Here is a 144,179-nt window from a genome sequence, read left to right as displayed (position 1 = left end):
GACGCCCCTGGCCTCATCATTTACCCCTTGATTTTTACTCGAATTGTTTCGATTCTGGATTTTTCGTTTAAGAAATTATTTAATCTTCTACTTAACCCTGTTTCCTGAACGCATGAGTACGGAGGAGAGTGGGACCCGTCTGCGTATTTAGCTTGTCATTTCTTCGTTCCGCGATTGCATAGTCATATTTGCATTCTGTGTTCCAATATTGGCCGTTGGGAAACAGTAGTCTAAACTTACTGGTCTCGCTCCAATAGTCCTGATGTGGGAGAAAAACATTTTCGTTATCGTGTACAACCCTTCTCCATTTCACTTGCGAGTCGGATGGAGTCAGTGATGCGCCCTAGCCCCCTTCCCCTTTTTAATTTAAAAAGATAGCTCTGTAAAGGGCATATTTTGTTAGAGCCTATTTATACTTTTATCCGCCCTTCGATATGTCAATAATTATTTTTTCTGTGATTTTACTTCAGGGTAAGATAAAAGATATTTATTTTGTCTACGCAAACATGATGATTACAAAGAAATTTGTTTTTCACTGTTGTAATATTGCATTAGGACCCAATAAATCTAATTCTATCAAGTTCTTTTCATAAAATGACTTTTGTCGAATCTTACCTTTTTCAGACAAAGTGTTTTTTTTTTGGTCAAAACTCAGCCCCCTCTCTTCCTTCGAGTATTTTTCTTTATTGTTATCATTGTGTCTCAGCACTCATTGTCTGTTTTAAGACATGAATAAATTGACCCCCCCCCAAAAATCTTTTTTTTTCTCTCTCTCACTCCATCATTCACCCTTTCGTCCTCCTTATATCAACATCTGTCTCTGCCCCTCTTTCTAATTATCTCTCTTCTAATTTCTCTCTTCACACCACCCCCCCCCCCCAACACACACGCATTCTATTTCTTTATTGTAGTACTTCTCGTTGTTTTCTCCTTTTTGTCTTTTATTTCCAAGTTTTCAATGCACTCTCTCCCACACACACACACTCTTAAGTCATCTAAAGTAGTATGGGTTTTCAATGTGAAATGTGAAGGTCCTTTCCATGCTCTATGTGCTATACGTAGAGTGCATTTACCTTCATTACTGCTTGTGGAATTCGGAAACGGGCATAGGTGTACTTTGTGCGCAATATTCAATAAAGCTCTCCCCCTTCCACTCAACACACACACCAAGAGATGCAAAAAACACGACCAGATGGGCAAATCCTTTACAGCAATATACATGTTAAACATAGTTAAAACACCGGGTTAATAATGTAAGATGGCATGATTTATATTCCCTCTGTTTTTCACGGTAGATGCGATATCGGCCCGCCGCAGATGCGGTGACATCGGGCTGATATAGACTTTATCATCGACTTGCATTATCATATCAAAATCAAAAAACGTCGAACTTTTCAATATTGGTTGGCTGAATCAGATTTCGTTTCTGCTTACACCAGAAAAGGTCACATGTGTGATTTTAGAGATTGAAAAAAAAATTCCTGCGTTTTCATACCACCACAGCCTGCGTAGGAGTTATAATGAGTAAAATGAGATAGATGGATGGAAATGAGCACTGTTAAAAGATTAAAATGAAATACATCATATCATACAAATTTTCAGGTATGTCGGGGCTTTTTAATGATACAAAATTCATTTACTTATGGAAAGATACTCATTATTTAACCATCAAAACACTTAATAAAAAATTTAGCTCCGACTTAGTTTTAGTATTCATTTTAATCATCTTTGTGATTACTAAATCATAGAAATCCTACAGGGTTTTTCTTTGCGATAAAAATAAAAATTAGTGACAATAAGAGGAAATAATTAGGTTTTCTTTTTTTCTCTGAGAATAGTTTAGGGTGTTCCTTGAATTTCTCATGCGATGCTATAACTGCGTGCGTTTGTGTGAGAATGTATGTGTATGAGGGTGCACTTCTGGGGGTAGGTGTGGGTTGATGTACTATGGTACATGGGTGTGTTTCGGGCGTGAGTGTGTGTGTGTGTATGTACGGGAGTGCAAATATGTTTGGTCATTTCTTTATGGCCTCCTTTTATTTTTATCTCAACGCAATACATGTATAAAATAAAACATCCGATCACTATCACTGGCGTACCTAGGATTTCCGAAGGTCGGCAAAGTTTTTGGAGGATATTTCGTCCGCAAAAAAATTAACAAGCAAAAAAAAACGGTCTTTTACCAAAAATAAGGATTTCTTACCAGAAAAAAAAGAATAAAAAGGTCTTCAGGTTCAAAACAGGGGGCAGTGGATCAGTTCTGACTGGTCGGGGGGGGGCAGGGATACGTCCCTGCATGAGTTGTGACTCGTCGGGGGGCAGTCTGCCCCCCCCCCTTAGGTACGCTAGTAATCACAATGTTTTAATGTCATTAATATACGACCCACTTTTCGATCTCTATCTCTCTTCATTTTACATCATACTTCACTACTTACCTGTGATTTACGGAGTTTCTTTTTCTCTGTACATCCACATTCTGTCTTCGGGGTCCCCCAACCCTTTACTTTTTTTCTCTCTCCTTGGAACTAAGTTATTAGCCCATATTCTGAACCAAGGCTTAAATTTATCTGTGGACTATTGTGGTTTAACAATGGATAGCCAATCGTGACACAAATCTCTAACAAGGTTCGATTTTCAGCTCATCTATTTCTCAGAAAAAAAAGAAGAAAACTGTCTGGAAATTATAACTGAATTCCTTTTGCTTGCTATTTATACAACTTAATGAAAGTGAGCGGTGAACAAAATAAACTTAAGATGTTTGCAATTTTTCTTTATTTTAGGCTTCCCATGCTTATAGCAGAGAGTTATACTATGGCCTAAGTTAAACCGGAACTTCAGAGTACATGCCAGTGTGTCTCTCTGTATTCTTGCTTTTCCAACACGCAGTATTGATTTATATGATATAATACACAGCTTCATAGAGTATAAAACTTTCTCTCGTTTCCTCTTTCTCCCTCTTTCCCTCTTTCCTTTCACTTCTCTGCATAGTTCTATAATTATGTTATGGCAAAACGTAATCTGCTAAATGAAATCAAAGTGCGTGAAAGACGTGCAAGTGGCGTATAAAATCACGGAAGTATAATCATAAATTTTACGTAAACAAAGCTAAGTATCGTAGATTTCCCATGGGGCCACAATTAAATTGCACGAAAAGACTGGACCAGTCAGTGTAGAGAATACTGTCTCCATCCGAATGAATTATTATTCAGCACAAAAATAATATTGACAAGCCAGAATAATCATTTTGTAAGCAAAAATAAATACAATATTTTCACCGCACGCATAGCATGGTTGTTCATCGGGATGATGGCTCTGAACAATGTTTATAACCAGATAAATCCTTGCCCCCTATTATTTTTCAATTTTTATATATCGTTTTTAACATTATCAAAACATATGCCACAATCGCTCTAACGGAACAGACTCCTAACCAACCAAATATATTTCCTTATTTTACCGACCTAGCATCAGTTGGCTTCGTTGCTATGAACACACTGAATAAAAAAGGATTCGAAAGAGGAGAGAAAAAGTAAGAGGCGGTGGAAAAGAAAAAAAAATTAAAGATGGGAATAGTTTTAAACAACACCAGTGTACAAAATATTGATATATAGCGAAATAATTCCCACTTCAGAGTTGGAGACTTTTCATTATTTACTGTATCTTATTTTTTAGGACATTCTTAGGTCTTTGGTTTCACACAAAATCCCTAAGAATCAATACCATTTTTTTTTCATCAAATAATAAATCCATTATTTGGGTTATACAACTACTTTGACGATCATTTTCGGCAGCCTATCTTCCTTGTCTTCTCCATAATCATCATGTTCTGCTGCTCTCTATTTCTCTCTTTCTATACCTGTGGTTTATTTTTCTTTCACCCCATTCTTCAAATCTGTCTTTCTTCTCAAATTCTGTCTCCTTATCCCCTAATTGCCTGAGGATACCTTCGGACAGATCGTGCATCTCCATTCTGTCTGGGAATTCCATTACAACCATGTGTCTTTCTAGTCCTCCACCACATGCCCAAGATATGAAGACGCCCTTGACCCCACTTAGTTTAACAAATTAATGAGGGCACGGAAAAAACGACAAACAAAATGCCCAAAAGGGTCACACTTCCTGGAGGAATCGTATGTTGTCCAGGCATACATTTAAATTTGACTACAAGCGTCAATCAGCAAAGACATTACAACAATTTTAATTAAATGCATGCCCACTGACAGGCATGACAGTTTAAATTGAATACTCTTCCACTATGTCTTATCAGCAAGTTTCCAAACGGGCTAAATCTTTGATATAGCTTCTATTTCCTCTCAATCCTCCGTCATCACTGCTTACTAATGTTTATTTTATCAAAAAAGAAAGCATATCCTTAAAGACATTCAGAGAACCTTCGACAACACGACGTAAGGATAGAGAATATACTGTATCTACACAGTCAGTTCTAAATTGTTCCCGAATGGGCAAGCGCTGACCGTTTATGATGGGAATCTAAAGTCCTATTTCACCACGTCGAGTTTTTTAAAGCTTCCCTTATGGAATGCCGTGCGGAATTCTGGCATTCGCAGAGACCCCAAAATTTCAGGGATTTGGTGAAAATCTGAAAAAACAAGATTCATTCCAAAGTAGGGACTACATGAAACTGCTTAGTATTAAGCCTATCTTCGTCATGTGATATAAAAGAAATAAGATAGAAAAGTATTTATCCCAGAATCCACAGTAATAGGTGTCCATATTATTCCTAGACAAACAATATTTTTATATGTCTTCCCTTCGTTCGATCAGTTCAATTTACTCACATGTACTAACCCTCTAGCAGCAAATAAGAGCAGCCCTGTCCATATCAAACGATAAAGTATCACCAATATTAATTTTTACTATTAATGAATTCAAAAACCTGATTTATTATTATTATTATCATTATTATTATCATTATTATGACGGTGTGTGTGTGTGTATTTGCAAACTTTGATTTAATGCAAAAGAAATCAAAATATAAAAAAATATAAAAGACATTAAAGATGACATCGGTAATTGCATATTTTTGAATAAACAAGTAGCGTCCCGTAAGGAGATCCTTGAAGTACGTCTCTCCTACCAGCAGGAGATGTTGTCCGAAAGCTTAAACGCATTCATCATTGGATAACGATTCCGTGTGGAAGGAGATGGAACATGCAATAAAACAGGTACTCATCAATCATCATTGAATGTATCAGGGCAAACATTGTATGCCTGTAATAGCTTTCATACAGCATCTATCATTAATATAAATGCCATTATGACATATGGAAGGTTGAAAGTCACTCGCACAGGGTCGAACACGTAATTTACTTGTCATGTTAAGTTATCAATGACATTTTTATTGAGTTTGTGGCCTAGTGGTAAAATCATCATGGTCATATTGCCATTGTCAGTCATCCACGTATATGCTTGCTGCGATATTGTTGGAGAGTGACTTGGCCAAACTTTATTGCCGTAGTTAAATATCTTTTTACAATCAAGTCAAGAGGAAAGTTTCCTCATTTCACGAATAACATAAGTTCATTAACGGAAAAATACAATATATCCACAAGCAAAGCTATCTGCCGATTTTATTCCGGTCAATTTCCGAGAGAAAGAAATGTTTTTCAATGGAATAAAATTAATGAAATAAAGAAAAGAAATCTAAAAAATAAGCATTGTGCTGAGGAGATGGTTTCATGAAGTGAATTGTCAATGTTTACCCTCAAAACAGAGCTGCTCTCCGCACCTGATTGGCTTAGAGAGCAAGTATCACCAACAGAATGGTGAAACGCTCCCCGGGAATCACACCGTGACTATCTACGTTAGATGTGAAACAACTATACTCTTGTGTTTCCAGGAGGCTTCGTAATTAAATTTATCATACACATAATATCTAATTTGTGTAGTTCTTTGGACAGAATTTCTTACCTATTGATCCACCATCGCTTGCATTAAAGATATAAGTTTTGGAAACATAATTTTTCTTCTACGGATTACTTTAACTCATTTTATTAACAAAAAAACTAAAATTTGTATAGGTTCAAAATTAGTTTTTAGTATTACTGTACATTAACTATCGATCTTTGATTAAGCATGGGAGAGTTAGAGTGTGTTTTTTTTGGGGGTGGGGGCTTTCAGAGAGTCTATGACTACCATTGCCGACTAACTATTTCACCTATATACGTATTGTTAACTATATTAACTATGAAGGGATGAATGATGTCGCTCATTTATGCTTACCAGGAGAATTTTGTCTACTTTCGGCGAAATCAATGCATCCCCTAAAATTTATCATAATGAATAAGTGTTTATTATATTTTGTATGTTATATTCATCCTTTTAGTGAGTTCTCCTCTTAAGATTTCAGGTTTACCATTCTCATATAATGCCTTTGACACCTCCCCTTTTGGCAAGTATTCTCTTCTCTGATCATCCCCAAGCACAAAATATAATACTTCAAAGAATCCTGGCGGATATATGGTGTCTTGCCTTGAGAAACGAAAGAACTAACATAAAGACATTGATGAAGTGAACCACTGACGGTAACCTTCAGCTACCTACCACCGTGTCAAAGGCATTATTTATTTCTTGTATCAAATACCATTGCCTCGGGTAGATTAAAGCGAGACAACTATTTCCCTTTTCTTCTTTTTATACTGCTTTTAATATCAATTATTATGATTAGTACGGCATGGTTTAATCTAGAACAGCAGATCAGTGCATTGATCATTGATTGAGAGAGAGATACGCTTCCAACGTGACCGCAATATCCCATCACGATTTGTATGCATGCGATATCAATCGATACCATACTTCCATATCGCAAAAGGAAATCATCCAGAGATAATTGTGCTCTAACTTCTAGGAGTATGAGACGCTTAATTATCAAACTGTAGTGACGCTCTTAGATGACACCGAGGTGTCAACCTATTTGAAGTTATATGGAGTAAATTGTATATTCATTTCAATAAATGCTGCATTATCATCCCTTAAAATGTTAACAGGCGATGTCTCTTTAAACCCGGAGCTCGGCGGGGGATTGTTGAATTTCAAAGAAGCGGAAATCATGACGGGTGGTAGCCCGGATGTTTGGGGTGGGAGACAAATATTCCCTTCATCGAGTTTCTTACAGTTGCCACGTTACTTTTATCAACTGTGTGTGTTCATGAGAGAGCCAATGTCATTTGAGATAGTGGCAGACTGGCAACGATTAATATCGGTATCCAATTATGTGTTCGGTTGTAATTGTGTTTCATGCAATCACACCTTTTGCTTACACATTTAGAAATAAAGTGATGACGGTTATCAGAAAGTCCAATAATAAGAAAGGTATGATGTTTGTTAATCGTCTAGTCCAAGAATCAAGGATAATTTATATCCAGGATATCTCATACACAGATTTCTGCGCATGTTCACACTTCTATATTTAGATGTGTTTTTATCGGGCATGCACAAAAAATTCTACAAAATTTAACAACTCCCCCATAAAACGGCCAAATATCAAAACCCTTCACGTAATCACTTCCTCGTAAACAAAAATCTGACAATTAATAATAATGAAAACAGCTTATCAAGATTCCGTCAGAGGGGCGCTCTTAACGTCCCATTCCCCCCCTTCCCCTGCAAGCCCCTTACGAAGGCTAGTGGTTGCATACCACCACCCCACCCTACCACTATTAACCCTTGCCTCTCAACAGGCGCGAATGGCGGTATGTCACTAAACATGCTTTAGTGTTGAGTGAGGTGTTAGCATCATTTGGTTCACTGCTCATATTTAATCCGTGTTTAATGATGCAAGAAAATAAAAAAAAAATGAGATAAAGTCATGAATGTCAAGGCTGCGGTGATAAATGGATTTGTATGAAGATTACACATCTTCGGATTCCGTTGCTCCTGAATAAGTAATGACCACATCCAGACACATACAATATTCATGCTGTGCGTTTTTGAAGTGAAAGATGGTTTTCAAAAGAACGCTATTTATATGCCACCTAATCTGAGCGAAGTTAAAGGCAAAATCTTTCGTTCTATCAGCAGATCAGTTTATGTGTATAATCGTAAAAGTGTTATAGAGACTTGTATTATATATATATATAAGAAGAATTGTAAAAGCAATTACATTCATCTATTAGTTATTTCCCCTTTAAGGATAGCTTAGAATGATCAAGAACACTCCACAACAAGTTTGTAAAAGCTTTTGTTAAGCAGGCCTCTGCCTATTTAAAGGCCAAGGATTATTGTTATTTCTGAATAGAGATTACTTTACAATCGAATTGTATTGGTAGTGGAAATGAATAGGCTTAGCTATTTTGTTGACACATGTTAATTTCAATGAGGTCATTCAAGAGTCTTCTGGAATTTGACTGCTCCTGAAAGGAGATTGTTCTTTTAAAAGACAATACCAGAAGCTTCCATATTAGTGAATACTAGAAGCCTCTAGAATAGTGAATACTAGAAGGATCTAGAATAGTTGTAATTAGTATATAAAGCTGGCAGATTCTTCAAGGACATCATCACATCATACCAGATCACTTCATCAGATCATATCAGATCAGAGCTAAGAGTTTCACATCAGACTTTATTTCCACCTGGAATAATTATCTTCAGTGGAATTATTTGCACACCATCAATGAACTGTTTGCAGTTATTTTGAGAGAGGAATTTTCAGTTCTCATCGAGATCATCAACCTGTTTAATGAACAAACCCATGGATTGCTGAAATTGACTGTCATTATCAACATCGTCTTCACGGACATTTCAACTCATTACAGTGACTCTTGTTATTCATCGTGCTTCAACATCAGTTTCATCGTCGCCATCATTGTGGACTTTTATCTGGATTTTATCATTTGGATTATTAATCGGATATATTGCACATTTGTCATCTCAAGAGGCGTAAGATATTTATTTATGGTTTCTTAAATTTTGAGTGTTATATTTCCAGTAATGAAAGAAAAGGAAATTCAATTTCAAATTCAAATTATTACTTTATTGTTATTTGTTGCAGTATCGTAACACTTGTAAAAATCTCGTATATTTTTTTGTTCTGGGTGAAGTTTGTTTTAGGCTTAAAATTTTAAAGAAAGGCATCTTAATTTTTTTTATTCTTAAGCACCAGTTCTTAGAGAAAATCAGAAGGTATCCATGCTTACGGTCCTTTGCAAAAACAATGTCAAATATCGGTATTAAGAGAAATGGCAGATTTTTTAAATCGAATGGGTGAACATTTTGTGTCAAAATGTATTGAGGTACAAGACTATGCAGCGGCTGATCCAAGGTGCCCCCCCCCACACACACACCCCGATAAGCCCGATGAAAGAAACTCAGATTTTTTTTTGCATTTAAGAATTTTTTTAAATGAAAAAAAACATGATCCTGTTTACCCCCCCCCCCCATCGTTAATAAATCACTGATCCGCCACAAATTTGAAGTGAATGCAGGAGATAGCATATGAATGGAAGAAATGATAGGAAAATGGGAAAGGAGTGATGGGCAGGCTAAGAATTATCGGCGCGGTTAGAAAATAGAAATCACATAATGATAGTAATAAGTCGAGAAAGATATTGAAATAAGTTGATCAAATTTCATATTTTCATGACCTTTTTTGCCCTTCCGAATGTAATCCGATACGTGATTCCAGAATCGGTCTCTTCTTGCACAGGGCAGGTATTTAAATAGCTGAAAACAAGTCAAACCTAAAGCGTGATACCTAATACTTGCACCCTTCTATCTTTCAGCTGTCGGATTATCCATGCAGACCGGAAAATGTTATCAGAGGTAAGTGACACTAACCAGTATAAAAGATGGCGGAAAAATATAAATCACGATAATGTTATCACGGTAATACAGTGTCTACTTCATATTTTTCAATCGTCCTTAATATAGTCATGTTCAAATGAAACGTATGGGCAAATCCCTACTGGAAAGATCACAGTGTTCCAGAGTGTGTGCCACAGTGCGTTCACAGTGTGGAACACAATATAAAATCCCCTTGACACGGTTGAATTTGAGCATTTCAACAGTGAGAATCACATTCTCACATAGTCGAATATGTGAACAAGCCGTGAACAGTCACACTGTCGAGGTGTCCACAGTGTGAAAATATCTTCACACTGTTGAATTTGAGCATTTCAACTAACAGTGTGAGTAGCATTCTCATGTAGTCGAATATGTGAACACGCCGTGAACAGTCACACTGTCGAGGTGTCCACAGTGTGAAAATATCTTCACACTGTTGAATTTAAGCATTTTAATGGTGTGAATAATATTTTCGAATAGTCGAATGTGTGAACACGCTGTGAACAGTCACACTGTCGAGGTGTCCACGGTGTGAAAATATTTTCAAACTGTTGCAATTTAACACACTTTAAAAAATACCGGGTAAAATTTCTACCACCATGACGGTAATTATGTGTCCAACCAATTTAGGGCATTACTTTACCGAATTTGGGAAGCGTATTGTCCAGTAAATTAATAAAAACTAAGCAGCTACCAATTAATTTAGAATGAGCAAAATTTTCATCACACTGGATAAATAAAATTGCCCAAAAGAAATGTTCAATGTTGGTTGGACACATAATTACCCTCATGGAGCACTTTTGCCCATTATTTCTTTAGAGTGAGTGTGAATATTATTTTGATATAGTCCTAACCTTGAGCACACTGTGCTAACGCTGTTTGACACTGTTCATTTCAGCAGGGATATTCTGCAAAGTATCAAGAGTATGCGTTTCACATACACTGTTCGTTTTTCTGAAAACTCCGAGCTACCGAAGTTCTAATTTATTTTTTTAACTGCCATAGATTTGGCATTATAATATAGAATCTGCAACAACATCAATCCGGATATTCCGGGATATCATGGAAATCAGATTGAATCATGGTTCTCGAAATATTATACAGATAATGACTGATGAGCTGTGTAATACTGAATTATTTTTTGATAAGGGAGCCAGAGATAGAGTGGGGGGGGGTTCCTAAAAAAAATACTCACATACCAGTGTACCTTACATGCCTTAGAATGCTAGCAGAAAACAAATAACGAACAGCTAGCGGTCTATTTCAGATGCATCCCATATATATTATTCAAAGCATGATTTATGGCATCAATAGGATTGTAATAACGGTAGAGCGGATTGATTTGCCGCCGAAATCTTTGTAAGTCAGCTCTGTTGGTAGAAACATGAGAGAGAGAGGGAGAGAATTTATCTGTATCTGTGTATGTCCATGACGTACAATAGTACCAGCATCTGGTTGTCATGTAAGTTGGGTTTAGGGGAAAACACGGCTAAATTTTGATAATGTACTTTTGAGAGTGACAAGGGTGTTTGATATCCAGACTCTTTTATTTAAAGGAAACCAAAACCCAAGAGGAGAAGCAATCTTATTTGAAAGAGTAAAATGAGAGGAACAGTTCAAAAAAAAGTTTCATCAAAATTGGTTATGAAATAAGCAAGTTATAGACGCTTAAAAGGTCTTGTTGCTTTTTCTGTGGGGGTCCTCAAATTGGCAAACGTGCTTCAAAATGGCTGATTTTGTGGATAACTCTCCATTTATTTCTACGCAAATTTTCAGATTTTACACATTATCCTTCAAATTGCATATTGTCTCCTTCTGAGCAAATTTTGGCATGGCAAAATTTAATTCACATCATATATGTCAAGGTCAGGAGAAGATAATGTGAAATATGTTAAATAAAGGGGGAAATCTGACAATTTACTGACAAAACAAATGGAGAGTTGTCCACAAAATCAGCCATTTTTGGGCGCCTTTGCCAACTTGTGGATCCCTATAGAAAGAACGGCAAGACTTTTTAAACGTCCATAACTTGCTAATTTCATAACCGATTTTGATGAAACTTTTTTTAAATTGTTCGTCTCATTCTACTCTTTCCAATAAACTTGCTTTTGGGTTTTGTTTACCTTTAAGTTTGAGTTTACCTGTGTTTTTGAAGTTTCTAGCATCCTCACTGAGAAGGTTCCATTCTGGGGAGTCCTTAATTTTCTAGTTTCATATTAACAGCTGGTTGGGTTTAAGATTGAAGATTGTATTATGTTGGTTGGTACAGATCAATGTATCTCTTTATACAAGGCTTACTGATTTGACTTTGGGCATACTGGTGAAGTGCACTGTCTATTGCACGGTACTCAGTGGCGTAACTACGGGGGGGCATGGGGGGCACGTGCCCCCCCCCCCCATCGGCTGGCAAAAAAAAAACGGGGAAAAGGATAAAAGAGGGAAAAGGAAGAGAAACGTAGTGGGGAAAGAAGAAATTGTTGTTTATTACAGTGTTATATTATATTATGTTAGGTAACACAAGAAGCATTTTTTCACAACTTTATGAAACATTATTTGCTTAATTGTGTCTTCATTGTTCCTGGTGCTCGCATAGACTGTTTAACGAGATATATAAACCTGCTGTTTTCAAATCAATATACAACAAAATAATATATTTCCTCGCAATTAGAGTTATTATTGTTTTAAGTAGTGATATATTCTTCTTTTTCATGACAACTGAAAGTTATTGCCCTATTTTAAAGTCTTAATATAAAACATTTCCTGTCCGTGCTAAACGTTCGCATTAGTGGATTGGTGAGATTTCTGCTCTTCATGAACTCCTAAATTCAGTCCGTAAAATGTCAATTTTTCTGATCTGAATATCAACAAAATTTAGCTCGCGCTTCGCGCTCGCATCATTTGGTTAGTGAAATACGTGGGGTCTTAGTGAATTCCTACAAACAAGCCTTACAATGCCCCTCTTCATGTCTGAATTTCCTAGATTTTCAGCTCGCGCTTCGCGCTCGCAGTATTTCATTAGTGAGATGCGTATGATAATCATGATTACAATGACTTCAAAAAGTGCTCCATGTGTTTAGATGTAATTCTAACAAAATCAGCAAGCGCTTGGCACTCGCATTAGATGACTATGGTGAGATATGTATACTCTGACTTAATGGATTCCTAACTATAGTCCTTAAAATATCCATGATTGGGGTCAATATATACAAAAATTTCAGCTCGCGCTTCGCTCTCGCATCATTGTTAGTCAAATACGTAGGGTCTTAGAGAATTCCTCCAAACAACCCTTAGAATGCCCCTCTTCAGGTCTATATTTCCTAAATTTTCAGCTCGCGCTTTTGCGCTTGCAGTTTTTGATTAGTAAGATGCGTATGATAATCATGATTACATGACTACAAAAGGTGCTTCATGACTGTGTTTAGATGTAATTCTAAAAAAAAATCCGCAAAGGATGGCACTAGCATTAGATGACTATGGTGAGATATTTATACTCTTAATGGATTCTAAAATATAATCCTTAAAATTTCTTTGTTAAGGGTCAGTATATACAAAAATTTTAGCTCGCGCTTCGCGCTCGCATTGTTTGTTTAGCGAGATAGTTAATAAGTATCATGATTACAAAACAATTTGCTTATAATGTCAATTTTTAGCCCCCAATATCAAAAAATTTCAGCTCGCGCTTCGCGCTCGTATTATTTAATCAGTGAGAAACATATCCATTTAATGGCACTGCATGTCCTTAAAGTATCTCAATTAGGTCAGTATACCTGACAACTGAGCGCGCTTCGCGCGCTCCCTAAGTGACCCGAAATTTTTGCTGGTGCCCCCCCAATGCCGTGACCCACGGTACGCCACTGACGGTACTGAATGAAATATTATTCTAATTTTATCTGTTGCTTCTTGCACATAGGAAGAAATTATTTCAGTAACCAAAATAGGTTAGAGCTGAACGATCAGACTTGATTTGGCGGTTTACTCATCGTAGCATCCTCGCTTATGATATGACATTAGGCCTATGAATTCTTAACAACACACCCTTTGATACTAAACTTGCAAATACGTTGCTTGATTGTATTATAATTCTTACATCTTTTAACAGGTTAAAATCAATAACTCTCGACGCTGAATAAGAATATGGGCGTTTTCTGTCTGAGCAGCAATATAGGCGAAGCAGTCGCAACATAATATTAAACCGCCTAGATGCTACACCTGGAAAAAAGATCGATACTTGGTATCGTGGAATTTTCCCCAAGACATGAATCGTATCGATTTATCGTACTTTGCGTGCGGCAATGTCGTCTGCGAGGTTACTACCTAAACACGAAAGGAATAAAAGTAACAAAAAGAGTGACCCTGATGAAAAAAATGGTTCCTTGCGATAGGCATATTTTCTTTAATTAGCATTGCTCGCACGTCCGAGGTAATCTGTGGAAAATCTATTTTGGGCGAAGAGATATAGTGAGAGAAAAGCGGATGTCCGATTTCACTTTAAATTCGATTGTGTCAATAACAAGTATGTTGAAAGATGTGCGTAATGACCACTGTCAATATGCACTATCTGACGAGTATTGTAGCGCGAAGATTTGTAAGAATTTTAACTGTACTCACTCGCAAACTGGGACCCTAATTAAAAGGTGTACATTTTCGAACATCTTGTAGTATTACAGGAAAGTTCTATTCTTAAAAATGTTGGGCAACATACTGTCTGCATAGCAATTGGTTAATACTTTATCTAATTCTGGGTAGTTTAAAACTAATTATGTGTGCTTTGGGTGAAAACTACACAGTATTGGTTGAACACTACCCAGAGTTTGATATTTTAAACCAATCGTTGTATGGACAATTTGTTGCCCAAAATGCTAAAAGTGTATTATTAGTTATCATCATTTCATAAAAATGTAAACCAAAGTTATGAATAACACGGGATTTACATCGCCTCGCATAGTCTTCATTAGCGTTCCTCTATCAGTCAAAAAATAGACTTCAATCTTTTTCGTGGGAATTTCGCTGTAATTTATCAGAATTTTGTTACAAATTCCTATTGCTGAAGATTCAAATCCAGTTTACTTAAAATTGTTAGTTGTAATTGCATTAATTAATGTAAATATTCATATGTCTTGGCACCCTCATATAATATGTTACTCTTTTATAATTATTTCCTTTTTACATTATCATAAGTGTCATACACCTTCTAAGGACAATTACAAGATTAATACGTCGATAAGGGTCTAATAGTTTTGCTTTATTTACACATATAAACCCTATGTCCTCATCGAAAAGGTAAAAAGAAACCCTTTTCCTAGTTGGATGATACAAATACATTAAAAATGCGCTAGAATTACGAACCATTATCATTTCTACGTCACTCAGTATAAATCTACAAAGTACAGAGGAGTTATTGATATAGGTCTAGTTCCTCTCGCTGTATTCATCGTATGTTGTTTTGAGCTGACTTATTAATCATTGTGATGATTAAAACAGATAAGAAGGAAAGACTATCTAGGGGTACTTTATACATCACTTAATTGTTATCCCATGCTTTCATAGTTCATTTTCGTGACTAATAAGGCCTACATCTGCGGACAGGTAAGACGTGATATATCAATTTCCCATTTTCAAGGACATTATAAACATCAATGCTAAACCTATCCAAAACAATACTTAGTATCGGATTGGTCTTGGGGATTGTCTCAATATAAGTTTAAGTATTTGGTTCAATAAGGTGGTCTTCCTTCAATGTCTTCTCCACGATCTATAATGAAAGAGTGCTGATAATACAATGTCATGCATCCACTATATTGATAGAAGAGGCTTTGAAAAAAATTTCAAGGTCTTGAATGACATAAAATTGACGGAAATGACCTACAAAATATTTATCATCTGCTTTGGAATGATGCGTCATGCGTTTATTTTGTTTCAAATATGGTACCCCAGTAAGAAATCGACAGTGCGCTTTAAAAGAAAATGGGACAGTTTTGAAAAGTAATGTATATATAAAATTTGTTTCAAATTATGATATCTATATTTTGATATTGATAGATGCTCTGAAATCTTATCTTTGAAATGCAATTGAAAAAAAAATCAATTTTGTTTATGCTTAAGCGAACAAGGGACTTTGTCGGGGTTTCAAAAAGAGGCTAGCGCCAAAATGGCAGAAATGAAAATTTTGATGATCAGACTTCTTGCTTCTCAGCAGACTACATCTTAACCTTTTCATTATCTTTGTCATGATTTTCCAATTATGCTGTCAAATTTCATTTACAAATTTATTTATTTAAATTATTTTGGGTTTTTTTTTTCAATAAAACTTCTTTAACCTTTGAATTTTCCTTGAGTAAGAAAAGAAGATTTTTTTTGTCAACCCAAGCGAGAAAATTTGCGTTATTAATTGGGAAAACTTGTAAGTATTCAAATCGTAATTCATTATGTGAAACAAATTATGTTATGGTACCTTTAAATACATGAATCCTTGACCAAGTTTAATTATGTGCTTGACAGGACAAACAGGAAAGGATATATTTCTGGCCATGGGGCATTGGAGGAGCTAGATATTGCAGATCGGATAAAATGTATTTAAAAAGTGGTGAGGGAGCGAAGCGAGCAAGCAAAAGTTTCCACTTTTTAATCAAAATGTCAAATTTTGTGATAGATTTTGTCATAGTATTCAGGGAATATTGGGTATTCCGGCACCGGTAAACCATAGACCAAAATATTTTTTCATCCAAGTTGGTCTTCCCGATTACCTAACTATTTTGAACAGATTGGGAAAGTGTGCCGATCAAGAGTTGTTGATGCGTAAAATACCTTTGCCATTCTTCGCGGAACATATCAATGAGAAAAAAAATATATAAATAATAACTATTCTATAACCCATCAAGCAAAAAAATATCGTCACCACGATCATGATTTTAACGTAATTACGGATTTAATCGGACGTCAATGCATATATACATTGTCTGTCTTTGTATTAATATTTTTCATCAATAGCTATTGATTAAACTGAAATCTTGATCATAATGAATTGCAAACTCATGGTAGAATATCGATAAAAGCTCTGCTTCACCGTGTCTATTTTTGGTCTCTCAATATTTGATTTTCCTCCTTTGGCATGTTTGGAATAAGAATCGAAGCTATACATGTATTCATATCTCATAACTTTTCTGAGGGAGGGTCATTGGGAAAGTACGTGAAAATACTTGTATATGTTTTATGCCCAAAATTGATGTATCACCAGTTATAAATTTTCGAAATAAAATTCGACACATGTAAATTCTTAACCATCACTTTTGCTTAAAATGGTTAACGAATTGCATTTATTGTTCCCCTTTGAATATTTATATTACTTTGATAAAAAGAATGAAAAAAAAACTGTCAGTGAATATATAGGGGAAAAGATCAATCTTGGGTTGTTCAATAAAGAAAATATATGTATGGACATTATCCGTTGATATAACATATCTTGTTAAATTCAGTACATTGAAATACCTTTAGAAAGAAAACATACCTACAAGGCAATGCTGGCGAATACTAATTTAAGTATTTTAGGGTTGTCGAACGTACATGTATAGATACAGAACATACCAAAATATAATGAGCAATGGGTACGTGGCAAAGTAATATAATGAATGATACCCAACCTCTTAATTCGACAATTGACAATATTTATGTAGCATGATATCATACAAGTTGTGTTATATTCTTCATAAGCTGCTAAGCCCGCCCTTCCCCTTCACCCATCTGAAGGCTAATCAGTGACTTTATATATATATATATATATATAGAAACCCCTCAAAAAAGTTTCACAACTCAAGTTTGAGTGCTAATAAATTTCTTAGTGTGCCATCATCATATGTAAAAGTGGTATCATTGGAAAGTATGATTATTCCTCTTTACGATCATGTGCCATTTGTAATGCTAGTGTTATCATGAAATACACAGACATGACAATTATGCAGCAATGTAAAAAAATGAAATGTTGCAAAATTCGTTGCCATGTCATGTTTGAGTTCTGCAACTCAAACTGCAAGTTTGAGTGCTAATAAATTTCTCAATGTGCCATCATCATGTGTAAAAGTGATATCTTTAGAAAGCATGATTATTCTTCTTTACAATAATGTGTCATTTGTAATGCTAGTGTTATCATGAAATACACAGACATGATAGTACGCAGCAATGTTAGACATGAAATGTTGCAAAATGTGTCGTTTGCAATAGCGAATTTCCAATTATTTCGAGGATGGACCGAGTGCATTCACTGTCACCTGCATGGTGGAAATTCTATAGAAATGGAGACTCTTGTTGGAAATCAATGCATTTTGCAACATTTCACTTCTGACTTTTCTCGATGTTCAGGGTGATTGCATATTCCATGATTACAAAATCACAGCAAATAGCATGTCATTGTAAAGAAGGATAATTCAGCTTTCCAATGATACCAGTTTCATCTTTTATACTTCATTAACCAAAAAGATATCATCCCCAAAACTGAGTTGCAAAACTTTTTTTGAGGGGTTTATGTATATATATATATATATATATATATATATATATATATATATATATATATATATATATATATATAAATCCCTCAAAAAAGTTTCACAACTCAAGTTTGAGTGCTAATAAATTTCTTAGTGTGCCATCATCATATGTAAAAGTGGTATCATTGGAAAGTATGATTATTCCTCTTTACGATCATGTGCCATTTGTAATGCTAGTGTTATCATGAAATACACAGACATGATAATTATGCAGCAATGTAAAAAATGAAATGTTGCAAAATTCGTTGCCATGTCATGTTTGAGTATATATATATATATATATATATATATATATATATATATATATATATATAATATAAAACCCCTCAAAAAAAGTTTTGCAACTCAGTTTTGGGGATGATATCTTTTTGGTTAATGAAGTATAAAAGATGAAACTGGTATCATTGGAAAGCTGAATTATCCTTCTTTACAATGACATGCTATTTGCTGTGATTTTGTAATCATGGAATATGCAATCACCCTGAACATCGAGAAAAGTCAGAAGTGAAATGTTGCAAAATGCATTGATTTCCAACAAGAGTCTCCATTTCTATAGAATTTCCACCATGCAGGTGACAGTGAATGCACTCGGTCCATCCTCGAAATAATTGGAAATTCGCTATTGCAAACGACACATTTTGCAACATTTCATGTCTAACATTGCTGCGTACTATCATGTCTGTGTATTTCATGATAACACTAGCATTACAAATGACACATTATTGTAAAGAAGAATAATCATGCTTTCTAAAGATATCACTTTTACACATGATGATGGCACATTGAGAAATTTATTAGCACTCAAACTTGCAGTTTGAGTTGCAGAACTCAAACATGACATGGCAACGAATTTTGCAACATTTCATTTTTTACATTGCTGCATAATTATCATGTCTGTGTATTTCATGATAACACTAGCATTACAAATGGCACATGATCGTAAAGAGGAATAATCATACTTTCCAATGATACCACTTTTACATATGATGATGGCACACTAAGAAATTTATTAGCACTCAAACTTGAGTTGTGAAACTTTTTTGAGAGGTTTCTATATATATATATATATGTGTGGCGTCGCGCGAAAACCAGACTATTGGTGAGAGACAATAAATGCGCTAGGACGTCATTTAAATACGCGTGTCATCAAACCTTTGTCTGGCGCGCGTCGCGAGGAAAAACAAAACAAACAACCCGCGGAAAATAAAAAACAATGTCAGGCGCATTTTTATTTTTCGGAACTGTGGATATCGGTTCGATATATTTGGTGGCGAGTTCGGATATATGTTGATTGGATTTAATTCCCCTGGCTCAAATCCATGAAGGTAAGTTAAATCATGTTGCAGATTGAGTTATTTTGTTAAATTGATGATTGCGATGCGAGGAACATGGCAACTAAACAGGTGAATGTAAATTTTGTGTTGCGAGTTTATGTGGATCGATCGAGAGATAGCTTTTTAGGAACGATTTTAAACTTCAAATTACATGCGACTGTTGCAGGGATTCGCGGTATTTGTCCGGGAATTTGACGGCCTTTTTAAGATCTAACTTATGTTAGGCTATCCACTAGATCTAGATCTGCACCTAATTAGATATTTCTTCGTTACATACTTGTAACCATTTAAGTTAAATCTATCACATGCAACAGTTTGTAAAAAATCAAAATTGGACAAGGAGTAAAAAAGCTATAATTTAAAGTAATTTAAACCATGGATTATTTCGGTGAAACAGTTCTATGCATGTTTTTCATGAATTTACTTGACAAACTGATGCAAATATGTCTAAGCTTGTTATTTTGTATTTCATTACATGAAATTATGTTTGTTCTACCCCCCCCCCCCCCTCCAAGACTAGATATTGATTAATGCAAAAAGGGTGACATATCATTCACACACATATGACAAAATAAAATAAGTATGATATTATGTTTTGACATAAGAAAAGTTAAAGTGGGAATGTGACATCATCAGCCCATCTAATGAATATTTATTAATACGTGCATATTACTGTTTTTATAATTTTTTGATCTAGTTGTTTTTTTAGATCTAGTTGTTATCAGATTTTGATGAAATTTGCAGCATTTGCTTAGATTAGATGAGATAATTTTCAGGTCGGAGTACCCCTTTTAATCGGTTAATTATGGACATTATTCAAATCCCTCTCCAAACAAATTGTTATTTGTCGGACTTCTGATTTCAATATTTTTTTTGAGGGGATGGGGTCCATTTGATGATGAGGTTCACCAGATATCGAAATTATAACTAGAAAAAAAGATTGTCATTATTTATAAGAAATTTATTCAAAAATAATATATTTTTGGGGCGGGGGGTATTTTCTTTTTTTTCTACCATCTGGTCGAGCTACATTACATGAGGTTTGCCAACTTTCTACACAAAATCATGCAATATTTCAAAAATGAAAATAAATATTTTTGGAAATAGAAAAAAATTATTATAATTTTAATTGTCTTTTTTAAAAGCTTTTTCTTTTAAGTAGTGTTTTTTTTTTAAATAAACTTTTACTCTGAAAATTTGTGAACAAATTGGCCTTGTTTTCTTTCGTTGTGTTGAACATGTTAAAGGCACATCATGGATCTATAGAGCAACATTATTAGTGCAGTGAGGACAAGAAATCTCAGAACCAACATACAGCTGACAGCAGCCCTTCAAGAAGTACTTTAAGGCTCTGATATGGGATTCACCAATACCACAGCTTCAGTTAGCTTTCCATACTTTATCCATATTCTATATGGAAATAGTATGTCAGTTTTGACTTTATCATGTCAGTTGTAACCAGTTTCTCTACGAATTAATTAATTGCCGTTTTATAAGATATTGTTTTAAAATTAATTTTACGAGTATTAATACGTAAAATCTAGAATCATTGAAAATATAAAAAATATGATAAAAGCCATAAAAAATGAAAAGAAAATAATAGTAGAATTTTGATAAAGGCTCATGCAGGGAAAGCTGTTTGCAAGTGATGTATCAAATTAAACATTTAAATATGAACATCTCAAGATTTTTGGAGGGATTTTTTTTTACCCATGCAACAATAGTTTAATCTTAGTATATTTGGTCGGAAAATATGACATCAGTGAGTACTTCCACCTTTCTTAGAAATATATTAGAAATACAAGTAAAATTTACACAAAGTCAAAGAGTAAAATTAATGTATGTTAAATATAATGTTGTTGATAAATGTCCATGAATCATGAAGAAATGAGAGTGTAATGTGATTGTTTATATAACACATTAATATCTTTTCAATTGTATTCATCAAACATGCAGATTATATTCATCGGAACGTGGCATTTTAAGACTGGAACATGAAGAAAGCAAACGATACAGAGAAAAAAATATCCCTTTTGGTGAAACCTGCTGACATAATCTCTCAGATACTCCCAGATATATAAGCTATCAACTGGATTTTCCAAATAGAGGGAATATGATATGGAAAGATCTTAGATGAGGTCAAGGCACCTCGGCCTTCCCGATAGGGGAGGAAATGGAACAATGAATACATGTTTTTCTTTGGATTAACAAACTATGTATTTTTTCCGATAAAAAACCTTGAACTTAATTTGTAACATTTGCTGACCAAATAGAAGGATGTCATTGTAGAAATTGAAATGTGGTTAGTTTGCCGCTGTATTAAGAAGTATGTGATAATGTTAAAGGCACACACTAAGGAGAGATTATCGTGTTTTATATCCTTTTTAGTGCAAATTTGGACAGTGGAGAGCGATGCACATCCCTGAGTTTTGCTAATACCTGCTGCATAGAAGAGAGTAAATGTATGTATAGTTTCTTCCATATCAAGAATTAAACTCTATTATTTTTTTATTCAAGCATAAGATGTTTCAACGCATGTCATTACACACGTGTGTACAGAGTGTGGTAGAGAAAAGAAGATTATGTATTTGTGATTATTTGTTAGTTATAATGCCTGTCGTTTGAATTATGTGAAGCCAAGTTTTTATGCACAGTTTTTTTCTTCTTTTTAAACAAAGTGACAAAAAGAAAACATCCTTCAGTGATCCAGATAATTTGGCGGCAATTTGTTAAATATATTTCCATGACTACCCCATCCCTAAAAAGAAACCAACTGTGGCCCATTTCATGAAATTTTGATATGATCCCTTGCTCGAATGAAAACTACCATGAAAACAGTGAAACTTCTGCCTCCTGATTCGCTCGTTCAATGAAAGTTGATACTTCATATAAGAGTTGCTGCCATACTTAATCTTTATGAAATGTAGCTTGCATCAGCTTTTCACTATTGTATTATTATTATTATTTGTTTGGCGTCACCTGTGCCTGGGAGGCGAAAAGCGAACTGAATCACTGTGACCCGCAGGTCTCTCCTCCCGATATAACTGACTGGGGGAATGCAGGTGGACCACTACACGGGGTTTCCCCCTACTCTTATAAGAATAGTGCAATGGGTTCTTAACGTGCAAAGGTGGTGACTCTCCTCTACACGGGGCCTCCATTTAACGTCCTATCCGAGGGACAGAGTGTTTTCCATTGTAACATAGCCTGCATCTATGAAACATGGGAGAGACGTTTACACACAACGCACTGGCTTCAGTCATCCGCCCGGGGTGGACTCGAACCCACGATCTTTGGTTCGACGGGCAGACGCGTTACCGACTGAGCCAACACCGCTCTCTTGTTTATTGCCACAGAAAAAAACTTGGTTTTGCAAAATTAAATTTTGTTTGTGTTCATTTTTCCAAAGCTACGTTGCGAGAAAGTGAAGTATGGACAAACAGCAAGGTGGCTTTTTTTTTTGGGGGGGGGGTTATGGGCAGGGACGAATCTAGGATGGGGGTGGGCAGGGGCATTGGCCCAACTTTTTTTCTCAGAACGCATATATAAACATGTAAAAAAACAAAAACATTTGATTGTGATTTTTTATTTTCATGGACAGCCCCCTCCCATTTTCGAAAATATTCTGCGGCGCCTGTGGGGGATGGGCACCCCCGAAAAAATTGATAAGCTGCCCCCCAAAAAAACAGATAAATAATCCAGCCCCATCTGCCCCTGGTCATTGGATCTGGTGACCTCCTCCCATGTCAAAACTATGTGCTATGACGAACTATATATAGTATGACAAATAGTCTCCATAAGGTTTTTTTTGCATGTAATGTGAGTTTGTGGGTGTGGGTTCTAGTGTGGGTGTGGTTGAATATGTAGAATAATTTGTTTTATTGTATTCGCCTAGCTGTGTATGTATGAAATTATGTCTGCACTACAAAAGATCACCTCGCCTGTGCCAGGTATTTTGGGCGTTAGAAAAGAACCAACATTTCCCTATCATGAAAAGAGGAATAATAAGCCCGACTTCCATGATTCCCCGTACAGCCATGCAGGGGGGTACCCCTGATTCAATTGGCCATATCTCTAATTTAAATATGAATTAGACTCTAATATTTTGTATAGACATTGTACATGTGTCCAGGTACCAGAAAACATAAAAAAACCAAAATCCAAAATTTCACCTATAATACCCATTTTCCCAGGATGGCCCACAATATACATAAAATGGTAAACTAATCGAGCCATTCGTCATGTCACGATAAATTATTATACGTTGTCACAATTAATTATTATACTTGACCACTTTTAATTTGTAAAATGCATGCGCCATCGTTACAAATGATGTTATCGACATGCAGCACAACTCAGCTAGCACGTGCTTCCATCCGACTTTATAAACCCTTAAGGAAGAAGAAGCGATGACAAACTAACCTATTAACATCAATGACACTAACAGGTTGGCAAAAATGGCACACTTGGTAAAGATGTATGTATATAGCAGATGTCTTTCATTTTACACACTTCCAAATGATCAATATAAGTACATACTCAACTCACATCATGTACGTCCCGGCGATATATTAAAAAGGGAAAGATGGCGTCGCCTAATCAGGAGTAATTAGTTTATTTTTTATGATACAGAGTTTAGTCAGGGTGATTGATCTTTCGCATTAGCGGTGCTGCTGCACCATATGGAGAAAGAATCATCGAAGTATTGCGTACATGTTTCCTTTCTCAATGTTCTTCCCAATGATGCGTTCCTGTACATTTTGACTGTTATTGTTTTTTCCTTCCTTTGCTTTGCTTATTGCTTAATGTGTCAAACCATATCAGAACACTTTAGGGTTCCCAAAAGCGAAAGATTAGTTTTCTAAAGTTAGTAACACTGCTGTCGCAATGCTGGAGGAACATCCCTTCCTTGGTGGCATTTCTGGTATATGGCAGGTGGTGGTGGTGAACCACTGGTAGATGTAGAGGTGGTGGGGTGGTGATAGTGATCGTATACACCCATCATTCTTTTACAAATTTAATGTAAATCGTCACGTGTATTCTTCTGTAATTTCATCCTGCAACGGATGTGTCCCCTTATTCATGACTAGACTACCCCTTTCCATTTCAGTTAGTTCACATTGAAAGATCTCGGAAAAAAACTGTTTCATTTTAAACAATACTTTTCACGAAAGGACCCACCCTGTTCTTTCTGACATCTGTGACATCCGTTTCCATATAGGGTTGTCAAACTTTCTTTAGTGTGGCATATAGTGGTTTCTTTATCCCACTCCTGCCATCGAATAAAGTAAGTGCTAAAATCCTCTAAAACAGTTCCTGTCTACGCCTAGTACTCATCAAACCTGCTCTTCGCAATATCAATCTTGCTCCTAGCCAAACATCAATCTCCTGTTTTGAAACGAATGTTCTAAATCACCTACCGCTTTACCTCCCGCTTGCTCCTATTGGGACTTTCATAAACTGGTAACAAGATAACTCCGAACGCACTTGTGTCATTGCAATTTTTCAATTTGTCATTTCGCGGGAACCCAGGAATATAGACACACTAAAGCCGAGTACCCGTGTCGTAATTTGATTCCCAGACATAAATGTGCCCTCAGTGAACGCTACCGAATCATATTTCCAAATTGGTGAAAACACATTGCGCCAAAGAGGTTGTATAAATTTGGAAGCAATCTATATAGGTAGCAAGATGGCGCAGAAAGTGATTTGAAATGGCATTCCTCATTTCATTGTGTTGAAAATGACGTATCCCTACAGGCTTATCGATAACTGTTTTATATTTGTCTCAAAAAGACACTTGGGCGTTCATGACATCATTCAACATGCGCAGATTAGGTTATCTATTTCATATCCAGAGCCTGGCTGGTTCTTCGTATTAAGAGTATCCATCCGGGATTCCTAAAAAGTGAAACTTAAATGCTTTTGAGCAATAGCGTACATCCGTTTGCATAGGATTTACCATAATTCTCGAGGGGGTACGTCAAGGAAGCCAATGTCTCCTTTCTTCTTCTTCTACATTTAATGTTTATTTTTGGCACACCGTTGCATTTCGAAATATTTAGATGATTCCATTCATTCTCAAGAGATAATACTGTCAGTTGATGGCATAAACAAGCTGATCCTGATTTACTGCCATAGGCATGATAGATTCGAATTCTAGCAGGAACATGCCTTTCCTTTGCTTTCCACGTGACACGAAATGCACGAAAAATAAAAACATGTTGAAGAATACTGAAGAACAGCAGAGGACATTCAATACAAATAACTAGAGATATTGGGATTATTTTGTTCTTTGGATGGTCAAAGCATGTACCTCCAATTCTGACCTTGAAAGTTCGTTGGTATGCAGGAAAGGTAGTTCGAGATAGCAAGGACAGTAAACATCAATCAACATTTTAATTATCTTTGTTTACCGTGTGCTGATAAAGACAGGACGAGATGAATCCTGGCATCCACTCTATAAAAAAAAACATTAATTCACATAGCCTACATCAATCACAGTTCTTAAATTGAACTTCATATTTCACTCCACCTTGATGATGGATGCTCAAAACAAAAGAAAATCGTTTGTCTCATATGGATATGAAGGTATGTTATCGTCTAAAACATTCTAGAATTAGAGTGATATACGGGGGTTGTACATCGAAGTCACCAAATAATGGAATGCATTTTTAAGTTTTCCACAATCGAAAGACCTCTCTTATGAAGCAATTAAATCAATATATTATTAAGGATTTGGTAACAAAACTATCAGAATGCACACATTTGCATATAGATTGATACTAAAACACCAATTACCATATATCCATATAAATAGCATTTTGCCAGTCATTTAATATTCTGATTCAACGTTTCATTTCACTTTGGGGGAAAAGGTTGTCATAGAAAAAATAAAATTATTGCATTAATATTTGCTAGTTAAGAATAAAGAGTTAATAGTAATTAAATGTGAATTTTTAGTCTAAAGATTTACAATTATACACACTTTCCAAAAAAAATTTCGTACTAACTTTGACATTTGCAATTTTATAATGGTGTCAGTAATTTAAAGTATAAGGAGTGTTCCTCTAAGCTCAGTGGCGTAATGAGTAAAAAAATTGAGGGGGCGAATTAGGAAAATAAAATTTCGTTATTTGTAATGATGTGATAGCTTATGATATAATCATAAAGAAAATAATATATTTCACCTATTTCTCTTTTTTTCTTCTTCGCTTTTCTCTCCTTATTTTTTCGTTGTCGTAAAAGGGCCAAAGCAGAAGCCCCCTCCCCTCTGTACACCATTATTTAAGCTCTTAAACTGCCACTCGAAAACAAATGCGTTTATTGATGCAATGGTGATGTAAGGAATGACTCCTTAGGTACTGTAATGAGGATAGTAAAGTATCATTTGTTTTTTGTTTTAAACGTTATGCCTTGTTAAAGGCATTCTATCCCAAAACTGAATTATTGCGACGAATACGAACAAGAATAGTACCTGTCGGTGACAGAGCATTCGCAAAAACAGTTAACGCCTCACATGATAGAAGGTGCGTGTAACATAACATCACACACCATGATACTATAGTCTAAGTGAACGGCGCCAAATTGTTTCGTAGGCCACCGTCTATAACATATTGATACCATAAATACCCCGATGCGCTAATTATCGGTATCCGCGATGCGTCATAAATACTGCGTCTATGCCCACCTGAGGCAGCGCGCTCCCCAAGACGGTATTTTAGCGTCAACATTAATTCGAAAAATTGTTACAACTGAACATCTCCATCAAGGTTTATTTCTATTGACAGTGTTATTGGAGTTCTGACAAAATCGGTGAATGCACAGGATACACCACTGACGCATCGAGCCTAACATGTTAATAATACAAAATGGATGATTTGACGCAGGATGCTTGGTAATCTTGTACTCTATGCCTTGCATCCCTTGCATGCTGCGTGATCTACAATGGTTTGCGAATGGCAACTAGCCGTGTGACTTCGATTGATTCCACGTGAATGGACGTTAAGTCCATCAATCATTGAGTCTTACTGTTGTCTGTCAATGATTGGTAACGCATCTCATACTTCACCACCTCTCCAACGCCAAACAGCCTCGAGCATCCCACATCACCAGGAGATCATGGCAAAGTCTTCCACCGAGTGAAGCTATCGTTCTTATAGACTTGAATCCACTCCCAACAATGTCTAATCGTAAGGAGCAACTGAGTTTTGAATACACATTGAGAGTTGAGTACCCCTTCCTGTGGTCTTAAGTCCATTAATTAGTGAATGAAGTATCTGTCCCAAAGGGAAAGTGGTTTCTGGGAGATAATATTTACTTGAAATGACACTGTCTGAGCCCAGGCCATCACTCTTCCTGAAGGAGGAAAAGAGCGAGTCGTTAAGATTGTGAATGAAATCCGTTCTTGCTACTGATCTAGGTTCATTTTATTTCTTTATTTTGTATCATGTACATATGCTTTCAAACGTTGAAATACTTTAAGTTTTGTTATGATATTCCTTTAAATCTGGATGTGGAGGCAAGATTAAAAATGACTTTCCTTTCACAGTTATTTCGTTGCTGCCGATTTTATGAATAAAAGAATGCTAATCAAAATATAAGCGAGCGAAGTGTACGAGGACATTTTGAAAATGTGTGAAAATTTTACAAAGTCGTATAATGTTAGTAAATTTTGTGATTAGCAAAGACAAAATAAACTCTTAGGGAAATAAAGGTAAATATAAAAATAAAGTTATAATGAGTTTTTGAATTTCATCTTGCTTCTGAGTAGTTAATATATGCAAGAGTTTTCCTTGAGAAATAATGATCAAAAACATATTTACAACATAGCTGTACCCAATGGTAAAAGCATCATCTGCGCTGCTTAAAAATTCCTTGATATTGAAATATAAAAAGATACAAAATTGTTGTACAAGGAAGGAATGAATACAACCAATAAAACTTTCATCAAGAACAAATTACTGTCCACAGGGATGGATTCCGTTGTTCCCTTTAATTCCTAAGCTCAACCGATATGCATGGAAATTCGCTAAACATTTTCGCCGACAGACGGCTTTTCGGTTCTGTGACGTCATAGATTGCTTTCTTGCCACTGCTAATCTGCTTATGGATTTTCCTCCCTGCCCCACGTGGGAGCCGCAGCTATAAGAAAGTCAAAAGTAATATCCATAGGCAGCTAGACACGCCAAGTTATGAAAGTCATAACGGAAAAATCCAACATGGCGCCGGGTTGGGCTCGGGAGCACTTCACAATACCCTAAGCAGAGGCATCCTTGCCCTTCGAAAACTTTACGAAGAATCCAATCAGGGGGGGGTGTTTCACAGAGCTAAGTATGACTTAGAGTCGTACTTAAATGTCCAGTTGCGTGCCGAATGTAAGGCATCGCAGCATTGGTCAAATCATGCTAAGTATTTCAATTCAATTCAAATCAAGTATATTTCTCTTTCGTCATAAAATGAACATACAATAAAATACATGAGGAATGAAGAATACATAGCATCAAAGACATAAGTTTACGAGGGGGAAAAAGAATTGAGAGGGAAGCAGCCAAAAAGGAGAAAATTTCCTTATAATACGGCCGACCCGAATTTGTTTTTCTTTTTTCCTTTTCTGTATAAAAAAACAAGATAATGTTTTTCCAAGACAGGTATAAGAGCTTTTGCAGATTCGCCGTTATTTTTGTAGATTTTATAATAAAGAAGTGTTTGATTGAATTATGATTCACATTCATAGAAACTTCATAATCATGTCTACGGAATCGTAAACTATAGTCTACATTATAACAAGACAAAACATTGAATTATCCATATTTTATCTTAAAGGATGCAATAGACATAATTGAATAAGCGATGACGTAGGTTCCCTCAAATGCGCGTATATCCCGTATTGTGCAAATAACTGTTTCATGATATTGATTAACACTCGAGGAATATGCCTCTCTCAGTTCATATCCTACTTTGATGGTTTTTTCAATGTCACGTTTAATTTCTATGTTTCTTTTTGTCAATATCCACTTGTTGTTTGATATGTTCTAAGTATTCGCCTTTCCAAAATCTATTGAAAGTCCGAACCGTTTCAGTCACACCTTGATAAGGCGTGCTGATTCTCGATACTTACCATCTACGTGCACGTGATTGCATATTATTGTCAGCTTGTGTTAGTATCACGTAATATGAGTAATTAATGTCAAAATTTTGAATCACTTCCAACTACCCACAAAGAAGCAAACTCAAACTTAAGCCTAAAATGAGGAGTGTTTTTGTTTCTTCTATACATCTTTCTTCAAAGGGCTTTGAATAACATTTAACTATAAAGTCTTCTCACGAAAGGTGAATTCCTGATAAAAATTGATTTAGCGTTCGAACCAGCTGTTCCTTCTATTCATCAGTTCATTTCTTTAAATAGATAGTCGCGAAGAAAAGGGCCAGTGGATGCTTTAAATTGATAGAACCTTGGGTTCTTCTCGACTGCATTGTTATCATATTGATTGTGGTTCCAAGCCCATCGTAAATTTAGTATTGGAGTGTAATTACTATTCTTAAATAATTGTTCAACTTCATATCTGCTTCTTTATGAAACAAGGAAAATAAGCAAAGGCCTAATCATTCATTATTCATTGATCAAACATCGGCTGCCATTTTTCCCCTCTCTACATGCATGCTACTTAATAGCTTTTTGTAATGCGATGCTCCGATTTACCCATGGAAAAATCAGGCAGACCACATTAATTTTAACTTAATAATTGAATTTGCTAACTAATTCCTGCACACACTAAATAACTTTCAACACATTCCTGTAAACACGCCCCCACACGTTTACCCTCACGCACGTGCACACGCACCTCAACACACGCACACATCCTCTCATATTTCAGATACCCCCAATGCACAATACACAACAACATACACACTAACACACACACACACGTACACACCCTCCAATGAACATGATAAATAATATGGTATATATAGTGACAACCTTGTAAACCATCGCTGGCTTGAGTAAATTCACCTTGCAATGATGTCTAGACAACATCTCTTATCAGTTAAAGCAATAAGAAGCACTTAACAGTACTGAGTGGCATCAATTTTCTGATTCTCCGAAAGATTGTACATAACAGGTTGATTTTACGTTTTTCTTCTTGAACAAAACTTAATCAAATAGATAATCTGCTGTCTACCATGTTTGCAGTATAAAGCTACAGGGTGAAAAACCCCAAACCAAATCATGCATTTTACATGGCGTATATCTTGTTATGTGTTTCTGAGCTTTCTTGAGGTTCATGCCCTAAACACGTCCAGCGTGAAAACCTGGGATTTCTCATAAATATTTGGCTTTGCATTGGTTGATCTTCGCTTGATAAACTCACTCCTGATAACATGTGAAACGTTCGCACTTTTGTATTACAGTTTTGATTACCCTCATCAATAAAGTTAAAGATAAGCAAAGTCATTGTGCCAAGAACCTTTACTAAATAATAGATCAAAGCAATGGTCCGTCTTAATTTCAAACATTCCTTTCGATATGCATCTGTATCTAAATTGTTTTTTTTATGTTGTTTTGGTGTGTAATCATTTTCCTAATACAATATAATATATTAATAATAGTTCTATTCAGTTGCACCTTCTTTACAATGTAAATGAGTAGTACGATATATCTTTCGAACTTTAGTAAAGAAAGTGTTTAACGAATTAAATCATGTCACAGACGGAAAAGAACGGTCCTGGTTACAGTGATACGCAGTTCGTAGTTACTTCATGGACAATTTTGGTCAAATGACCTTTCATTTCTTTCATTATGATAGGCAGATTTCAAAGCAAAATATTACGTAAGCTTGACTTACATAGCAGAATAAAGGAAGTGAATAAACCAGGAGACTAGAATAGCACACCAATGAACACTTTATGAAGGTATTTGTTGCGTTACTACTTTGAATGCATATCATACCATGTTGCACAATGTTCTTGGCAAAATGTAAAATACCAGTCGCTCGTGGACGCATTGTTTTTTTTTGTGGATGTTAATGAAAACGACAATTCAAAAGAATATATGAATAATCAAGACATCAACGCTGGTGCTTATCCTCTGATCATGCGCAGAAAGGAACTATACGAACTGGCTTATACAGCTCGAATTTGTAACGATTTCAATAAATCAGTAAAAATAAAATTAGAAATAATCTGTCATATCTACAATCAAGATACGACTAGACGATTATAAACATAACAGGCTATCGTTATGTTAAGACAAGCATGAGGCCATAGCACTTTCTTATGAATACATTGTCTTACCATCCCATATCTATCAACTAAATATATGATGATGGGTGGGCCAGTTTGTATCATCCTTTGATAAATCATATTCATTTCGGATAAGATTTGATGATTACGGAGAAATAGGTTATGTAATACTGTATACCTTTAATTGAAATAGGTATACATGGTATATGTTTAGGTTAATACCACCACGGGGCTATATTTCTCTGATAAATAACTTTATATCTTATTACCGTCTAATATCTTTGAATTAACAAACGATTAAGTGTGGGTCTATTTGCAGTATCCTTGTTAATGTTGGGTAAGATATGATCATGTTTTCATAGATGTTTGCAGCGAGGCACCTTTAGGTAGTAACCTGGTTATTCATGGAGATACCATACACATTACTTTATTAACCTATATTGCGTCCTACATATTTAATCTAAGGGTATACTACGTTACTGGATCAAGACGGCAGGTTTCATCCATGCCTTTGGCTTAAAGATAAAGTTGAGTTCCTGGCCCCATACTAAAAATAGTTGAGATAAAGCGCACCTATGGCAATAAAATATAGGATAGTGTATCATGTTTGGGTTCCTATTGACGTGATTGAAGAGATGACTTACGAATCATTTGGGTTAATCAGGGTTATTTAAAGGAAGAAAATTGGACCGGGTCAAACCATATCAAATACAGTGTTGACCCAACCTGGTCTGCCCGGGACCCGTCTCCGACAGTTTGAAATGAAAGCTGTGATTCTACTTTACCATAATGATAATAATAATAATACCAACATGCTTATATAGCGCATATCACTGCCAAATGCGGCCCTATGCGCTTAATTGGATATTATTACCCTGGCTTTAGCCTCGCAGCCTTTTTACAGCGCGATGGCATTTCAAGGAATAAATTCCTGCCAGGTACCCATTTACCTCACCTGGGTCGAGTGCAGCACAATGTGGATGAATTTCTTGCTGAAGGAAATTACGCCATGGCTGGGATTCGAACCCACGACCCTCTGTTTCAAAGTCCGAAGACTAATCCACTGGGCCAAAACGCTCCACACCATGAATGATGAAGGGTTATAACCCCTGCTTTTTGGTTGGAATGTCATGCACTCGAACCCCGCTTGGGTGACACCAGAAGGATCTTCAAGCAACATAGGACCTTCTGTCTTTGCGGTTAAGAAACCAATTTGATTTAAAAAAACGTCAGTTTGTCTAGTCAAATTTCAACCCTTTCCCATACACTAACACCTATCCCCTTCCAAGTCTCAGATCGTTGTCAACTTCTCCGAAACGGAATCTTCCCTTAAAGCTTTTGTTCATTGATGTGCCGTTTTAATCAGGATTATTGGGTATAGCTGGTCGTCGAGTATGAGAAGACTGAAAATGGAGCCATCCTCCCTGGAGGGGTATGATCTTCAAACAGCACCCTCATTAACGGCTTCTCATACCGGGACCCCTGCCTAAAACAATCCCAGATCAAGTGCTTCAGTGGTAGCCAAGACACGTCGGACCATCAGCAGAGTCAAAATCCTTCCAGTGACTACTTCATCTTTGAGAGGTTTCTGTGTTTTTTTTTCAGGGTGGTCGACATGAAAAAAAAAATGGTTCTGATGACGAGCGCCAGGAAAACTTGAATTCTTGAAAACATTAGTTTCAATATGAAATAATATGTCTCTACCTCACCACATTTTTCCTAAATGCATGACATGATTAAAGTATGATTTATCTCACTTAACCCATTAAATGCTTAGTATAAGTGGCAACATCACTTGCAAAAAAAAGCTCGAGATCGTTGACGTATCATTAGTCTTAACCTTCTTTGACTTAAAAGGGTCACCCTGAATTACCGCTTATTTCGTTAAATAATATTCCATTTTGTAATTTGGACAATACCCTTACGTTGTCATCAGAACTAAAATTGCTGATTAATAAACGATATTTTTTCTCAGCTTCACGCCCTTCGGGTGTCAGAAATTTAGTTGTGGATTTACTCGTAATCTTCAACGAAAACAAAATCCTTTTACTCTTTCAATCAATGTTAATGTCATTAATGCGTGAAATGATTCTGTGTGTGTGTGTATGCGAAGGTCAACGTGATATTTTCTAAAGACATTTTGACCTACAAAAATACACGTTATTTTTGCTGCTATTCTCTCCTTATAACAGACAGCTCACGAATTGAAGAATTCATTTAGTATTGCCATCACGCAGACATTACCCTTCCATCAAAACTGTTAATCTTGGAAATTGATTCGCATGTGCGTGAAATGAATTGCATATGTGTTATGTTCCCAGCTATTAGGCCCAAGTCGAATAGATCACTTCGTAATTCCATATCAAAACTGTTATTAATATTCAATTAATTCAATTTGCAGGTAATGATGTGGACAAAATGAGATATGAAAAGAAAATTCTCCCTGGAATGTGTTATCAAGATTGAATCTTCATGATGATCTTTGGGGATTTCTAGCTTGTTTAGATTCATGCTGCATTTCAGAAGTGTTTTCTACAAGTTTAATTCGTCTCTTTGGAATAGATGAATAAACGCACTTGATTGCTAAATATTGCATCATGGTAGAAAAGAATATACATGTGTGTATTGTCTGGGCATCCTAACACAAGAGTACCAATCAATTGTCGAAGTTTCAATGGTCAGTCAAACTTGTTGTCGATACATATACTGGTCAACGTTCACAGACTTATAACCAATCAAAACTACATTTTTTTTTAAAACAAGTTCTCATCTAGTTACCAATAATGCATTATAGCATCCCCATTTATTTGAAAGTAGGATAAAAGAGCAATGTAGATTAAATGCCTTGCTCACTGGCATAGCTGCCGCGGCCGGGGATCGAACTCCAGACTTTTTCATGTATAGCCAGGCGCCTTAGACCACTCGGCCACGGCACCTCCACCTCCATCTTGAAACTTGCGATCGATTGCAAATACGAATGCCCGGATTGGGGTTCTTTTAAATTGTTTACTCTGGCTGCCATGATGTACAAGTAAGTTCGTCCGAGGTGACTATAGACTGTGTATATGGGGATATCCTTATTTAGGACTACCTCATTGATGTACGTCACATCACCCGGTCTTGGAATGAACAAGGATAAGAGACAAAAATACGTTAAAGTGAAGAAGATAAAACGGAGTAATTACAAGACGTGTACAGAACAGCACCAAGAGTATTTTTACCCCCAAGAAAACAGACACTGTCTCATAAATGTCTGAAGACATCGGTCTCAAGCTCAGTCACGTGAAACACATTAATAACCTAAACCACCTGCGATCAAGATCGACTTACCCATCTTCACAGAGGTAACGGTGTCAGCGGTGTCTGCAACGCACATCACCGTAGACCATTTAAAGTTTAAGAAAACGCAGACAACAATATATAAAGACTTCATTCTAAGTTTTTACATAAATTACAAAGAATGACCATCAAACCACCACCATCATACTCGTCATCATCCCTAATCATAATACATCTGGCTGACTGCAGAACATCCCGCCATGCAAAGAAGACCGTTTATGACAGTTACTAGTATGTGCCTATTTTTGTGAAGATTGGAAGAATAGTTATATTCACATGAATGCATGATGGGCTTACTTTTCAAAGACCCAAACCGAAGCTAAAAGTGAAGATTACAAATGGGAAACATATATAAGCTACATAGTACAACAATGTAATTTTTTATGCATATTCACGTCTTGACAGCTAAGTATATTTTTTTTCTTAAGAAAAACTCTGAACGCGTTTCGCGTGGGGATTTCCACAAAAGGCTTTCTAGTGCTTTTCACCGGTCTCCAGACGGAAAATCGTCCAGTCTGTCTGTGAACAAAACCCATGGTATCACAATTTCACAACGTTTCTAACTCAACATGCGGTTGAAAACCACATACAAGAAAGCCTATTTTGAAGCCCGATAATTGGAGCTATTCAGTTGGTACGCGGTAAAAATATATGGAGATTGCATTTTGTCTTAAGTAATTTATAAACTTTCGGTTGGTATATGATTTATCAATTTCACTTTTGGGTATGGTCTAGGAAGTGTAAACTCGATCATTGTGCCCGGGGGCCACTTACATTGACGAGTGGATACCATGCGCGACCAAAAAAACAAGTAAAAAGGATGTCTTTTTTCACGATAGGGCACGTTACGTACGTAACGTGATAAGGGTGTCAAAAACACAAAAATAATGAAAAAGGGTATCTATTTCGTTAGGAAAATTACGTGTTTAGGGTCGAATTTGCGGGGATGATAAAACATATTTAAAATGTTTGATAAAGGATGTCCTTTTTGCCCCAACACTTCGTGTTTAGAGTCCGATTTGCGCGAGGTGTAGAAGGTGGGGTCGTACTAAACCAAAGGTAAAGCAGACGACCGAAGGACCCGTAACAATAAAACATTCATGTACTTGTTTAGGGGTTCATTTCAGGGAATATTTGCCAAGAGTATCGGTCTGTTTCCAATACTTGTTAAGGGTAGGGTTTCACACGCCAATACTTGTTAAGGGGTGCATTTTTAGAATATGGAAATTACGTGTTTAGGGTGCTTTTCGAGACCCCATGGTCGCGCATGGTATCCACTCGTGAATAGAAGTGGCCCCCCGGGTCATTGTGCCACGAAATGACTCGTTCATTTTACATCGTTGAATCCAGTTTGACATTCTTATGAAATCGTGTGATTTTGTAGATTTTACAGAAGGATGATTGTGTAATAATGCAAAACAGAGAGTGAGAATTTCTTCTGATTTAATATTTAGTTCTGAAATCGCAAGTAGCGATATCGACATTGGATACTGCTGGCGTATACGAATAAAGATATAAACGTATCAAAATCGAACGTACTTTGTAAAGCAGCCATCTGATCCCGATTTTCACCATGAACTGCCCCCCCCCCCCTCATTTGTTTGGCAAAGTTGCATTATGCACTAAATGATCACATTGTGCTCAGGGCGGCTTCGCGACATGGCTCCTTTTCTCACACATTTTGGAATAGATTTATGCAGTATTCTGCCCAAGAAGCAGACTTTGTAAATGTCAAGTACTGCTTAGGAAGTGATTAATGCAGTAAAGAACAAGGGGAATGATTAAAAGACAGATAGGGTCAATTGAACGGAATGCGTCATGTTGCTTGTTGCCTAAACAAACTTAAAATGTTTTTAACATGTTTTATTAAAAAAGTAAAATTTGACTTTTACCTTTCATTTTATGCATGGGGAATGTGCTATTCTTATGAACAAAGATGCCCGAATAGAACTTACATGATTATCCGGTTAATTAAATTATGTATGCAAGACAGTGCCAATAAACACGAGAACAAAACCAAAATATAACAATTTCTCTATATCTGCAGACTGTACTTGGTTGTAGCTGAGCAACTCCTGGGAAGGGAAGGGGACATTGTCTACGCAATTGGAATTTGATCGAGTTTGATCGTACTTCTATAGCTTTGATAAAAAATCATCGTGGTTAACTGTCTTGATCCCACTCTCATCTTTCGATCGGAAGGTCAAGGATTCGAATTCCAGACATGGCGTTAATTCACATCGGCAAGAAATTCATAAGCATTGCACTGCACTCGACCCGTGTGTATTGTAGGAAGGAAATGTCGCCGGATAATTTTTGTTTTTTTGTCTGAAGGACTTTTTTATTGTTCAAAATGGCTTGACTTTTTTAACTGCTATGCTCACAATATTAAGGAAAATCAAAATAAGAAACAAATTAAGAAGACAACAAATACAGTATTGAATATAGTTTACTGATTCTTATCATTGAATAGTCTGAATACCTCAATCTCCCTGAGCTAAACAGGGAAAATGTACGTTTTTGCCACAATATTTGCTTGGGTTTGATTGGTATAACTTTGTGTAATTTTGATCAAGTGTCTCCTTTCCCAATTAAACTTCAGAAAGTTTGCTGGCCAACTAATTTCTTAAATATATGTGTAAAGGTCTTTTAAATTATTATTTAGTTTGTATTTGCCTTTTGACCAGTTGTGGCAAACATGTATCTTATTTGTATGTTTTTTTTTCTTATAAGTCAGTTTTATCTGTCAGCGAATACTTGGTTCGATTCTTTTCATTGGTATCCCGTCTGATGGGACAGACAGATGTATAAATTGAATTGATCTCTAAATGTCAAAGCGAGCATTCTAATGCGTATACCCCCCGCGTGGAGAACGGTTTGATCTTTAAAATCAAATTCGCCTATTCGTCCCTCGGGGAAAAAACTGGAATATGGGGAGCTTAAATTACGAAAAGAGTATCTTGAAAATATTATGGCGTTACGATAAAACGCTTTCATAATCCGAATGGGAAGGGTATATTTTATTGGCTTGGCCCGGCACGCTATCAATCCTTTGATTGTCAGTCGACTTCAACTCCATGGATAATGAAAAGGGTCTCAGAATAGTGTGCATGAATCCTTGTTTCTTTGAAATTAAATCTTAGCCTTTATTCTTAAAGGTTAAGGAACAAACAACCTAATGTTATCTGATGATATTGGTTTGCCTTTGGTAGGAATTAACAAAATATATTTTTCCAATAATGGATCTGACTGGAGCAGTTAAAGGAATGTTGGAACTTGGATAATTATAAGTTTATTCATATCATTTCATCCTCAAATATATCACATATTCCAGTCGCTAGAAATCATTTCTATAACATAATGATATTAGTTCTACAGTTCGTTAATCACTTATAGATCTTTACTAAAAGAGTTCATTATGTCTCTGATTCTGTTTAAATTTTACATTAATCGTACCTCTCAAATGGAAAAAAACCAGATGAATGCTTTTTAATACAAATGGCCAATGTATCAATAAATTGGCCTTTAATTTCATTACATTTTTAGACCCTATTACAATTCCACAGAGGCATGGGATATCTATATACCAAGAAAATATGTTCGAGTTTGCTTCCTAAGTGCCAAACTGGAATCACTCATGTTCATTTAAAATTGTAGCCTCAGTGAAGAAAAGTGGATCAATGCGTCTAGTAGGAGGGGGTTCTTGTTTTTACCCGAAAATGTCCGGTTGCATCGTAAAAGATAAACCTTGCACCTTAATTAGTTATTGAGGTGAAAAGGTGAAGAGTGCTGCCTTCCCTAAAGGGCGCAACTCTGCATTCATCCGGGTGCAAAAATCTTCTTGGAGCTCACAATTGCGCCATTAATTTGAATGGTGCAGAATTGCACATTGTTTCTTAGTTTGTTAATGTTTTCTCCTACTCATCTTCAGACCCAAAATTGTAATCCCTGCAACGCTGCCAAGTAAGGCGAATTAATTTGAGCCTGCGCCACATTCAGTGCTGTTTCTTATTCATCAATTTATGTTATGTGACCATTTTCCGGTAAAATTCAATGCAACTTAACCAATGCCCCCTTCGGCCAGATCTCGACGACACAGATATAGCTGAGGTCGTCGAAGTCATGCGATTAAACCAACTTCAAATAGTGCCAAAACAACCTTAAAACCGATCTGGTATCCTGACGGAATATCGCTTCTGTTATCAGATCGTATTTCGATCTGTATACATATTATATCAAGTAGATGTACAGGTCATTCATTCTCACTAATGTGCTCATCGAAAGATATTATCCTAAAGGTTGCTCTTTGCAAGATGTACACTACAACGCAACAGAACGCGCTTTGGTTTAAATACAATTTATTAATCAATCTCTTGTCGGTATTAGGTCCGTCCTGCCGAATATACTCGGATACAAAGAAGAGGCACTGGTACCGCACCAATAATTTCGTTAATTTCCTGTAACCAATATACTCAGAATGTTATAAGGTGGATCGATGATATCATGAAGGTTGGGGCACAAAATACTCTTAAATTTTTCGAACACCCTCCCCCCCCCCCCCCCACACTCCAAAAAAGGATTGTTATCTCTAAGCAGTCTGGCCTATGTATTGTTATGGCAACATAGATTAGTCGAATAAACAAGAAGTCATGTCGACATGGGGTCATACATCTTTTAGATGTCGACTTGGAAAATACCTTTTCATACCAATGACAGATGTACCCGCTATAGCAATGACAGAAGACAACGTTCATGAGTCGACTAAATATGGTTATTGAGCTGGTTTAGCAAAATAAAATATGTCGCCATCAAATTAAGTAAATTGGACTAGAATGCAAACTATTCATTCAATAATCTACCATTTACAAATAGCGTCCGGAGGCGTTAAATAGTCATTTTCGTAGGATAAGAATAAACGAAAGAAAAAAAAGATTGGAGATATACTAGTAATGTGTAACTTTATCGAACAGACACAATAAAGACAAAGTACAGTATAAAGTTCGAAGAGGAATATTATGAAGATGTATATCACTAACGCACACGGGGTAGCATCAAATCGGCATGTTCTCTAACATCGACGTCTAGTAAACATCTGACATAAGTAGAAAAGACAACCCCTATCATTGTGTCCCATTTCTCAAAAGGTCGATTTGCTGCAGTCTACCCGGGTTCTAAAGACGGAAGAAGAACCTTTTGAAAACGTTCAATCAGCGTAATGGCTAGTACAGTAGTCTCGATGGAATTCACAAAAGAATGACCGAATCGAATGAGGAAAATATTGAAGAGGAAGGAAAATAAAAAGGAAATTTCATAAACTGCCACCTTCAATATGAAACAAATGCAGTACTATATCTAAACAGTATGATTCGAGTATTATTTGATAAAAATTCTAGACATCTTGCGTTTTCTTCTAAACATGGTATAGAATATTTCATGATAGAATCTGTATTGAACGACTTTGTGTCACTCACACGACTGTTGTTAATTCGTAAATAAATAAATTCGTAAAATAAATGTATGGGAAGTAATAAGTTTTGAGATGTAAAACTGTGGTAGAGAGAACTTCCAATGAAAATTCCGGGACTGACAGGTTAAAGTTAGTATCAAATGATTGAAAAATTGGTGTATATTAAATCATATATAAATTATGTAATGTTATATGTAGGTATGTGATAATGATGTGACCACGATTGTTTCCCGACAGCCCAGTTTCAGTTACACACGATCAATCCTTATAGCATTAACGTGATTAGAACACTGTTCTAAGAAACAGAAGAAACAGAAGATTTTACCAAAATATAACAGAATAAAAATCAAACCAATGCATTTTGTCTCTAGTTTTACACAATGCATGTTAGATTACAGGTGATTTCGAGACTTTTAAGGAGACATTTCTAACAGGAAACTGATAACAAGCAAGAATGCATCCATCAGTATCGAATTCCATAACTTCGCCCACTCCCCCCTCCCACACACACACACATTCGCAAACCCTCTCATACATGTTCTAAATACCGCTTTTAAAAATACACATAGAAGTGATGAATCACAAAAATGAATGAATTTCAACAGATATGTATAAGGATATCTTAGTTAGATATGAACTCACCTGAACTAAATAATTTGCAGAAGTGGTTGTGTTTGCTGCTGTTATGTTACTTTATTAAGGCTGTTGTTTCTCTCCAAAATCGTTTTTGTATTGCTACGCGCTATTAACGAATAAAAAAAAGGTTTCAGCTAAGTGAACAGACCACCTTAAGAACCATGTTAATAATACACTGCGAGCACCGTGAACTCATTCATTTCATGCCTTTCTGGTCTGAAATTTTGAAAAATGCGCATACAACCGTAATTCTGAAGCTTCGTTATTCCGAAGGTTCGTTATTCCGAAGGTTCGTTATTCCGAAGGTTCGTAATTCCGAAGGTTCGTTAGTCCAAAAACGAAATGAGGTTCGTAATTCCGAAGGTTCGTTAGTCCGAAAACAAAATGATTTACAAACCTTATTTCGTTTTCGGATTAACGAACCTTCGGAACAACGAACCTTATTTCGTTTTTGGATTAACGAACCTTTGGAACAACGAATCTTATCTCGTTTTCGGATTAACGAACATCAATGTATAAGCAATTTACGTGTTTCGGAATTACGAACCTTCGGAATAAAGAACCATCGGAACTACGAACCTTACGAAGTGTAACCGAAAAATGCACCCATATAGGAAGGTGCTTCAACTATTCAAATGTGCACATCCGCTTGATTGAATTGAAAACATTAGTCCGATGTGAGACAAAAAAGAGTCAGATCTGATCCAGCAATATCCCGGATCAATTTGACGCTGAACGGGATGTGGTACCAAAAGTTCCATCATCAGGGTCGATCTGACCCAGGTATTTTTAAAGTGTAACCTTGTTGATTTAGCATCTTCTTTTTCAAATCTTAAATAGAGCAATACAGCAAATTAATTCTGTCCGAGGTTGATAGGTTAATTTTCTTGCATTGATAAATCTCATGATTATACTAATTTAAGTTATTGCTAATATGCCCTTTTTGTTTAAAAGAAAAAGGTATTTGAAGTAATGTAGGAAACGGATAACAGCCAAGCCATTCGAAGCTATGATGTATGATACAAATCACCATGAAAATAATGATACATCTTCTCTGACGTCATCCAGCTGTTTGATTGAATTGGAAAAATGAGTAGATCGAATGTGAGGAACAGGTTATTTTTTTTAAGGTTGAATTAATATTAATAAGTCTTAAAAAAAGTAAAGTAACCACTACATCATAATTTATTGACCGATTCTTTGTGCATTGGTCAGATTTATCGCAATTTCTCCGTGCTCTTTGTATTTTTTTTTTTGATATTCTATTTCAGTGAATTTCAAATATTGGAAAGGATTCATATTTAAATTCACCATAACATAATACATGCCATACATATGAACGCGTAACATATGGCGTGTTTTAATTAATAATCGAAAATCAAATCGATCGATCTCAGAGTTATTTTTAAAAAATGCATTGCTTTTTAAGGTTAAAATTATTATTCTATTAGTCCAAGTCTTAGATGGAAAAGTAATTAGCTCTTTTTAAAAAAAAAGTTTCAGTTTTCAATAGTATCTCAGTCCCCAGAGTTAAAGAAAACGTAGAAAGTTAGACGAATTATTATTTTGAAGATAATAAAGACAATTTCCCTCCTTCTCTTTCTCTCTCTCCCCCTCTCTCCATCCTTCCGTCATTCTTGAGTTGATTGGATTTCTTTACCGAATGGAAATCAAATACTGAGGCAGAAAAACATTTGAAATTGCCATTTGCACTGGAATTTTTTGTCATCTCCGCCATATGATTTATTTAGACAATGCATCGGTGAATCCCAAATGAAGTTTGCATACGAGCCCCCAGTATGAACTTGAGCTATATAGGTTTATCGATATGTTCGATGAATCATACACATGTATAATTATCTTTTTCGGGTATTATCAATATTATGTTCTAGCATGTTGCATATGCTTGCCAGGCCGTTGTCTATGAATTGTAATCGGCCGGAATATAAAAATAATCCAGTTATTTTTCTTTCAAGCAGGATTCAGCTTTTAAGTTATTTTAGGTATATTTGCTTTTCCCCGTGTAAACACCATCAGCGTTCAACGCTGCTTCCTCTTTGTTATCATATGACTTGAATCCGTTTATATAACTTTCCTTTCTATGTTATTTGAAAGTAATGGTATTTCTTAAGTATATTATTTTATTTTCTTTCCTTAGCAATAATGTATTGAATTGCAATACAAGAAAGAATAAAAGACAACCGTTTTGGGATCACCTGAAGCGATATTTCGAATTATTTACTTTACTCGATCGTTTTAAAGTAATCCAATAACAGCAGTCATTGACGAAGAAACTTGATTTTAGAAAGGTTGATGATTATAGAGAATTTTCTCTTTAAAACAATAAGTTGAAATTTGTGCATAAAACTCAAAAGCGTTTGGTAACAATTACTGCTCCCTGGAGGCATTATGAAATATTGATATTCAAACCAAAGTGGATTTTGATGTAATGTTCAAAGTGGTCCACTCAAAGTCGCTCATATTAAATTGACATTGTGCTGATTTTTGTATTTTGTGTACATTTATGTTATATTCACATTCCAACAACGCGGTATGAAAACAATGTTTGGCTCGATTGCACACTACGATTTTGAAATATTTGGTCGCACAAGATCTATCTACAGTGCGTATCATTAAAAAGTTTACACCTAGAAATAGTTTTGCAAAATTACATATTTGTAATATTCTGAAGCTTCTTCCGCACGAAATTATTAGTGCAGATCCCTTTAAGCAAATGACGATAAAAATGTCGAAAATCTTTACGTTGAAATGAGTGAGCACCACTTAATTTTGAAAAGTTCGTAAAAATGTATTTGAGCAGAACTTGGAAATACTGAAATTGATCAAAGTAATCATGAAGAACATGTGGACTTAAGCTAGGAAGATTTGAAGATATATTTTACCTTTTTAACGTGTTTCCTTGCCCAAACACTTCATAGAGCGCCATTGCGACCCCTCCCACACTCCGAGGCCCGCCATTGTGATGATATCTGCTTTATATACACGTAGCTCTGATCCACATAAAATGGCCTAGGCTTGATTTTTAATATGAAATGTAAACCCACTTTAAATGATAAGAACTGAGTGAAAGACTGTTGGAAATAACTGAAATAAACTTTTGTTTACATTCAGAATAATTTGTTGTTTACAAAAAAGGTAAAAAGTTAATTTGGGTGGCAAAGATGTTACAATATGTTTAAATGTATCTGTTTTATTTCAGTTGGCTAAATATGCAAAACAAACGTAAAAAAATGTTCCGCATGGTCAGTTTGTTTTCGCCCTCTCTCCTTGACACAGCGTGAAAAATTAGCATTTCTGCGCAAATTGATTTCTGCGAGCTTTACAAAAATAAACAGTGCTCACTCAAGTTTAACATTCTGTCAAGAATTTTACTTTCATTTAATAGATGTCATCCAAACAAAAAAAAATATATATCCCCAGGAGTGTATTTTTTTTCAATTCCCAGGTCCTTTTCAAAGATTAAACGTTTTATTGATACGCACTTTATAAGCCACTTTCGTGATTTGAACCCGTTTGGTTATCAAAAGTATGGGTAACCAGTCTTCAGGTATTGGCGTGTACTTTCTTGGCAGGTTGGCATTGGCGGGTTTATTGATTCCAAGACTCCTATTCGCATGCAAGCCAAGTATGCGCGATAGGACATTCCATATTTCTTTAAGAAATTGTAGAAGCTTCCAGCAATACGTCACGTGTGATACGATACCTTCTTGTCAGCTCTCGACTATTTTCCCTTATTCCTCGTGTTGCTTTTGGTGGAATGAAACCCGTGTTTTCATGTCTCTAATCCAGCGCTCAATGTCCCTGGGAGATATCACATTATTCTAGAGACACTAGTTTCGTTCACCTCTCGATTTACTACTCAAAACTGTATTTCCTTTTGAATCTCCTATACATGTATAGAAACATTAATTTCGCCGAAGATCAACAGCACAACAATATAATTTAATATACATTGTTTAAAAAAACATTTCAAGTTTTAAAATGGTTTTAAAGACACATGTTGAATTTTCTATTGGAAGTTCGAAAGAATCTTCATAAGAAGGAACTGTTTTGTCAAGATGGATCGGACCCACATTTTGTCCTTTTCGAGTATTCAGTATCACCGATTCAGCTGATGATTATGCAATCCTTAATATCCTTTTTGTCAAACAGAGAGGCCATAGTTATGAAATTCATTACAATACGTATATTCTTCTGACAGACATGGCCTCCATGCGATCTACCCGCTTGGTGCTCTTAGGGAAGGTATATACAAGTATGTCGAAGCAATGCGGTTTCGCAGTGTTGATAACCGTCGTTTCAACTAAACTAGGACCTTTACACCATCCCTTATTTGTTCATTAGAAAACAGGCAAATTGTCGATTTATTAAGATCTCAATATAGTAACACTTAACACTTTACTATCCCTATCTTATTAAAACATGACCACCTCTTTCGTTGGTCTAATGAGTAGTGATTACCAAACAGTTCGAACCTGCTTCCAGATGCATGCCGCCAGATCAAAGTACCTAGTTTTATCAAGAGCATTATAGCGACATTTTGTGGAGGTGAATCTTTAGTGAGGTTTAGGCACCACGTTCTTCATGAGCCATCATGTCTTTAACAAGAAAAATAGCAATCAAGCCAATAAAAGAAACGTGACACTAACTCACTTTTCTCACTCCACGAACTTCTCAGCTATCTAATGATTGATGTTCGTACGTGAAACAAGGTATTCTTCAACTGATCGTGATCAGATGCTCGGGCCATAAAAGTCATATTTCACACTGAAAGCGATCTCGTCCATAAAAGCTATCAGCCAAGTCTCTTCCCGATTCACAGAGCCATGAAGGCACCTATCGAGTGACGCCGATTCCCGGGTTCAAATTTCTCTATAAACAGATATCACATCAATACTTCAAATTAAGCCCCCAAATAAAAAAAAGGCTATTTGTCCTGTGAAGGCTAAGGGAGACAGGGAACATCAGCAGGTTTTATGCTCATCTATCTTACTCTCAACAGTGCATATTTATGATCTCAAAATTGGCAAAAAATGCCATCCGCCAAGAGAGTTACAGACCACCGAAAAATTAACTGGCTTATGGCGTTTTTGGAGTTGGTCACTATATGGTCATAAGGAGAAGAGATGTGCAATGGGGCTCATGTCCATCCATAGAATGCCATTTTCGAATATTTCTTCTCCAGAAATCATTCGTTTGTGTGTGTGTGTTTTTTTCATTCCCCGATGTTTCCTAATTGACTACCGTCAGGTAGGGTATAGGGCTAAATTTTCTCATTAACTAATTTTTTAACTTGGCTCACTGAATTACGTACGACTTTCAGGAACAGTTTGTCATTGGTTAAAGGACAAATCCATCCCAACAAAGAGTTGAATTGAATAAATGGAAAAAAATACAACAAGCATAACACTGAAAATTTCATCAAAATCGGATGTAAAATAAGAAAGTTATGACATTTTAAAGTTTCGCTTAATTTCACAAAACAGTTATATGCACATCCTGGTCGGTATGCAAATGAGGGGACCGATGACATCACTCACTATTTCTTTTGTATTCTATTATATGAAATATGAAATATTCTACTTTTCTCCTCCCTGTCCTGTGAAACAAAGTTTTATTCCTCCCTGAACATGTGGCATCACCATTCTTATAACATTTTATGGTTCAGTTAAGTTGTTCCTTGATGTCAAATTGGTAAAAATTGAAATATTGTATAATTCAAACAATGAAAAACAAAAGAAATAGTGAGTGATCGACATCATCGACTCTCTCATTTGCATGCCACTGATTTGTACATATAACTGTTTTGTGAAAAATATGCAAAACTTTAAAATGTCATAATTTTCTTATTTTTGATCAAATTTTCAGCATTATGCTTGTTTGATTTTTCTCTATTTATTCAAATCAACATTTTTCTGGGGTGGACTTGACCTTTAACTTTGTACCTTTACAACAATATATTCCACATTACCATGGTTACAAGAAGGTGCTCTCATTGACTAGGATTCAAACCCCGGTGACTGCTTACAATAACCCTAACCCTATATATGCCCCAACCAGTGGCGTAACTACGGGGGGCATGGGGGGCACGTGCCCCCCCCCCCCATCGGCTGACCAAAAAAAAAATCGGGGAAAGGAGAAAAAGAGGGAGAAAGGAATAGAAACGTAGTGGGAAAGAAAACACTATTGTTCATTTTAATGTTATATTATATCATTATTATGTAATGTTATATTACAGAAGAAACCCCTTTTTTATAACTTTATGAAACACAATTTGCTCAGGGCCTGTCTTCATTGTTCGTTGTGCTCACAATGTCTGTTTACCGAGATATATAATCCTGTTATACTAAAACCTTCCGGTTACAAGTCAATATACACCAAACTGCAAAAATATATTTCCTCGCACTTCGAGTTATTATTGCTTTATGTACAACAGTATGCTTCTCTTTCATGATTACTTAAAGAGATTGCCCCATTTTGAGGTCTTAATATACAACATTTCCTGTCCGTTCGCAGTAGTGGATTGGTGAAATATGTCTGCTCTCCATGAATTTCTAGAAACAGTCCTTAAAATGTCCCTCTTTCTAATCTAAATATCATTTTTTAGCTCGCGCTTCGCGCTCGCATCACTTGGTTAGTGAATTACGTATGGTCTTCGTGAATTTCTACAAACAAGCCTTAAAATGCCCCTCTTCAGGTCTGAATTTCCTAAATTTTCAGCTCGCGATTCGCGCTCGCAAGATTTGATTAGTGAGATGAGTATGTTAATTATGATTACAAGTGCTTTATGTGCATGTTTAGATGTTATTCTAACAAAATCAGCAAGCGCTTATTGACACTCGCATTACATAACTATGGTGAGATGTTCATACTCTTAGTGGATTCCTAAAATATAGACCTTAAAATTTTCCTGTTTGGGGGTCAATATTTACAAAAATTTTAGCCCGCGCTTCGCGCTCGCATTATTTAGCGAGACAGGTACGTAATTAAAAAAGATTGATTATGATGTCCCTTTTAGGTCTGAATATCAAAAATTTTAAGCTCGCGCTTCGCGCGAGATAAGATATAATAATAAGATATTATTTGATCAGTGAGAGACATATCCGTTTAATGGCACTGTCCTTAAAATGTACGTCTTTATTAGGTCAGTATACCTGGCAACTGGGCGCACTTTACACGCTCACTTAGTGATTGAAAATATTTGCTGGTGCCCCCCAAATGCCGTGACCCACGGAACGCCACTGGCCCCAACCCTTTTAAGACCGGAGCAATTGTCGCAGGAGCAAACTTCGTGTCACCACTGTTTCATTTACATGTATTTCTTTGAAGCCGGGTCAGTCAGTGGAAAAAAATAGAATGAACAGATAAATAAACAAAAAGTAAATAGATTTAAGTGCACTCTTGCGAATCATTTCGTCAAGGATCAACTAAAAATAAATGTATAAGTGCCAAAAATAAAGTTCTACGTATTAATTAGGTAAAGTGATATTTCCTATAATGCCTACCTCTTTAAAGAACTTTATGTCCAAAAGTTCCATACAACTCTATGCACAAGGCATGAACTCCGATGTTGGATAATTTAATGTTCTAAATGGGCTTATGAGCTAAACATTAAAGCCTGGCTCGAAAACAGGATATCTCTTGATTAAAGACATGAATGTGTTCATTGGCTTGCTATGATTATATAGTCTGTCAAATCGTGTTTGTATGGCGCTGCTGCACGTAGAGGCAAAAGTAAAGGGGAAAGAGGAAAAATCATAATCTAGTTGCACTTTCTCAGTTTGCTTACATTATAACCTCTCCGCTCCGTCTCTGATGAGGAGATAATCATATCAGGATGCTAAAATGAGCATTATGAGCTCTTGATGAAAGTGACAGTGGGTCTTATTTGGCGTATCGGGAGTGCTTTGGGGGTCCGCGGGTAATGTGATTGATCAAGTACGGAAAACCCTTCATTGGTTGCGAAGTCATGAGCGTATCCACGGCTGGTCCACCGATGTACAGTTCTATTAAATCCACCCTCTCAACTATACAGTGGTTAAAACCACAGTTAAAACCACAACACAAAATATCTGAAATGACCGGACTGAATGTGGACATGCAAGCAGGATCGAGTAGGGGTGACGAAGAAACGGCAATCAATGAAGCAACCCTAGGTATTAATAATTCAATTATAGGTCTTTGCAATAATTGCCCTGACCTTCACCATCCAAGTAGAATTACCTGTGATTATACTATCAACCAATGAAGACATAGCCAGGCTGTGGGCTTAGGAAATTCCTGAAAATTACTTTTTAAAAAATTAATGGTTTTCGTGGTGCTTCAGTCACAATTCATAATGTATGATCATTCTAAATAAGGATGACATGTTTTATTAGTCACTGAGCTTTATTCCCTTCCTCTTAAAGGGGGAAGGGGGAGCAAATCCATGTGTTCGTTATAATTATAATTGATTAAATACTATAACGCTTAACGCTTTATCAGAAATCTCTAAGTGCTCTACCACAGGCGGATCCAGGGGGCCGAGGGGCCCGGGCCCCCTATCGGCGGACCAAAAAAGAAAAAAAGAAAGAAAGGGAAAAGGAGGGAAAAGAGAGGAGAAAAGGAAGAGGAGGAAGACGAGTGAATAAAATAAGATGAGGGGAATACTTGGAGAATAAACAAAAAAACTTTCATGTTGACTATATACAATTTTCGCTCGCGCTTCGCGCTCGCGTTGCCTGTTAGATGACTTACATATCTTGCTCACTATGGAGCTCAAAATATCAAGTTTGGAAAGTCAATATACGAAACATATTTCAGCTCGTAAATCGAACTTTCATTTTTTATTCACAAATTAATTTTTAAGTGCTCTGTAAAAATGTCAGTTTTATGGTCTGAATGTTAACATTTTCTGCTCGCGCTGTGAGCTTGCAAAATTTGATTTGTGAGGTACCTATTATTTTCGTGTGTTCCATAAAGTTCTCAAAATATTCATATTCATGTCTGACATGTCTGATAGTCAAAACGTATCAGCTTGTGCTGCACTCTCGCATTTTGATTGGTGAGTCATGTCGCATATATTCGTAATTCCGAAGCTTCGTTATTCCGAAGGTTCTTATTTTTCTTATGTTTCTTTTTTTTTGATGATGATCCTTATATGTCAGGATTTTATATCAATAAACTTTTGAATTTGAATTTATTTCCGAAGGTTCGTAAGTCCGAAAACGAAATGAAAGAACCCTTTTACGTTTTCGGATTAACGAACATCGAGGTATAGGCAATTTACGTGTTTCGGAATTACGAAGTGTAACCGAGTCATGTATATCTCAATATTAATTCTATAACAAACTACTTTAAATCACCATATCATGACAGTTTATCAAAAATTTCGGCTCGCGATTTGCACTCGCATTAATTGTTAAAAATATATTAACTCATGTATCCTATTCATAATTACAAAAGTGCTGAAAATTTCCAATTTTCAGGTCATAATATTAATGGATTTCGAGCTCTCATTAGGCTTATAAGATTAATGAATAAGTTATCAATTAAATAATTAAATTGTCCCTTTTCAGAACGTAATATCAACAAGTTTCATCTCACGCTTAGGAAGTGGAATAGAAAAATAGTCATCATTTTCATATGATGACATAATGTCCTTAGAATGTCCGGGTCCTATGTCAAAACTCGAAGTAATAATAATGAAAAAATATCAATCCACATCCACCTCACAATTTTCTTACACAGTTCTTGAAATATACAGTAAAGTAGAGCTTAGATTTAAGTTAAATTGACCATTTTTAGATCAGAATATCATATATTTTAAGCTCGCGCTTCGCGCTCGCTTTATTGATCTTCATGACCAAAAATGAATTTCGAATGCCCAGACTCTAGGTCTAAATCTATAGAACGCGCTTGCATGTTTATTGAGATTCGCCGCTTGTTCTATATTTAAATCATTATCCAGTTTCAGATCTGAATAACAATTTTCTGCTCGCGCTTTAAGAAATAATTCCTACCAGGTACCCATTCACTTCACCTCACCTGTGTTGAGAGAAGCACTGAAGGAAAACACGACACTGACAGGAATCGAACCCTCGTCCCTCAGATTGAAAGACGAGCGTCATATTCACTTTAGACCACGACGCCCCCACATTATCGCACTAAATCTTTAACCATGGTCTCTCCCCTCTTTTTGATTGCATCTGCATCATTCATGACATCAAAATGGAAGCTGTCAAATTGAGTGATAGCCATTTTGGGCAAATGAGAAGACATTCTATTTCCGTTTAAATCAATACTCAAGAGGCGAAATTACAAACCTGACAGAACATTGTTATGAATGCACCAGTTCACTAATGGTGAGTTAGATGTGAATAATCATAAAGTTAATTTAGTTTGGGGGCACTCTTCTTAACCAATCGTATCCTAGATTTTTCTCCCTTTTTTTAGAGTCTGACGGCAGCATTACCCCAGACATTTTGTCCCATGGCAAATCCTGGACTGTACGGTTACAGTTCCCCCATCCAACTAATCATAACACAAAAAGTAATTTCAACCAAAACAGAAATAGTCACTTTTAAATCAAAGGTCTTTGAGAGAATATTCTTCGGAAAAGTTTCTACATATTATATAAGATAACAAATCTATGTGCCAACAGAAATGAATAAAACACTATTTGCCTGCCGGTGATGGATTTGACCTTTTATCATGACCCAGATATGTTAAATAGAATGATGAAGTGCATTCTTTTACTCAGACGAGATTTTTTTCCCGCTATTGCTCATATACTTCAATGAAATATTGACTGTGTCAATTCAACGAATCATGTCGACACGTCAACTTTCCGAATGGATCTTGTAATATTGTCACCGGACTTAGTGGATGGCAATTAAAGTGCACTACAGGGGGTCCTGTGCGTCCCATCTGCTTGTGAAAAGGTAAGAATGCATCTCTTAGCTCGTGATGAGTAAGGGATGGTTACCTTCATGTAAAACCGGTAATTGACTCGACCTGGCGTATCCTGACTAGGTCTGTCACTGCATGTACTTTTTTTCATGAATGGTATTGTTAATTCTCTCATTATCCACTCTCCAACTTCATATTGGTACGGGCTGGACATCTGGAGACCCACCCCCCCCCCCCACCTCCCTCCTTCTGTTACTATAACAAGATGACGAAATTAACAGTTTTAGTCATCGTTCTCCATTTTGCGCCATTTTGCAGTTCGGATTTGATATCATTCAATATCTGACAACTGCATGTCACGGGTTTCTTTTCTCGTCGTTAAGTGATTTTGATGGAATTACACGATTTCCTGACGTATGACATTTCGTCATTTTTTTACCGAAACTTGCATCTAGCTAGCACCTCTAGTCAGAACTAGCGGTTTGGCTCGGGCATTCTATTGTAATTATGAAGCCTAACAGATGATCCTAATAATGTGACGAGAGCAGAGTCCAACCTCGAGTCGATGGACATGGACATATCGTGTCACAAGGATTTCCAAGCGTACAGGATGTAAGAAAATATGTTGTTGCTGCTGTTGTTCGTTTTGTGTGTGTGTGTCTTGTTGTTTTGGGGGTTCCGGTTCGTTTTATTTTTAGGGCGGTTGTTGCTCTTCTTTTGTTATGAGGTTACAGGTTACTATAGCCTTAATTTGTTTCACAAGTCAACAAAATTATTTGTCATTCCATTATGATCCCTTTCTACAATTCTTTCAATTTTTTTTTGCATATCTATGCATACAAGTTCACGTTATGTTCAACCACTTAGTCAAATGTAAGCTAATTACTACTGTCACGCATCTTAGAAATTTAAGTCTATATACTCAAATACTCTAACTGCAACCAAATACAGAGTAAGTATTGTTGTAATGGATGCCTAGTAATTGGAATGTTTAAGTAGCCTTTGTTTTTTGGCCAACGGGACAGCAACTTGCTGCAAGACTTGAATTAAATCCAAGAGGAATTGAAATTGTCCTGAAATCTGAGCAGAAAGCGGCAGCATTAAGAATTTTCCTTCTGAAGGAATGAAATGTAATTGCTTTGTTAAGGTTGCCTCGAATTAGATCGTTCAACTTTAATTTGCCTTCGTCTCTCGTTTCGCAAACATGCATTGGACGAAGTATCGTTCGCTGAAAAATAGCTTCAAACCAAATGTTCTTTCTTTTTCTAAGTTTCTTTCTTTCCCTCTCCCTCTTTCTCCATCCTTTTTCTTCACTTATCTCTCAATTTTTCTAGCTCTCTCTCAAGTTCTTTATATTCTTCTCTGTCTCTCCAATGATAACCTTCACTTGCTCTATCACTCCCTCTCCTTTGCCTTCCGACTTTTTGTCTCTCTCTCTGTCTGTCTCTCTCTTATCTCTGAAGTTTGTGGGCATGTATAGGAGTTAGAGGGTTCTTGTTTTTTGTTTTGTTTCTTATTACAGAGGTGTACCAATCATATCTCATTATTTACATCTAGAATAGACCGTTAATGCACCATCTGGAAAACATGAAAGAACTCGCCTTGCTCAGGATAGATATCGAACCACTTACTTTCAAGTAGCCTGGCGAATTAGACCACTTAGCCACTACGCCTCAACTCAGACTTTCTCAGTGTTATATTTGCCTATGAATAAATAGGTAATCTATATACTTTGATTTGTAGGAGAGTACACATTTTTTTCTTTCTTGTCGTTTGTTTTTCCCTCCCAATTCCAAACAATTTTCCTCTCATCTCTGATAAAAAATTAGGCTTTAAAGGCAAATGAAATATTTCTGCATTGCGCTCCGAATTCAAACTATAAATTTGGCGGCACCCTCTTGTTACGTTTTCTCATATACTTTTCTGCCTTTCCGCATGTCTCATAAAGCCCTGTCGGAGTTCTGTAGAAGTATTACCTATTTTCTCATATCGGCATAATAATTCCTTCACCTCGGGGGAAGGGAGATTTCTATTTTAATTTTTCTTTGCTTTGTTTCATCGTACGATGAAGCTCCTTAAATGGTAATGTTGATTAGCCTCTCTGTAGCTTTATAATGGAGAGAAGTTTCTCTTGTTCACAACTTTCTCATTCTTAAGCTACCCTCCATAACTCAAAGGCACCTTTTTCAATGAAACGGCCCATTTCTATGGGCAGTGCAATTTCGTTGATTGCCAAGACCTTGTGTGTTCTTTACATTGTGTGGGGTAGCAGAACGGGGCTGCTTTGGGAGTATAGTCTTTCTATTTCTTACTAAGACACGTCTAGGTTGAATGATAGATCCTTAGCGATTTTACTGTGTCAATTTGGTAGATGTCTTCATCGGTGGAGGGGGGGGGGGTGATATGGATCTGTTGCTAAATTTGATCCTTTCAGACAAATTTCAAATTTAAGAAATATGCTATGCCTTTTTTTTCAAAGGGTATCTACGTTCAAAATGCTTCTTTACATTTAATGATATCATGTCGATATGTTTCATTGTAAAACAAACGAGTGAAAAAACGTCGTACAAAAAAAATGAATGATAAACAAAGAGCTGAATGCTAGATTGACGACTCACTCTGCTTACGGGGGAATCCTTAATGATGATTATACAACTCAGGCACGTATTCTGAAATCGGGTTTAACTTAAACTCAGGTTTAAAGTTGTGGTTGAAGTACGGATAGCCAATTGTTACATAAATCACTACAGTAGAGATATCATGTTTCAGCTCATTTGACTCTCAAATCATTCATAATTATCCAGAAAGTATAAATAGATGATTGTCTTCACCACTGAAGAATCAGGTAAGAGCACAGTAAATATAAGAAACATATAACTCAATAAAAAAAATGATACTTTTGGGCTTACCGTAATTTTAGCACAGAGTTAGACCATGATCTGGGTTAAACCTGACTTAAGAATACGGGCCTCTGAAAATAAAGAGCTAATTCAGCACCTAAGGAGCTTGTTTAGTGACAGTACATTAGAGTGCTGATTTAGTCATTCAAATTTGAACTAGAAACTCGGCACTCCGAACTGCAGTCACTATACAACTTCTGGAGAAGCTAAATTAAGCTCTTTATTTTTAGAGTGTAAAAACGCGTAAATAATTTAACCAAAAAAAAGACCATTGAAGTGACGTGTGTGTTTCTTTTTTTTTAAAGAAATGCCTTTACAAAGACTTTGATGCACAGATTCGAATTCCAAATGCGGAATGTAAAAAAAATCTTATTAGACACTAAACACATGCCTATAAATAAGATATTTCATTAAATAAAATAAAGGATTTAGCCAAGATTCGTGTCTTGTGGAATGGTCGTTAATATGCTTAATGCTGTATAGATTTTAAAATCGTACTGACGATTAAGTGAAAGTTAATGTAGACATATGTTTAACCCTGTAAATAGAAACTATTATACTAAGATGCAAATGCAGTTGCGGAAAGTATACTGTTTATATTTCTTGCGCATTTGCTTTAGTAAATGGTATCATACGTCACACGATTTATAATTTTGTCAAAGGCCAGTTCTAAAAAAGGATGGTAGTATTCCTTAGTTATGTAGAATTTACGACTTAAAAACAAATTGATCAAATGTATTATCAAAATCATTTATCATAACAAAATGAGAACATTCTCATGGAAATAGCTATTCGTGTAAATCAGTTTACGTAAATGAAGGGGCTGCCCCGATGAAAGGAAACTGAAATAAATGAAATTAATCAATAATGATAATAGTAATCATAATAATGATAATAATCATCATCATCATCATAATATGAATTATGATATTGTTTAATCAATTTATTATATGTCCGAAAAAGAAACCAGATCAAAATTAAAATCAAGTCACAATTTAACATTAAAAAAAAGAATAAAATATCTTCAAACTGATGCAGTTTTTTTATGTTTTAATGCAACCACCATACGTTACTTAGGCCTATTTGCAAAGAGAACCGGTATATATGAGGGAATTTAATAAACAGGAATTACACTCTGGTCTATTTTTTTTATAAAATGTTGTTACTTTTATAACTGACAGAGCTCCATCATACGAAAAAAAAAATGATTCAGTGATGTAATTTGAGAATGAAACGTCTGATAAAACTCAAATCCGATTCTATCGATATTTTGCTTCTTTACATCGTCTTTTCCGCATTTCTCTTGCGACATGACACTTTACAAATCCAGCTTTTATACGATACTATCCTCTTAATCACTCTCCCAGTGTGCTTGAGGGCGTTTATCATATCTATCTTCTTATTTCACTCCTCGCGGGTTTGTTTTCTGTCACTTTCCTTTGATTTGTTTTCACCAATTCAGTCTTTCTCTGCTCTTTGTGGGCCAAAGATTGCCTCGGAAGGCAAGGGACTCCCCTACCAGAGGTACTTAGTTTCTCTCGAACACTGGTGCCTTCAACAAGTTCTAGGGCATGTGACGTGGCCTTATAGTGACTTCATTTCCCCCAGATATACATGTATGTATGCAAAATCAAAGTCATTCTTCATATCAAAATACCCTAGTCACACCTATTAAAACCGACCAATGATATGCCATTTAAACTAACGCAATACTTTGATCGGTCTGGTGTTGGATTCATTTATGTATCTGCGGCATAAGATTGAGTCGATTGCTTTCAACGATACTTTCTCTAATAACGATTATAATGATGAAATATGATTATAAACATGCTGTCACGATAATAATTATGATGAGGCTTAAGTGGTATGAATATAAATTTACAGACACCCAAGCACGTTTTGATCATAAATATTAGGAAGTTTGAAGGGCATAATTATTTTTTTGTTTAAAATGCAAACAACCATGCCAGATAAAAGTGTGATCGGTACTTCCATACTCTGGATGGCGCCATTAATAGATGGTGATAGTTGATTTGTTAACACGCAAGTACTGTTTTGAAGATGGAGATTCAACGAGTCAACCAGACATGTACTTCTATAAAACAGCAGAACTTATGTCAGTTGAATCACCGGGTTCGTGACGTCATTGGATCAGTGATGCTTGACGCATAAAGAGGAGCCATATAAACTTCCCGCTCAAAAATGGCTACACGCTAGAAATCTGTTCGCCAGCGCTGCTTGCATAAAATTCTATAGCCTTTCAGCTCATACCTTATTTTATATAATTGGGGAAATGAGGCAAAGGTTTGAATTAGGTCTAGCGTTGGCAGTGGCTTATTTGTGCCAGAGAAGAAAGCATGCCAGTCAAATCATATCTCGAAGTAGGCTGAAGTCAGAAAAAAATGATCTAAAGGTATCTTTTAGAGCTTTTATCTAATTTCGCGTTACACTGCGGTTAGGGTGTATAGACTAACCTGCGTGATAGTACAAGAGTCGTGAAATAAATGAATAAAACTAGAAAGTCTAGAAAGAAGAAGGACGTTTCTATCAATCAATCTGTCGTCGTCTGATACTCAGTCCACAAAACTTCCTCAGCAATGAGAAAGTACATTTGTCACTCCGAAACACACCGCACTTTCCTTTTTGGTTCAATTTCATTCTAAAGAAAAAAAAAGGAACAATGTCTCTGTTTGGGGGAGGTAATGAAGCAATTGCAGAATTTCCTTCCTGATATACTCTCGTAATCAATGACTATTTTCTATGTAATTTGCCCGACATAATCGTCAAAGAGTAGCAAATGGTCCATATGGAATTTGAAATAATGAAGAAAAAATGAATGTATCCTCTAAACATCAAACAATGACCAAAATCTTCGATAACAATTTGTCGGCCTATAATAACATGATCAATTCTCGAGTATATACTGAAAAATGAGGTGCTATTATTTTTATTTATTCGTTCATTTATTTATCTTTTTATCTATTTATTCATTCATTTATCTAATTATTTATTTATCCTTTCCTCACGAAAAGGGCTGGATAGGCCTTTTTCAGTGGCGGGTCTACTCAGAGGTCAATTCTAAATCAAGCATTAGTAATCATTCTTAATAAAGCGTGAATCCCTAATTGATTAAATGCAAATTTGTAGTTGCGTTGAATTTTAAACTCAGCATGCTTACAACGCCAAATCACTCTTGATTTCCTGACTTGCGCATGACTTAAAATTGAATGTTAGACTTTTACCATTATATATCTGCCTCAAAAAGTATAAAAACGCCTCTATTTCAAGAAAATGCTCCCATTATCTACATCGGTAGCGTATTAAGCAAATTTCTTAAAAATCTCTAGTGAGCGAAGCGAGGGAGCATCGGTTTAATACTTTTCAAAATGAAGTTCTAATTTTGTGATAGATTGTGGCATAATATTCAGAAAAATTGTCTTACCGAATTTCCTTTCCTTTTCTTTCATTATACCCTCCTTTATTAAAATTGATAGTGTAACCTTGAGGGAGGGCTTGCCTCCCCCCCCCCCCTTGTTTCTTTACACCAGTGATCGAGATGGTGATATTAAATGAGCCTTCATTGTCATTGTCAGGGGCCGCGGAAGCCGTGTACAAAAACGTAAATATTACCATATGAGTGTGTTTTATTTTTTCATGGTCAGCCCCCCCCCCCGCCCCTTTGGCTGAGCTCCCCACTTTGAAAGCCTATCTGCGGCCCCTGATTGTAATTTCCCTCTTTTTTTAGAAACAATGAAATGAGCATTAATCTGTTTCTGTTGTGTAATGATCACAGGGGCGGATCCATTTTCGCCAAAGGGGGAGGGGGCCAAAAACAATCCCCATAGGCCCTATTTTCTCCGATTGACAGCTCAGAGTTTATTTAAGTTTGTTTCTTCGAAGGGGTAGTCCTAATAGTCTCTTCTTAGTTTTATTCTTACAAAACATAAATGAATGGTTATCTCATATATACCCTAATTGAAAAGTGCGAGAACGAAGCGCGAGCGAAGTTTTTTTTTTTAAATTCATGTATTCTGTCCAGAAAATTGAACATTCTGAGCAATTTTTGTGATAATGAAGAAGATGTGTATGTGAGTAAATCATTCTGATATGAAACTGGATGATTTAAGCACGTTTTGAATAACAAACTGCGTATCTCAATATACACTGTACATGTGCGCCAGTGTTAACTAACTGAATGCGATGCCACTGCGAGGAGCTTGGCCTATGATATGGTAATCGGACCGGCCGTTACGACGCCCTAAATTAAACGTGGGTATACCTCCTTCGTACTTCTCTTTCTGTTTTTCAGCGTTTCTCTCAAGTTAAAAAGGATACTTTTGGGGGTGCCAAAAATTAGGGAGCAGGGCCGGCTCCCCCCCCCCCCCCTGGATCCGCGCCTGGATCACAGCATAGGTCCATGATCACAGTCATGAATGATAGAAAGAAATACTAAAGACTAAAACCTGAACATACCCGGGTGGACTAGTTACATTTTGTCTTTCTAACAAAGTAGCTTTGTTTAATCTCTATCACTTTCATTTTTGGTATCGTTGTTGAATCTTTCAAAGAACACAAAACAAATTGGCCGGCTATTAGCCATAAACTAACCCGGCCGTTTAATTTTGGCCCTTACGGCTGCATGCCTTTAGAAATTTACCCGAAACTTACGCGCAACTTACGTGGAAATTTTACAAAGTTATAACAAGCCTCGACGAATGATATCTAATGATGTGCACCATCGTATTCCGAGCGCATCCGAGCGCAAGTGCCTTCCTGCATGGTCGCCACTAACTTTGGAATGAACCTTCTGTTTCACGCCAGCTGAGCTCCTACAGTGGCTAATGAATGGGCGTTTCTTTTGTGTATGATGATGACGATGATTACGAAGGCCGGTGGTATAGGGGGCAGCAAGCGGAACAAGAGGTTCCCCTACCGCCGCTTCCACTGGGTGCAACCTAGCAATTAATGGGGTAAGACCTTTTTTAAAGATAACATTAAAGGGGAATGAAACCTTTTTTAGAATGAGTAGGCTTGTGTCGAAACAGAAAAATCAAAGAATAAGAACAAAGAAAGTTTGAGAAAAATTGGACAAATAATGAGAAAGTTATGAGCATTTGAATATTGCAATCACTAATGCTATGGCGATCCTGCCATTGGCAATGCGATAGGATGTGTGATGTGTACATGTGAACAACTTTCCCTTTAATGGACTATAAAATACCTTCAAATTGTCTCTTTCTGCTTTTTCTTGTGGTGATACAAACTCTTTATCCATGATGTATTCTTTAAAAATCTGAATTACATGCCCCCTACAGAAAGAACACAATGGTCTAGTGATAGATGTGATAAAAGAGGCAATTTAAGTGAAATATAATTATACTAAAGTAATGGCGAGAGTTGTTCACAAAACTATGGTGACATCACATCTTTGTCGCATTGCCAATTTGAGGATCTCCATAGCATTAGTGAATGCAATATTCAAATGCTCATTACTTTCTCATTATTTTTCCGATTTTTCTCAAACTTTCGTTGATCTGATTCTTTGATTTTTCTGTTTTCACACAAGCTATCTTGTTCCAAAAGTTTCATTCTCCTTTAAGTTTAATGTGATGAATTATAGCAAAGAAGTTGAGAAGTTTCAGCGCCATTTCCGGCGTCATAATTATGCCAGAAGGGAAACTTGGCGCGTGCCCCAGGAAGTGTTACCCCTTAGAAAAGTCACTAACCATGCTTTGAAGGCCATCCTTCAAAATTCAACTTAGTTTCTCTCAGTTTCTAGTTCATACCGTACAGGGCCTCAAATGTCTACCCAAGTGCATCCTCTTTCAATATTGTGGTTTTAGAAACGTATTACCCGAATCCTATAACATCATTATTGCGCAATATAACATCTGCTTTAGTCCACCCATATTAAGACCGCGGTCAGTTAATCAACATTGGATGTGACTGCGGTATGACACCTGGATTATTACGAGGTAACGACATCAATTTCCAGCGGGCCATGAACTCTTGGTCATTTCGGGGGAAGTGGTTACTATTACGGTCAATTTCCAGAACGACATGAGGGTCGACTTCTTTTTTGACGCAGTCACTGATTTGTAAGTTTAAAAATATCGTTCGTATGATAGAAGATCAGTTTATGCGAAGAAAAAATATAAACATTATAAAGCACAGGAATACAATTGCCACAAGCAGGGTGTTGCAAAGTGGAAACAAGAAAAATAAATGTTCTGGCTTGTGAAACCAACAGTTGAAAGAGCATTAGTGATTACTAAAATAAATGTAGGCCAAGATTCACCAGTACATGTAATAGTAGTAGTAGCAGTAGTAGTAGTAGTAGTAGTAGTCATCGTCGTAGTTAGTATAGTAGTAGTAGTAGTAGTAGTAGTAGTAGTAAAAGTAGTAGTAGTAGAGGTAGTAGTAGTAGAGGTAGTAGTAGCAGTAGTCGTCGTAGCAAGAAGTAGTAGTAGTAGTAGAAGTAGTAGTAGTAGTAGTAGTAGTAGTAGTAGTAGTAGTAGTAGAGGTAGTAGTAGTAGTAGTAGTAGTAATAGTAGTAGTAGCAGTAGTAGTAGTAGTAGTATAGTAGTAGTAGTAGTAGTAGTTGTAGTAGTAGTAGTAGTAGTAGTAGTAGTAGTAGTAGTAGAAGCAAAACCTTCAGCAGTGCCACTATCATTGCTACGCTCGTTGCCACTGTTATTGTTGTATTTGTAGATGCTTTCATTGCTATTGCTATGGCTGTTGTTGTTGTTGTTGTTGTTGTTGTTGCTGTTAATGATAATAAGATCAGGATGGAGTCACGAAAGTACTCACGGAATGTGGGCTATTTTCGAAGGTGAAAACGATTTCGGTACTTTCACATCTACAGTAGATCAATATGTTTTCAATGACAAAAGACATTATACCGACTGAATGAATGAATTGCAATTCAATATTTTTTTTACATATTTATCTGAAACCCTTTTGGATACACAACAAAGTTATGACAAGCTCGGGAGATGCATCGTATATACTTCGTGACAGATGGAATAGTATAAAGAGGTCAGTGTATCGTTTAGAGAAGAGTATTGGCTCCGATTCGTGACAAGAATATATTCTCAGTCATGTAATTTATTCTAACAAACAACAGTCTACGAATAAAAAACATCTTAAAAGCGGCAAAAATTTTGAGGTATACTAACAATGCAGTTCTTCTCTAAAGTTCAATATTCCACAGTTCAGATTTAGCTCGTTTGCTAAGGAGGAGAAGAAGGGGAAAAAGAGGAAGAAGGAGGAGGAGAATACGAAGGAGGAGAATAATAATAATAAACATAATAATAAGAAGAAGAAGGAGAAGGAGGGGAAGAAGACAAAGAAGAAGAAGAAGAAGGAGGAGAAGGAGAAGGAGGGGAATAAGACAAAGAAGAAGAAGAAGAAGAACAACAACAACAACAACAGCACAACAACAACAACAACAAGAACAAAAAGAAAAGGAAGAAGAACATGATGATGAAGAAGAAGAAAAGAAAAAAAGAAGAAAATATAATGAAAAGGAATGAGGAAAATTTCAGGACCTGATATAAAATGTGAGTTGGTCTCCCTTCCATTCTAATGAACAATAGGATGGACGGCAAATGGATAAAACAATTGAAAAGCAGCATAACCCTCTCTCTATTTATGGGGATGGTATTGACTTTTAATCAGCTTCCTACCATCCGTCAACTGTTGTTTTTCTTAGTCCCTTATTCTGGTTTTACCTTTACTTGTATCCGTCGCCTACAGCTAAAATGTTTAATCAGTCTCTCGAAAAAAAAGTGGGAAGGAGAGAAAACAACGTGTGTACAATATATGTGAAGTACATTTTCTTTATAATACCGTGCAAATTGCTCGTCATAAATATGCCTATTACTTTATTATATGTGCAATTTGGGGGAAAGAATATAAATATTTTCTTGTAATTTGGGGACTTTATCATATGCATTCTTGCTATATACGATTCTGTCTGTTAAAGCTTATCAAAGCTAAGCTTTTCCGCTAAATGTTGTCTAACTTAATGTATTATGTTAACGTTAGCGTGAAAGACGATATTACTCGTCATAATTGTCATTCTTCTTTCATGGCTTTTGTTTTTATACATATTATGTATTTTTAAAAAAGTGTTTAAAATGCAGTTCGGCTGTTCATTTGACACTTAAAATGTGCAATAGGAATCGCCTCAAGGGACCATTAGAATCGCCTTCACTTGGACAAATTGACAATAAATACAGTTTCATCATGCCATACACACATGCACGTATCGGCTGGTAAATTTACATTGACATCTATTTACTTTGGAAATATGAGTCTTCTACAAATTATTGCAGTCCCGCACTGATGACACTGCTGGGATGAATTTACATGCCCAGGCAATCTGAAGCAAATACCTTTGCGAACCGCCTATAATGTACAGATCGGGTGGCTTGGGACCCCTACCCCCCCCCACACACACACACATACAAAAAAAACACGGCAAAAAGGGAGAAATGGGTAAAATAAGGATAGTATAAAGAGTGAAATATGATATAAGAGACACTTTGCCCCATAAGCCAAGTTGCACCCCTTCAAAACTTTAGGCTCATTATGCCAATTCTAACCGGGTGTTACAAAAGTGTAAGGAAATTTCCCTTTGAAATAACAGATACATACGTATTACAATGGATCTATCAATGTCATTAAGGAAAATGCAATTCACAGTGATATGGCAAACTTTTACTCAAGTCAAGAATCATATCATGATTAAAACGATGATTTTTTTCTGTTGTGCAATAATTACTTTCCTGAATGGATTATAATTTTAGGATTTTCCCTGATCTTTTTTCTAAATTTAGCCAAGCAGTGCATTAAAAATATCTAATAAGTGTTTCATATTTGCATAAAAACAAAAAGTCAAACGAAAATGCTTTATGATTTCATTTGTAGATTCACCCAAGAAAATATTAAGATACATTTTTTTTTAATTTCTATTATTTTGTGATTACTGTTTGCTTGATTTCCGAAATCATAGTATGTATGAAATGTATAGAATGGATGTCAATTAAGACGTATTTCTGAATTATTCACAAAACATTTTTGACTGCTTCACACTCTACATGGTCATATACAAACGGGTGTTCAGATTTCCACCCTTAATACAAAATAAAAAAAGATAAGACGGATTTGTTGGAATTCTAATGATATATTTATGGTTTTCGTTGGAGCTTTCGATTTCTATTTAGGAAAAAAAAATGTTTGAGGTTCATTCTTTTTTTTTTACTTACCCTCTTTCTTCTCTTTATTGGGGGTGGCTCGTAATTTTTGAGATGAAAATATCGACCCATTCTACCTCAATTGTCAACCGTTTATCGTCAACATTGTCAACAAGATTCAATTTTATAAGGTGTTGTGGTGGAGGCACTGCCCAGGGAAGCGGGGGCGCTGAAGTACCCCAGGAGATATTCCTTGGGGTGCTGCGTGTATAATTTCCCACAGTCAGCATCCCCGGGAATTGGACAATGTGACAAAATGGGTCTTCAGTTTTTTGCTTTTCAAATTTCTCGTCACGAAAATGACCTTCATTTTGGAGTGAATTCTTGGATTTTGTTTTGTTTTATTTTTTGCTCATCAAATTGATATCAGCACCTCCAGTCAAAAACAAATGTTCTCAGGGCCATGGATGGATGGTTAGAAAGACTTCCTTATCGTCCCTTTTATTCTTTTAGCTCAGCCTCAGAATAAAAAAATACCATAGAACTAGAAGGGATGTTTCTTAATCTTTTGTGAATTCTATTCATCTCTTTAATATTCTGTTACCATTTTTTAAAACCAATTTTCTTTGGTTTCTTAAACGCAATAGACATGACTGATTTTTAATTTTGATTGCATAACTTGCATTGCATAATGTTTAAATCAGTTATTCTTAGGATATTTCGCCTCCATTAGATATATTCATCACTTTACTGATTTAATTCAAATTACCAGCCAGGTTGATTCGAAAAATATCTATCATAGGAGATCCCCCCCCCCCCCAAAAAAAAAAAGATCATCATCACAGTAGCATGATACAACACAAATTGCTTCAAAAGAACACATAGACTAGTATAAAGATTGCTCTATATCAAATTCACTCGTTTTAACTTACCACTGACGACAATGACGATAATCAGCAAAAGAGCGATGCAATAACGTAGAGCCATTTTAACGACCCTTCTTGAATCAAGAAACTGATGAATCAGATTGAAAATACTGGAAATGATGCAACGATTTTGTTATTAGAGTATTTAGTCCGTATTTGGTTAAATTTGTTCATCTGCAATCGTCTATGTAACACATCGCATGTTTACCAGCCATCCAGTCCTGTTCATGTCCGTATAACAGATAGTTGATCTTGTTAGCTGCTTGACTTTCACTGGTAGATCACTTTAATCGAATTACCGATTCATGGTGGCTATCTCTATTTGTCCTTTATTAATCACACAACTGAATAAGATATTCAGAGTCACGTATATAATATTAGTTATTCTGGTATTAATTACTGGACGTCACTGAGCGTATGTGCAAATCGTTTGTTCTAATGCCCACTTTATTTTTCTTTCTTTTTCAGAAGAAAGAAAAGGGCTGGTAAGCGTTGGTAGAATAAAGTTTTGTTTCGTTCACAGTGAATCTGAGAAGAGTTTCGATCTTCCGATTAAAAGGATTAGATTCCTGTCTTAACAGTGATCTCCCAAACGACAACCCTTCTCGCTTTCCTGAGCCCGTCGGCGTGGATTAATATGAGCCTTGAGCAGTTTGATGCTAAAATATCGATTTTGATGTGATATCAGGCGATGAGCAGGTTGTTATGAGAGGCGGGCATGATGTTCTCATATATGGCTACCAAACATCGAATAGACAAGTGTAGCGAGCTCTATCTCTCACTCATCATCGTCTGACAAAATATCGATGTGACGCTGCACTTGGGTCGGTCATGAGCACGCAGTGCGCTTGCGCAGAAGGAGCATGTGACGAGGGAGAATAGAGAGGCAAAGACGATACCATGACGGTTAATTGATTGGGAGTCTACGGGATAAGATTGCATGCTGAAATTGGAGTTCGGAGGGTTTTTTTTCTCCCTTCCAGCTCTACCCAGGGTGAATTTAATCCGACGGCCCTGGTGAATATAAAGAGCTCAAATCGACCCCCCCCCCTTCTTTCAATCATATTCGCATTCTTTATCCTTGGTCGACAAGGGGAGTATAGGAAATCAGATTAGAGAATGAGAATGTAAGACTTAATTATATAAAGCTAGTCATAAAAAAGTGTGAGATTTTGAGGCAGGGATCTGACTGCAATTGCTGGAAAGGCCTCCAGGAGATTAAAGTGAATTTAAAGACATTTCTATATCGATGCGCAGCCTGAAAATGATTTCACTTAATTTACATTAAACGGGTATTGCCCCTCCAGTCCGTTTTTCCGAAAACTTGTTAACAATATTTTAAAACAGAAAGAGATTTTTTCTAGTCCAATCAAATTGCACCATGAACACGGAACTTGTCTTTCATAATATTATGTCATATCATGGACAGTGGATAACAAGCTTTAATGTGTTGCTAATACTTTGACAAACAATGTTCAACCACAATAAGGCATGTCACAAAAAGTATACATGGGCTAGAACTTCTTTTCAACAATACCATTTAGGTATAAAGAGACCCATTCCGACGTAGCAACACCAGTTACATTATCATGCGTGATTATATTTCAATCTTCCGATAAACAAACTGGAAAATTGAAAAAATAACCTTTTTGTTCTTCAATTGTTTGATACAAGAAGACAAAACACAATAGACCTCAGTTGTAGCAAGGAATGGGCGATAAGGCAGTCGTGAGAAGACAATTAAAAACGATAAGCATTATGCTTATATTGAACGTTGTTTAAAATGTAAACATTGTTTTTACCGTGTGTGAATCGGATAGAACGGAAGGAAAGCGAGAAGAGTTCTAGATCGAGAGTGAAAGAGAGAGGGGAGAGGAGAATGAGAGGGAGATGGATAGAGAAAAAAGAAAGAGAGAAAGAAAGAAAGAAAGAAAGAAAGAAAGAAAGAAAAAAGGGAGGAAGGAAGGAAGGAAGAAAGGGGAAGGAAATTACCTCTTTTAAGCACATGTAGATGTTATCAAGTTGAGGAGAGGGAATGTGAGAGACCAAGTAGGGGTGACAACACGGGATCACACTCTCTGGATTTCTGGATTCCCAGGTACATATCAGTTAAAAAGAAAGAGAGTGACAAATAGAAGAAGAGAGATGTGGAAAAGTCAGAGAAGACGGGCTAAATATCTAGCTTTTTCTTGTGCACCGCACCCTCAGAAAAACGAGGAGGGAGAAATGTATTGATGCTGAATGGATTATAATATGAACCCTAGAAATTATTTATTTTGTATAAGCATACTGATCTGAACAGATAAAATATACATAACGCGATGTATGCGATACTGGGTATTAGAAGGAATAAAGGATATAGGCCTATGATTCCATAGGCTGTGTCAAAGGCAATTCATAAGGAGTAGGCCAAAATGAATAAAGTAATCATGTACTTAATTTTATTGCAGAGGGAGGTATTTCACAAAGAGATTGGATGGTATTTTGAATCATGAAGAGGTGCTAACACAGATATCAAACGCTTTATTGAAGTACGTTTACAACAATCACGATCACGGTTATGATCATAAACCGTAAACATAACCGTCGGACTAACCACAGCCGCAACCAAATTTAAACCAAAACATGAAACACATTCACAATCATTATAATCATAATCAAATCAGAGTCAAATCAGAAACAGAATCATTTCGTAATCAGGGCTCCGTACACTCTAAGGCCCGAATTCTCGAAGGGTGGCTAACTTAGCCCATGGGGAATAGTTAGCCCAGTGGGCTAAGTTATCCACCATTCGAGAATTCGGGCCCATGTGGCCATGCTTCGAGCCACCATGAACCCAGGGTCCTGGAAATGATTATGAAATAGAGATTGCTGGTTGGTTACAAAGGCCCCCTGCATCCCACTCCAAAAGGCCAGGTCAATTCGTGTCAAACGTCATATATGGAGTTTCTGAATTATTCTCTATACCGAAATGTTATCATTCAAACGATGAAATGCAAAGAAAACCTATGACGTCACAGATTTGTAATACAATCCTGAATATGACAACCCCTAACTATCATCAGGATCAGTGGCGTAGACAGGTCCTTAGACCTGGGGGGGATGATCCCTAGCTGGGTCATACTTAATATATATATATATGTATAATTAATATATAAATATAAAGAATGAAGGAGATAACGTACTCGATAAAAACAAAATATCATGGGCCAAAGCAGACGAGTTAAAGATAACAAAATAACACGATCTGCCTCATGGATTATCTCGTGTGTCTTTTAATCACTTTGCTTTCAGCAATAAACAGGGCATCCAGTAATAAACAAACTTCCTTGCACATTTTTCATGGCAGTAATCTTTTGTTTGACTAATGACAATGAGTAAAAGTGATCATAAGAGAAATGTCATTTGTCGGATGTCTAGTTATCATCTTGGTCATGACAGTCCTGCTAAACATGATCTAGAATAACTAGTATTCCTTATTTTACTAGTATAGTAGTATACTCTTTTAAAAGTAGCGATATTGTTAATGATCAAACGAATGAATCAACAACTAAAGGAATAAACAAATAAACAGCCAAATAACTAAAAAAATATCAATTACAATTATAGTACTAGGGGTAAAATAAAAAAAGCTCAACATTATCTTTCTTATCCACGTGCAGATATGCGGACACTAAAATGATAAGCACACTCTGTTTAAAATTACCATGATTACAAAGGCTTGATTGAATTAAGTATGGAAATGAAATAAACCTCACCGGGTTGTCGGAAGTAAACTGTATAGATAGTAACTTGTTATAATTTCGATTCATTTCTTATTATGTACCTTGTTATGATGATTATGATAAAAACATAGGTAAGGAAATGTAACAGTTTATAACCTTCAAACCTAGAAGACTGCGCACGTACAGAAATCACTGGTATAAGTAATTCCAAAATACATTGCGCCAAAAATATTGAGTGAAAAAAACCTCGGATATCACTGAGGCCATCCAAAATTTGCACTTTCATTCCAAAATCATTCATTTACTAATTCGCTCCTTAGAGACTGAAAATTTTCACCTTTCCTTTGCAAAGTAGGGGTTGAGGACATGGCCAGCAGGGAAAAGGGTCAGTGTATGTGTATAGGTAATTTCTTATTAATTCGTTTGAACAGTGTTAATGTGTTATGAAAGCAATTGCTCTGAAAGGGAGTGATTAAGCGACACTTTCTTAAATCTGTAATGAAATATCTTGAACTTATCTCCTTTGCAAATACATAATTATTATAAGGAAATGTACTTGGTGAAACTCTGAATAACGATCCTTAAATGTATATGACGACGCAAGACAGTTGTTATTACTTAAAACTTGCAAGTTGTAAATGCATATAAGATGATTGACTCTGAATAAAAGTCCAATTTTTATCATGTTTGTCATTGCTGTACGTTATGATTATTACTGCTATTATTGATTGATTTCAACTAGCATTCATTGCTTATTTTGCTTCTTCCCCCACAGAAACCTGGGGGGGATGATTGTACACACCATCCCCCCCCCACCTAAAATTCTGGGGGATGCATCCCCCCATCCCCCCCCCCCCCCGCTATCTACGCCCTGATCAGGATCATGGCCTAACAAGAAGCGCTCCTCAACCGTTGGTCGACGGACAACCGGTTGTCGTCAAGGAGGGGCCATTTTCTTTTTATTCAAGTTTTTATGTGTAAAGAAACAATTATTAATGTAGTTTAACATTTCAATCGAATCAAAAGGACTGATTTTATTATCAAAAGACGATATTGATCATGATGAAGACTGAAATAACCATGAAGAAGATGATACATCGATGATGACTATAATGGTGATGAACAAAAAAAGTGTGTTTTTTGTCATATTATAGCGGCATACATTCTTATTTGAATCCCAATCCATGTCCAGTTCTACATATAGGCGCCGTAACACAAAGATTAGCTATTAATCGCTAAATGAAATGACCAATCAAGATCATCGTTGCATGCGCATTTTGCTAAGTAGACTGATTATAAATGTTGGTTTTGCCATGGTATATAATTTCAACCAACTTTAAATCACTTCCCCATTTGAGAGTATATTGGGTTTTTTTAGTTTGCTTAATTGGTTATTACATTTTGTTTCTTTTAATTTTTAAAGTCATTAAAATTGAACGTACTGGTACTTCATTTTACTAACTACTATTTTCTAAATACCATTTATGAATAGCCATATTTTTAAAGAACCGTAGAATTACATTTTTTGGGACAATCACAAATGACAGCATTGATCGATTTGAATACCCATATTTGCAAAGATTATATTGAACTATTGTTAAATTACAGAAGTACTTCGGGAAACAATTTACGAAAATTTTATTATCAGATATTAACACAATGCATTGCAGCATTGGTTCTTAAGTTTAACTGAGAAAAACCAATTTTATTTCTGGTCCCTAAACCTTGCTACATCTACATGTCAGTCACACTTTGAAGCAACAACCATGTTGATAGAAATATATAGTTGATTGGATTGCAATATATGTTTGATTTATTATACCCTGCGAAGTTCTCAGTGTACTTGAAATAAGTCATAAACAATCCATGGGATGTAGCATTTCTAACGGTGCCCCTGTTTAATCGGTTATTGAAAATTTTACTTTTTTATGAGCAATACTTGAATAAATGAATGGGTGTTCATTTAACAAACTTAATGAATACACATAAATCATGTGTCAAAAAGAAGCTGCTGTAAACTGCTTATCTAAAAAAGAGCCAATGGAGTAAATAAGAGAGTCAAAAGGGGCCTAAGCTTAGGCCCCACTATCTTATAAATCATGTCTAAATAATAAATATATAAAAATAATATTCGTGACGATATCAACTATGATATATTATACAGTGCGTATCAAAAAAAAGTTTACACTTTGAAAAAATCCTGTAAAATTATGCATTTGTAATATCCTGGAGATTTTTCCACATTTTAACATTGGTACAGGTCCATTAAAGCAAATAACGATATAACTGTCAAAAAATATTTCCGCTTGAGTGAGCACCACTTACTTTTGAAAAGTTGGTGAAAAATAATTTGCGCAGAACATTGAAATAGTTTTGCGAATAAAATTAGACCGTAATCGTGAAGAACACATGGAATTTAGCTACTAAAATTGATTTGAAGATATCTTCTACTTTGTTAGACTTGTTTCCTTGCCCAAAACACTTCGAAGAGTGCATTCCGCCCTACCCCACTCCCCCACATACCGAGCCCATCGTGACGATATTTGCGTTACACTAAGGTGTGATTTACATGGAATGGCTAAAGCTTGATTTTCTTTATGTTTGTCATTGCTAAAATTGAGAAAAGTTTGGAGAAACAAGTATTAAATGAACAATGAATTGTAAACCCACTTTCAATGATAAAAACTTAAAGAAAAAATGCTGGAGATGTCTGATATAAACTTTTCTTCAGATTCAGTTATGTCCTCAGATCCAGCTGGCACAAATAGGGTTAAGGTTGTGCTTAATAAGAGTTGAAATTTCACTATGGGTGGCAAAATTGTTACAAAATGCTGGTATGTATCCGTTTTATTTCAATTGACTAAAAGTGGAAGGGAAATGTATGATAAATGTTTTGTACGGTAAGTTAGATTTCGCCCTTTCCCCTTGACACAGCATGAAAACGAGCATTTCTGCGCAAACAGATTTCTGCGAGCTTTACAGAAATGGACAGTGCTCACTCAAGTGTAACATTCTGACAAAACTTTTACTTTCATTGGATAAATGAGACCCAAACCCAAGATTATACGTGCAAAAATTACCCACATGTTGTATATTTTTAAATTCACAGGGCTTTTTCAAAGTGTAAACTTTTACTTTCATTGGATAAATGAGACCCAAACCCAAGATTATACGTGCAAAAATTACCCACATGTTGTATATTTTTAAATTCACAGGGCTTTTTCAAAGTGTAAACTTTTTTTTGATACGCACTGTATAGGAGTTAGTCTCTTCATAAATCATTTCATACGAAAAGCATGTACAACTGCTTGTCTGCATTTTCTTATTTTATTTTCATAATTTCTCCTCGACTTGATTTTTTCGAATTTTCTTCTCCTCGTTTTCCCCTTCCCTTCTTTGTCTTCATCCTTCTCCTTTTTTGTTCTGTTAATTTTATTCTCTTTCTAATCCTTCTCCTATTCATCCTTCTTGTCATCGTTCATTCCTTTGCAAATTTTATTACTATCTTTATGTATCGGTTTCTGAGGTAAAATTTATTTTGGATAATTGTTGCTACGCTTGTTAAATTTTGTGTCAAAGTAGAATTAGTTTATCAAGTCTTGCACGAGTGACAAGGGTAAGATTTTTTTCTCTTATTTTTTAGTGTCACTTTGCAAAAGCACTGTCATTTTGAGGAATTTGTGAACCATAATTTCGGTGATTAGTCAAGTTCCTTGTAAAATAGATTTCTATTAAATTCAATTCCATTTTTATATTATTTCATTGAAAAGAATGAAAAACTAGAAATATATACATAATAAAATAGAATGTGGAGACGGCTTCATCAAATACTACCACCAATGTACAAACAATTATAATCAAGTAATATAGAAGAACATATCACAACCTTACATCTTTCTTTTGCACATTTTATAAACTTTGCAACTGTTAAATGGCTCAATATAGTTTTGTTCATCGGGTCCCAACTGTTATTTTCTTAAGAAATAAACCCCGTGACTTCTGATAGCTGAATAATAGCTTTTGACGAAAATTCACTCATGCGTCCCTCAAAAACAGCAGTAAGGCAACGAGTCTAAAAAATTATCATGTGAAAATATTTTGACATTATTTCACTTATTTTTGTTTTTATTTCTCTCTCTCTCTCATTTCTCTATATCTTCCTCTCCCTGTCCCATCCCAGTCCCACCTCTCTCTCTCCCCCCCCCCCCCCCCCCTCCTCCTATCTTCAGGACTTCTGATAACTGAATATTAGCAGTTAGTTTTTTTCTAGCAAAAAATATTGAGATCTTTAAACAACAGTTTGGCAATGAGTCTAAAAATTATTAGAATATCAAATTATTTTGACATTATTCACTTATTTTGTTTATTTCTCTCACTCTCTCTTTTTCTATATATCTTTATCTCCCTGTCCCATTCGAGTCTACCCCCCCCCCTTCGTCTCTGTATCAGTTCCTGTTGCCGTCCTTCCATGCCTATCTCCCATTCATCTCGCCACAACAATTTGCAATAAAACAAACATAACTTCAGAACGCTTACACCAGCAGCACATCCATAATACACATCCGTTTCATAATTGAAATGAAACTAAAAAAAAGAGACAAACATAATATATTAAATGTCATAAAACTTAAAAACTTTCGTTCTCTTCTTTTTAACAATTTTTATTCATGAATGAGTCAATCAAACAAGAATTTTAATATTTAACTTTTTTCTCCTGATATATATTCATATATAATCTGTTTCATTTTTTCACTTTTTTTACATTCAGAAAGAGAAATCAGCAACAGTTGCTTTAAAAATGTTTAAACAATACATATAATACATCTGTTATGTGTCTATTTACATTTAAACTGCATATTAATGAAATAAACTGCCATACAAAACATAAGCACATGATATGCGATACACTCTGTATACATGAGTTTATAAGGCATACAGATCATTAGGCGAGTTGCTTTTTTTTGTCCAATAAAATAATTTCATATCGTGTTTATATCAAATATAAATTAACAGCATAACAAGATAAAACAGACAATAAACTTATGTAAAGATAATTCATGCTTCACACACCAGAAAGCTTTCAGTCATTTCATGACATCAATTGGCCAGTACTGTATGGTGCTTGTTACCCCTTGTCTTTAACACACACTGTAATGTTGAAAAGGACTTTTCCAATTCCTTTGAAACAAAATAAGTAAAATGTGTTAAAATAAACAAAACTTAATAATCAAGAACTTAAATCAACAAAAGTACAAAATAATTTGATTCACTGTATGTCTATATCCCACTAAAATCCCCATTACTAAAATTTCATTACACGATGTACAGATATACTGTATCACAGAACAAAATTATGTTTGTAAAAAACATGAAATGGGGGGGGGGGCACAGGGTCATAAGTGCTTTTCATTTGCAAACTTGTTTCCATACAAAGGCGTAGACGAATAATAAATTACATTAGAAAGGAGGAAGTTTACACACATGTATTTTGGGGTGTCTCTAAGTTATGAAGTTTGTTATGAAGATAGTATAGACTTGGGTCATCAGTTAGTTGTGCATCAATCATGATCACTGGGGAGCTAAAATGACAAGTTTACCCCCCCCCCCCTTCTAAAAAGCTAATAATTGATGCGAGTAAGCTAAAAGTTCAATGTAGCATGGGATGGTGTAGCTGGTGCACGCACATGTCAAAAACATATGATTGTAGTTATAAATCATTCCATCATTAGTAATAATAAATTGTAATTGAGAAATGTTTACCAACTAACATGTATCAAAACAAATTGCAGCCAACCATCCCAGAGGACATCCATTCAAATTGCATTACTATGCTCCGAGTAAACATTCTCAGATCCCCAATGAAAACTCCAGCCAATTGCCATTTTAAATTCGCCCACTTGGCTAATTCAATATCACCCACATATATGTGGTTTTGAGATGGTCGTTGCAGCTACCAATGTACTTCTTAAACACAAAGAATAGGAAACCAATGTTCATGCAGTTTGAGTGAGCATACACTGGTAATTCTTTCCCCACATAATGTACATGTACATCAATCTAACTATATACACAGGGGATAAATCTCAACATCTTGACTACTGGGTCTCAACTTACAAATAGTTGCGATTGATCCAATCAACCACACTATGGAAAGCCATCAACATCAACATTTAACATGCAAATTTGTACAAAGTATTTTCTATAATTGTATGATGTATATTCATACATTCGTTTTTGTAAAGATTCAGTGTAATTCTCTTTGTTTAAAAGGAATTTGTGCAAAAATTTAAAAGTCATGGCATTGATGGATTTCCATACAGTTGAGAATGATTAGATCAATCATAACTCTTTGTGAGACAGGGCCCTGGGCCCGTTGTAGAAGGAGTTAAGTTTGATCCAATCAATCGCAACTATGGAAAGCCAGCAAAGTCAACATATGAAATGCATGTTTGTTCAAAAAAAAATCTAGATATGAATCCAAATACATAAGTTCATTGATTTCTTGACAATTTGGAGTGTTCTCCTTTGATTACAAGGACATTTTGCAAAAATTTTCTGTATAAAAAATGACACTGATGGATTTCCATAGAGTTACGACTGATCAGATCAATCGTAAATCTTTCTAAGACGGGGCCCTGGATTCTATTATATCCTATGGCTTTGCACAGGGCGTCAGTAGTATGTAATGGCAAAAAGATAAGTGAAACTGATTGATGATAGTCTCACATTGTTTGATATTCAACCAGAAGGAAGACATCAGAGCCCAAAGGAATATGTGATCAAATGCAAAATTGAAAGAACAGCACCCCTTGTTATAAAGAATTGCAGTGAGAAGCAGAAAATCAATGAAAAAAAAAATCTGTTCCAAATAGCACCATGAAGATAAACACACACGGCTGAAATCTTGGCACATTTGGTGGCACAAAAAAAACAAACATATGGAGAGGGTCCTTTGGGGCGATGTCAAAATGAAATGACAATTAACCATTATTATTGATTAACAGGTGACCATCAATATTTGTATGATTCAGTCCTACAATAAAATAGGAGTAATAATGATTACATTCATATGTTTGATATAAACAAAATATTTGTGCAATGGTATGAATAAATAAATAAATACATTTTTGGAATGGTATAAATAAATGACTTATCAATGAAAATGACATAAAATGAGCTTTAATACATGCATAAAATGTAAAAGAAAAGAAAAGAAAAAAGGCATACTGGTAAAAATGAACTCAGCATGAACAAAATAAGATAAAACGATCCGATTTAATTTCTTCATTGCAGCTTTCTAATGACTGAATTCTTTAGATTTTATTTGGTTTGGAATCTAGACATGCAGCTGCTCTTACGTGTATTTTTGCTAAAAATAAATGCAAACAAAAAAGTGAAAACAGCTTGTAATCAGTGGGTTAGATTATTAGAATGTCATACAATATATCTATCATGAAATACAATACCCCTAGGTATGAATTATGCAGCACACATGAGACATGTACTTAAATATGAACATATTGCCATGTGACTAATATTTGCTTGGGAACAACAAATTGAACTGCACAGCACATTTGCTTCTGTTCTCTAATACTGTTGTATGAAATGTAGGCTGGAATAGTGTCAAGTAACATGTTATTTGTCTGTAAAGCGCTTGGAGACGTCGTTCCGATGTATTACGCGCTATATAAATGCGGAATATTATTTTTATTTTTTAAAAAAATGTTCTGGATTAATAATACTGTACGTTGATCAGGGGTCCTTTACAGGAAGAACTGCGATCAAACGCAATTCATAAAGTCAATTGAAACTTGATACTCATACAAAAGGAAGTGCATATTAGACACTTGCGATTGACTTATGAAGTTGCACTTAAATGCAGCCCTTCCTACAACACCCCCTGGAATAAATTATGCACATATGAGACGTATATTCAAATATGTACGTACTGACATGTGACTTTAAATATTTGCTTGAAAACAACAAACTAAGCATGGTCTTTTGTTCTCTAATACTATTGGTATGAAATGTAGGCCAAAACAAGTCTTACAAATAAATCTTGAAGATGTTCCAATATTTTACAGTCAGTTAGTTTGAAGTGCATATGCAAATATCAGAATTATTATACAGATTACTGCCCCCAAACCATAACCATGACATTTGATTGGCAGAGGAAATATAATTATTCAAATAATTTTCCATGAAATCTTGAAAGGAGCATTAGGCCTACTTGCATAAACATTAAAGGACATAATATCAAAAATTGATGCATCCACTTTATGTGTTTTATTCTGTGGAAGACTATGAGAAGATCATATTCCACAGTTTCAAATCTTGATCGATACACCTATTTCCTGGTGTTTACCTTACCAATTATTTACTCTATAATGTTAAATGAAAGAAGTGGCAAAGTTGTATAGATCGCAAATTTCAGTAAAAGTGCAGCTAAAAATTTGTGTTTCCACACTGATCATTGTCATCAGTTATGAAGATAGCCACTCTGAAATCTGTGAAAGACAGATACATTTATCCTTTCACAAGAATTTTCACTTGGAATTATACATCTGATTTCTTTTCAGCTTTATGAATTACTTTCCTAGTATTGCAGCTTTGAACAAGTAAATAACGAGCCCTTTCTGACACTAGCCAATAGAAACCTTATTCTTTTTGACTGTGTATTCTCAAACGACATCCTAAGAGGTTATAAAACCTCATCTTTTTCAGGATCCTGCAGGAGTTTGTCCAGTTTCTCTAAGAGGGTAACAGAGAGAGGCAAGGTGGTAAGTGGTAAATGCTGATTGCCACCGATAGAAACTTTGATCCTTAATTTGTCTACTCTCCGAATGACATCCCAAGAGGATAGAAGACTTCCTCTTCTTCTGGATCCTGCAGGAGTTCGTCCAGTTTCTCAGAGAGGGCGACAGACAGGGGCAAGGTGATGTTCTGTTGGATGAACCTCAAGGTGAGCTGGTAAAGGAGTGAGTTCCGGCTGTGAGGCTTGCATATATTCTGATGATCCATAGGCATCTCATGGAACTCTCCACATCCAGGATCTAAATGGAAAATAGAATCATGATTACATAAGAGTGATACTTCTACTAATAATAGGTATGTGGTGCAATCTATGTAGAAATAATCTATTCCAAGGCACACTATTCTTATCAACCCAGCTTTAGCAGGAATTAATCCTGCTGGGTACCCACTCACCTCACCTGGGTTGAATGCAGCACAATGGGGGTAAATTTCTTACTGAATTTTAATTGTATTTACTGTTATATTTGTATTTACTATGCCAATGATACCATACATCTTAATTTATATTTCACGGTTATTGTATTGTCTACAGGACAGTTTTCCCATTTCATCAATTCCCCCCCCCCCAAAAAAAAATGAATACAATACCAGTCACCATTCTTTTTAATCACTATTGCCTGTTTTGGCCGGATTTTATTGTTCTCTGGCTGAGACTGGTAGTGTATGTTATCTTTGAACAATTTTGCATTTGTAATAATTCTGATTTTAAATGTTATTGAACTCACTCATTACAGAACCCAATGTTACTTTTTTATCTATTATGTATATATTGTTATTTTTATGTTAACAGGACCAGGCTGAAAAACAGTTAATCTGAGCCTGCTATCCTGTATAAAGATATTTTAATAAATAAAATAATAAATAAATAAGTACATGCCATATCTTGGATTCAGACCCTTTGGCCGAAAGATGAAAGACAACAGTCGTAACCACTAGACCAGGAAACCCCCATACAAGATGACGAATTAGCATTGAAAACTCGTGTTTATATACACGTGTGCATGCATGCATCAAATTAATGTATCTGCAAATAAACAAAGTAATATCTTCATTGGGGTGACTCACTGGAGGAGAGCGGAGGAACCACTAAAGTCTTGACCGACAATCCTATATTAGTAGGAAGAGATTCACCAAAGGTTAGCACTGGAAGCTGATGCGTCTGGACCAAGGCACGGAAACGACCATGTAGATTCCTCAATACTGGAGAATCTGCAAGGAAAAAAAGTAGGAATCATATTGATTACTTAGGAAGGGTAAAACTAAGCCGTTGAGGATTTGTCTTGTGTACAGGCATTATCAAATGAAATACTGTTCTATATCGAATTAAAAACAAAGCTTTTATAACTGATCAAAAGCATTATTCAAATGTACAAGCCTTTTTCTTGTTGTTGATCTGTGTGGACACCCTAATCAAAGTCTTGATTTTAAGAATTGGTGATCTGGATAGAAGGATATCACTAGACTTTGAACCAGAGGGTCTGGGGTTCAAATGCCACTGAAGCAGTAAATTTGTATAATGATACTTCTTTGAATAATAATAATAATATTAATAATAATAATAGTAATAATAATAATAATATTAATAATAAAAATAATAATAATGCTAACATTCATAAGGTGCTTTATACGGGTGTTTCAAAGTGCACAGTGGGGCTGACTAAAGCAAACAATGAATCAAAAAAAAAACTATGCTAGTGTTGAGAAAAGGTGAGTTTTTTAGTAAAAATGTGAAATTTCAAGAGGAAACATTTTGAGTATGGGTTGGGAGCTTGTTCCACAGAGCAGGGGCAATAAAAGAAAAGGCACGATCACCGTATCTGTTCTTTGGGCGAGGGCTGTGGTTTAAATTAGATGAAAAAGATGAGCGGAAGGATCTGATTGACGAGGAGGAATGAAGGGAGACTAGTTCTTGGAGATACTTGGGTGCCATATTATGATAAATTTTGTAGAAAATGAGAACCTTGAAGGGTATGCGAGAGTATACCGGAAGCCAATGGGGAGAACATAAGATAGGGGGGATATGTTCATTGTTAGAGTAACCACTCTTGCTGCAATAAATGATTGCCTGATTAGGGCAGCTTTGCTAAAGTTAGGATAATAAGACGCAGCACTTAGAAATTTCAAATTCTGCATATCATTAGCCTTATTTCTTGCTTTTAATGTTCTTTTCCTTTCAATCCCTCCCCTTTTCCATCATTACCTTGTGATAGTTCCTTGACCTCAGTTGAAGGATAAAGAAGGTACTTGGCTTGTTGAGAGTAAGCAGCAAGGGATGAGCCATGGTGAGGGGTACTGTAGAAGACCACGCCCTTCGTCTCGCCCATCACCATCGCCATGGTTTCACTCTGGCTTGCATCAATCAGCATCTGTTTAACTAAAAGACCTTCGGGATGTAAACATAAGTAACAAAATAATTATTTATAATAGCAGTTTCTTGATGGGCAAAATATTGTTTCTTGATGGGCAAAGTAATATCTAATGATCTTTATAAGCATCAAATTTCTTATTTTAAGATCATATTAATGAACATTCTTCCTCTTCAAATTTTCTATTATTACTTATTTGTTCAAAAATACAAGCTACATAAAAATTTTAAAAAAATTGAAAAACATTGAATAATTTCAAGCAATGAAAGAAGAATTAAAAGAAGAAACAGAAGATGACAACAACAAGAAAATATAAATGAAGAAGAAGTAATCAACAAGATCAACAGCAAAAGAAGATAAAGGGAATAAAAGAAACAAAAAAAAGAACAACAATTAGAAAAAAAGAAAGAAACAGAATAGCAAAAAAATAAATAAAAAATAATAACATGCAAAATTAAATAAACGGGAAATGGAGAAGCAGGAGGTGGTGAAGGAAGAAAGGTAGGAGGAAATGGAGAAGAAAAAAGGAAATATATAAGACAGGGCTCCACACTAACCCATTTTTTCTACTGGTCCAACCTATTCATGTCGGACCAGTAGATACCCAGTTTTTCAAATTTTTACTGGTCCGAACCTAAAATCTACTGGTCCCCCAAAATAACGACATTAAAAAAAGGCGCAAGTTTATTTTTCTAGCCTTTCGTGACCCCCCCCCCCGTAAAACGAAGGAATGAAGGACAAAAAGAAAGCAAGACAGAAACAAAGAGAGTAAGAAAGAAAGAAGGAAAGTCAGAAAGAAAGAAAGGATGGAAGGAAAGAAGGAAGGAAGGAAAGAAGTAAGGAAAGAAGGAAGGAAAGAAGGAAGGAAAGTAAGAAAGAAAGAAAGGATGGAAGGAAGGAAGGAAAGTAAGTAAGAAAGAAAGGATGGAAGGAAGGAAGGAGGGAGGAAGGGAGGAAAGAAGGGAGGAAAGGAGGAAGGAAAGTAAGGATGGAAGGAAAGAAGGAAGGAAAGGAGGAAGGAAGGGAGGAAAGAAGGAAGGAAAGAAGGAAGGAAGGAAAGAAAGAAGGGAGGAAAGTCAGAAAGAAAGGATGGAAGGAAGAAAAGAAGGAAGAAAGGATGGAAGGAAGGAAAGAAGGAAGGAAAGTAAGAAAGAAAGAAAGGATGGAAGGAAGGAAGGAGGGAGGAAGGAAAGAAGGAAGGAAAGAAGGGAGGAAAGAAGGAAGGAAGAAAGTAAGAAAGAAAGAAAGGATGGAAGGAAGGAAAGAAGGAAGGAAAGAAGGAAGGAAAGAAGGGAGGAAAGGAGGAAGGAAGGAAAGAAGGAAGGAAAGAAGGAAAGTAAGATAGAAAGAAAGGATGGAATGAAGGAGGAAGGAAGGGAGGAAAGAAGGGAGGAAGAAGGAAGGAAAGAAGGGAGGAAGAAGGAAGGAAAGAAGGAAGGAAAGTAAGAAAGAAAGGATGGAAGGAAAGAAGGAATGAAAGAAGGAAGGAAAGAAGGGAGGAAAGGAGGAAGGAAGGAAGGAAAGAAGGAAGGAAAGAAGGAAGGAAGGAAAGAAATAGAGAAAAAAAAATTAAACGAAAGATTGAAAAGAAAGAAGGAAAGAAAACAGGAAGAAAGCTAAAACTATTATCATAAATAATTTATGTTTCTATTTTGGCTCAATTAAAATAGCTACGAAAGAAAGTCAGAAACCAAGTGTAACAACACACACATAAATGCATATGTGGGGCTAATATGTATTCAGACGATACCACCCGAGACCCGATCTGTTTGAACCAAACAGAAGTGAAAATTTACCCTTTTACTGCTTACAGATGACAGAGTTACTCCAGTTTTTAGGAAATATGGACATTATAAGAGCCTTTCATGAGTATGAACCGTGAATTTTGACAGTTCTGTGAGAGATTTCTGCCAGAGTTTAGCCAGGCTTCGTTCGTGCGGCCAGTGGAGAATTCACCATGTGGATTGTGTGGCTGACTACATGTACACTGCATGTATGCTGTATAGTACTCTAGTAACACGTGCGATTCATTCTGTGTGTATTCTGTGTGTGAATTGCAGAATTTAACGGGGGAAAATGGTTTGCTGTGAATTTGACCATTTCTGGAAAAGTTATTGGCCCAACAATGGTTCTTATTACTGGTCATGTCGGACCCTTAAATCTTGCTATTTTTGGAAAAATTACTGGCCCGACAATGATATTTTTTACTGGTCATGTCGGACCAGTAAATCTTCCAATTTCTGAAAATCTACTGGCCCAACAGCGATTTTTACCGGTCTGGGACCGTCGGACCGCCGCTAGTGTCGAGCCCTGTATAAGAGGACAAAAAGAAACTGATGGAGGAAGATGGGGTGGATTCAGAGGTGATGGCACTGCTAAGGCTCTTACCTCCCATGGAGTGGGTCACCCATATGATTGGTCTTTGACCTACTCCAGCATCATGTAGCTTTCTTAGCATCTCACCACTGCGCTGTGCTAATGAATGCCTGAAGAAGAGTGATCCAAATATATGACAAAATACATGACATGTTACACGCACCTTGCACGGTGTGATAGATAGTGATCAGAATCAGATGATAATAATAATAATAATAAACAGTTCTTGTACAGCGCATATCACAATTATGAATAATGTCTCTATGCGCTTCCAAAGGACTTGGATATTATTACCCCAGCTGTAGTTCGGCTGCCGTAATTACTATGATTACAGCGCACACGCATTTCAAGGAATAAATTCCTAAAAAACTACTAAATAAAACTAATGATGAATCACAACGTTCTTCAACTAAATCAATATAACTGACCAAGTCATACCAAGAGCTAATCGTGTGAAGAATAAAAATAATTCTGTTTATGCATATAATGCATGGAGCTGCCAACATTAATGACTACAGCATAGTGTAGATCGTGATCATTTGAATTCTTTTACGAAAAATATTACATTATGTGAGTGTAATGTCAAATATTTTCATGGAATTAAGACAAGGTGAGACCATCTTTAATTACTTCCATGCAAAATATAATTTAGCCATCTCTACTGGTAATATTCAATAAAAACTACAGCTCTAAGATATTTCTATAGGTAATGTAGGAGCTGAAAATGGACTCCAAGTCAATTTTTTTTGCTTTGACATATGTATATTAAATATGTACATTATCCAATAAAAAAAACTAATATGTTCATCAATATCATATTTCACTACACATGTTGTCCATCCACATATTAAACTCTTATTCTAACTCTAAACTCTTGTAATATACAACCAATGCATGTAGAAAACGGTGTGCCTTTCTCCCTTGTAAAACTCTTAGCACGTACATGTATCGGATAATGAGTAGGTAGGTGTGAGAAGATAATAGGGAATTTACGCTCCACAACCCACAACGGATTCAAGAACATAGAAAATGTATTAACAAATGCCCTTCCTGACAAAGAACAACCAAGAAGTCTTTGTCGAAAATTTGAGAAATCAACACAGCAGTTTAGTCTGGGATTCCAGACAAACAAAATATTTGCAATTTGTTTTTGTCAGCTCTGAAACTTGGGACAAAATTGCTACTCCCGTTCACCAATACTCAACAAAGACTTCCCAGGCTGTTCACTGTCATTCAACAGGGATTTCATGATGTTAACTCTGTCCTTGAATTCTCCGTACATCAGAGAGTAGAAACTCCCTAATGAATGAATGAAGAACAGAAGGCTCCAGGGTCCCGTTACACAAAGGTTTAAGCGATCAATCGTACTCTTGATTTTCATGATTGATTGTACATTGTAGCCTATGGAATCAGTTATAGAACCATGTTCTACGATCATTGATAAGCTTTGTGTTACGGCCCCCAGAACTGGCTTACTTTTCTCCTTCAAAAGGACATTTTGAAGCCCAATCAGTGATCTGTGTATCGTAGGAGACGGTGACGATTCTCATGTGGGGACAGTCTCGTGCAAGCCAACTCTGTCAAGGTAAGTCAATTTGTGACAATTACATAAAACCAACAATTTTCTTAATGTCGATGGACTACACACCCTCGCCTCCCAACACTACAAAACAGAGTATCTTGAGAGAACAGAGAATATTAAGATTACACTGGATGGCCCGAGTGGGACAAGTACCAAAAAATCTAGTGAGTGCTAATTTCTTTATATATTCAAAAAAAAAATTCCATGCAATAGTGTAATTATAATCTAGATGTACTCATCATAAAAATAGACATGTAATGGAAATTTGCTTATAATCTTTGGACTATAAATTACATTAATCGAGGGTAATGTTAAAGGTCAAAATATCATGTCATCTAACCACGATCCAAACATTACCTTCATGAATAGGACCAACTTAGCTAACTTTACCTATTTTACGTTACTGTTGTGTGTATTTTTTCTTTGGGTGTTTTTATTTTTCAGTACTCACCTTGGGCCAACACCAAACAAATTTATCTTTTTTCTTCTCCTCTGCACCCTTCTGCCCATCAGTATCCTCGGTAGGAGGAGGTGGTTGTGACGGATGCTGCGGTTGCTCTGGTAACGCATCATCACTGGTAGGCTGCCCTTGTCTCCAAGTGTAGAAGGCTCCACCACTCAACCCATGAACGAAGACAACATCAGCAAGGATTGGCTCACTGTAATGGGATATCAGACAAATGTAAATAATGATTTAAACATGAGGAGAAGAGAGAGACTGTAAAGGCAGAGAAGGCAAGAGGGAAGAAAAAAAAGAGAAAGCAATAGGAGAGTGAAAAATGAGAAGGGGATTGGAGCAAAAAAAGAAGAGAAAGATGATATGAATGCGGAAAGATTTGGCAAGAAACCCATCCAAAAATGATGTATGTGGATTTTTAAAATTTTATTTTGCAATAACGTGACGTTACAAGCGAGTGGCACCCCAATATGTCATATATTAATTCTAGTGTGATTTTATCCATGCATTCAAAATGTAATGAAAAATGTTACTAGATATATTTCTTTACATGAATAGAACACATTTTTCTATCAAAAACAATTGAAATTGACATATAACTAAAATCATTGAACTTGACACATGGTGAAGCTGCTTGCATATTAGACAAAATGTCACAGAATGATTCCTTCAACAATTCATACAAATTCATACATTTTGGCATATTTTTCCTAAATGTTACATTGGAAATTATTTTCATGCTTGATGAAAGCTAACTTGATGTCAGGATGAGCCTTTCCCCTTTAACCTTACCTTGACCTGCCTTTGGGGTGTAGGACATAGACTCCATTACCAAATGTTTCAGAGGACCAGTCCCTGTCTAAGTTTGCCAGTGCTCGGCTGGCTTGGGCTGATAGAGGGAGGTGTTTAGACTTAATCCACTTGGCAAGGACAGAAACCCAACCTACAAAAGAGATATAATAGGGAGAAAAAATAAAGAGCTACAACAGTCTAATTTCAATATGCTACTTTTTATCTAAGCTCTTATAATGACAAGAATATAAAACAAATCATTTTAATATTGAAAAAATAATCTTTCCCTGTAGCAAGAATTGGTTTGTGTTTCAATTGTTTACAGGTATGCAATAGAAGCACTTCTTTCAATCTGATAGGCTGCAGTGGGCCATTATATTGGTAAATGATAGAACTGTACAATTTTCGCCTTTTTCTGAGCTCACTGAGCTAATTGAGAGCAAACAACAAAATAGATTCAATCAATTCAATTCCATGTCTTTAAGGAAACATAAACATTTCTCTTAACACGTTCCTTCATCAATCTGAAAAAAAGAAAAGGAAAGGAATAGAAGTAGTGGTTTCCTGAATTCAATCCAGAACAACAGAAAGACAACATGCTTGGCAACTTGATAATGTGAATAAAACATGCAAGAGATATTTCATTCCATGATTTTCTTTTCTAAACGACAAATAGCAAATAGGCATGAGTGCAATGGTGCAAGATATGGCATGAGGTGAAAGAAAGATGCTCTATTCAACGAGGCGTTAGCCGAGTTGAATAGAGCGTCTCTTTCTTTCACCCAATGCAAAATCTCGCACCATTGCACGAATAAGAATATTTGCTATTTGTGTTGTACAATGCCTCAGAATTTAGTGAAAATATGAAGAAAAAAAAGAGGTTTTCCCTGCAGTAATGTATGAAAAGTGGGAAAAAAACTGAAAGCGAAAAAGTAAAATCCCACAAGCCCACATGACCTTGGGCAGCATTGCGCATTTAGCCAGCAAGTTTATACGCGTATTGCACAGACGCAATGAATTAAATCGTATTGTGACGTCACCTCCTAAAGCCGGGCAACGATACATTTTGGATGGTACATCTTGCGTGCAACAGTACGAATGTGTGATATTCAGCCTCCCATTTGCTCACGTACAACAAGCTAAGTAGGCGTTGTACAATCATGAATATCACTGATAAATCAACAAAAAGAGATTATCAAGATAGAATCCTCTAGACTCGTACACGAGTACATGACTGACCTGCTTGAATTATTTTGTCATGGACGGATTGATTGGTGGCAAGATTAGCGATGATTTGAGCGACATGTGAGAGTATCTTTGGACTGTTCTCCCTGGCTTGATAGACCCTCATCAGAAGCTGAAGACCTCCAAGCTTTACAATCTCTTCACAATGGCTGCTCACCTAGTCACCAACAACAATAGAATCAATACTAACAGATCAAAATGATTCAACAGGTAATACACCCAGACAGATGTACTTTACATTCAAAAACAAGGTCACTGAACAGGATACAATTGTCAAAAACATTGGTATAATCTTGTATTGTAGACTACAGTAATTAACATTCCTTCATATCAGATTACACATGAAATAAGGTACACAAAATTTGACTATTAAAGCTAAATATATATTGCATTTTCACATGGAGCACACACAATTGCCACAAATTGTGCGAATGTAAATACACAGGCATAAATCTCTCAGAGCAAATTTAAATTTAACAGATTTTCTACCATTCTTTTAGATTATTCCAAGGAGCTAAAGAAATTCATTCCACATGAGTTATACAACCTCCTCTTTTGCAACTTTGTGAATAATCTTCATTTCTGCAAGCAGCATTACACCATACTGGAATGAGCCCTATCCAAGCTATTTACACCTTTCTGGTTTCCTCATAATTCACTTGCCTTTTTCTTTTCTTTTTTGCATTTCAGGGTTTTTGGCAGTATTGATTGATTCTATGCTGTGTGTGTTTAATCATGAGAAACACATTTGATTAACCCATCAAAAAAACTAAATACATTGCTTCTTCTCATCCTTCTTTTTGTCATTGAACTGAAATAATTAATTTAATACCAATTATAACACAACTGTTATAGGACCAAAGCTATGGAATCAATTTCCTATCCAATTACGCCAAATTTTATCAAAAGAAACATTCAAGTCCTAATTAAAAACTTATTTAATTTCCAATTAACAGCTTAATATTGTGTTTATTCAGAATTCAAATTCTATTATTTATATGCTTTCTATTGTTGTTGTTGTGTTTTGTGTTTATTTTCCTTGAAGCGCCATGAGCACCGAAAGGTGGACCCATGCGCTATTATAAGTAGCCACCATTATTATTATTAATTAAAGTTTTTTTGCTTATCCTAAAGAGGACCTAAACAAATTGTTATAATTATATTTTCAAAACATCAATGGAACATTCACTGTGCTGTTTCTTTAAAAAATAGAAGACTGGTTACATTAGACCTACCTCTGAATGACTGATGAGGGCCAAAAGATAGACCTGGTCCAGGGCTTCCTCTGGTATCTTACTCAAGGTAGCAACAAAGGAAAGTGCATTGCCTCCAAATACAATGGAACCAGTCTGCAATAAAATGGTCAAAATAATCAACAAAATTACAATAAAAGTGGATTTACCCTACATTTTTAATAATAATAATATTCCGCATTCATAGAGCGCTTAACACATCGGAACAACAATTTACAGATATATTATTACCCTAGTCATCGGATCCTTGCATACCCACATACGATGGATGCACATTCTCCACTCCCTGGGGAGCATTCCAACAAGAGTTCCAAGACTCAATTGCTAGGCATACTACATAAGCTTTCGCATCCTACCGGGTACCCATTCAACACCTGGGTGAAGAGTGGCAAATTGTGGATTGACGCCTTGCCGAAGGACGCTAGGCCAGAGCTGCCAACCTGAACAAGTACATTTCAGTAATTTAAAAGTATTTTGGTGAGGAAATAAGTATTTTCAAAGATATGCCTTAGGACAAAACATAAAACTGAACTTCAGAAATCAGTATTTGTATGAAACCATCAGTATTCTTATTTTTCAGTACTAAATACTGAAAATCAGTACTACTTGGCAGCTATGCTAGGCCATGGTGGGATTCGATTACAAGGCAAGAGTCAGAACCGCTACACCACGGTGCTTCCATGGCAGGAAAAGGTGCACGAGGTCCCCAAAAAATGATCAAAAGAGCCCTGGTAAATAAAATTTTAAAAGAGCCCAGAAAAATCCCCACTCACTGCAATGTTAAAGCTTATTGAATGTTGCAGATTAAGGCAGTAGCTTGTGAAAAGTAGCCCCTAATGTTGAAAACTGGTTTAGCCAGAATTTTTTTATCATATTTACATTATATGGAGACTTATGAGGAGCTTATAAGTCAGATCTGATAAATGACAACTTTCCTTGATAATTGTCACTGATTGGCTAAGTAGCAAAGGTGTCTGACTGTTACTTTGGTAACTATCAGATATTCCTGACTCTGTCGGATAAAACGTCTGACAATTTAACAAGGGGTTTCTACAGGATACTGTATTTGGCCCATGGAATTTGATTAATGGATGAAATGAAACTCCTAAACCAAACAATTATTTCACTGTTCACATCTATTGTTTCTTATCCACTGTAAAGAAAAGGTTTCAAATGTATTTCACTGAAATGTACTGACCTGGTCTTCTGCTAAGGCTTTTTTACTTTGCTGCATAGCAGCCATTGTGAAGTACTGAGTGCATCTATCGACATTACTCCTGGGGAGAGAGGCTAACAGCTTTGTAAAAGCTGCCTCTATAGAAACCTGGGAAGAGAAAAATGAATAGTTTAATTTTTTAAAAGTCATGTTTAGTTTGGATGTCGAAAACAAAACTATAACCATTGGTTAATTGGGCAAGCCATTATAGGCCAACTCCATGTGATGGAAATGAGCACTAGACCATAATCATTACCATCGATAGTAACATCATTGCATATCAGATTAAAGGCAAGAATAGTACTTGATTGCTATATGGCTCTATATTGTAAAAAAAATTTAATTAAAATTATAGAGTACAAAACTACAACCAAATACAATTTGTAGAGAAACATTTTAACAAACCCCCTTCCCCTCCCCCCACCAAAAAAAAATCAGAATCGATTAGCGTTATTATGTATTATCTTGAAAATAAATTGGGACTTCATTCTTAATTTAGATGTGTGGTGAGGTGAATGGGTACCTGGTAGGATTTATTCCTTGAGGCTTTAGCGCTAATATGGCAGCTTAGCTACGGCCGGGGTAATAATATGATACCACATACCTAAACACAGTATGCACACTCGGGTAACTGCATTATATGAGTGGACCTATTATTATTATCATTATCATTTTGCACTGACAATGAATTCATGTCACCTTTTGCTCTTGCTCTTTACACAAAGGAGGAGGGGGCAAGAAGAATCTTGGATCACAGTCAGGTGATCGAGCTAAGCCAATCAGAGTCCTCGAATTGCATGCCTGAGCAATAGCTCGGTAGTCCGCATCTGTGTAACGAAAATGATGGGAGGAAACTTTTGGAATTAATTGATTGATTCGCTAACAGAACAATATGAAAAAGAGTATATATCAACAAATTATGGCTTTGCCCTTTTTAAAGGTCAAGTCCAATCAAGAAATATGTTGATTTGAATAATAGAGGAAAATCAAACTAGCATAACACAGAAAATTTCATCAAAATCGGATGTAAAATAAGAAAGTTATGGCATTTTAAAGTTTCGCTTATTTTTCACATAACAGTAATATGCACAAATCAGTGACATGCAAACGAGACAGTCGATGATGTCCTTCACTCACTATTTCTTTTGTTTTTTATTGTTTGAATTATACAATATTTGATTTTTACAGATCTGAAAATAAGGACCAACTTGACTGAACGATATAGTATGAAACAATGCCCATTCCACACGTTCAGGGAAGAATTGATCGCATTTCACTAGACACTAAGGAGAAAATTATAATATTTCACAATTCATATAATGAAATACAAAAGAAATAGTGAGTGGATGACGTCATCAGTCTCCTCATTTGCATACCGACCAGGATGTGCATATAAACGTTTTGTGAAATTAAGAAAAACTTTAAAAATGTCATAACTTTCTTATTTTACATCCGATTTTGATGAAATTTTCAGTGATATGCTTCTTGGATTTTTCCCTTTTAATTCAAATCAACCTATTGTTGGAGTGGACTTGTCCTTTAACAGTGGCATCACCATTATTATCAATTATCATTTCTTGTTGCTATGATTGAATTCTTATTTACATGTATCAAAAAAAGAAAAGTAGACAAAGAGGATATTAATTATATTAAATCTGTTGAGAAATTTTCCACTCATAAATTTACATTTTTCTATTATTAATAATCAAACTGGCAGAAATAATGGTGGTTTCAGATATTTTCGCTAATTCTTTGATGTGAAATTAGCCCGGCTGTGCACAACTTTACTTTACATAGGCTGCAAAGGAGAATATAGTGTATAACTTTAATATACATGATATATGCTGAACAAAATGCATAGACCTCAACTTTTTACTACATGTATCTGTACACCAAATGATAGCAATAGTGACCTTACCATGCCAAGACGTGTGTTTCTTTGAGAGGGCAGCGACTCCTAGAAGTCGTTCCAGTCTGTCACCTGATTGAGCTTTCTTCAACAGTGACTTAGGGTCCTTCCACACATGGCTCTTCTCTCCCGAGATAAACTTTGGCACACGAAATGGCAGCACTGTCAGAGAATTTGAATAATTGAATTTGTATTAATAGCGAAAAAAAAACACAGAATCATATTTCTTCAACTTCAATAAATCCCTAAATAGACTGGGCTATTTTGATGCATAAGAAGACCAGGATTCAGCCCCCATATGTTCTCTGCTGTCAATCACACGATTCTTATGGAAATTGGCATGCACGTTACCCATCGGCCGTTACACGGCAAAACAATGTATCTGCAAAATGCACATTCTTAGAAAAATCACTTTGAAGTTACAGCTTTTGTCTTTCTTCAAAAGAAAATTTCCCAGTGTTGAATTTAGTTAGATTTAGTTGAGTGTTATTGAATCAATCTTCCTTAATAGATTTTATAACATTTAACTTTTGTTTTTCATCAAAATAACTGTTTTTATGTAGATGCACCTTATAGCCGAAATATTCAACTGTCCACATTAGTCCTACATTTATGGCAAAATGATGTATCTGCAGATACATTATACAATTCCTACAGCGATATCATGGCAAAAAGGTGTATCTGCACATACATCAATTAGTTCTATGGTTAAATCTTGGCAAAATGGTGTATCTGCAGATACATCATTTTGGGTTTATGGTCAAATTCAATCTAGCCATGAAACAAGCCTTCAAAACTTAAGGATATGACAACTGGTAAAAGGATGTAATTTGCTCATACATACTTATACCATAAACTAGTATCTGACTTTTGTTGGCACAATTTGTGGAAAAGGATGTATGTTGCAGATACACTGTTCTGCCATAAACAAGTCTCTGAATTTCGTGGCACACAATTTGTATGTTGCAGATACATCTTTTTGCCATCAACTAGTCTATGAAGTTCGTGGTTCACCGATTATGGTAAAAATATGTATGTTGCAGATACATCCTTTTGCCATATTTCACGAAGCTGGGTGCGCTCAAAAGTGTAACTAACTAAAACATCTTTTTACCAAAGGACATTGCGCTCTACTGCGGCACTTTTGGAGTGTATCTGTAAGATGCATCCTTTTACCATCAAACGAGTTGGCAAATTTGAAAAAAGTACTGCAGATAGCACAAGCTATCTTGAAAACTAAAATGCTTGTAATCATGAGAGTCAGATAAATGAAAAGAGCTCCCTGAAAAACCTCATCAAATGTCAAAACCTGAAAAAGTCAAAATTTTCAGATACATCGTTTTGCCATGTGACGGCCGCCATGGAATAATCTATAAAACTACAAGAACAAATTTGGCCTTCGATCGCCGCGAAAATTTGCAAAGTGCTAGTGTGCGGTACGGTCTACAAGGCTGCCTGGTTAATTACTTTGAAATAATAAGATTTTTCATTTATTGAATTAATTATGCCAATCTATGCATGAAATGAAACATATGTGTCAATCAACTATCAAACGGCCCCAAAACTGCTAATTCTTTAAGGCTTCAAAACTGCTAATTTTTTATTCACATACTCTTTGTAGGATCCTGATTGAATGTACTTAAAAAAAACTTTGGTATCGCAATTTTTTTTTTTTTATGCATTTTATTGCTTTTTAAATTTCTTATGTACATGTATTACTGTGTTTTTTTACTTTTTAGGTGGTCTGTCTTTGACAGATCACCTCTTAATTTCGTCAGAATTTTGTTATTTTTATTATTTATTTTTACGGATTTTCTTGTCGCCAAGTTATCTCAAAATGGACATGGTCAATTTCATTGAATTTAATGTCATCTATAGGATCTGTCATGGACACGTCAAAATAAGCTTTTCAAGGTCATCAGGTCATGATGACGTCATCTAGGCGCCATTTTGTAAAATCACATTATCAATCATATCTCCATTATCAATTATCAAAAATCAATCAAATTATCATCACATCAACTTCAGGTCAAGAGTCAGCAAATCATGTCATCAAAGGTCACCTGGAGGTCACGACGTGCGCGTACGCGTGCGTCAAAATTTAAAAATGCTCAAAATCACATTTTGACCAAAGTAGAGTACGTTTCAGGTCATTTTAAGCATTTTAAAATTTTGCGCGCACACACGCATGCGCGCGCGCTTCCGCGCGTAACGCCTTAACGCAACGCAGAAACACCGTTTTTTTTTACATCATTGCATTGATAATAAAATTCTGAACATTTTGATACCTTGATCAACCTTCTACGACCATTAATGACGAAATTAACACCCGTTAAACTTTGCAGCACGTGTGCGTGCGAGCTCTCACTATAGGCTATATATGGGCAAAAACATGCCTATTGAAAATTCACTGTAGCTCTTTAAATAGTCCATTGACCCCCAATTTTTTTTTCATATATCGATAGAGTATTAGTTGTAGATTCGATTTCATGTCACAATTGTCCCTCAATTTGAACATGACGTCATCAAAATGGCGCCTAAACTAAAAATTTCATTTTTTCAAAAATGACGTCATCAAATTTATGCAAATTTAGTTGTAACTTCTCGAATATAGATCGTTTTTCGCCCAGATTTCGATATGTAGTAGTTTAGAATGTACTCTTTCTCGTAAATTAACATAAATTTTCGTTTTGAGCAACGCATCATTGCGTAAAACAGCGATGAAAAGAGGCATGTCATTTTTCCTTATTTTGTGTGTAATGTTTATGGCAAATGAATTTTTGTCAAAACTAGATTTGACATTCCTCTATTTCGTGAGCGATATCTCCATTTTTTCTTGTCAGTTTTCCATGAGCTTTTAGTATGTTGTAGCTGAGATTCTGAGCTTTCGTTAATGTGCCCTCCATTTTTTGATCAGATGCCGGGATCATGCCCGTTTTTCACTTGCAAAATTGGAATTGTAATTCTCAAACTTGCTTACGTGTAATCTCTATGAAGAATATCGTGGCTCAATGGATAACGCACTTGACTTGTGTTCTCGGGGGCGCAGGTTCGAGTCCTGGGGTGAACAAGATGATTTTTTTTTCATTTTTTTTTCTTTTTGCCACCTCTTACATGATCCTTTATGATAATTAAAAGGTATGAAAGTTAAAATTTAGCAAGATATAACAGATAATCATTACTTTTTTCATATCACATGTATTTTGCGAGTAATCTCTATGGGACATGACTTTTTCTCAAAACTAGATTCGACATTCCTCTATTTCGTGACCCATATCTCCATTTTTTCTTGTAAGATTTCCCTGAACTTTTAGTATGTTGTAGCTGAGATTCTAAGCTTTCGGAATGTGCCCTCCATTTTTTGATCATATGCCGGGATCATGCCTGTTTTTGCTTGCAAAATTGGATTTGTAATTCTCAAATTTACTTTCGTGTAAAGTCTATGGGAAATATTCTAGCTCAATCGGTTAGGCGTCAGACTTGCATCTCACTCAACCATGCGGGCAGGGGTTTGAGTCCGCGGGTGAACATGATTTTTTTTTTTTTTTTTACTATCTTGCAAATGATTAATTATAACAATTCTAATAATTTATAGCTTAAATATTGCAAAATAAAACAGATTATAATTAGTTTTTTTTTCATATTATATATATCTAATCATATCCGTCCATCTGCTATCTGTTATAAATCTATCTATATTTCTATCTATCCATCTGTCTGTCTATCTATCTACCTACATGACATATATGTCTATCTCTCTTTCAAATATATATCTCCCTGTTTAAATATGTCTCTCTTTCTCACTCTATCTATATATCCATATATATGTCAATCTGTCTATCTACCTACTTTGTATATGTATCTGTCTATCTATCTATCTATCTATCTATCTATCTCTCTCTGTCTAATATAATATACCTATCTGTTTAGATATGTATATTTAGGTGGTCTGTCTATGACAGATCACCTATTGATTTCGTCAGAATTTTCTTTCTTTATTTCTTTATTTCTTTCTTTATTCTTGGCACCTATGTTTGTCGCCAACTTTTCTCGAAATTGCCTGAATCAATTTTGCTGATTTTTTCGTCATATATAGAATCTATCATAGAGACGGCAAAATAAGCTTTTAAAGGTCATATGGTAATGATGACGTCATCTACGCGCCATTTTGTAAAATTCTTCATTTGATCATATCTTCATTATCAAATATCAAAAATTAACAATATTTACATGACATTAACTTCATGTCAAGGGTCAACTGTCAATGTCATCAAAGGTCATGTAAAGGTCATGACGCGCGCGTCAAAGGTAAAAAAATCCTCCAAATGACCTATAAAAAATTTTGGGTACGTTTCAGGTCATTTTAAGCATTTCAAAAATTTTCGCGTTTCCGCGCGTTACACCTTAACGCAACGCAAAAAAACTGTTTCTTTTAATATCATTGCATTGCTAATAAAATTCTGAGCAATTTGATACCTTGATCAACCTTCTACAACCATTAATAACGAAATTAACACCCGTTAAAGTTTGCAGCATGTGTGCGCGCGAGCTCTCACTATAGGCCATATATGGGCAAAAACGTGCCTATTGAAAATTCACTGTAGCTCTTTAAATAGTCCATTGACCCCCAATTTTTTTTTCATATATCGATAGAGTATTGGTTGTAGATTTGATTTCATGTCACCATCGTCCCTAAATTATCTCGTGACGTCATCAAAATGGCGCCTAAACTAAAAATTTCATTTATTCAAAAATGACGTCATCAAATTTATGCAAATTTGGTTGTAACTTCTCGAATATAGATTGGTTTTCACCCAGATTTTGTTATGTTGTAGTTTAGAATGTACTCTTTCTCATCAGTTGACATGAATTTTCGTTTTGAGAAACGCATCATTGCGTAAAACAGCGATGAAAAGAGGCATGTCATTTTTCCTCATTTTGCGTGTAATCTCTATGGGACATGACTTTTTCTCAAAACTAGATTCGACATTCCTCTATTTCGTGAGCAATATCTCCATTTTTTCTTGTCGGGTTTCCCTGAGCTTTTAGTATGTTGTAGCTGAGATTCTAAGCTTTTGCGAGTGTGCCCTCTATTTTTTGATCAGATGCCGGGATCATGCCCGTTTTTCACTTGCAAAATTGGAATTGTAATTCTGAAAATTGCTTACGTGTAATCTCTATGGGGAATATCGTGGCTCAATGGATAACGCATTTGACTTGCATTCTCGGGGGCGGAGGTTCGAGTCCTGGGGGTGAACAAGATGATTTTTTTTTCATTTTTTTTTCTTTTTGCCACCTCTTACATGATCCTTTATGATAATTAAAAGGTATGAAAGTTAAAATTTAGCAAGATATAACAGATAATCATTACTTTTTTCATATAACATGTATTGTCATACATCAGAGACCCTTTTCACAGTGCTTTATCATCTCCCGTCTTTCACAAGTATTCAATCCATAATGAGCATTCCGTTGTCATCATGAAGATCATATTGATATGCAAGGACATGGTAATAGTAATCATGATGCCGAGAATAAAGACAGACCACCTAATTTGTCCGCATGACCAATTAAATTCTAGTTTTTATTGTTTTTTTTCAATGGCATCGCAAATTTGGTCTCAAAAGTTGGGCGAGATTTGAAAGTAAAAAGACAGCGAGTGGCACCAATTGAAAAAATTTTGCAAGGAAGATTTATTGTGAAAAATGTTGAGAGGGCGGAATCCGCCCCCTCCCTTTTTTAGGGTTAAAAGAGGATGAATACTACATGGCTTCTGATGGTCATGACCGTCAGCCTATAAAGACCACTACCCTTTAAGTTTGACATTTGCTTTAAAGGACATACCATTCTCTGTTTCTTTATCTTCTAAAATGTATTCCAAAGCTTTGATTCTCCAATGTACTTTATTCTTGACTTGTTTAACAAGGTCATCTGGAAAATAAAATGAGCATAGAATTGAGTTTTATTATTTCATCGCTAGGCTAAAAGGTATATGAATTAAGTAATACTCAAATTTTTGCTCAGCAATTACTATATTGTGAGCTTATGACACAAAAATGGGCACATTGTAGCACTCGCATATATTCAAGCACAATCTCAGGACGAGCTGATTTATTGTGTAATCCATGCTTGAATGCTATTTAGTCTGTTAATGGGGTAGTCTGTATATTTTTGGCAGGAGAGCAGTCATTCAGAGTTACATAACAATTATTCAAATGTTTAGCTTCATGGGAGTTATTTAAGCGAATAGCTGTGCTTTACATTGTGGATAGTAGAAACTCAATAAATGAATGGACACTGCAGATTGAGTTGAAACTGCCTTTTAATGAACAGCAACAAAGAAAAACCCAGCAAGGATACAGATAGTGGAAAACAATTAAGTAACTTATAGAGATAAAAGGCAAATGATAAATTTGCACAAGAAAATTGAATTCAGAAAATAAAATTCAACCACCGCAATTCTGAACATGCTGTCCATTGCGCCCTGGTAAATGACCAAACATCATAGATACGTGAAAAAGAAAATGTAATGTAATCAGCAATGTACGAAAAAATGTGGAACTAACATTGCTAAATTATGAAATTAACAGTAGTTTGTATAAACATGAACAGAACAAAATCGACTACAAACAAATTAAATTGAATATTTATTACCCCGGTCTACTGCTGCATTGACATAGATGTACTCGCTGCCTCTCTCTGGTAGGACTGCATCTGGTTTATAATGGACAGCCCTATCTAATGTTAGCCATTCAATGTACAGAAGGCCACTCCTACACACAACATAAATACAGGATAAACATACATTTCAAAAACTTGTTTGCACATTCTTCAAAAACATCACCATAAAAAGTACACATGTTTGGCTAAAAATAAAGCCCTGAAATTTTAACAATCATCATGTATTAAAAAACATTTTTTAAGGATTATTCAGTCTTGGGGATATTGCAAAAATTTGAGAAAACTATCTTCAAACCACACTTTTATGATGTAATTTCTATATGATCTACTGCTTGCATTGTTGAAATTATATCTATTTTTGTCACAATTTGACTTACCCTACAGCAACTGTGGTCAGAGCAGCAATTTGAACTATAAAGGGAAGGAAAAATGAATACCTGTAACGTGGAAACATCTGATTCATGGTACTTTGCTAAGTGAAATATCCTTTATAAACTTTATTCCACAACCATTCTTGTTCTGATAAAACAAAAGTACAGTCCCATTATTTTCTGGATTATCTGTTTGATGAGGGGCAAAGACCCTATATTAAAGAGAGGATCATCATCATCATAAAAGTAATCAGTTTTATGCATTTGATAACATATCACATTCTGATTTTCTCCAAGATGGTTGAACACAATATGTCTTTTACAAAAGTGATCCTATATTAAACTGACCTCTTCTCCTTCCAGCAAACACAATGAATTTGCTTTTAGCCTTGCTGCTGCTGTTGGTACAATAAAGATGTCTGAACTGATGAATGGTTCGCATTGGCTTCTGGTTCTGGACAAAAATACAATTAAAAGCAAAATAAAACCTCTTTCCTAATAATCTGTACAGGGCAATTCCATAAAATTAACAACCTTTTTGCATGTCCGACCCCTGTTTTTCTCAAGTGTTACTTCACTTCATAAACTGACCAAGTCATGGTCCTTTGAGAACATTACAGACTGTCCAAAGAACAAGAAGTCAAAGACAGAAAATTTCATGAAGGTCCCACGTATAGTGAGTCGCACGTATATATTTTATGGAATTGCCCTACAGTAGAATACCCAAGATTAGACTGTTTTGTGGAGATTTATTCTGATTGTTGACTACTGCAACTGGGTGTTTGAGCTTCGATGTCTACAGTGTACAGCCTCCCATAGACAGAACATGCACATCACATGTACAGCATACCGGGAACCTGCCATCTTGGACTTGGCATCTTGGATGTTCAACTCAACACCAGCTATCTCACCCTTTCTTCATCTAATATAACACCATAAACATGAAGTAAGACTTTTTATAACTTTAGTCTTTACTGGTGAATGATTGCTGAATGTAATTGCTGATTTTGACTGTCCTAAACTGATATCTTAGGACGGACATACCCGGGAGTCGCCATCTTGTATTCTGGTTGCAGAGTTGAATGTGTTCACGTTTTTTCACCCTTCTTCATGTTCTTTCGATTGTTTTAGGACTTTTAGTTTTACTTTGGAATGCTGTTGAACTTGATGAATGTTGAACAAACGACAGTTTGATTGTCCTGGCTTGTGATTGAGGCTGGTATTTAGAAGAAAGACGACGGGAGTACTACTGCAGTTCGAACTCATTGTAGCCCATATACTACGTCTGTTTCTTATTTTAATTGTATTTACATGTCATGAACCTGGATCCAAAACTATAAAAATAAAATAAAATACAATAGACTAGTCAATACAGATTTTGGTCTAGATCTACAAAAGTACCACATTGGTGAATCTATAGCAAGTGCGGCATTATCGTGATATAGGTAGGGTGTCTGGAGAAAAAAATTATTTTTCTTATTTCAAGAAAATATCACATTTTCTTTGTGAATTTGAAGAGAAATGACCTTCAGACTTACAGAAATGTAACATTTTTGAAAAAAATCCAATTATTGGCTGCAAAAAAGAAGAATGAAATTAGGTAAATTTTCAGCATTTTTCTGCCATAGACTGTGTAGTTAAGAAATGGACACACACAAATCCAAATTTTTAGCTTCCGAGAGCTGTTATAAATTTAGTATTAATGCCAAAAACTTGTCCATAAAGAGTCAAATAGGATTTTTTATGCTCTTTCTGATGGTATGATTTTTATAAAGATTTGGAAACCAGATCACAATGAAAAATTGCGACAAAGTGAAAAAATTGTGCAAAACAGAAATTTCGTTTTCCCATAGAAAACGCATGGGGAAATGGCAATCTCAACACACACAAAAATAAGGGTTTGCAATTTATCTCTAAATCCTTATTTAGTAGGGTGTCTGGAGAAAAAAATTATTTTTCTTATTTCAAGAAAATATCACATTTTCTTTGTGAATTTGAAGAGAAATGACCTTCAGACTTACAGAAATGTAACATTTTTGAAAAAAATCCAATTATTGGCTGCAAAAAAGAAGAATGAAATTAGGTCAATTTTCAGCATTTTTCTGCCATATACTGTGTAGTTAAGAAATGGACACACACAAATTCAAATTTTTAGCTTCCGAGAGCTGTTATAAATTTAGTATTAATGCCAAAAACTTGTCCATAAAGAGTCAAATAGGATTTTTTATGCTCTTTCTGATGGTATGATTTTTATAAAGATTTGGAAACCAGATCACAATGAAAAATTGCGACAAAGTGAAAAAATTGTGCAAAACAGAAATTTCATTTTCCCATAGAAAACGCATGGGGAAATGGCAATCTCAACACACACAAAAATAAGGGTATGCAATTTATCTCTAAATCCTTATTTAGAATGATCATATAAACTTGTCCTTACTGTCAAAAGAAGCCCCTGAATTTTCTCTTTCCATACATGCCAAACACAAGTTAATAATCAATTCAGATCACATTTTTCTAGTACTAGAACATCCCGAAAAATATGTGCCATATTTTCCCCTAAATCAGCCTGTTTTATGCTGACACTTTTCAGTGTGGCTTCAGACACCCTATATTTAGAATGATCATATAAACTTGTCCTTACTGTCAAAAGAAGCCCCTGAATTTTCTCTTTCCATACATGCCAAACACAAGTTAATAATCAATTCAGATCACATTTTTCTAGTAGCCTGAACATCCCGAAAAATATGTGCCATATTTTCCCCTAAATCAGCCTGTTTTATGCTGACACTTTTCAGTGTGGCTTCAGACACCCTAATATAGGCACTCCTAGTACCAATGAGGTCCAAACATTAACATGTATGGACCTCATAGGCGACATTACCCAAAAATATGGGTTAGACAATGCTGTTCTGATTTCCAACCCAAGACTTTGGTAAATGTACGCCTTAATACAAATTGGAGTTACGTGATATGACTTTCATTTGTTGGGGAGACATTAAAAGTATTAATTAAGTAGTTCAAATTAAAATATATTATCATTAAACTTACATTTCAGGCCCTTTTTGTTGATTTTCGGTGAGCGTTCCACACAGCTGCGACGAGTGATCAACTCCGAAGTGATACGCGAACTGGTCAGCTGATCGGTCAGGTGATCGGTAGATTATCTTTTTGTCAGACGTTCATAATTTATGTAAAGCGTATCAATCTTCAGTATCTTGATTCCAAAGTATCAGTATTGCAGATAAATGTCATTATTGATTGGAATCAGTGGCGGATCGGGGGGGGGGGGGGGGGTGGGGGTGGGGGTGAGCATTTCTGCCCGATCCCCCTATTGAGATTTGTAGTAAATATTTTGGAATTAAACACGTTGTTCATACTAGTTATGCGACCCCTCCTTTATGATGATCACAGCATTATTTGTAATGGGGATATTTCGTTCATAATTATTCTTGTCTCTTCTTTCTCCTTTTTAGCCTTTTTTTGCTTGTTAAAACCTTTTTTCCTTTTTTTTTTGGGGGGGGGGGCTCGCCAAATTTTACGTGGGTCAAAATTACCTTCATTTTTTTAGTGACAATCTTTTTTTCATTTGTCCAGTTCTACGCGAGACAAAATTACCTTCGATCATTATTATAGTTAAAAACTTTTTTTTATTTTTTATTTATTTTTTTTTTTTTTTTTTGGGGGGGAGGTTGCCAAATATCACGCGAACGTTTGTCAGCTTTTACTGTTTTATTCGACTTATAATCAAATATTAAATGGGGCTTACCACAGTTTTTTTTAAAGTCAATTCATAAGAATATTCCTCCTCGGGATTTGAGCTTTCTTTCATGAAATATCAATTTTTTTCATGATTACCAAAAATACTTAAAATTTTTTATCGGTGTATGCCTATAAAGCTTTAGCTCATGCGTTGCGCCTGCCATATTTTAATGCTGATCAACTTTATGCTTTTAATGAATTCCTAAAAACAATAAATTCTCAGATCATCAATTTTGTCGCAATCGAATAATTCGATTGCGTCTCTCTATCAGTTTTGAATATTCATAAAAAATATCAGCTCGTGCTTTTTGCTCATAATATTTTGATTAGTAAATTCTTCTCTTATATAATCGAGTCGGATAGATAGATAGATAACTAGAGAGAGAGAGTTGGGGGGGGGTCCCTCAGCTACTTGTCCTCGCTTATTTGTTATTATTTGTTATTATGCTCATGTTGTGAGAGCTTTGTGTTTTCACATTTTTTTCTTTTTCAACCTTTTTATTGTCTCGGAGCTTCCCTCTATTTCTTTACACTATATTATAATGTAGTCCTGTTTCAATCATTGGCGGCGGAAGCCCCAAATTTTAGGAGGGGACAACCTAACAAATTTTGACAAGCAAAAAAAAAGGCTCTCAACCCAAACATTTTAGGGGGGACGTAGGAAAATAAATTGACAAGCAAAAAAAAAAGGTCAACAACAAATTTAGGGGGGAACGTCCCCGCTTCCGCCGCCTATGGTTTCAATTCTTTTTTTGTTCTCATTTCAATGAAAACATCATTATTAAACTGACGTACATGTAGAAGACTTTATTACGAAATTTTGACATTGTTTTGTTTCATTTGTTTGGCTTTCTTTTTTTCTTCTCCTCATCTTCTTTTTCTTCTTACTTTTTCCCTTTCCTTATTTTCTCTTCAGTATTTCATTCAGGTATCCGCCAATTTATACAACACCAAGCATATAGAGGCGGATAATCAGTGAGGGAGCATGACGGTGTGCCGCTCTAAAAAAAGGAGGAATATTGGAAGAAAAAAAAAAGAAGAAGGGATGGGGAAAAAATAAAGAAAAAAAAAAGATGATGATGGCAATGACGATGATGAAAATTATCTTGGTGATGATGATGGTTGTGGTGACGGTTGTGGTGATGATGATGGTGATGCTAATGATAGTGGTGATGATGATGATGACGAGATGTAATTTTGTTATTTTGTCTTTGAAAAAATTAAGTAGTGCAAAGTTGAATTCATTTAAAGTTTATTATGAAAATAGCAGAAAAAAATTGGTATGCGTTCGAGGAAAATCCATCCCCCACCAATCTTTTTCAAAGGTAAGATTTTTTTTTTGCCCGGGGGGGGCCACTTCCATTCACGAGTGGATACCATGCGCGACCATGGGGTCTCGAAAAGCACCCTAAACACGTAATTTCCATATTCTGAAAATGCACCCCTTAACAAGTATTGGCGTGTGAAACCCTACCCTTAACAAGTATTGGAAACAAAACGATACTCTTGGCAAATATTCCCTGAAATGAACCCCTAAACAAGTACAGGAATGTTTTATTGTTACGGGTCCTTCGGTCGTCGGCTTTACCTTATTTGGTTTAGTACGACCCCACCTTCTACACCTCGCGCAAATCGGACTCTAAACACGAAGTGTTGGAGCAAAAAGGACATCCTTTATAAAACATTTTGATTTTGTTTTATCATCCCCGCAAATTAGACCCTAAACACGACGGTTTTCCTAGCGAATTAATAGATACCCTTTTTTCGTTATTTTTGTGTTTTTGACACCCTTATCACGTTACGTAGGTAACGTGCCCTATCGTGAAAAGGACATCCTTTTTACGTTTTTTTTTTGGTCGCGCATGGTATCCACTCGTCAATGTAAGTGCCCCCCCCCCGGCCCCCCGGGTTTTTTTGTGACGGCGTAGGCCTTTGCAAGCAGCTATTATTATGGTAAAAAAGTAAATGAAATGTCAAGAAATACATGATAATGATTTTTATGGTACATTTTAGTAGGCCTATATCAATTCATACTTGTTATCAAAAAGAAAAAAGTGGGTCGTTACGGACCATTAAAAATGGGAAATTTGGGCATTTTATATTTAGGATAGAGCAACTGCTCGTTATAGACGTCACAATAAATCAAGCATTCTAAATTCTATCAACTCCATTTTTTGTCAAATAACACCTTCATCGATATTTTGAAATGATTTTTCTCATATTTTCATCATCTTTTTATCAGGGTGAAATTCCCCTTTAATTTACAAAACAGATTCGCAAACAATATCAAGAGTAGTGGGAGGCAAGGGTGGAAATCTAAGGTAGGGGACCAGGGGCTGGAAAACAGGCAAAAAAAAACAAAAACAAACTAACAAAAAAAAAAAAGGAAGGTTTATCACCCCCAAAAGAAGGTCGTCTCGTCCAAAATACATGTTTTACTTCGATTTAAATGATGTAGGCCTATTTCTTTCCATCATATATAAAAGAACAAAAATAGTAGGGGGACATTTGATAATGTGCCCCTACTATTTTGGGTTAGGGGGAAGTGTCCCCCTGGGATTTGCGCCCATGTGGGTGGGGGGTGCTGCACCTCCTTTCGGAATCATTATGGAACAGTGTGAATAGTCGCTGTGATTTCGATCTCATACCTATAAAAAAATAGAACAAAAGAACGCCTTGACCACAGGCCAAAATGCCTAACAATTTTTCCGCGGCATTAACAACTCTCGTAAGGGGCGCTCCATTTATAAATAGAGTTGCATGTGTAGCTGTCTATGGCAACAGAATCCATCGCAGAATTGAAGCCAGAAGCGTGGGAATTTGGCAGAAAATTCAAGAAAAGAACCGGTGAATACCGATTTAAGAGTAATTATATATTCATTAACATTTATTGAATCATAAGAATAAAGATTTTTTACGGAAAGAAAGCTTAGTTCTAAGCTAGGGCTGCCCAAATGCGCGTGAGTGGAGTCTCAGTTTCTTAACACGGGTAAGTATTGCGGTGTCGCCTAGAGTGAATATAGGGAACCACTGTTCACTTCATACAGCAGCGCTTTATTCAGTCACACGCACGTCCCTATTTCCACTGTTTGTACACAAGTGCACGTATACAAATCGACGAGTGGTTCCCGAAACCACGATTTGGCCAAAAATGCTAATCTCCCACTGTTCTAGATCTTGATATACCGGTATATACTCTACTCTTTTTTATGAAACAAATACTCTTCAGTCATACAACAATACACGATTTTCAATGGGTGGGACAACGGCTCATAGTCATAAGTCATTCTTTCATTGCAGTGTCTCGCAAGACACTGTAGGCCTTAGACAGCTGGCAGCCGTCTGTTTCGAGGACTTTTTTTAACATTTTTTTTTTATTCTCCTCGTACACAGACGGCTCGCTATCGTGCACGCACCATTAGGGGACTTGCAATGCAAAATCCCCCCGTCGGGGCTCTTCAATTTTTGTCTTTAATGAATAAAAAACTTGACAATTATTGTGACCAAAGTGCAAATTAATATTCCCTCTTGGCATTAATTGCCAAAAAACGGAGAAAAATCAAGTTAAAAGGAACAAAAACAGTGACTTACCTCGGCTGTCACGCAAATTCACTTCCCCGTTTTGTCCGATCTTAAGTACATAAACATATGGCCATTGAGTCCCTGTACAGATCGCGCTAGAACTTCGGTCTCTGTATTTGGTGAGTGAAGCCAACGGAGTTCAGCTGAACAACCAACATAACAGAGACCGAAGCTTTTGGTCTATGAAGGCCTAAGTCCCTAAGTTTAAAAGTTTCCAAGCATAATCTCAGTGAAAAGTAAAATTAATTTAGTCACCATTTAGTCATTACTTACTTTATTGGCATACATCAGAAATACAAGTTTGTGCCAAACTGATATTCGACACTCTGTAGCATGAATACAGGACCATCTTCTTAAGAGTCGAGTCGAGATATGCCTAATCTATTCTATGGAGCTAGCCGGAGCGAATAATATCCGGTACTAGTCTGCTATGCAGACTCTGAATGGCTCGTGAGGTGGGATCTGCTACTGGTTCGCAAACCAGCCTGAAAGGGCGAGCGAAGCGAGCCATTCCACTTCTGCAGCCTCAGTAGACCTAGTCTGCTATGCAGACTCGTTGAATCAGCTGAGGTACACACACTGCAGATGTGGGTCTACATTTGTAGACTAATCCGGTACCGTGGCGAATCTCTCTCCGTCGGATAAGAAGTTCGGATAGATTTCCGAAAAAGTAAAAACGGAAATGTATCCGTAATCCGAATATTAATTGTTTGATTAATTAATTCAATTAATCTAATACTCAAGTTGGGGATGGGACAATATAACACCCCCCCCCGAAAAATACTTCACTGTCTCGTTCTTTCCCTGATCTAACCCCTACTCTCTCAATAGCAAACAGAAAATGTTAATATTCAGACTACAAAACAGAAATTTTGACAGAGCACTTTTTAAAATCAAGTTGTAAATCAAACAAAAAAATGAAAGTTCACTTTCAGAGCTTACATATGTTTTGTAAATCGACTTCAAGATTTGATATCTTAAGCTCCATATTGAGCAAGATATGCAAATCACCTAAAAGGCAATGCGAGCGCGAAGCGCGAGCGAATTTTTTTTATCCCGACATTAAATAATTTTCCAAGTCTACCCTCATCTTATTTTATTCACTCGTCTTCATCCTCTTATGTTTCCCTTCTTTTTTCTCCTCTCTTTTCCCTTTTTTCTCCTCTCTTTCCCTTTTTTTTCTTCGCCCCTTTTTTTGCTCCGCCAAAGGGGGGCTGGTCCCCTCGCCCCCTGGATCCGCCTATGATTATATGCCTCTATATAGCCAAAGTAGATGTAGGGAAATCTTTATGAAACACTTTCTCGTTTGAATCAACCATGCACCATCAAACTAAATCGAGTGTGGTGTTTTGATTTATCACAGCATGGATGTAGGCCGACGAGGCCATGGGAAGCTGGATGTTGTTTTCCCACCTTTTCCGTATTTTGCTTGCCATTTTTATTCTTTTTGTGACCAGAATCACCTTCATGTTTTAGTGGAAAACTCTTTTATTTTGTAGTTGGTGGTTTTTTGTTTTTGCTTGTCATTTTTAAATCCAGCACCCCTCTTCAGAAATCGTTCCTGGTCCCCTGTAGATGTATTACAATTATAGCTCTACAGTCCCTATGCAGAATGAAGAGAATTAATACACTGATTACGTATATATAATAATGACTCTTTGTTTAATATTATCATCTTAAATTAAATATATACATTTTCAAATTGATAAAAATATTGTAGCAAGACTATCATGAAAGACAATTAGTGTAATGTCAACCAAAACACAATTGTGATCATATTTGCACATTTTTCATGAAGTAGTATTTAAATAATAGAAAAATAAGGCTAAATAATCACTTCATCAACAAAAAGCGCAACATCGGTCAAAACCTGACGTAAAGACAATGATTATTACAAACAATACACCGGCATCGTCGTATTTACCAAGATCGCCATAACCGAATCAATCAATAAAATGTGTCTAAAATACATTCCTGTCATCTAATGAGGTATTTTGTCATCATAAACAGCGATTAGGATTGAATAATACTATCATAATTTATTATGGAAAAGCATTGAGAGAGACATAAGTACAGTTTTGCTCAGTGTAGAGACTAGGGCAATATTTTATCACACGACTCTACTCAGAACAACATTATGCAACATTGGTGTCGATCCGGGGAGGGGGTGGGGTATATACATATCGCCCCCATTGATTCAGGTAAGGGATGGCCTGTGTTATCATCCATTCAAATAGGGTATCGATCACGGGGTGGGGGATATACCTCCGCATTTCAGGTGGGGGGATGGCGTAATCGACACCCATGATTGTGTCTCCAGCTATAAGGCAGTCCATGATGTACCATTCAGACGTGTACAGAGCGAATTTGAAATTAATACATTACAAAGGCAAATGATCAGAGTGAGCAAGTCAATTTGTAACATATTGGTGTCTATTGCCTGCTATTTACATACAAAATCTAATTGACCTTTGCCAATGGCCAATAAACCGACTTTCGGATAGTTCTTTCTTGTCGAGGTTGGTCAATAAAATATAAAAAATGAAATTGTTCAGATCGATGTCTGGTATGATTGATTCTAATCTTGAACACAGTATGATGAAAAGAAATATAGCAATTGCAAACTTGAACATGAGTCTATAAATTGTGTCACAGGTTATCTCAAAACTTCTTCTCATCCACTTTGAAACCAGGGTTGTCAAACGTAGGAGAAACTCTTGAATTGTTGCTTGTGTCTGTCAAGTCCCCGGCATAAGGTGGCATGATTTGTTTAAGCAACATACAAGTCACGGCAACACCGACCGTGAAAATGATGACGAATATGACCATGAGGGCTATCAAGTCCATTTTGACATCCAAGGCTTGGATGAGAATGGCGACTGTGACCATGATTGCGTAGGTGAAGACTACCCCTGAAAGGTGCATGATCTCTTTGACTATACTAGGTGGTTGGAAAGGCTCGTTGATCCTGTCTGCTTTCACTTTCTTTTCAATCCAGAGGAAGAACCACATGACAAGCCAAGCGATGATTACGCAAAGGTACTCCGTTGCAGGGATGCGGATCATCTCATTCATGCGAATCCAGTAGCGACCTTCTTTGTCAAAAAAGACCCAACCATAGACGTAGATCCCCACGGCCATATAGGCGACGAATGGAAGAAACCAAAGCAGACGGGGAATGTATTTGAAGATGGGAAGACCAAAGAGTTGGGTCATTGTGAAGATCCACAGGAAACCAAACATGAACATTGGATACAGCGATGTGCCATTCAGAGCTGGACCTCCGGTTTGCCAAGCGACCACAGAACCATGGATTATGACCCATGCTTCAAGGAGAAGACGCCAGTATCGGTTAAGATGGAACTGCGTATACATGAGACTTCCCTGAAGCATGAACAACCAGGTATGTGTGAACCCTAGGGCATGACCGACTGTGTTCTCCATAGGATGATACCAGAATGTGTAGATGGCCGCCCAGGAGAAAGCATATCCATGGTAACGACGTATGAGTTCCTGTGGACCCCAAGGAAGCCGGAGCTTGTTGCTGATGTTGTTGGTGTCATCTTTGGAAGGCCAACCAAATGCCATCCCACGATTTCGGTACTCTATCATCAAGACGAACACAAGCAGCATTATAACAGACCCTTGAGAGCTAGCTTCTGACACGTCCTGGGCAAGAGCGTCGTACGTCCAATGGGTCTGTCCCAGATGAAAGAGATGGAACACCATGTTGCCTATCAGTGGTATCCAATTAAAATTCTTCATGTCGGTGGAGTACTTAGCATCTAGAGGATTGGGATAGACCGTCTTAGACCTTTGCGCATAGTAGATGCAGCCCCATACAAATAACTGATGGGTCACATAACATAGCCACATGATGCCTCTGGTCAAAGCTGTGACTTCTTCAGGAGGTATCTGCCAGTAGTACCATCTTGCCGAGGCTCCAGATCCATATCTTCCTGGAACGCCAGGTTCTTCGATGTAAGGTTCTGGCAAGAAGCGTTCCTGTGATGACTCACTCTCGTTGTGGTAGTAGCCAGCATCGGCATCCCAGCCCCTGGAGTTCCCTATGAACATCATGGCAAGCAATAGGGCGGTGACGAATACGATGCCTATCAACCATCCTATTACGTCCCAACGGAATCCGCTAGATGGGGCCTGCAAAGTGAGACAAACAAAAATAGAAAAATTGAGGATTCCACTTACATTAATTTTAAAGGCTGAGAATTTAATCTAACGCCTTTCAGAAATTGACGTCATTTTGCTTCAGCTGCCAAAGCTGCTTCTCTTCCCTCTCCTCTTTTAAAAATTCCAGTTATATCTACTATTTCTTATGTCCAAGTTTTATGAACTAGGTCCATATACTTCCTAAATTAAGGAGGTATTTCAAAAACTTAACCTTATAGATTAAGATTTCAATGTTGACGCCGCCGCGCCGTCGCTAAAGTTTCGCTCTGCTATGAGGAAGAAAAAAAAGAAACAGAAAAATAATTCGGTCGGGTCATATGATTTATGACCCCCCCCCCCCCTCTCTCTCTCTCTCTCTCTCATATCATCAATGTGGAAAGTTGAGTTTTAGCCAAAGTATTTCCTTCTATAGATAAAGATATTTGAAGCTCGATTTGGCATCCTCTTAGTTAAAGAAATTTTAGGGATTGGCTATGCAAAGTTTGTTTTCAATAGGACGTGTCATCTGGGTTGCGAGGTTGTTGGATTCCTTGTTTTGTTAAACATGACTAAGAATCGCATCCATCTGGTTTTTATGAATGAAAACAAATCAGTTTAGGGTTCTTTGGATTCCTTTTTTTATTAGTCACAGCTGGACTTTTGTCTCGTGTTCATGACTGAAGACTCATCAGTGAGCGATACTCCTGTAAAAGATAAATTAGTTCCACTTAGCAACAGCGTAGGCACTTTTATTTTGTTAACCAATTAATGGTCGGAAGATATGCAAATTAGCTAAAAGGTACATTGTAAATAGGTATCTAGAAAGACTGTTGAAGGTGAAAGATTGAAAGTCTTAATGATGCAAGGCGTAGTGATACGGTTAGGTTGGTGATGTGAGCAGAATACCTGTAGCATCGGGCAGGTTATCGGGATTCATTCCTTCTTGAGCTTGCATCAGCGTAGCATCACATTTTTGTGGGTGAAAGTTTGTTGCCGGTGATTCCCAACACTTTAGATCTTCCGAAGTGTGGTACGTACATTTAATTTGAAATGTAATTTGTACTGGTAGTGAATGTTAGTCATATTAGAGTATCAGGATGGAATTATTTTGTGACAAGACTCACTGATTTCCAAACAAGTATTATTAAGTAACACAGATTTGTATATGTGGGACATGTACACAAACATGTTAGATTTGGAAAGGCCTGTGGTATGAATGGTTTAGTTAAAAATTATGAAAGAGCTATTGAGCATATTGTGATTAATGAGATATAGCTCTTGAGACATGAGGATTGATATAATTTTAGGACAATTGTTATATTAATTTCAATTATGGATAAATAACTGGAATGGTTAGTTGTCTTATTTTCAGTCTCTAATGTTAACTGGTGGATTTTATCAAGTTGAAACTGATAGAAGTCTTTATCTTGATACAGAGAAAATTATTTTAATGGAATGCTAGCATGAAAAAAGTAATATAAGTATGTAAGACGAGTTAGTAATTTTGGATTTGTTCTTTGTTTAACAGCAGTACAAGTAATTTCTACACTGTTGAATCCAGCCAGTGTGTTGGAGTGGTTCACGATCACGTGACGAGTGGGTGTTGATCCTGGGTAAGCTGTTGCATTATATTTGGGCGTGGTCTAAGATCTACATTCTAATTATGTGCATGGTGTACAATATTATGTTTGTACTGTATTGATTTTATTGATTTAAATTGAAATCAGAATTGAGATAAATATAGAGTACATTTCAAAAACTTTAAATGAATTCTTGTGCGGAAACCGATTTGACTTATGGATGCTGTCCTTTTGATTGAGGTATTTTGAGATGCCATTGAAGAGTGTAGTTAGTGAGGCTTTACAATTTGAGGGGATTTGTATGTCATTTTTGATTGAGAGGATAATGACGATGGTCTCTTTGTCTGCCATTCTTCAGGTTTGGTTAGTGTTACAAACATTCGAGGATAAGGATGGTTAGGCAGGCTAGCTGCAAGGAATTAAGCATCCATAACTTGAATTATAATTTGACGCATTTAATATAATTTTGAATTCAGAAATGCATTCCTATTTTTGTAATGCTGTTTTTATAGCATTATCTATAATATACACTTCAACAGTATGCTCATTTTGTAGGATATTTGCTAAAGGATAGACACTTAACTTTTATAGTGTAATTGGCATCATCTGGTGTCTTCGTCATATGTTTAATAATTGAGAATAAGACGACTCATGTATTAATGCCATTATTTGATTGTATACTTACGATGGCCTTGCTTTATATCTTGCAGGGTTTTTTTTTCTTTTATTTTTGTCTTGTGATGGACAAATAAAGACAAGTGAACATGAATCTGTTGTGCCCCTTGTACTTCTTGGAAGTGACCTATTGCGACCTACGACAAATGGCGTCATGGACAGGATAGGTCAGGATTAGGCGCCGATTCTGAGGGACAACCCCAGGTTCAACGAGGGAGGTGTTAAGACGGTTGGTGCGACGACGGCATCAGACGGTTGGTGCGACGACAACAGCGTCAGGTGGTTAGAGCAACAAGAGTGCCAGATGGTTACAGTGACGACGCATCGAACGATTGGGGAGATGAGAGCGTCTGACGGTTGCATCGATGACGGCTTCAGAGAGAGTGACAGCGTCGACAGAGTGACAACAGCTTTGGACAGTTGGAGTGATGGTAGCGGTGGAGAGAAGAGACTGTAATATTCAAGACAGTTAGAGATGGACTAACTTGTTTCCAGATTTTGAACTGAACTGAACTGATCCTATTTTGATAAAAGAATAGGAATATGGTAAGACAGGGTATGATTAATGATTATGTTTATTCGTAGATTCCCGAGACCCGATTTGAGTTCCAGAGATGTTGAGAACGGGCGGTGTAGCTGAACATAGCTGACTGAGGGTACAGATGTTTGATCCAGATTCCAGCCGTAGTTAAGAGTAGTTTTAAGCTGTGTAATAACAATTTATTTTTCTCCTATTTCTTTCACAGCACTTTGTAACGATGGCTGAAAGCGGAGTTGCTTGAATCTAATTTAATGATAGATGTTAAATAGAAGAAAAATCCAATAGGTTAGGCTGAGAATCAAATAGTTACTAGGTTCCAATTTGATCATTTTGGGTATACTTTGAAATGGGTTTGACCTTGGATAGCAATGAAACAAAAAACAAACAAATAGGATGAGGTATTTGAAGATTGATTCAGAGCTGTGATTGAGGCTGGTGCAAGAATAAGTTTTGCTAGGGCTTTATTTAAGTATGGCATAGGCTGGATCTTTTCTTGTGGAGTTAGATTTCCTGGAGATAGCTTAAGATAGTAGTTACATAGTTGAAGGTAGTAGATTGCTCAAGATGGCGGAAGAAAAAATGGCGGAGATGTTGCAAACTTTGACTGGTGTTTTAAAAGGATTGAGTGTGCAACAGACTCCACAATTACCCAAAGTGAAGTTACAGAAATTCAGGGGTCCACCTAGGTCTCCTGGGGATCCATCCCTGAAAGAGTGGTTAGATGAGTTTGAGGCCTATAGTAATTGTTATAAGTTAAGTGGAAAATCCAAAGCTCAGGCCTTAGTGGATCATTTAGGTGGGATAGCGAAAGAAGAGATTCTTTGTAGAGCGGATTCTGTCAGAGAAGACTATGACGAGTTGGTTCAGATTCTTAAATCCCAATTTTGTCCTGTAGAATCCCTTCAGACCCTGAGTGCTAGTTTTCACTCTTGTGTTCAGAAGGATGGTGAGTCACTGGCGGACTTTAGTAGGAATTTGATGAGGTACTATTCTCGCATGGAGCAGGCAGCTCCCTCTGAAGATGAAAAGAAAGCATTACACGCATTACGTGATACTTCTTTGAAGGAAGGCTTTGTAAGGGGTGCCAGAGAGGCATCGGTGAGGCGAGAATTACGTAGGATTGAATTGGCCATGAAAAGCAAACCTTTCATGGACATGCGTTCAGAGGCATTGGATCTCTTTAGAGACCAAGAATCTATTCGTAAGATCGGGGTAAAAGAAGTGAAGATGGAGGACCCTTTGATAGGAATAGTTTCATGTGATAGGGAGTCAGTTGTTGACACTAATGAGCTTAGTGAACTAAGAGGTCATTTGAATCAGTTATGTAAACAGGTGGCGGTTTTAGCCGATTCGGTTAATAGTATGAAGACCACTCCTAAAGTTCCACAAAATGAAGTTGTATGTTACAACTGCGGAAAGAAAGGGCACATTCGACCCAGATGCACTGAGCCAACTTTGTGTTACAATTGCAAAGGTCGAGGGCACATTAGCAAGAATTGTCCAGAAGCGGTAATATCTAATAGTCCAATTTCCCCAAATGTTCCAATGGATAGTCCAAGTGTGAGAGTTAGTGGTGTAGGTAATACTAAGAGTAGCGTGTTAACCCAGAAGTTGATCTCTCACAGTCCTCGAGGCAAGGTCCGGTTCAAAGATGTTGAACTTGGTTGTGTGTTTGATACTGGGGCGGAGACTTCCATAATTCCTTCATCGGTATTTCATTCCCAGCTTAAAGATTTGGATGGTGGTCTACAACAGCTTGATGGTTTGTTTGTAAACGTAGTAGGGGTAGGTGGAGTTGAAGTTCCTGTTGAAGGATATGTAGAAGTCCCTATAAATATTGAAGGTCACGATTTAGTAGGTAGCTTCCTTGTGACTCACGATGAGGTTTGTCGTTCTGCTCAATGCGAACATCCCATCTTGTTAGGTTGTAATATCCTTCGTCGGTTGCCTTCTAAGATGATGGAGTCGGTTTTATCTCAATCATTTAAACCAAAAGAAGAAGGCTGCGGAGATGAGTTGGCTGGTTGCTCTACACATATTAGTGTGAGCTCTGAGGAAGTTCTTCCACCCTTGTCTGTTCGAAGAGTAGTTTGTAAGGTTCAGTCAAGTGCTTTTGATACAGATGAGGTATTGGTGAAGGACACGCTGAGTAGGTTTGATCCAACACTCTGTACAGTGGAAGGCTCCCAAAGCATTAGGGGAGATTCAGTGGAGTTATTGGTACAGAATAGTTCTGAGCATGAGGTACGAATCCCCCCTCACACGCCAGTAGCAGAAGCTCAGGCAGTGAGTAGGAAGCAGGAAGTCCATGTAGAATTTCAGGAAGAGGGTAGCCTGTTGGTGTCAGTATACGATGTTATTACTGATCAGACTCCCAGTATTAAGGAGGATACCAACAAGGCAGGTAGTAGAGATGGTGTAGATCTTCCTAAAGGAGTGAAATTGGAGGGTTTGTCAGTGGTTGAAGAAGAAAAGATTGTTGAATTATTGGCTCAGCATAAGGATGCCTTTTCTGAGGGCTCATTTGATTTGGGAGAATGCATTGTGGTACCTCATGAAATACAAGTTGTAGAAGGTCCTCCTATAAGGCTACCATATCGACGTTTGCCCCCTGCTCAAGTAGATGATGTTAAACAAATGTTGCAAGAAATGTTGGATCAGGGAATAATCCGACAGTCAAAGAGTCCTTATGCAAGTCCCATAGTAATAGTGAAGAAAAAAGATGGATCTCTGCGATTGTGCATAGACTATAGATTGTTGAATGCTAGAACAGTGAAAGATTCGTTCCCTCTTCCTCGAATTGATGAGACATTGGAGGCTTTGTCTGGTGCATGTTATTTTTCCACTTTAGATCTCGCACATGGGTACTTTCAAGTAATCATGCATCCAGATTCGATTGAGAAGACAGCATTCAGAGTTCCGTGGGGACTTTATGAATTCCTTCGCATGCCACAAGGCTTGTGCAATAGTCCCAGTACATTCCAAAGAACAATGGAATATGTCCTAGGGGATCTGAATCTGACTGAAGTCATTTTATACCTAGATGACATCCTTGTCTTCTCCCGTACTCTTGATGAGCACGTAGACCGTTTGGGTCGAGTTTTGACTAGGCTGAAGTCCAAGGGATTGAAAATAAAAGGAAAGAAATGTGCTTTCATGAAGAAGGTGGTCAAGTATCTTGGACATGTTGTGTCAGAAGAAGGGATTAGTGTTGATGATGACAAAGTTGAGAAGATTCATTCATGGCCAACTCCACAGAGTGGTCGAGAAGTGAGTTCGTTTCTGGGACTGGCTTCTTATTTCAGGAGGTTTATTCCAGATTTTTCAAGAATTGCTAAGCCTTTGCATGAGGTTTCTGCAAAGAAGAATCAGGTTCCTCAGCCCTTGTTTTATTGGAAAGAAGAGCAACAGACCGCTTTTAGAGCTATTAAACTGGCTTTGGTACAAGCTCCTGTGTTGGCTTATCCAAGGTTTGATGAAAGTTTCATCATTGAGGTGGACGCTTCTGGAGAAGGCTTAGGTGCTTGCTTGTCGCAAAGGGATGCAAAAGGGAAACCTCACCCTATTGCATTTGCGAGTAGAACTCTAAGGGGGTCAGAAAAGAATTATGCTGGACTGTCAAGCTTCAAGTTGGAATTACTTGCCCTTAAATGGGCTGTAGTAGACAAATTTGGTTCGTATATTCAGGGCCAACACTGTGAGGTCTTCACAGACCACAACCCTCTGGTACACTTGAGAAATGCTAAATTGGGAGCCACAGAGACTAGGTGGGTGGCGCAGTTAGCACCATACGATATAGAGGTAAAATATCGTCCTGGCTCTGCTAATAAAGTTGCAGATGCACTAAGCAGACGACCATTGGGTAGAGACGAGGTTGCTGTGATGATAAATGAAGTAACAAAGACTACCCCAGTATCTGTGTCTGAAGAGAATAGCAAAGTTAGTGAATCAATTGACCAAGAAGATAGTTGGGTTCCCATGATGTTGCCTTCGTATAGTTTTGAAGACTTAGCGATTCTCCAAGCTAATGATCCTGTACTTAAAGAAGTGAGATGCTTGAAAAGGAGAGGTTGGGAACCGGGTCAGTTCATTGATCCGAGACTGTTTGATCTTGTTAGAGGTTGGTTGAGAGAATGGCCTCGGTATAGAGAACATGCAAATGTCCTTTACCGTGAAGTAGAAGATTCTGTCCATGGTAAGGCCCTACAGCTTTTAGTTCCAGAAGTTTTGAAGAAGACTGTGTTGAAACTCGTGCATGATCAATGGGGTCATCAAGGGATAGATCGTACGTTGAATCTTCTGAAGGAGAGGTGTTATTGGCCGGGTATGTCTCAGACTGTGAAGGAGTATGTGAAGAGATGTTTTAGGTGTGTTACATCAAAACCACCCCTTCCCACTATCCGTCCTCCTCCTCGACATTTAGTAGCTTTTCGACCCCAGGAAGTGTTAGCGATGGACTTTTTGAAGTTAGACAAGGGACAGCAAGGTTATGAAGATGTTTTGGTACTTACTGACGTGTTCAGTAAGTATGCACAAGCAATACCTTGTCACGATCAATCTGCAAAAACTGTAGCAAAGGTTTTAAGAGATGAGTGGTTTGTCCATTATGGAATTCCTGGTAGAATTCATTCTGATCAAGGAAGATCATTCGAGAATAGTCTTGTTGCAGAATTATGTCATTTATATGACATCAAGAAGTCCCGTACTACTGCATATTACCCCCAAGGTAATGGACAGTGTGAGCGATTTAATCGAACTCTTTGTGGGTTGCTAAGATCATTGAATCCTAAAGAAAGAAGGCGTTGGCCAGAGTTGATTAAACACATAGTGTTCATGTACAATACTACCCCCCATCGTGTCACTAGGGTCACTCCCTATTTTCTGATGTTCGGTCGAGATCCTCAGTTGCCGATTGATCACCTGTTGAGTAGATCAAAGTCGTCCTGGAGTGAGGATTATGTGGAAAATCAGAACAAGCTCATGGAAAGAGCTTATCAGATTGTAGTAGATCGGCAAAGAGCTGCTGCACTGAAAGAGGAACAGAGACAAAAGGTTGGAGATGTTCCTGTCTTGAAAGTAGGGGATCGAGTGTTACTCCGCCGTGATGCTTTTTCAGAGCGTCACAAGTTACAGAACAAATATGAGGATTCTCCTTATTTGATCGTTGCAAAAAATGAGGAGAATGATGTTCTTCAGATAAGGCCAGTTCTTGGTGGTAAATCGAAGTGGGTGAATAGACGACGATTAATAATTGATCCTCGTCAAGTAGGAGAATCTATTGATGTATTCCCAGTACCCAGTGATATCGATAGATATTCAGATAATGAGAATGAACAGAGTCATAATGATACTGATGACACAGATAGTGATGATGATGATGTGCCAATATGGTTATATTTAACCAGTAGTGACTCTGAAACCCCAGAGACTAGAAAAGTTAGACGCTCCACGAGAGCCACACGTGGAAAAAATCGTAATCCCTATCGTTTGCCGACTTCAGCCGTTACTGGTCGTCCAGTATGATTGTTCAGGGATTTATTATTTATTTCATGAAATTGATCCCGTTAGAGATGGATTTTATCAAACTAGCCTAATTTAGTGAAAAGTATTCGAGATTCAAGTGCCTAGCTGATTTAGTTTTTCATATAAGAATATGGAAGACAAATTTTGCTAAAAGAAAATTTGGACTGTGTCATATAGGATTTCTTTTGCAAGGCTTGCTTGGTATATATTAGTTTCTTTGAGCCAGATTTGCCTTCTTTGCTAATTCTCCTGAAAAAAGGGAAGAAAAAAAAAATTATCTAATCCTTAAAAACACACATAATTTGCTAAAAGTAATTCTCATTCAATTTTGACAGGATTCAATAAATTAACTGTAGTCTTTAGTCCTCAGAGTAGAAAAAAAAAAAAAATCAAATACAATTTGATTCTCAGCCTAATTTTTTTTCATTAGGGATTATGAATTTTACTTTCAGTACAAGTTTGAAATTCTACATTTTGAGAACAATTTTTATGAGAAGACAAAATAACTCCTTGCTTTCAGTTCTTCGTGACAGATGCGTATCTTATACAAATTTCTTTTCGGATTGAAATCTAAAGAGGTCAGTATTTACATCCTAAACCTTGTTTAGTTTACTGTCGAATGAGTGAAATAAAAAAAAAAGTATTGGAATATGCTAATCAGGTTTGATTTGGCTGAATCTGGATCGTTTAGTTTTTATTATTTCAATCATTCCAAGAAATAAGTGGACTATTTACTGTTGGAAGTTCAGTGAAAGAATTTTCTTTTCATTCATAGGTTGAAGTAATAAGGCAGAAATTTGATCAAGATTGGAGAATAATCAAGAAAATTGAAAAGATATTTGATTTAATAGCATCCAGAGAGTAGATATTAATTTATTAATTTATTTGAATCAGCGAACTGGAAGATAGATACCATATACCGGTACTTTCTAATCTTTGTTGTGATTTTGAACATTGATTGTAGTGTAAGTCGACCTGATATTAAATTGAATTATGTGCTATATTATAGTCGGGTCGACTATATCTTGAGCGGGGGAATTGTGGAAAGTTGAGTTTTAGCCAAAGTATTTCCTTCTATAGATAAAGATATTTGAAGCTCGATTTGGCATCCTCTTAGTTAAAGAAATTTTAGGGATTGGCTATGCAAAGTTTGTTTTCAATAGGACGTGTCATCTGGGTTGCGAGGTTGTTGGATTCCTTGTTTTGTTAAACATGACTAAGAATCGCATCCATCTGGTTTTTATGAATGAAAACAAATCAGTTTAGGGTTCTTTGGATTCCTTTTTTTATTAGTCACAGCTGGACTTTTGTCTCGTGTTCATGACTGAAGACTCATCAGTGAGCGATACTCCTGTAAAAGATAAATTAGTTCCACTTAGCAACAGCGTAGGCACTTTTATTTTGTTAACCAATTAATGGTCGGAAGATATGCAAATTAGCTAAAAGGTACATTGTAAATAGGTATCTAGAAAGACTGTTGAAGGTGAAAGATTGAAAGTCTTAATGATGCAAGGCGTAGTGATACGGTTAGGTTGGTGATGTGAGCAGAATACCTGTAGCATCGGGCAGGTTATCGGGATTCATTCCTTCTTGAGCTTGCATCAGCGTAGCATCACATTTTTGTGGGTGAAAGTTTGTTGCCGGTGATTCCCAACACTTTAGATCTTCCGAAGTGTGGTACGTACATTTAATTTGAAATGTAATTTGTACTGGTAGTGAATGTTAGTCATATTAGAGTATCAGGATGGAATTATTTTGTGACAAGACTCACTGATTTCCAAACAAGTATTATTAAGTAACACAGATTTGTATATGTGGGACATGTACACAAACATGTTAGATTTGGAAAGGCCTGTGGTATGAATGGTTTAGTTAAAAATTATGAAAGAGCTATTGAGCATATTGTGATTAATGAGATATAGCTCTTGAGACATGAGGATTGATATAATTTTAGGACAATTGTTATATTAATTTCAATTATGGATAAATAACTGGAATGGTTAGTTGTCTTATTTTCAGTCTCTAATGTTAACTGGTGGATTTTATCAAGTTGAAACTGATAGAAGTCTTTATCTTGATACAGAGAAAATTATTTTAATGGAATGCTAGCATGAAAAAAGTAATATAAGTATGTAAGACGAGTTAGTAATTTTGGATTTGTTCTTTGTTTAACAGCAGTACAAGTAATTTCTACACTGTTGAATCCAGCCAGTGTGTTGGAGTGGTTCACGATCACGTGACGAGTGGGTGTTGATCCTGGGTAAGCTGTTGCATTATATTTGGGCGTGGTCTAAGATCTACATTCTAATTATGTGCATGGTGTACAATATTATGTTTGTACTGTATTGATTTTATTGATTTAAATTGAAATCAGAATTGAGATAAATATAGAGTACATTTCAAAAACTTTAAATGAATTCTTGTGCGGAAACCGATTTGACTTATGGATGCTGTCCTTTTGATTGAGGTATTTTGAGATGCCATTGAAGAGTGTAGTTAGTGAGGCTTTACAATTTGAGGGGATTTGTATGTCATTTTTGATTGAGAGGATAATGACGATGGTCTCTTTGTCTGCCATTCTTCAGGTTTGGTTAGTGTTACAAACATTCGAGGATAAGGATGGTTAGGCAGGCTAGCTGCAAGGAATTAAGCATCCATAACTTGAATTATAATTTGACGCATTTAATATAATTTTGAATTCAGAAATGCATTCCTATTTTTGTAATGCTGTTTTTATAGCATTATCTATAATATACACTTCAACAGTATGCTCATTTTGTAGGATATTTGCTAAAGGATAGACACTTAACTTTTATAGTGTAATTGGCATCATCTGGTGTCTTCGTCATATGTTTAATAATTGAGAATAAGACGACTCATGTATTAATGCCATTATTTGATTGTATACTTACGATGGCCTTGCTTTATATCTTGCAGGGTTTTTTTTTCTTTTATTTTTGTCTTGTGATGGACAAATAAAGACAAGTGAACATGAATCTGTTGTGCCCCTTGTACTTCTTGGAAGTGACCTATTGCGACCTACGACATCAAGTTATCATGAAAGGTGATAATCAATTAGTGTAAACGGACAATCCACTTGAAGTACGTTTTATCTCTCCTCTCAAGAAAAAATAGTTGAATATTTGTTAAGTCAATAAGAAAGATAAAGAACAAATTTACAGTCAATTGGAATACACACTCAATTTCATAATTTTGCATTTAAAAAAGAATCAATTGGATATTTTCATCTAAGAGATGATTAATGAAATAGAGAACTAACAATAATTAAGTATGTAATTTAATAGGTACAGTAATAGGTATCTAAAAAAAATGGGCATTTTCACACGTAAAACTTAAATCAACTTACCGCCCTTTCACACGGTAAAACCCCGTAATTTGAATGATGATTCCAGTGAAAAATAAGCTAGCTAATGACAAATATTTAGCACAAGTGAAACAAAACTAGATCATGATTAGAATCACGAACGCTAATCACAGTCACGATTACAATAGCAATTATCATTACAATGATGATTCAAGATTAACATGTGAAAAGGCCCATTGTAGTGATGATTGGAATTCGTTTTCAGGATCATCGGACCTTTCACACGGAAAATTCGTACCGTAATTTGAGTTCAACTTAAGTGGAAGTCACCTCTGGAGTAGAATTTTAATTCGTGATTGTGATTAGCTTTCGCGATTCTATTTTAAGATTCACACGTGCTAAAAATTCGTCATTAGCCTCATTTTTTTCACTGAAATCATCATTCAAATTACGCGAAAAAAAATACAGTGTGAAAGAACGGAATGTGATCTTAGTGCGACAACGTGTGTCTCTCTCTCTCAATTTGAAAATTTGATTTTTGTTTTTAACACAAAAAGGTTGTGTGACCAAGTTAATTGCTGTAAATGCTCCTCTTCTTATATTTTCGTCATTCTTCTCCAATTGTCCTCTTTTAATTATAGGGATGTGTGTATAGTCTCCCGATATTTCATACATGAAAAGTAATATAGTTACCTGTTTCTTGTACAGGGGTGTGGCCTCGAAAGGTTCATGAGATTTAACTCCATTCTGTCCAGTTTTATCAATCGTATCTGAAAGACAAAATAATGATAATTCAATAGGTAGAGTTGATGCGACTGTTTTTAACAGAAGAAGACTAAAAGGTATTTTGATAGGGGGAGGGGTAAGGCACAAACCTTTTATTTCTGAACTGAATACCTTGATTCCCCATAACTATGTAACTATTACTTCTTTCCTCCAGTTTTTTTTTCTTGTCCATTTTTTTTTTTTTGGGGGGGGTAATATTTAAGTATTACAGGGGAATCAATGTGCTTAGCGAATATGAGAATATAGGTTCGTGTTGTGTCATTGGTTGTCTCCAGATTCTAAAGTTTCGGGGGGGGGGTTATATCTTTTTTTGTTGGTTCTGGGGTATTAATAGGCATGGGCGGCATAGATGTGTCCAGACTCAGATCAACGTTTTGTTGGGGTGGACTTGTCCTTTAATCAATATCCCCAACGTTACCACCCTCATTGGTCAAAAGTAATGTTTTTTGAGAAACAGCTGGCTCATATATACGATTCATAGAATGATTGAAATACATGCAAGCTTCATGGCACAATAAATTCTATGACATAGAAATTAATGAGTTGAACTATATCTGGACTGACGTAAGTTCATGAATACATGGAGAACACTTGAATGGAAGAGACATATATGTCTACTTCAAAGGGATAGCAAAGAAAAAAAGACAGAACAATGAGAAAATATTTTGAAAGTGAAAAAATAGTAAGAGAATAAGAATTTTTTTTTAAAAAATCAGTAACAAATCCATTTCTGAAAACAGTCAATGAGTACGTTATGAGGAAAAAATAGAAACTGAAACAAAATTGATTGATATATTTTACAAAAGAAAAGCAAAACTAAAGAAATTATAACTTAGCAATAGTACCATATCCATGACGTTCACGCCTCCATGATGCAGGCAATATACACGATAAGTTCATATTTCCAAAGGAACAACATACATGCCTCTATATATGATGCAGTCTCTCGTCTAAGCATGCAACGTACAATCTGACACGTACATGTACTTGGCAAACCGATTGTGAAATTCCAATGTCATAACACGTATAAATTATGATGTGGTTTATACATTTTATGATCCCGACCTTTGCACAGTTTTCCGTTAGCTCGAAATCAAAAGACTTTTTTTACAACAGGCACATTGCACGCTGTGTAATAAAGCGACATATTCGTTTCACATGTTAATCGATCGTTGAATGATCAGATTTACAGATTTTTAATTATAAAATAAATCTGGTATAAAGGCGACAATGCATTGCAAAAATTTGTAGCAACGCGAGGTTAAAGCTCTATGCATTATGTAATGGACATGACTGAAGGATATTGTATTGAAAGTCCATGAAAAATTAATGTCAAAATAAATAAGTGGTGTTTCAAACTGTATGAAATTATGCAAGGGGCCACAATATTGACAGATTATTTGTCCTGTATTATGTTCATAAATTGCAGTAATATACATTGGGCTTATCATTTTGGATGGCTCATATACAATATGGCTGTACACGTTCTGATACATTGGGCTAATCATTTCGGATGGCTCATATACCATGTATACATGTATGGCTGTACTTGTTCTGACTTCCTGACAATATATTCATTTTCAAAACATTCATATGCCTGGTTATGACACATAAGGCGAAATTTCTACTTAAAAAAATAATACAATAATCTATTATGAGGATATTTGCTGGGGGAAAACAACTAAAAAATTGCCCCTTTCAATCACAGTCGTGTTGAATAGATGGCATATGCACTGTTAAAAAAAATATTTGGTGGAATTTGTAAATGTCGCTTATATTGCCATCTGAAATTCTACATGTAATTTAAAAGAAATTTCCCCTATTTGCACCGATTCTCATCCTTATTCTGCAAGCCCCCGTTCATTGAAATTTGTGATGAACCAACCCTCATCCCCCCACCCCAAATCCATGATTTAAATGCTGTTATCACGTTTATTGCTAACATAGTAGACCTGGACCAATACGTACTATAGCCATGAGCGACTATCATGACTGTTAAAACCAAAGGTATGTTGAATTTTCAAATTAATGCTGTCAAAAAATAAGAATTTTAATGATTTATATAGGTCTTCGCCGTTTTGTTTTTTATCAAAAGGTTTCCGGGGTTATCTCAAAACATTACTACTAAACATTAATTATCTAAAGGCATATCTCGTAATAAATTTACTTGAATAAAAAAAGGAAGAGAAAATAAAGATAAAACTAAATAATCCACTCAATATCTGATTTAAGGCAATATATATAATTATAATACGCCCCATTCGGATGCAAGAGAGAGAGAGAAAGAGAGCCGAGCCGGCGGGCCCGGTGATGTCACGTAAAGCTGAGGATGGGGGCCTTGCTTGACTCTGCCCCCCCCCCCTCCCCACACACACACACACACATATACGCAAACACACAAAAAAAGGGTTTTCGACCAGGAAAGAAAAGTAAAGAGGAAAAGACAGAAAGTGAATGATAAAGGGGTTTTGAATATTTACTCTGTCAAAACAGGGAAGTGTCATGTGTCATAAAATTAGGTTTTCATATAGAAATGAAAACATTTTAGCTCGATCGCTTCTCTTTCTCGTCTCGCAAATCTTTTTAAAAGAAGTTTTCCCACATACATGACATAGGCCTGTGCCATGTTGTGCCCCCCCCCCCCCTCCCTTATACAGGCCCATTACGCAACTGTCATGTTGCATGTCCATAATTCGTCAGTATATTCGACAAACACATATTAGCATTAAAAGGCTCGGGACATATCTGAATGAAGAAAGCAAGCATGAGCAACATAATTAATTAATGGGAGAGGATGGGTAATGGTGGATGAAGAGAAGAAAAACAAGTGACTTCCCAGGCGAACAGGTTAAATTATTAAATTTGAAAAGGTACATAAATCAAAATAATTGCACATAATTTATACCCGACACAACTCGCCAAATTCACTTTTTCTTTTTTTTATGAGATATACGAAAAAGAAACATAGTACAGAAAATTCCATCAAAATCACTGAAATAATTTGAACAATCTCATTTCTTAGATATGATAACATTAATGGTTCAACATGTTTGTATACAAACATGTTGACTTTCTTACAGGAGGAAAACGAAATAGTTTGTATAGAGAGTGTGCGAAGTCACCAGTTCAGACGTTTGCAATGCGCCACAATTATAATAATGAAAGATCATTTATGCTGATTAGGTTGAAAATGTATCCATTGCTTAATAAGGGGGGATCTCCATTGATCGACCCATAAATGCCCCCCCCCCGCCCAAATTATGTAAACAGTTGAAATATGGATCTTGTATGTCACGGTGCAGCATATACTTGGAAGTAATGCGTCCATTTATCATGCGTGCTGATGTATCGATCATGGGGTATCAGGTTGGCAAGTTCAGCTCGTAAACCACCATGTATCTGTCACGTAGACAGCCATGAAAAAAAATATAATAATACAACAATGCTTTGTTTAAAATGATCGAGTATGTCAATAGAAAAGGAAGGTCACCTCGCTTGAATATGGCAGCGGAGTTTTACGTGCAATTTTGCAGTAGAATTAGAAGATTTCGAGTTACCACTGACCCCAATTTGCCAATAGATATTATGGGGACAGACACCATGGACACGAGTACTGATTTATCTACCAAAATTATCGCGATAATAATAGGATCAGTGACTTACCAACGAATCTTGAACGAACAACCCAGTTAGGTGGAGCTGCCATTTGAATTAAAATGAGCCAACGTGCACGTACCGAGTCATCGATTAATCTTTTTTTCGGTAATTTTCATGACACAAGTGTTTTTGGTTAGCATGGTTAGGGTGTCATTAAACATGCACGTGTGTAAACAGATAATGCATTAAATTGTAGTAGCAGTAGGTCTAGTCGGGGGGCAGAGGGCGGGGGAGCTAGGGGTCGCAGGGAAAATTGGGAAGTAAAATGATATAACAAGTGGAACGCCTCACGCGATTCAACATAGCAGCAGTGCTGACTTTGAAAACTACTATAACTGGCACAAGATGTTTAGTGATACTTGGTTACTCTTATTTCCACCTTTTATGAACTAGACCAATACACTTACAGAGATAGGATGGTAATTCAACAAATACCCCTATGTGGCCAAAGTTCATTGACCTCACATGACCTTCGACCTTGATCATGTGACCTGAAACTTGCACAGGATATTTAGTGATACTTGATTACTCTTATGTCCAAGTTTCAAAAGTCAGATCAATAAACTTGCAAAGTTATGATGGTAATTTAACAGATACCAGATACCCCCATTATGTCCAAAGTTCATTGACCTTTGACCTTGGTCATGTGACCTAAAATGCGCACAAGATGTTCAGTGATACTTCAACAAATACCCCCAATTTGGCCAAAGTTCATTGACCCTAAATGACCTTTGACCTTGATGATGTGACCTGAAACTTGCACAGGATGTTCAGAGATATAACATGTCCAAGTTTCATGAATCAGATCCAAAAACTTTTAAAGTTGTTATTGTAATTCAACAGATACCCCCAAATCGGCCAAAGTTCATTGACCCTAAATGACCTTTGACCTTGGTCATGTGACGTGAAACTCAGGCAGGATGCTTGGTTATACTTGATTAACCTTATGTCCAAGTTTAATGAACTAGGTCCATATACTTTCTAAGTTATGATGACATTTCAAAAACTTAACCTCAGGTTAAGATTTTGATGTTGATTCCCCGAACATGGTCTAAGTTCATTGACCCTAAATGACCTTTGACCTTGGTCAAGTGATATGAAACTCTAATAGGACTTGATTAACCTTATGGCCAAGTTTCATGAACTAAGTCCATACACTTTCTAAGTTATGGTGTCATTTCAAAAACTTAACCTCAGGTTAAGATTTGATGTTGACGCCGTCGCCGTCGCTGTCGGAAAAGCGGCGCCTATATAGTCTCACTCTGCTATGCAGGTGAGACAAAAATGATAATGAAGAAAGAAGAGTATATTTCAGAGACAAAAAGAAGGTCCGGGCCATGCATCTTCAAGTTGTATTTCCCCCTTCCCCTTCCGATCATGACTCCGTAGTGATAATAGTTATTATTATTATTAGTCGTAATTAGTCGTAATAGTATAGGAGTAGTAGTAGTAGTAGTAGTAGAAGTAGTAGTAGTAATAGTAGCAGCAGTAGTAGTAGTAGTAGTAGTAGTAGTAGTAGTAGTAGTAGTAGTAGTAATAGTAGTAGTAGTAGTAGTAGTAGTAGTAGTAGTAGTAGTAGTAGTAGTAGTAGTAGAAGTAATAGTAGTAGTGGTACTAGTAGCAGAAGTAGTGGCAGTAGTAGTAGTCGTATAGTAGTAGTAGTCGTAGTAGTAGCAGCAGAAGTGTAGTAGCAGTAGTAGTAGTAGTAGTAGTAGTAGTAGTAGTAGAAGTAGTAGTAGTAGTAGTAGTAGTAGTAGTAGTAGTAGTAGTAGTAGTAGTAGTAGTAGTAGTAGTAGTAGTAGTAGTAGTAGTAGTAGTAGTAGTAGTAGTAGAAGTAGAAGTAGTAGTAGTACTACTATATTACTACTGTTACTGCTACTTCTATCAACAGAAATGTGTAAAAATCCAATTGTAGCAAATTTGGATTTGTGTTTATTCAACCGTGAAATTTAGCACAAAAAAGGTTGTATCGTCTTTTAGGAAGTACCTTTTACATTCCTTCTGACTATTTCTTATCATTATCATGTGAAATTCGTTCCAATAAAGTGTAATCAAAGTCATGATATTTGGCTTTGTGACTTTAAAAAAGTGACGATTAGGCTTTCTGGCGGTGCTCACTGAAGCATGACATCCGTAACATTCCTTCAGAGTGTAGCTTATAAAATTACTTACACGCTCATGTAAAAAAAAACATTAAAAACTCCCAGACTGATTCGAAAATCATGGATGTTTGTTTAAGGGGGCTTACTTTTTTGTTGTGTATATATAACTAGCTTTGTTTCAAAAGGGGTTAGGTCCACTTTGGACCATTCCGAGAAAATCGTGTTTTTTTTTAATTCTCACTTATTGCAATCTATGAGAAAATAAATTGTCATGATGTACTACCATATCATGTGAACATTAAATTGGGTGTAAAAGAAATCTCCCTGTCTTCAATTTTTCTATATATTTTTGAAAAATTTATCATTGTGGACCTCAGGCTCAACCCTTTTGCAAGCAAACTCAAATGAATTCAATCTCTTTTAAATAAAAAAAGTGATTTTTCTTTGCCACTTTTATTCCCGTTTTAATGTGAATTTCAAATTTTCTTTGGCATCATCAGAGCGACTAAAGATCTATAGGTTTTGAGATAGAAAACAATAAAATTTATGAAGAATGGACCTAACCCCTGTTGGCAAATGAGCTCTTCAAAAGAGTTGGGTTGTAAAAGGACACTCCAAGAAAGTCATTATTTTATTCTCCCATATTGCAATATTTTCATGATACCCTAACATTGGGTATAAAAGAAATCTACCTGTCTTCATATTTTCAAAAATATTCTAAAATGGACCTAACCCCTTTTGAAAATAAGTGATTTTTCTTTGCCATTTTGGTTCAATTTTTAATGGGAATTTATCTTTTCTTTGGTATCATCTTAGAGCTACTATACTTTGAGACAAAAAAATAATTTGATGAAAAATGGAATGGACTTAGCCCCTTTTGCAACTGAGCTCTTAATATACAGTATATATATATATGTATATATATATATATATATATATATATATATATATATATATATATATATATACTCAGCAAAAAAAAGTTCTTGGACACTTATAAAAGTTAAAATATTCCATATAGATATTTGATTAAAGTCAAATTATTGTATGTCAACATGACAAGACAATAATCCTCTTCCAGTATGACATGACATTTTCATGTGAACAGTCATGCATGGGTGGTTAAAAGCTTTAAACAATAGCAATGTCAGTAAAAGAAAATTGCAAGAAATGGATCAGTCAGTGCATGGCTGGTTATAGGCATTTAACAATAGCAATGTTAGTAAAAGAAAATTGCAAGCAAACGATCGGTCATTTTTTCAGTTGTGAAAGTTTGTGTGGCATAAATATCCATTAAACGATAAAAGCAAACTTAAAGTCAAATACCACTCTAATAGTGAAGAGAAAGTTATCCCCCTTGGCACTATTCCACTGGAATTTTAATTCAAAGTTAGTCGATGAACAAAATGTCAACTTTCAGTATCTTGGCATTAGCAAAAGAAAATTATCCTTATCCTCCTATCTACTGCAGGGGTGGTGGCCCTAAGTCGACCACTCCTAGGAGGATCTCTAACTTCATTAGTAGCCAAAGACCGCTGGTGCAAATTTAAAATTGTTGTTGCTTGTTGGTGAAACTTGGAAATGTCGAGCCACTTGTCTAAATGACTGCCCAGACTGCAACATTCATATTGTTCTTGCATGCTCTTGGTTGGAAAGCTTCATCTTGAAAGTGTCCAAATGATCCATCTCATTATGCATCTCGTGATGCATCCCTATAGCATTCAATTCAAATGATAAACGCATGTTGAAATTGCTGAATGTATGCCTACAGGATGGCCATGATCATTAGCATTTGAATGGTCCATTTCTTGCAATTTTCTTTTACTGACATTGCTATTGTTTAAAGCTTTTAACCACCCATGCATGACTGTTCACATGAAAATGTCATGTCATACTGGAAGAGGAATATTGTCTGGTCATGTTGACCTACAATAATTTGCCTTTAATCAAATATCTATATGGAATATTTTAACTTTTATAAGTGTCCAAGAATTTTTTTGCTGTGTGTGTATATATTATATATATATATATATATATAGCTCCCTGCGATCCAATCGGATTTAAGTGGCTGCAGAAAAGACTACTTTCTCAGTTATGAAACCAGCGATTGACAAACAAAGTTCACGATTTTATGGGGAAAACTATTATTACACCAAATATTGATTTGTAAAAGGTTGAATGATAATGAAATAAAAATTAAATCATCGAAATTACCCCCCTAGGCCTCACCCTCTCGCTCTCTCCCTCTCTGCTATTACTCAAGGACATGAACTTGACACAGTTTTTTGCTGGACATGTGGGGAAACAAAGAGAGTTATTTGCAGTACATTTGTTTAGGTTTGAATAGCGTCGATCTCCATTCCAAAGTTTGAATGAAAAATTCATCGTCATCCATCATAACAGGGCAGGGCTTCGTGCATGGGGGGTTAAGTAGGTCATTTTCCATTTCTTCATTGCATAAGTTAACAAAAAAATGCAGTTTCTGAGGAAGATGTTAATAATTTGTCTCACAAATTTAACAAATATAATTCTCTTGATGTTGTCGATGTAGGCCCATACACAGGCGAATCCAGGGGCGAATCCAAGGGGGACTCCCTCCCGAATAACGGCGATTTATGTAACAGAAATGGCAAGCGATGAAAAATAATAGAATAGAAAAAATAGATTTCTTTTAAAACTTCCTTACTTTGGTGTGTCCGGTATTTCCACTACAAATACTTTATAAAGTTCAGAGTACCGCCCCTGGATTTTCTGAGAGGGTATATTTTTGTTACGAATAGTTTAAAGGCAAAAAAAGGGGGATTCCTTCCCGAATAACGGTGATTTATGATATAGAAATGGCAAGCGATGAAAAATAATAGAATAGAAAAAAAAGATTTCTTTTAAAACTTCCTTACTTGGGTGTGTCAGATATTTCTACTACAAATACGTTATAAAGTTCTCAAGGGGCGGGATACATGCCAGAAATGCCCCCTTCCCCCTCCCCGATCCGCTAATGGTCCGGGCATATAAGGTCATCGAAAAACAAAAAGCCAATATTCCATTCCCTTCTCTTTCTGCGAGTCCCTGCATGAGAAAAGCATTGGTCAAAATTATTAACCAATCCGTTGGTGGTAAAATTGAAATTATGTCCGACCGAGGGAAACAAATGGTTAAAATCAGCCAAATCATTGATAAAAAATTACTCGACTGTTTATGGGCCCATTAACTGTACCAAACTTCTATACACTTCGACCTGACCATTTCTATTTTGAAATAATGCTCGTATTATATTTGCTCCGCAATTTAAAGCAGAATCATAGGGTAAAGACATAACAAAATGTTTTAATGCTGAGCTGTTAATTGTAATTTCATCTCTAATTGAAAAATAATAATGACATTATATAATAGCAGAGAAAAAGATGTGAAGTTTCCATCAAATCGAGTCTGAATTTCAACATAACTATGACGTAACTAATCAATGAAGAGCGTTTAACAGTTGCGCACATTTATATGGAGAATTTTAGAGTAAAATTGGCATGGTTTGTGTGGAGCGTTGTTGTGGCCCAGTGGATTAGTCTTTTGACTTTGAAACAGAGGTTCGTGGGTCCGGCCATGCATGGCGTAATTCATCCACATTATGCTGCATTCAACTCAGGTGAATGGGTACCTGGCATGAATTTATTCCTTGAAGGTAGCGCTTTAAAAGGCTGCAGGTCTATATAATGCCAGGTTAATCCAAATTTGTAAGCGCTTTGGGACGTTATAGCAAGAACTGCGTTATTATTCAATATCCTTATTATTTATGGCATGGTTAATATTCACCAATTTTATTTTCCTCTTCTTCTTAGCAGGATTATCCGTACATGTACATCCTGCAAAATCATCCTAATTAAACCGAGGATATGAGATGAGAGGTGATTATCAGCATCTTCATTAATTATTAACTCCTCACTTGACCAGCAAAGGCTCAGCTGATTAATAATACCCAGCCTTGTCTTAATGCCTTATACTGCTTTATTTTCCCATGAAAAAATACATTTAACATTACACTTACTGCACAGTCCATTATATCATGTGCCCCTCCCCCTTTTTTAAATAATATTGATAATTGATATATGACAATCTTTATATCGCGAATGAACTATCAAAATGTTGATGTACTAGTAGTGCTCGAGGATCATTCTAATCAATAATCATCGGCTAGTTCTTTTCGTATTTCGATAGTTAACATCGATTGTTTGGAACATTTGGGTTTAGGCAAACTTATTAAATGACGATGTAAAAAGATATGGGTCGAAGCTATAGTAACACTGTTATTAACATCATAAATTATGCTGGCAACAAACTATATTTCACAAGCACGAATATGAACTTTTGAAGTTCTTAATTTTATGTTCCAATCATGTAGAAATGTGACTTTCGATTTACTTTTAAATCTAATCTTCTACCCCTATAAAATAAAAACAATAATAATAAAGGATTTACCAAAGTCTTAGTATTATTTTCCGAATGGGTGCAGCATATTTGCACCGCATTCAACAAATAAATTTCAACACAAAGCATAATCCAACCAAAATTATCAAATCCACGCCAGTAGCGCTGCACACACATCTCCATTCTCCATTAATTATATTCTCTCTTTTTCTAATTTCTCGTATTTCATTTTCTCCGCCTTCGTTCTAATGGGGAGAATTCATCTTACCTTTGGAAAAATTAAAGGGCTTTTGTGGAAACAGAAATAAATCAAAGAATAGGATCAAAGAAAGTTTGAGAAAAAATTGGTGAAAAAAATATGACCACTTGAATATTGCGGTCACAAATTCTATGAAGATCCTCTTATTGGCAATGCGACTTTTCAAACTTTCGTTGGTCTTCACTTTCTTTGATAAATCATTGTTCTGTTTTCACACAAGCTATTTTGTTTCAAAGGCTACTATAATTATCTCTCCCTTCATTTTTGTTTTCAACTTTAAAGAGTCACCATGCACTGCACGTGAAGTCAATGTATCAAAACCTTCGCCTATATATACCGCCGATTAAATACCTTAGAAGTATCCCTCTACAATACACCACAATAGAGAAGAAGATAAAGTATTACGTAATAATTGATTTGAGCGATACTTCAAATAGAGGACAAGGACTATATACACGATCTATATAGTCTGCGATTACCGTTTACAATGTTCTTAACCAAACATCATATGAAGATAAAAACATTTCTTTTTCACTAACCATGCAATATATGCACGACAAGTTACAAGAGTGTAATGGCGAATGGCGCTATACAAATGCTGTGCATCATCATCATCATCAAATGTAGGCCTACAACATAAATTATTGCTATGGTTGCAGATGCCTTTTTTTAGCTCACACATGCCTCTGATTGGCATTTGTGATGTTTTGAATTCGCCCTCAGACATATTTTGACGAATCATATGATGGATTATAAGATATCCAAGTTCATTTTGTGTATGTGTAGGAAATGCCACCGGAAAATGGTCGGTTTTGCTCTTTGTGTGATAAATGGAATTATTCATAAATAATAAATTATACCAGCTATATTCTTGCCAGAATTAAGCTATATCTCAATCACTAACAATAAGTTACTGCATGAACATGATACGATGAAAGAAGTGTCATGCTATTGCTGACAAAGTTGGCATATAATAATAATTAACAAATCATGGTTGGATCGAAAGTAAAACAGGTCTGACTATAAATTGAGTAACCATTTCCTGAACTGTTAAAGTTCAAGTCCATACCAGAAAATTTTATTTGAGGAAAATCAAGCGAGCATAACGCTGAAAATTTCATCAAAATTGGATGTAAAATAAGAAAGATATATATACAATTTAAAGCTTGTTTTTCACAAAACATATGCACAACTCGGTGACATGCAAAATGAGAGAGTCGATCATGTCCCTCACAATTTTTCTTTTATTTTCATTGTTTGAATTACACAATATTTCCATTTTAACAGATTCGACAAAAAGAAGGACCAACTTGGCTGAACAACAATAAAAACGTTTAAACAATCGTAATACCACAAGTCCAGGGAGGAATAAAACTTTGTTTCACAAGCAGGACAACGGAGGAAAAAAACAAAAGAAATAGTGATGTCATCAGGCACCTCATTTGAATACCGAACAGGATGTGAACTGTTTTGTTAAATCAAGCGAAACTTTAATACACTCCAAAAAATGGAATGTTAAATCAACATTTGAAAGGTTGGAGGAGTGACAACCTTTTCCAAATGTTACATCCAACTTTGTATAAAGCTAAATCCAACATTTTAAGTGTTGGGTAGAACCATTTAAAGTGGTAAATGCAACATTTAGAAAATGTTGTCACTCCTCCAACCTTTCAAATGTTCATTTAACATTCCATTTTTTAGATATGTCATGCATTATTTTACATCCGATTTTGATGACATGTTCAGATCTGTGCTCGTTGGACTTTTCCTATTAATTCAATTCAAGTTTTTGTTGGGGTGGACTTGTCCTTCAATTATAACCAAATGGAGCTAAAAAAAATTGCTCCATGGATTAACTATAGGGTCATGTGCACATAAAAGTGCAATCAGCGTTTGATACTCCCATATGACTGTGCATATTCAATGAAGTTGGTATAAAACGGAAGGGATCGAATACAGGAAACTCACAATTACAATTCGAAAGATTCATATTGGGGTTTTTATTTGATAATCTGAATATTCTTACCTTTGACTTCGACAGGGGGTAAGTCACCATTTTCTGCCGTGTGTGCGTTCTTTTCTCCATTTTGATGTAACTCCGCGCCATTGGCAAGATCGACTTTCTTCTCCATTTCCACTTCCTCGGTCGACATCTTTGGTTTGTATATTGAAGTTTATAAAGGCAAGATTAATGATTTTTTAAGTGTCGTTATCACTGCCGGTAAAATGCAGTCGGTCGGAAACGTACTAGTTCAGAGGTAGTTTTTTATTGCATATCTTGCTTGAGGGGTGCTCGTCTGTGTGAGTACAAAAAAAAACAGGATGCAAATTATAAGCCTAATTCGCATAATTCTTGAAATGACATTGACATTGTAGGTCGGAATTTGAGCCAGAATTTGGATGAAAGAGCCAAAACAAAGGATTATACACAAACAAGGATATGCAGTACCGATACACAGGCTTGCATATCTGTCTGCCGGGTCTGCCTGTCTCCATTATACACGTCAATTGAGAATATGATACACGATGGAGATTTCACTCAATGCGGAAATTATAACACACTCTCTGTTTATGAATGAAGGACACTTCATTATTAATCTATTCTCGGAATTATAATTAGGCATATTTCTATGCAGCAATGCCATCAATTAATCTTGAGTTTTAACAATTTTCTGATCTGATACCAAAGAGATAAATCTTGCTACCCTATACAGCTACAGTAGACCTGTAAGTGTAAAAACAATTATGTACGAAAATATAAATATTCTATTTTCTATAGACACTTAAAAGGGGGTTATCAATAATGGATAAATCCTGTTCGTCTGTTAACCGAATTAGAAAACAGAAGTGAAATTTTGACTCAAACTATAAGATTCTAAATTCCAACAAAATATATGTCGTCGATCGTTGAGGTACTCGATCAGGAATACAGTGTATATTCATTATCGTCAAAGTAAACACATTAATCCATATTTGATAATTTATCAATTTACAAACCTGATGATTAAAGTACAGAGCCACTTCGCCAGGTATACGTACAAGAAACGTGATGGAGATGGAAATAAGATAAATACACGGATGAGGTAGGATGGAAGGGTAAACGTCCACACAAGATGACATTCCGGATGCAACTACATTTTATAGGCCTGCGTAGGTAATGTCCGTCAACACATGCAGTGAAGTCGACTGTCATGGAAGATAAAAGAGTAGTCTATTTTCGCAGTCTTCAATTTCCTCGATATTTCAGAAGTTCAATATGGCCGGGTATAATTCTGGTTCGGGACCGGGGTGGTGACAATGGGTATATATATCGTGAGGATAACGGATGGTGACTTATCTACCTAATTAAATAAATGTTATACCTGATATAAAAGAACAACAGAATTGATTAAGATTTTTTTTTTTCAAATAAAATGTTGGGTATAAAAGATCAAAGACCTTCCAGGCTAATTTCTCTAAAATACCTGAACTGCAACTATAATTTCGATATTTTTTAATCCAACATCCATTCCCATTTTTATCTGTTCTGTATTTTCATCTGGAATTCAAAGCAATTGGCGTACTGTGATTTTTATGTGACAATATAAAGAAACGACGACGTCTTGAGCAAAGCATATAAAAGTCATCCACAATGATCACTGGTGCGTAGCTGAAATAACAATCGATCGGATCACAGTCAAGCCCCCTGCACGCGAGAGTCCACGTGAATCGCTGAATCGCTAGTCTGATACGCAGGCCCAGTTCATGCATCATTTCCAGAAAGGCTCTTTCCGAATATTTATTATTCCGAAACACACAAATTACGTATGATGCCAGATAAAAATTAATGAAATAGGTTAAAGTGGCAATGTCCAATCAGACACATTATTTTCACCGGTTTTGCATATTGATTACAATAAAGCCTACCCCTGTCATTTTTTTTCCTCTGCCATTTTGTTTGCTCGAAATTTGCGGAAAATGTTTGTGCATAAATTATTGTTTTATTCCCCCTTTTATTCCGACGGTTCGCTATTTCGAAAAGAAAGTAGGGTCTGTTATTCCGGAGAATCTCTAATCCGATAATGCTTTGAAAAATAGTCAGAAAATATAACAAATTTAGTTAATCCGAAAATTCGATAGTCTGAAAATGACATAGAATTGAATGATTTTGGGGGTATACAATAGTACGAAAGTACAGGATAAAATCCCTAGACTATTCGGAATAACGAAACTTTTTTTCTCTTTCGGAAACGTTCGGACAATCGATTCTTGTTTCATTGTCGAAGTATGTGAACCTTCGGATAAAACCGGGTGATAAAAGAATCTGCGGATAAGATGGTACTCAATATAAGCTTTGATGACATTATTTTCAGTGCTTAATTGTTCTGCCGGACATTTGCATGGTTAAGTGAAGAAAAAAAATAGGTTTCCAATAAATTTTGCAAATGTTTCTATAGAAAGCCATTGTTGATTATCGATTAATTAAAAAAATCTTTACGACGCGAGATGAAAATGACGAAATTCGTATAATTACGTTTTCTACCTTTCAGGTTGGATGTTGCAGTGTGACGTCATCAATTTTCTGTGGCATGACCTTATCGTGATAGAGCAAGGAAATATCACCTATAGACATGATATTATGGAAAATATGTCTCACGCATCATTGGCATAATAAATAAACTGAAATTGCATTTTCCACAACGAACCCTATTAATGCTGTATTCTTCTTTTGAATTACGGCATTCTTGCTTGGGGCAATACCCACAAAGTTTTATTGAACAGACTACTTTTATTGCAAAAGAAGCATCTCTGTATTATCAACCATTTTTTATTTGAATGAACTTTTATTGATCCTCCTCGAAAAAGTAACATATAACAAGATACTTGTACAATTATATGTCTAAAACGTTAAAAAGCAACAAACATCGATAATTAAGGGAAAGTGAGACGAGGAAGACGAGGAGACCTTTGGAAGCCAGGCTTGTTATACGGTCCCTCAGTATTGAAACAATACATTATTTGTTCGTTTAAAGCAAAACTTGATTCTAGCTAGATTGGTTGATAATACTAAAAAAAATACAGGGATACATAAATTATGTGGTTAAAAACTATTTACAGAAAAATAATGGACATGTTGAGAAAAGTAGGTATATAAAAAAAATAGATAGATAGACAAAAAGATAGAAAAACAGGGGGGAGCACGAAGTTACAAGATAGAAAATGGCAAGAGATAAGAGAATTGTAACACAAATACAATTGAAATGATAGTATAATGATAGGAGCACATGTACCAGTTGGTCAAGACATTTTACAGAAATGATATTGCTAATCACATAGTTCTGCATGTATTTAAAAGAAAAACAATTATACATCATAAATGTACTTATTCAAAAATAAAAGTTTCAATTTCCTTTTAAAAACAGAAATACTAACAGACCCGGTAACATGGAGTTCAAAGAATTCCATAACTTTGGCCCTGTTACAGATCAGTGTTTTCTGAGCAAATATTGTCCTTGCATGAGGAATACGCAGTGCAGTAACATTTCTTGTCGGGTAATTATGAAATTGGTTGTTCCTATGAAATAAATGTGTTAACGTCAATGGCATGCACCCACATTTCTCTGGCACACAGACCCATTGTTTGCTGAAAGCAAGCTGCTAAATATTTAATGATATATATCTGTTTCACTAAGGCCAATTTATGTATAAATATGATAAGAATTCACTTCCTCACGTATCTGATTCTGTTGAAAACCAAAATAAAGTGAAATTGTATAAGAGGAGTTTAGTATCCACTTCGCAGACGCTCAATTCTGCAACACCCGTCAAATCACAATGGACAAATTATTAAGGTCATTGTCGAAAGTTGCAGAGCAAAAACTATGGTGTTAACCGGTGTACATTAGTAGTGTTAGTTTACACCCATAGGTGTTATTACAACACCTTTGGTTGTTACATTTACAATCTCTGGTGTTATGTTCAATCTCTAGGGTGTAATTTTACACCTCAGGATGTGGTCCTGCCAACGCCGGTGAATTTAAAGAGGTGGGGTTGTGCGGAGGACGACAGCTGCAAGGTTTGCAGGAAGGCAAGAGGGTCATTGGAGCATGTCCTGTCAGCTTGTGGAGGGTTATTGTGTTAGAAGCTCCTTGGTTATTGCAAACTTATACATGGAGGCATAACCAGGTCTTGAAGGAGATGGGAGCTTTGGCAAGGGCAGCGATAGAGGCGAGGAAGAAGAATGGACCCCCAAGGGTGAGGGGCATCGAGTTTGTCAAGAAGGGGACTAGGTGTAGGAAGACTAGGCAAAGACAAGGTGTGGGTGGGTTGTTAAATCAGGGTACTAATGGATAATTCGTTTTTCATACCCGTTCAGCGTACAGCGAAAACGGAAAATCAGTACGTGGTTCGGTCTTTGAAAACAAAAAACGAAATCACAGCGTGAAAACCCGTGCTGTGATTTCGTTTTTGTTGATCAAAAACAGAATATTGAAATCAGAAATGTTTTGGGCTCTCTCTGATTTCTCATTTTATATTTGTGTTTTTATGTATCAAAAACAAAACCAGAACACGCTCTCCGCTCCGTGATTCCGTTTGTAAAAACAAAAACAGCGAAGACGAGATCAGAGACTCCCTTTTCCAGTCCCTGCAACGTGATTTCGTTTTTCGTACAACCAACAACCTCCAGGCATATTAAAGAGCGCCCTCCAGGAGGTGAGGCAAGTTTCAATGGAGATTTTAATAAACTGTACCACACATATTATGTTGAAGCCAGTTTAAAAGGAGGTGAGGCAAGTTTCAATGGAGGTTCTTATAACTGTACTCTAAATTATGTTGAACCCAATTTAAATGGAGGTGAGGCAGGTATCAATGGAGCTCAGTTTTTTAAAAAGAATAAACTGTACCACACAATGTGGTGAAGCCAGTTTAAAAGGAGGTGAGGCAAGTTTTTTTTTTCAAAAGAATGAACTGTACCACACATTATGGTGAAGCCAGTTTGAAAGGAGGTGAGGTAGTCAATGGAGGTTTATTCGAATAAACTGTACTACACATTATGGTGAAGCCAGTTTAAATGGAGGTGAGGCAAGTTTCAATGGAGGTTTTTTTTAAAGAATAAACTGTACCACACATTGTGGTGAAGCCAGTTTGAAAGGAGGTGAGGCAGGTTTCAATGGAGGTTTTTTCGAATAAACTGTACTACACATTATGGTGAAGCAAGTTTAAATGGAGGTGAGGCAAGTTTCAATGGAGGTTTTTTTAAGAATAAACTGTACCACACATTATGGTGAAGCCAGTTTGAAAGGAGGTGAGGCAAGTTTCAATGGAGGTTTTTTTTAAGAATAAACTGTACCACACATTATGGTGAAGCCAGTTTGAAAGGAGGTGAGGCAAGTTTCAATGGAGGTTTTTATAATTGTACTCTAAATTATGGTGAAGCCAATTTAAAAGGAGGTGAGGCAAGTTTCAATGGAGGTTTTTATAATTGTACTCTAAATTATGGTGAAGCCAATTTAAAGGGAGGTGAGGCAGGTTTCAATGGAGCTCAGTTTTTTTAAAAGAATAAACTGTACCACACATTATGGTGAAGCCAGTTTTAAAAGAGGTGAGGCAAGTTTCAATGGAGGTTTTTATAATTGTACTCTAAATTATGGTGAAGCCAATTCGAATGGAGGTGAGGCAAGTTTCAATGGAGGTTTTTTAAAAAGAATAAACTGTACCACACAATATGGTGAAGCCAGTTTGAAAGGAGGTGAGGCAAGTTTCAATGGAGGTTTTTATAATTGTACTCTAAATTATGGTGAAGCCAATTCGAATGGAGGTGAGGCAAGTTTCAATGGAGGTTTTTAAAAAGAATAAACTGTACCACACAATGTGGTGAAGCCAGTTTGAAAGGAGGTGAGGCAAGTTTCAATGGAGGTTTTTATAATTGTACTGTAAATTATGGTGAAGCCAATTTAAATGGAGGTGAGGCAGGTTTCAATGGAGCTCAGTTTTTTTAAAAGAATAGACTGTACCACACATTATGGTGAAGCCAGTTTAAAAGGAGGTGAGGCAAGTTTCAATGGAGGTTTTTATAACTGTACTCTAAATTATGTTGAAGCCAATTTAAATGGAGGTGAGGCAAGTTTCAATGGAGCTCGTTTTTTAAAAAAGAATAAACTGTACCACACATTATGGTGAAGCCAGTTTAAAAGGATGTGAGGCATGAATAAACTGTACTACACATTTTGGTGAAGCCAATTGAAAAGGAGGTGAGGCAAGTTCCAATGGAGGTTTTTTAAAAAGAATAAACTGTACCACACATTATGGTGATCGAAGCCAGTTTAAAAGGAGGTGAGGCTAGTTTCAATGGAGTTTTTTTTTAAGAATAAACTGTACCACACACATTATGTTGAAGCCAGTTTAAAAGGAAATGAGGCAAGTTTCAATGGAGGTTTTTAAAAAGAATAAATTGTACTACACATGATGGTGAAGCCATCACCGTGATTTCGTTTTTTGTACGAGCTACAGGCATATTAAAGAGCACCCTTTACGATAATTATACACGTGAACGCAGCGCCTGCATCGAGTCAGTACATACAGTTCAGGCATTTTTTTATACTACCACGTGCGTGATCGTGAATCAAGAAGTTGACGAGAAGCTACAAGATGGCCTTTTCAAGTGTGTCCATTGAAACTTGCCTCACCTCCTTTTAAATTGGCTTCACCATAATTTAGAGTACAGTTATAAAAACCTCCATTGAAACTTGCCTCACCTCCTTTTAAATTGGCTACACCATAATTTGTTCTTTTAAAAAAACCTCCATTGAAACCTGCCTCACCTCCATTTAAACTGGCTTCACCATCATGTGTAGTACAATTTATTCTTTTTAAAAACCTCCATTGAAACTTGCCTCATTTCCTTTTAAACTGGCTTCAACATAATGTGTGTGGTACAGTTTATTCTTAAAAAAAAACTCCATTGAAACTAGCCTCACCTCCTTTTAAACTGGCTTCGATCACCATAATGTGTGGTACAGTTTATTCTTTTTAAAAAACCTCCATTGGAACTTGCCTCACCTCCATTCAAATTGGCTTCACCATAATTTAGAGTACAATTATAAAAACCTCCATTGAAACTTGCCTCACCTCTTTTAAAACTGGCTTCACCATAATGTGTGGTACAGTTTATTCTTTTTAAAAAACCTCCATTGAAACTTGCCTCACCTCCATTCAAATTGGCTTCACCATAATTTAGAGTACAGTTATAAAAACCTCCATTGAAACTTGCCTCACCTCCTTTCAAACTGGCTTCACCATAATGTGTAGTAGTTTATTCGAAAAAACCTCCATTGAAACCTGCCTCACCTCCTTTCAAACTGGCTTCACCATAATGTGTGGTACAGTTTATTCTTAAAAAAAACCTCCATTGAAACTTGCCTCACCTCCATTTAAACTGGCTTCACCACATTGTGTGGTACAGTTTATTCTTTTGAAAAAAAAACCTCCATTGAAACTTGCCTCACCTCCTTTTAAACTGGCTTCACCACATTGTGTGGTACAGTTTATTCTTTTTAAAAAACCTCCATTGAAACTTGCCTCACCTCCATTCAAATTGGCTTCACCATAATTTAGAGTACAATTATAAAAACCTCCATTGAAACTTGCCTCACCTCCTTTCAAACTGGCTTCACCACATTGTGTGGTACAGTTTATTCTTTTTAAAAAACCTCCATTGAAACTTGCCTCACCTCCATTCGAATTGGCTTCACCATAATTTAGAGTACAATTATAAAAACCTCCATTGAAACTTGCCTCACCTCTTTTAAAACTGGCTTCACCATAATGTGTGGTACAGTTTATTCTTTTTAAAAAACTGAGCTCCATTGAAACCTGCCTCACCTCCCTTTAAATTGGCTTCACCATAATTTAGAGTACAATTATAAAAACCTCCATTGAAACTTGCCTCACCTCCTTTCAAACTGGCTTCACCATAATGTGTGGTACAGTTTATTCTTAAAAAAAACCTCCATTGAAACTTGCTTCACCATAATGTGTAGTACAGTTTATTCGAAAAAACCTCCATTGAAACCTGCCTCACCTCCTTTCAAACTGGCTTCACCACAATGTGTGGTACAGTTTATTCTTTAAAAAAAAACCTCCATTGAAACTTGCCTCACCTCCATTTAAACTGGCTTCACCATAATGTGTAGTACAGTTTATTCGAATAAACCTCCATTGACTACCTCACCTCCTTTCAAACTGGCTTCACCATAATGTGTGGTACAGTTTATTCTTTTGAAAAAAAAAAACTTGCCTCACCTCCTTTCAAACTGGCTTCACCATAATGTGTGGTACAGTTTATTCTTAAAAAACCTCCATTGAAACTTGCCTCACCTCCATTTAAACTTGCTTCACCATAATGTGTAGTACAGTTTATTCGAAAAAACCTCCATTGAAACCTGCCTCACCTCCTTTCAAACTGGCTTCACCACAATGTGTGGTACAGTTTATTCTTTAAAAAAAACCTCCATTGAAACTTGCCTCACCTCCATTTAAACTGGCTTCACCATAATGTGTAGTACAGTTTATTCGAATAAACCTCCATTGACTACCTCACCTCCTTTCAAACTGGCTTCACCATAATGTGTGGTACAGTTTATTCTTTTGAAAAAAAAAACTTGCCTCACCTCCTTTTAAACTGGCTTCACCACATTGTGTGGTACAGTTTATTCTTTTTAAAAAACTGAGCTCCATTGATACCTGCCTCACCTCCATTTAAATTGGGTTCAACATAATTTAGAGTACAGTTATAAGAACCTCCATTGAAACTTGCCTCACCTCCTTTTAAACTGGCTTCAACATAATATGTGTGGTACAGTTTATTAAAATCTCCATTGAAACTTGCCTCACCTCCTGGAGGGCGCTCTTTAATATGCCTGGAGGTTGTTGGTTGTACGAAAAACGAAATCACGTTGCAGGGACTGGAAAAGGGAGTCTCTGATCTCGTCTTCGCTGTTTTTGTTTTTACAAACGGAATCACGGAGCGGAGAGCGTGTTCTGGTTTTGTTTTTGATACATAAAAACACAAATATAAAATGAGAAATCAGAGAGAGCCCAAAACATTTCTGATTTCAATATTCTGTTTTTGATCAACAAAAACGAAATCACAGCACGGGTTTTCACGCTGTGATTTCGTTTTTTGTTTTCAAAGACCGAACCACGTACTGATTTTCCGTTTTCGCTGTACGCTGAACGGGTATGAAAAACGAATTATCCATTAGTACCCTGATTTTGTTAGCCGTTGCAGACGACTGGGAGGTACGTGTGGACGAGGGGAATAGGACTATCCCGCGCGTTTCCGTTTTACACCCTGGCGAAGGCATTTTCCGGAAAAGTAGCCAAAAAGCGACTAGTGAAGAGTCTACACACGTCGCTGGTTGCATGCAGCGTGCGACACAGGCGAGTCCACCACCGCAGATTTCCTCGGCACTTCATGTACAGAGAGAGCGGCAGTCAGGAGTGAAATCCGAACATGCTTTTGCAGTCGCGTTGTTTATGATAGTTTTTTTTCTAAAAATAAATTATTAACTAAATGAATAGAAAGACAGACAAAATCAAAATAAACAGATACTTATAATGGAAAGACAAATTGAAGTTTGATGGATTGATACACTTAGAAGCTGCCGAAAGATAGATATAGAAGACTGATAAATAGATAGAGACAAAATAGACAGATAGATAGATAGATAGATAGAAATAGA

The 144,179-nt window shown here is 36.2% G+C and overlaps 2 protein-coding genes across 5 annotated transcripts; both read right to left on the bottom strand.

Moving 5' to 3' along the window:
* Positions 1–77,820: 77,820 nt before the first annotated feature.
* Positions 77,821–105,787, bottom strand: LOC121425121 (protein SERAC1-like). Of its 2 annotated transcripts, XM_041621106.1 has the most exons (17): positions 105,699–105,787; positions 98,433–98,538; positions 98,091–98,124; positions 97,687–97,805; positions 96,877–96,963; positions 91,042–91,194; positions 89,823–89,950; positions 89,106–89,231; positions 87,890–88,003; positions 86,649–86,811; positions 85,410–85,560; positions 84,612–84,819; positions 84,055–84,155; positions 82,591–82,688; positions 80,037–80,219; positions 78,902–79,045; positions 77,821–78,075 (listed from the first exon to the last, which is right to left on the bottom strand). In XM_041621106.1, the coding sequence occupies exons 1-17, from the start codon at positions 105,711–105,713 to the stop codon at positions 77,855–77,857; spliced, it is 2,151 nt and encodes a 716-aa protein (XP_041477040.1). In that variant the 5' UTR covers positions 105,714–105,787; the 3' UTR covers positions 77,821–77,854. The 2 variants fall into 2 exon arrangements, with proteins under 2 accessions (XP_041477040.1, XP_041477041.1); XM_041621107.1 differs by lacking the exon at positions 96,877–96,963.
* A 1,281-nt stretch (positions 105,788–107,068) lies between these two features.
* On the bottom strand, positions 107,069–135,648 carry LOC121425438. 3 transcript variants are annotated; one of them, XM_041621490.1, is made up of 4 exons: positions 135,454–135,648; positions 134,483–134,609; positions 121,930–122,006; positions 107,069–109,583 (listed from the first exon to the last, which is right to left on the bottom strand). In XM_041621490.1, exons 1-4 carry the CDS (start codon positions 135,574–135,576, stop codon positions 108,087–108,089), a joined length of 1,824 nt encoding a protein of 607 aa, XP_041477424.1. In that variant the 5' UTR covers positions 135,577–135,648; the 3' UTR covers positions 107,069–108,086. The 3 variants fall into 3 exon arrangements, with proteins under 3 accessions (XP_041477424.1, XP_041477426.1, XP_041477425.1); XM_041621492.1 differs by having other exon boundaries at positions 134,483–134,753; positions 135,496–135,581; XM_041621491.1 differs by having other exon boundaries at positions 134,483–134,753; positions 135,454–135,558.
* Between the last annotated feature and the right edge of the window lie 8,531 nt (positions 135,649–144,179).

Source organism: Lytechinus variegatus, chromosome 12 (genome assembly GCF_018143015.1).
Source record: "Lytechinus variegatus isolate NC3 chromosome 12, Lvar_3.0, whole genome shotgun sequence".
Classification (NCBI taxonomy): domain Eukaryota; kingdom Metazoa; phylum Echinodermata; class Echinoidea; order Temnopleuroida; family Toxopneustidae; genus Lytechinus; species Lytechinus variegatus.
The sequence above is the reverse complement of the archived record's forward strand: the minus strand, read 5'-3'. Positions and strand labels throughout refer to the sequence as shown.

Coding starts and splice junctions, on each gene's coding strand:
- LOC121425121 (XM_041621106.1), bottom strand. Junction 82,689..84,054: donor TGTCCTTTTGAAGGAGAAAA/GTAAGCCAGTTC, acceptor ACTCTTCTTCAG/GCATTCATTAGCACAGCGCA. Junction 78,076..78,901: donor GGTTCCTCCGCTCTCCTCCA/GTGAGTCACCCC, acceptor TTTTCCATTTAG/ATCCTGGATGTGGAGAGTTC.
- LOC121425438 (XM_041621490.1), bottom strand. CDS start 135,576: ATGTCATCTTGTGTGGACGTTTACCCTTCCATCCTACCTCATCCGTGT. Junction 134,610..135,453: donor CTCTGTACTTTAATCATCAG/GTTTGTAAATTG, acceptor TACAAACCAAAG/ATGTCGACCGAGGAAGTGGA. Junction 109,584..121,929: donor CACCCCTGTACAAGAAACAG/GTAACTATATTA, acceptor CTCACTTTGCAG/GCCCCATCTAGCGGATTCCG.